Source organism: Microcaecilia unicolor, chromosome 11 (assembly GCF_901765095.1).
Source record: "Microcaecilia unicolor chromosome 11, aMicUni1.1, whole genome shotgun sequence".
NCBI lineage: Eukaryota > Metazoa > Chordata > Amphibia > Gymnophiona > Siphonopidae > Microcaecilia > Microcaecilia unicolor.
In genome coordinates this window covers 73,604,156-73,748,334 of record NC_044041.1, presented here as the reverse complement: position 1 = coordinate 73,748,334, position 144,179 = coordinate 73,604,156, and the positions used below count along the sequence as shown (strand labels likewise).

At 43.5% G+C, this 144,179-nt stretch overlaps 2 protein-coding genes across 2 annotated transcripts; both read right to left on the bottom strand.

Moving 5' to 3' along the window:
• Positions 1-4,575: 4,575 nt before the first annotated feature.
• OCEL1 (occludin/ELL domain containing 1) lies at positions 4,576-16,230 on the bottom strand. Its single transcript, XM_030219441.1, is given in 7 exon segments — positions 4,576-6,691; positions 9,470-9,520; positions 12,445-12,616; positions 13,520-13,716; positions 14,107-14,349; positions 14,351-15,671; positions 16,142-16,230. Coding segments are annotated over 6 exon segments (1,701 nt in total). The 5' UTR covers positions 15,269-15,671; positions 16,142-16,230; the 3' UTR covers positions 4,576-6,571.
• A 13,533-nt stretch (positions 16,231-29,763) lies between these two features.
• KCNN1 (potassium calcium-activated channel subfamily N member 1) lies at positions 29,764-137,093 on the bottom strand. The gene is made up of 10 exons (XM_030218710.1): positions 136,371-137,093; positions 100,489-100,935; positions 99,075-99,107; positions 89,551-89,646; positions 86,760-87,178; positions 43,680-43,821; positions 41,613-41,723; positions 41,035-41,162; positions 31,611-31,680; positions 29,764-30,065 (listed from the first exon to the last, which is right to left on the bottom strand). The coding sequence occupies exons 2-10, from the start codon at positions 100,852-100,854 to the stop codon at positions 29,772-29,774; spliced, it is 1,659 nt and encodes a 552-aa protein (XP_030074570.1). The 5' UTR covers positions 100,855-100,935; positions 136,371-137,093; the 3' UTR covers positions 29,764-29,771.
• Between the last annotated feature and the right edge of the window lie 7,086 nt (positions 137,094-144,179).

Here is a 144,179-nt window from a genome sequence, read left to right as displayed (position 1 = left end):
AGTACCCAATTATTGGCGCAAATTGGCTTGTTACTCAAATTGTGAGCACAAATTGGGTCCATGCCCAAATCTGCATGCGCAATTTTGAGCACCATATATAGAATCTGGAGGAAAATGTTCCTGTAATTCTTCTTGTCCTTGGAACAGTAGGCCTACAAAGTGATCTTCCCAAAATGTTCAGTCTAGGAATTGGTTTACTGTCCAGCATGAAGAGAAGAAGCTATCAGGAAGGGTCTGTAAACGTTGATTATTCAATTTAAAATAAAACAAGCGGAAGGGAAAGTCAGAAAAGAACTGTAATATAGATAGGAAAGAAAGAAAGTCGAGGGGGAGAGGGAAGCAAGGTAATAGAGATGAGGAAAGATGATACAGCAAAATCTCCAGAGAAAGATGATATTGACCTTCATCCCCCAGCATCAAGGTCCCGGGGTGGGGGGAGTATAGGAGCAAGTATTGTGAAATGTATACAGGTGATTCTGAATGGAGCCACATTTTGTAGAGACAAAGGCAGAGCAGCAGGTTAGCCTCACACTTTAAGAAGAAATGATAGAATTTAATAGTGCCTTCAGGTACATTTTCCAGGCCCTTGCATGCCATCTCTGAGCAGCAAAATATTTCTTAGTTGCCATGGGTGAAAAGAAACTAATGTACTGCACAACTGAGTCCTTACATCTTGTATGAGGGCTGATCCTGCCATTACGTAGACTAGCCATCCACCTGGAGCAGCAGAATTTGTTGGGGGTGGATGTAGTGTAAATTCAGGCCTGCTACCTCCTCCTGTACCGTCCCTCGAGCTTTAAAAAGAGTGAGCACTGCATGAGCAATGTAAGCACAGGTCTGCATTCAACTGCTGCCTTGTCCCATCCCCCTCTGAGATAGACTTCCAATCAGAGGGGGGGAGGACACAGCAGTGTTGCAGTACAAGCCTGTGCAGTGCAAATCTTAAGCTCAGGGCTAGCACAGGAGGAGATGGGGGAGGTGATGCTGGCTGTAGGGTGGGTCAGGGAAAAGGAGATGCTTGCCAACAGGAGGGGGGGGGAGGGGGGAGTTAGAGGGAAAAGAGAGATACTGGCAACCTGGGGGGGGGGGATAGAAAGGTTAGGGAGAGATGCTGGCCACAGGATGGAGGAGGTAGAGAACAGGAGATGCTGGCTACAGATGGGGAGAAGTAAAAAGGGAAAGGGAAGATGCTGGCCAAGGGGTGGGGGTAGTAAGAGGAGGGGGAGATGCTGAACCATGGGGGTGGGGTGGTAGAGCCTTGAGACTCTTGAGGACTCAGAGTTGCACAGTAGAGAATGACACGGGGACCCACAGTAACCATGAGGATGGGGACGGGGACAAAGCGGGGACAGATCCCATAGGGATGGGGGACGGGGACAAACTTTGTCCCCATGTCTTTTTCTAGTCCTTAGATCCAGTGATGCAAACACGTTATGTGGAAACCAGAACCTCTTCTTTAACTGTTGCAGTTACGCAACTATGGAGTGCTGTTAAGGGACACTTGCGGCTTTACAGCAATGTGATGAAATTTAAGAGACTGCTTAAAACACAGTTATTTGTGACTGCATTTTATTGAATTTCTTGAACATTATGCTTTTTGATATATTATGGATTGATATTATGATTTTTATAGACAATGTGTTTTTTTTGTATGTACGACATGATTATGTATATTTTTTTGTAAACCACTTAGGGCCTCTTTTACAAAGCCGCGCTGCTGATTCTTGGTGTGGAAAATGAGAGGAAGCCCATTCAGTTCCTAGGGGCTTCCTTTCATTTCCTGTGCAGGAATCGCTAGCACAGCTTTGTAAAAGAAGCCCTTAGTTATTAGGTGGGATATAAATTTTTTAAATAAAGAAAGAAATAATAAATAACTCAGAGAAGGTCCAGCAGGAAAAGGCAATCATGGTTCATGATTTTACTAACTTAAGATTTAAAGTGGAGAACTTGGAGAATGTCCAGAGAAAGAATACTCTAAGGTTTGAAGATTCCCTAAAATGCCAATCTGTGGATATTAAAACAAAAAGTGACCTGCTGAACAAAAAGGTATCAAAAAGGGGGGGGGGGGGGGGGGGGGGTTACAAATAACAAAGATAAAGGCTATAAAAGTTTGGAGGGTCAACTTTTATTTTTGAAAGTTTTGTGTACCGTAGGGTCAGTAGAATGGGACAATGCAATTTTTTCACATCTTTTGTTGATTTTCATATTCTACAGCCTAAAAACTTCAGGTACCTAAAGTGAGGTATGTGATTTCTGGGTTAATTACTTTTTTATTGATAAATGTTTCTCATTTTTTAAAGATGTAACTAGTCCATAACTGACTGTGGCATATCTATTCAAGGCGTGTGTGTTGCAGATTCACTTCCTGTCAGTCCCTCCTGCAGCATCTCTCCCTTCCCTTCTCAGCCCTGCAAAGCTGACACAATTCCCTCCCTTCCGCCTGCTCCCCCCCCCCACCCATGCCTTAAAATCACCTCTAGTCTTCACCTGGGCAGCACCAGCGGCAGTGCCACTCATAGGCTGTCTGTGGCCTGCACCGAGGCTTTCTCTATGAACTGTCCCTCCCCTTCTGATGCAACTTCCTGTTTTCTGAAGGATGGTTCAGAGAGAAAGCCCAGGTACAGGCCACAGGCAGTCTATGAGTACCGCTGCCCGGGCGAAGACTGGAGGTGATTTTAAGGTATGGGGTGGGGGGGGGATTGTGAGAGCTTTGCGGGGCCAGGAAGGGAAGAGAGAGATGCAAGAGGAGAGAGAAGGGAGGGAAATGCAGCATGAGACACACTCCCTGTTGAAAGTTCCTGGCTACGCCACTTATATCTGAGGCTGATATTTGGCAGGATTATGCAGTTGATATACCCCACTTTTGGTACCTTTTTGCTCAGTGGGTCATAAATATCTTTTTGAAGTTTAAAAATTCTCAATACTGCCTGCCATCCAGTGGGCAGGCAGTATTGGGAATTTTTGGGCTTACTATCTACTAGTGTTTCGAAAGAAACAAACTAAAGGTATGGATGGAAATGTTTCTTTAGACTCTCTGAATTCTTAGGATGTCCTTATTACATCTCAGTGTTGGGAAGTTTCTGTGGCACTATAATGTGGACTTCAGGGGCAATGGAATGCTGTTGTTTGTGGGGGCAAGCTCCACCCTTTACCCCACCATCTATTCCTCTATAAAACCGTCTGCTCCTTCATCTTCACATTTTCTTGATATGCCATTGCTTTCTGTAAATGTGTGGTGAAATATTTGGTGTTTAAATATGTATTTTATAAGTCACAACAGCAAACAACTTTTTTTTGGCTTGTAGTCAGCCCAGATTTCCTCCTTTTATCTACCTCTCCCCTACAGCAGTGGTTGCATACACTTTTTTGATATGGGGTTGAATGGTAGGCAAATTCACACTAAACTTGCTGTCAACATCATGAAACTTTTACCCATTCTAGAATTGACTCAGAACATAGAGTTAGGATGTTTCACCCTTAAGCTTGTCATTCAAAGCATATGTGTATTCAAATTCTGGTGTCACTTCAGTAACAGCAATACAAAATTATTCCACTGCCACATACTGTGAAGTAACAGAAAACTCTCCAATAATCTACTCAGAAACTATGTAGAAAACTGAAACTATGGACAGCAGACCTGCACCATTTCTAGTTGTGGCTGGTGGTGGCAGTTATCATTGGGGTAGTGGGGAATCAGAATTAGAGACCAGCTATGGCGATTTCATTTGCCTGACTCTCTGGATTTTAGGTCTCCTCAGCTTGCAGGCACAGATAGTTGTTAATGAAAGCACAAGATTGTTGTCTATGTCAAATTTTGGGTGACACACCAGTGTGTCCCAGTACACTGGTTGAGAACCACTGCACTACAGGCATCCTAAGGTGAGGTTTTGTCTGCTTTTAGGTATTTTTGGTGGAGTCTCTCCAGTCTATCTGTTTGAAAAGGTTCTTTGAATTTGTGTATTTGCATCTTTTAAATTTGAGGACTGAATGGCTTTGATTCCTTATTGTTATAATTTTGATTATATTTCCTTTTTCTTTGCTATATTCTGATCGATTGTGTATGTTGAATTATTTTTGGAAATACGAATAATAATAATACTAAAAACTTTTACTCTGCATGTTCCAAAGCTCAAGACTGCTTACAACCAACTTACATTCTGGGAGCAGTGCCTCTGCTTTTTGGTTGGTTCATTTTACCTGTGGACTAATATTCTTATAATTTTCTTTGTTTATAAAATCTTATAGACTGCAGTACGAACTCTACTTTGTTCTATGACATTCACAAGCTGTGCAAGAGAAAGTTACACAAATTACACAAACAAACCTTCAATAAAATTTAAAAAAATTAAACAGCAGCCCTCATTTCAACCCAGCCTGTCTCATGCAATTCTATTAAAATAGACTAGGGCTAAAACATGGCTAAATCTGTAGAACAAGCTCTATTGGCATTATTTTCACCTCAGCTCGTGATTATCATATGAATGATTTTTATATGGAATTCTCTTAAAGAGGTCAATCTGTAATAGTCATTCCAAAGGAGGACAGGACCGATATTTAAGGAAGTATTTTATTTTATTGCCAGTACAGAAAAAAAATGCAAACCCCCTCACCTAGCAGTTCCTTCAAAATCACACATTTTTAATCCAGAATTTTTTAGGTTGGTAACACAATTCCATTGGAGAACCCAAGGTCTCTGGCTGCCCACAGTCTGCATTAAACTCCTAGATTGTTGCACTGCACTGGAGAAGTGACTGTCCTGCATTACCAGTCACAGGGAGCCTGCAAGACCTTCTGACCCACTACAAATCTTAGATGTTTGCAGTGATCCAGCACATGAAATAAGGGAACACCTCTAGGGGTTTAGGGTTATCTGGTGGCTCCAAGTCATCAGGAACAGGTTGAGTCACTGCTGATTTCACTTTCACTGAATCATGGGAGATGGGGAGCAGGAAAAAGTAAAAGTAGGCCTGGCTGAAGCTGTTCTTTGAGCTAGGTAGTAACCGTATTAAAAAGCTTACTGGAAAGGAAAAACCTACGATTTTTTTTTCTAGAGTTAATCATTATGGGGCCCTTTTACTAAGCTGTGCTAAACGGTGACCTGCTCTATGACCAGGCGCATGGGTTTCCCTGCACGCTGAGGCCATTTTTAGCGTGGCCGTAAAATGGCCAATTTTTCATTTCCTCAGGTGCTAATGTTTTAAAAGGCTGCTCTTTTTACTACTACTCCAAATTATTATGTATCAGCCACCCACAATTTAGAGAGATAAAAGACTGGGAAGGCCACATTTTATGAGAAAAACAATTGTTTAATTTCTTACCAAGAGAAAGTTACAATTACAAATGCTAGTTTCTCATGTGGAGAGCAGGGGACACAAACATGTGGTCTGCCACTGCCTCTCCAACGTAATGCTCTGCTTCAATTGTTTATATACCTTTTGTGTTAGGCAAAGCTTCACATTACGCCAGCACTTATCTTCCTGAGAGAGAGATCATTCTGTTCTCTGCTCTCACCATCTATTTTCCCTTAAGTTACCTAAATCACATTGTTATGTCCATCCATAATTGCACCTTTCCCACACCAGCCAGCTTGCCTGTAAGGGTATCATAATAGATCATAAATTCCTGAGTTTATACAGGCTCATGCTCTTTAATAAATTACACGCTTCTCAATCTCTGATAGATTCCAGGGTTGCACTGGCTGGTCAGCCTCTGCCATTTTTGACCTGTGCTGGGGTGCTGACCTGTACTCATGATTCTACACTAATTTCCCAATTAGCGCATGCCTATTAGCACGGGAGCCCTTACCAACACCTGTTTAGTAGGCAGAAACGACTCACGCTAATTGGTTGGTGGCGGCAATGTAGTTGCGCTAACCAATTAGTGCTGGGCATGCCTACACTCAGCCCCCAAATTCATCTCCAGCTCTAAAAAATAAAAATTATTTTTAAGTGCATGGGAAACGTGCACAGATGCCAAAACTACTGTGGAATGTCGAAGCGCACCCCTCGGTAGTGCATTTTCCCACATGGTATGTGCACATTAGTGCTTATTGCCGCTTAGTAAAAGGACCCCTATATTTGGGGGTGAGAAAGAATTCTTTTCACTGTTGCAGAATTGGTTACAGCTGGCTTACAAATTAAAACAAACATGGTAAGCAATTACACAAAATACAAACAACAGATAGTTCTCAGAACATGAGGGGAGAAAGAATCCACTCATCTCTGGACAACACTTACTTAACCCTGCCCTACTATAAATCATTCCTGATGATCTATTCCTTAACATCTTATGAAAAAGGAAGACCGTAACATAGTCTGACTTCTTTTGACCTAGCCAGTGTGGATAGACAGTGCTTGTGAGGTGTTTCGTGCCCTGTTTGAAGATCTTTGGATAGCAGCATTGCTCACTTATTAATCAATGGCAGACTCTAGAAGAGAGGTGCAGATGGAGGGCTTATGTATATAAATTGTATGGCTAGGAAAGAAAAAACATCTCTCCCCCCTTCATCTGTACATTTGAATTCCTGGAAGGAGTGATCATGATGCTTGCAATATGTCTGAGGTTACAGGGATCAGAAGTACACGGAGCCCTCCTTGTTTGTCAAGTCATATTCCTGGATCTGTTTCTTGATGTGTGACAGCTTCTTCTTCAGATAGTCACAGCGATCCTGCTTCTCCAGGAAAGTGGCATCCTGCCAGAGTGTAGTGTGGATATATTACTTTCACAAATACACATATAGTATATTCAATGTATTGCTCTAAAGGAAACCCAACAAAGTAGAGGAGTGGTGGCAAAACCTGTGTTAGGCCAAACAGTGCAAGGTTCATGTTCTACTAACGGGCTCATTTTCAAAGCACTTAGCCTCCCAAAGTTCCATAGAAACCTATGGAACTTAGCCTCCCAAAGTGCTTTGAAAATATGCCTCTAAATGTCTTTCCTCGGTTAACGCCCACTTTGGACAACACAATTGTGTTAGCACATTTATTCAGGTCACTTCCCAAACATACTGAAGGATTATTGTTGGTAGTGGCAGCCATTTTGTACAAGGAGCTACAACAAGCAGGAGTGAGTGGGCATTGTTCCTGCCCTTTAGGACCCCAGGATGCTACACAGTACTCTCGGGGAGGCCCCACTCAGCCCTTATTGTCATTAGGGGTGGGAGGGAGGGGGCACCAGGAAAGCAGATTCCGCAACCCAGAAGTTAACTGGGCACTGACCAATATTTAGACTGGTGCCTAGTTAGCTTTGTGGCTAAAATTAGGACAGCCTATTTAATGTCCTAACTTTAGCCACTTACTTAACTAGGTAACGTTCTGAATATGGCCGCTAACTGGTTAAGTACTGGTTACTCCCAGGCTCCAGACAGTTCAGGGGCAGTCTGTCCAGTTAAGTGCTGCTCAATATCAACACTTAGGTGGGTCACAAATGATCCTGCCCGGTTACATCACTTTGAATATCAGGCAGTTTATTTTTTTTTAAATTTAGCTCACACCTTTTTCAGTAGCAGTTCGAGATGAGTTACATTCAGATACTCTATGTATTTCCCCATCTCTGGAGATCTTATAATCTAAATTTGTACCTGCCCAAAATCACGAGAAGGAGCAACAGAATTTGAACCAGGCTTCCCTGATCGTCAGTCCAGTGCTCTAACCACTGGACTACTCCTCCGTTATTAAAGCAGAATTGGGGAAATGTACTCCCTATCCCTGGGGATAAGCACCATGGATTCTGTCTACTTTTTCAGTTTCTGCCAAACATTTGTGGTTTGTATTAGCCACTGATAGAAACAGAATACTGAGCTTCATGGACCTTTGGTCTGACCCAGTATACAAGTTTTTATGCCTGGGTGTATGCTTTATACATGACAATACTTATGCCAAAGATGGTAAGGCTTGAAATGGCCTATTAATGGAAGAATTGGTAACTGTTGGGCGTGCTTGGGATAGATGTGGAGGGCAGTGGTAGGAATAGGGTAAGAGGTCAGATAGATGATATACGAGAAGGGGATTTGTGTTTGCATATGGGAGTTTATATGTGTATCATCCAGTGGCGTTCATTGGTCGGCTGTCACCTGGGGCGGATCGCCACTGCGCACCCCCCCCCCCCAAGGTGCAGCGTTGTCCGTCCATCCTTGGGGGCAGCACGACCCCCCCCCCCCGGGTGCATCGTCCCCCTCCCGGCGCATCACTCCAAGCCACCCTCCCGGGTGCATTCTTCTTACCTGCTGGGGTGCTGGGAGCAACCGCACAGCTGTCGGCTCTGCTGGTTCTCTGCTTCCTCTGCTGTTACTTCCTGTTCCTGCAGCGTGCACCCGGGGCGGACCGCCCCTACTGCCCGCCCTCGGTACACCACTGGTATTATCTCAAAGTGGATGAATCTCAACTGGATAGTTTGAATGGGCAATGTAGCCTTTAGCTTTTACGTTAATATGTTACTCTGTTTTCACATGTTAACCTCTAGTGAAGAAGGCACTCAGGAGAGGAGTGGCCTAGTGATTAGAGCCCCAGTCTTGACATCCAGAGGTGCCTGGTTCAATTCCCACTGCTGCTCCTTGTGAGCTTGGACAAGTTACTTAACCCTCCATTGCCTCAGGTACAAACTTTGATTATGAGTCTTCCAGGGACAGGGAAATACCCAGTGTACCTGAATGTAACTCACCTTGAGCTACTACTAAAAAAGGTGTTGAAAAAGGAGTGAGCAAAATCCAAATAAATAAATGAAGCATCACTGGGCTTAAATAAGCCATTATCATTGGCATTCCAAGCTGGCAGCATGGGTAATAAAATCAAAGGCAAACCTCAGATAATGGAATCTAACTTGGACTTATATCTGCAGCATTGTCTTGTTTACACACAGAGCCTGAAGGAAAGGTAGGTCTCCTTTAACACTACACATACACTGATCCTAGCCCGAGGAAAAGCAGTTCTGTTAAAAAAAAAAAAAGTCTCATACTGGCAAGTCTGTAATTACAGGGTAAAAACCTCAAGGACTTGAATGCTACCAGTTGCTTAACTTTTAATTGCAGCTTTTTATTTCAGGATGGTACTTTGCCAGTTTTAACACGTATGTAATTGACCTTTATTACAAATTGTAGTTTATCTGATGTTATGTTAATTCAGACCGGTGCCTGGTTAACTCGGCAGATAAAAGTTAGGACAGCTTTTTTGCTGTCCTAACTTTATCCACATACTTATCTGCTTAGCGGACTGAATATAGCAGAGAAGGAGGGAGCAACAGCAAGTGAGAAATGCTGCTCATCAACTTCTGCTTGTGGAAGAGAATCAGGAAGGGGGATGAAAAGTGAGGGAGCTTTAAAATGTATTTATATTACAGTGGGGGCCCAACAAGCTTCTTTGCCTACCGCCATCCAAAGGGTTAATCCTGCTCTGGAAAAATTACACATAGCTTGAGAACAGGCTTAATGATATAAGCAGCACATACCCCCCCCCCCCCCCCCAATCCTACTTACATTTTTCTTCTTGTCATAATCTTCAAGGACATTTGTGATTCTGCTGTGCTCCTGTAAGTTTGAAAGGCAGAGAGAACTATTAATGGGACTCACACACGGGCTGTGATTGGTTAGACTGAAGTGAAAGAACAGCCTAGTGCAGTGCTTTCAAACCCTTTCCTGAAGGCACACCCTGCCAGTTAGGTTTTCAGGATTACCACAATGAATAGGCAAGTGATAGATTTGCATACCAAGGATCTCCATCATATAGAAATGGATCTCATACATATTCATTGTGGTAGTTCTGAAAGACCAACAGGTTGCGTATCCCTCCAGGACAGGCCTAATGGTTAGAGCTGTGGGTTGCGACCCAAGGAAGCCAAGGTTCAAAAGCCACTGCTGCTTTACTCTGTTGGCTGGGGAATTAGCTTAAATAGTAGAGCACTCACTTAGCATACAAGAGGTAGTGGGACCAATGCCTGCATTCTCCAAACTTATTTTCACAGGAGACAGGTCTTTTTCAATTGAAAGGAAGCGCTAGAATTAAGAGGCATAGGATGAAGATGAAAGGAGATAGACTCAGGAATAATCCAAGGAAATATTTCTTTACAGAAAGGGTGGTGGATACATGGAATGGCCTCCTAGTGGAGGTGGTGAAGATAAGGACTGTATCTGGATTCAAGAAAGTATGGCACAAGCATAGACGATCTTTAAGGGAGAAGAAGGGATTGTTGAGCTTAGTACTTGGTATGGATGGTCAAACTGGACAGGTGGTATTGTCTTAATCTGCCACCATTTTGTTATGTTAAGAAGCAGCATAATGGCAACTTATCCTTAAAATCGAGCGTGGTACCGGAAGATTGGAGGGTGGCCAATGTAACGCCCATTTTTAAAAAAGGCTCCAGGGGAGATCCGGGAAATTATAGACCGGTGAGTCTGACGTGGGTGCCTGGGAAAATGGTAGAGGCTATTATTAAAAACAAAATTACAGAGCACATCCGAGGACATGGATTACTGAGACCAAGTCAGCATGGCTTTTGTGTGGGGAAATCTTGCCTGACCAATTTACTTCAATTCTTTGAAGGAGTGAACAAACATGTGGACAAAGGGGAGTCGGTTGATATTGTGTATCTGGATTTTCAAAAGGCGTTTGACAAGGTACCTCATGAAAGGCTACAGAGGAAATTGGAGGGTCATGGGATAGGAGGAAATGTCCTATTGTGGATTAAAAACTGGTTGAAGGATAGGAAACAGAGAGTGGGGTTAAATGGGCAGTATTCACAATGGAGAAGGGTAGTTAGTGGGGTTCCTCAGGGGTCCGTGCTAGGACCGCTGCTTTTTAATATATTTATAAATGATTTAGAGATGGGAGTAACTAGCGAGGTAATTAAATTTGCTGATGACACAAAGTTATTCAAAGTCGTTAAATCACGACAGGATTGTGAAAAATTACAAGAGGACCTTACGAGACTGGGAGACTGGGCGGCTAAATGGCAGATGATGTTTAATGTGAGCAAGTGCAAGGTGATGCATGTGGGAAAAAAGAACCCGAATTATAGCTACGTCATGCAAGGTTCCACGTTAGGAGTTACGGACCAAGAAAGGGATCTGGGTGTCGTCGTCGATAACACACTGAAACCTTCTGCTCAGTGTGCTGCTGCGGCTAAGAAAGCGAATAGAATGCTGGGTATTATTAGGAAAGGTATGGAAAACAGGTGTGAGGATGTTATAATGCCGTTGTATCGCTCCATGGTGCGACCGCACCTTGAGTATTGTGTTCAATTCTGGTCGCCGCATCTCAGGAAAGATATAGTAGAATTGGAAAAGGTGCAGCGAAGGGCGACTAAAATGATAGCGGGGATGGGACGACTTCCCTATGAAGAAAGACTAAGGAGGCTAGGGCTATACAGCTTGGAGAAGAGACGGCTGAGGGGAGACATGATAGAGGTATATAAAATAATGAGTGGAGTGGAACAGGTGGATGTGAAGCTTCTGTTCACGCTTTCCAAAAATACCAGGACTAGGGGGCATGCGATGAAACTACAGTGTAGTAAATTTAAAACAAATCGGAGAAAATTTTTCTTCACCCAACGTGTAATTAAACTCTGGAATTCGTTGCCGGAGAAAGTGGTGAAGGCGGTTAGCTTAGCAGAGTTTAAAAAGGGGTTGGACGGTTTCCTAAAGGACAAGTCCATAAACCGCTACTAAACGGACTTGGAAAAATCCAAAATTCCAGGAATAACATGTATAGAATGTTTGTACGTTTGGGAAGCTTGCCAGGTGCCCTTGGCCTGGATTGGCCGCTGTCGTGGACAGGATGCTGGGCTCGATGGACCCTTGGTCTTTTCCAGTATGGCATTACTTATGTACTTATGTACTTATGTAACTTCCACCAAACTGGGTCTGTCACCAATAAATCGCTGATTCTCAAAAAAAGTAAAAGTAAAGTATCCCTCTGTAGGCTGGTTCAATGGATTCTAAAATTGCAAAGGGCAAAAAGTAGAAACCCAGAAGTAGGCTACATTTATAAGGACATAAAAATTGCCATGCTGGGCCAGACCACAAGTCCATCAAGCCTAGTATCCTGTTTCCAACAGTGGTCATTCCAGGTCACCAGTATCCAGCAGGGTCCTAAAAAATAGATTCAATGCTACTTATCCCTAGCGATAAGCAATGGATTTCTTAAACCCACCTTATCCCCCCCCTCCCGTGTGCAATCCATGTTAGAAAATGCATGATAGCCTATTATTTTATATAAAGAGCAGGGCATTTTTGAGGGGGTACTTGGGGGTACTAAGAACCGCTAAAATTGACCCATGGTTGCAGGGGCCCTGGCTATTGTGGGGTGGGTCCCTCAGTGATCACCCCAACCCTGAAGGGTGGCCTGGCATTTGAGTACCGGCACCTTTTTTGCTAGAAAAAATGCACTGATAAAGAGAGCCATGCTATAAAACTACACAGGATCCTACTGGTTTGCCCATTGACTAAGTACTTACCCCCTTATTTTGTGTGTGACGTGGCAGCTTTCTCATCATGGCATCTAGTTCTTTAAACTTCTGCAGAGCGGTGAGGACTTCACTGTGCAGCTCTTTATATTCAGCATACTGATCATTAAACACAGCCGTATATTTTTCCCTCTCCTCCAAGCTGCAGATTCTGGGGTACTTCCTAATAGCAGGAAAAAACAAGATATGGAAGGCTGAAATCACAGTATGGACACGAACCTTGAAGAAGAAAAGGGAGGCTGAAAGAGTCACAGGAAAGTCAGAGAAATGTAATTGCCCAGAGATGAAGAAAGAAGCTGTGAGAGCCAGCAAAGAAGAGGAAAAGTTGTAAGAAGGAGGGGGAGGATGTGAGATCCTGAAGCTTGTGGTGGCATCTTATGTTGTCCCTCGGTCACTTCAGATTCCAAACAGGATGATTGAATTTTACCAGTCACAATCCAGACAGTGCATTTAGGGGCACTTTTACTAAGCCGTGTAAAGGCCTACATGCATATAATGCGTGCCATATAGGGCGTGCCAGTGGTAATTTTGAATTTGCCACACGCTGAATCCCGCGGTAGAAAATAATGTTGTATCTTCTACTGCGGGCCGCTTACCTAGCAGTAAACAGCAGTTTGCGTGTGCTGCATGCTTACCATGCAGGTAGCACTTGAGACCTTACTGCTAGGTCAACGGGTGGCAGTAAGATTTCAGGTCAAAAATGGACATGCACTGGTTTCAATTTTAGCGCACGTCCATTTTCTGGCCCCTTAAAAAAAAAGCCCTTTTTCCTAGATGCGGTAAAAAAAATGCCCAGCGTGCGCCCAAAGATGTGTTCGCACTACTACAGGTCACATTTTACTGTGGCTTAGTAAAAGGACCCCTTAGTCACCACCTGCCTGAGGCTTTATTTGCCATCTGGTTATTCATATTTGGCTTAGGCTTTTTCAGTAGTAGCTCAAGGTGAGCTATGTTCAGGTAAGGTAGGTATATCCGTGTCAAATAACAAGGCCTGTTGAATGTGTCTTCATGGTATAATTTATTCCATCACTAAAATGCAATATTAAGTATGGAAGTTTGAACTCACGGGATATAGTCTGGGATCATGTGTGGCTTTGGTGTGTGTCCTGTTGGGATTGATTGATTTAAGGCTCCTTGGTTATCACCCTCCTCTGCAAACTGGATATGTTTGCAGAACTTTCCTCTGGAGCTTCCTTCCAGCAGAACTTCATCCTGGAAGACTATTTTCTTGGGCTTGTCCTGCCGAAGATTCAAATTTTGCTGCTATACACAGGATAAAAGAAAAAAAACAATTGGCTTTGCTGCTGTCCAAGGGATCTCAATGACCAGGCATCTGCTAATGGCGTAGATTGTACATACAGTCTGGGACTCACAGTAAAGGAGAAGAAAAGCCAAACCTCAACTGCAATGCTTCATCTGCCAGTACCATAGTCAGATATTAGGGACATAAACAAGAGATATTGGTTAACAACACTGCTATATTATTGGCAAAGCATTAGCGCATGATTTGCAGAACATACCTGACACCTCTTATTCATTTCTCTCACACTTCCAAGCCCCAGAAGCAGCCCCCATTTCCAACATTGCATTAGTTTTTTTTTTTAATTTTGCAGGATCCCTAAACTTTGAGATATCCAAAGACATGAGACTCACCTGGACTTCAAATGCTTCTCTCTGTCTTCTGGATGTTTCATGCCTCCACATTCTTAAGCACACTAAGGAGCTGATCATGTACAACAGCATATTGATGAAAAGGAAGGCGATGGCTGCTATCTGACCACCTTCCACTCGGCAGAAGGCCACGATGAGTGGGTTAGTGGCAAAGATAGAGTAGCACAGTCCTCCTCGATTGACAGTGTTGACATAAGCTATGCCCGCTGCCATATATAGAAGGAAACATGGTGATATTGATGGCAAATTCTGTCACAGGCCACCAGTGGGAATCTAAGAGGATGGTTCTGTAGTACATTGTCAGCCCTAAGCCCAGTAGGATGATTGTGACCAGCCAAACTAGACTGGCCACCACCAGCACAAAGGGAGTCATTGGGCCATAGTAATTGTAGCCCACTCCCCCTCCAGGGAAACTGGTTTGTATCTGTGTGCCAAATAGGTTGTTCCATTGGTAGTCTTTCTGAATATAAGCACAAGCACAAGCGAAGAACATTCCTCCCAAAAGAAGCTGAACACCAGCCAAGATCCTAAGCAAACCAGGCCAAGATTTCATGTATGAATATTTCTGGCTGTACGCTTCCACTTTGTCTTTATAACTTATGGACATGTGGCTTTGGCTCTCTGGGGGATCATAAGGGTTCTTGGTCAAAGATTTCTCTGATTCTAAAGTGCTGGACTGTTCTTTAAGATCACTACTCATTGTGGTCTCCTCTTCTAAACCTGCCTTTCTGCAGTCCAAAACAGGACTTACTGGTGGTGAACATCTCACTTCAGGAACTTGTGACAAAAATTTCAATCTTTTTGAATCTTCTTTCCGTCTCTGGAAAAAGTTCTTCCAGGATCTGGGAATAAATCGTCTGACGGGCTTCAGGTTGATGAGGCCTGGGTTTTCTGAGTCCAGTTGTCCTTTGCCTCCAAATGCTGTAGCAAGCAAGGGAGGACCATCAGTCAAAGAGTCAAAATAGTCAAAAGAAGTACTTGGTTTATCTGGCATGCTAACCAAACCTTTACAAATCTGTGAAGACCACATTGATCTAGAGGAGTTGGAAGCACTGTCCAGGTCTTCCTTACCTAGCACTGGCCTCCTCTTCTTTTCCTTATCAGAAGAGGATTCAGACCACTTTGATGTCATTTCTGAAGCCATTGGGTATGGGCTATTGCAGTAGTTAATGCCTTATCAGTAAATCACACATTATCCTTAGTGCATGCTATCACATGGTTCTCTCAAGAGAATGGCACTAGGAGAAGGCAAACCTAGAGGACAGAGAAGTATGGAACTGACATTAATTGTTGTTTTCCTGTTCTTGCTTAGCCCATTTCTGGATGTCAAGGGTTAGGTGATCAAGGTTCTGCCATGGCACCTGCGACTTTTTCTTGGCAGGATATTGCAGAGGTTTATAACTGTCTGATCCTGCCTAACTTCCAAGATCTAACATATTCAGGTTCACGCAAGCCAATGTTGCTGGGACTGGTATTGATGGATCTGAAACCCTTTCCAGTCTTCTTCAGGAATCTATATACCAAGTTCTCACATGCTGCTTCCAATCCTAATGTTTAAACACAAAGCAAAGTATAAGTTTCAAGCTTCTACTAGCTTATACGGACCAGTCTAGGAACACAGTTCTAAAACCTCATGTAGATGTTCAGTTTACAGCAACATACAAGTTTTAAGGGATACGGGGATGTATTTCTATTTGCTGTAAGACTTTTGAAGTGGATCACGACTCACAATGATGTTTTGTTTTGTGCTTGATATTAAAAAGACTGCAGATTTTACATGGAAAAGACAGAGTCAGTCAGTGAAAAGATACAGTAATGCTATGATCTCCCTGCTGTCAGAAGAATATTTTTATAAAGGGAAATGCTTCAGTGATTTACTGAGATTGTATTAAGCTGACGGTCTTGCTTCCATTTTATACAGTACCACTGTGCATGGTTCCATCTCAGTCAGAAAGACTTCTGTTCCATGGAAGATTTTTGAAAAATGCCTTTCAATGACTTCAGAACCTGTTTTTACCTTTTCTTTTCCCTCCGCTGCTCCCAAGGGCTTCGGGTACTGCTCTCTTCTGTAGGTCCCTTCTTTTAGCCTCAAGTAGCTAGTTCTGGTAGGCTGTGCTGCCTGGCTCTGAGATATTATCTGCTTCTAATGTATAATATCAGTTTAAACATTAACTACCTTTTGTTAAGTGTAAGGCTGGCAGAGCTCACTGAGACCAGTTGTCAAATACATCTCAGTGGTGGGGGGAGGTGAGTTGTTCAAGGCACAGATACTGTCCTTCACGTCCATCTTTCTCCTGGTAAAGAGAGGGTTCAAATGTCTACTACTATTATCCAGCACTGAAATGCCTTCACCCAGTTGGATTGTAGGATTGGTGGGCACACCCTGACGGCCATTAGAGAATTTTTCTCTGTGGACACTTTCCACAATACAAGTAATTATTATGTAGACTAGAAATGTACAAACTTTTGTGGAGGATTTCTAATGAGAGAATGATTGTAACATTCAAAGCCAATTACCTCGGTAAAGAGTCATTTAGTAATTTACCAGAATAAATTAGTCTGTGTGAAAATTACTCTCCTCTCTCTGTCTTAAAGCGGCGAAGGGCAACAAAAATGATAAAGGGGATGGGATGACTTCCCTATGAGGAAAGGCTAAAGCGGCTAGGGCTCTTCAGCTTGGAGAAAAGACGGCCGAGGAGAGATATGATAAAGGTCTATAAAATAATGAATGGAGTGGAACGGGTAGACATGAATCACTTGTTTACTCTTTCCAAAAATACTAGGAAAAGTGGGACGCAATGAAGCTACAAAGTAGCAAATTTAAAACAAATCAGAGAAAATATTTATTCACTCATAACATAATTAAACTCTGGAATTCATTGCGAGAGAATGTGTTAAAAGCAGTTAGATTAGCAGGGTTTTAAAAAAGGGTTGGACACCTTCCTTAAAAAGTCTATAAGCTATTATTAAAATGGACTTGGGGAAATCCACTGCTTATTTCTAGGATAAGCAGCATAAAATGTATTGTACTATTCTGGGATCTTGCCAGGTACTTGTAACCTGGATTCGCCACTGTTAGAAACAGGATGCTAGGCTTGATGGACCTTTGGTCTGTCCCAGTATGACAACGCTTATGTTCTTATGAGTGGAAAAGAGACATTCCCAATGTTTTTAGATCTTTTTACCACATATGGTGGTATTGTGGGAACAGAACTCTGTATTCGACTTTACCCTTTAACTGGCAGGGACAATGTGCTTTAGTTCAGTTAGTAGTTCCCATCACTATAGCATCTCAACCTATCGATAAATCAGTCCCCTCCAGAAGAAAACGGGACATCCCTGGTTCCTTTGATGATAAAATTTACATTGACTCTATAGGTGTACCAAGGGGGGTACCAGATGAATTTAAGGCTTGTAATCAGATTGTTGCAGGTTTTGAATCTTCATTGTTTTGGTGGTCCACAATTAATAAGAATGTTGACTGCATTAATTATATTTATTATAACCAACAGCGCTTTATTAATTACTAGCCGTTGAGCCCGTAAAAACGGGCTGGTATTGGGGTTTTCCTTCCCCCTCCCCGCGAGTTCGCCACCTCTACCTTTCCCCCCCCCACCCCCTTCCTTCTCTGCCTGTGTCCCGCCCTCCTGTGACGTAACGTCAGTGAGGGCGGGACACAGGCAGGGAAGGAAGGCCAATGGCAGCTCAGCTGATGTGCTTGCTGTGTTCCGGCGAATGGATGTGTAAGTTTAGTAGCGGAGAGAGGGCCCGGGCCGGGTGGGGGGGGGGTAACGGTAGCGGCGACCTCGGGCGGGGGGGGGGGGGGGAGCGGTATCAACCTCGGTGGCGCAATTTCCCTCTCTGTCCTGCCCTCGTCATCACGTATTGACGCGGGGGCGGGACAGAGAGGGAAGTCTCTACTGCGCATTTGCGAGTGAGTCGGTCACTCGCCGTTTATATGTTTGATACTTGAGATGCAGTTAAAGGTATTGTCTCTCAATTGGATGTTGAGGGAGGTATGACTGTAATACGAAAGCGGCCAACAGGATCTGTGTTAGTGGCATCTATTCCTATACCAAAGGTGCGGTTCGTTGTCTTATACATTGAAGGTAATGAGCACAGGGTTACATTTCCCTATCTCACAGGTTATGGGGTTAAGTGATTGTCGAACAAGAGTAACATTTGTACTCGGGGGATTATTCCAAACAGTGTCATACTTAGGGTTGGGATAATCGGGTCCGAGGTACCACACTATATTTAACCATTCCGCACAGGGAGATCTATAAGTAGTCTTTTCAGGATAGATACATAGACCAAGGATGTGTTTAGGTCAGAGAGGTTAAGGCTTTGAGATGGATCCACTACATACAGAATGGTTCTTTCACATTTCAAATGTTACTAAGATTAGGAAACACTCCAATGAAACTTAAAGTAAAAATAAATGGATGAAAGTTTTTGTTTTTTCAGTTAACATGCAATTAAGTTATGGGATTTGTTGCCAGAAGATCTGGTTAAGGCTAGTGGTATAACAGGCTTAAAAATGGCTTGGGAAAGTTTCTGGATGACAAATCCATTAATTATTGTTAGCCAGATGGACTTGAGGCTAACTACCTCTTACTTCTCGGAAAGAGCAACACAAGTAATTTACTTAAAGAAAGTCAGCTGGGGATGGTGCAGGAACTTTGTTAAAAGTAAGTAGTGTTTTCTGTTTCTTGACTCCTAAAAACCTGAGGGAGAGGTACAAGGAGTCTCCCCCTCTCACCATGGGAAGCCTTGATTTGAATTTATGCTTCTGCAATGGGGCAAAACCAGGTTTAGAGTGACAGCCCTATCTTGGTCATTCATCTTAAAAGAAAAGGAAAGTGCCTTTCCTGCACTAGCCAGCAGAGGGCAGTCTTTCTCTGCCACTGTCTCTCCTGCCCAGCCAGAGACATAGAGCCAAGAAGGCCCAGAACTGCAGTTTTAAAATCTTTTGTACTCTTAAAAATAGGGCAGGCAAACAAGGCAATTTGTAAGAATGGCAGCTTCTGTGAGATGGCAAACAGCAGCTGCAATCAATGCAAAGCAACATATATTGAGAGACAACTTAAAGGACCATCAGAATGTTCTTTTACCTGTAGGGAGGATGAACACATTTCAAATAGTTCAGGCTAATTGGCACTTATGCCAGTTGACATAATTACATACGAATACACAAAACAAAATCAAAAATTAAAAAGTGTTAATGTTCCTCTATGCATTTTTACAGGATTATGCTGGGATGGGTGATGTTGGGGTAATCATTATTGCTGAGTTCTATCATGAAAATCTCAGTGGGAGCTTAGGGGGGCATGAAAGGTAATTGAGGGGTGGCCAGAGGTGGCAACTATGTCTATGGCCCAGGTCTTCACTCCCAGTCGTCAAAGGCTGCCAGTGGGCCAGTTTTACAGGATATTCCTAATGAATATGTATCCATCAAATATTAATATCCATCTCTTATGTGTATAACCAACATACTTTATTATAATAATCAAATATTAAAATTATATATGTCTGAGAACACCATTCATTCCCCTAATATTCACAATCATTTCACTACATGTGAATAATCAACTTCCAAATATTCTAATGCTTTATAAAAACTGGGGAAGATCTCCTTAAGATTATACTTGATATTGAGTCAAACTACTTATTAATGTCTGTTTTAAAAAAAACAGAGGCAGTTCTCAGTTTGCTTCACCATGGCCTCTTTATGTTAACTACAATATCAGATCCCAATTTATCTGATAGCTGTTTCCTTATAAGGATCATCAAACAACGGATATGTGAAATCAATTACGATTTGACTCCTCACTAGTACATCAAGCTTGCCACTCTAACCCAAAATGGAGCTGTGTGTCGCTGTGCAGTGTTGTCAGAGGTCAAGACTGAAATTAAAGCAGGAAACCATGTGCTAAAAGATATTAAGTAAACTATTTTCCTAAAATGTCACAATTTGAATAAATATCAAAGTTATCTTATAACAGCTCTTAAAACTATTATCAGTCGCATGTAGGCTGGAATCTCTCCAAGGCTGTAAAAATGTGCTGCTATTCTGGAGTCAACTAAACAAAGATGCCAAAGCATGCACATTTATTCCCCCACCCCCAAATATATATTTAATGATTGGTTGAGTGCCTCCACGCTCAAACAATACTCCAATTTATCTACCTCCTTATTTAATCCAAAGAGGATTACAGTTTCCACAGATATATATATATAAACCATTGTTCTTTACGCTCAAAGACAGCTGTTATATTGCCTTTGCGATCAATACAGTAATGTTTGCAAAGACAATATCAGAACTGTCTTGGAGCATAAAGAAAAATGGGGGTCTTTTACTATTGGCAGTAAGCCCAATGCAGGCTTTCCGCTCACTAAACCAGAAGTACCACCGGGCTACCACAGCAGCCTGGCGGTAGCTCCCACCCCCAGCATGTGCCCTTTCCGGTGCTACAAAATTTTTGCAGCACCGGTGTTTCTCCGAGGACAAGCAGGCTTCTATATTTTCATAAGTGGGTAACGCCGATCTGCGTCGCCCAGTCAGGCTTTTGCCATACTAAAAAAGAGAGCTTTGTGGAGCGTGAGCCGTGCGTCACCATGCATGCACAAGTGCCTTCCCGCCCATCGCGTGAACGCAGTCTCCTCAGTTCTATTTTTTTCATGTGAGAAGGTTGTTTTTTTGTACTCTCCTCACTCACCTGGTCTTTTGAGAGCAGTTAGTGCCTTTCAGTATATTTTTCTGCTTCTCTTGTGGTTCTTTTTCTTGGGCCTTTCAAACCCGTCCTTTATTTTTTCATTAGTTTTATTTTGCCAGATTTTACTTTTCTTTAATTTCCGTCATCTTCAGGTCATTTTTAGGCCCTGACTTCAGTTGGGTTTTTTCTCTTTCTTTTTCTCTGTGCCTTGCCCTTTTTCAGGTACCATCGCAAAGTTTTTCCATCCATGCCCACAATGCTGTACCCGGTGTAATCAGACTATCTCAGGAAAGGACACCCATTCTTGGTATCTGCAGTGTCTTGGGCCCAACCTTAGCCCTGAAGGTTCCCAGAGAGGCTCAATGAGAGAGGAGTTTTTTGAGCTGTCCGCTTCCCCGTCTGCATCGACGTCGGAGGCGTTGACATTGATGTTGAGCATCGCACTGGTATCGGGAGTGTTGGTAAGCATGGCTCCTTCCAGACAGTGAGGTGTAGAGTGGGACTCCACCTGTCTCAAGGCATCTTGCTGTGCGGACCCCTTGGGACTGTCCATCATTGGAACTGACCATGAAGTGACATTCACGTCATCCTCTCAGCACTGAGGAGCCTTGCTGACATGCTTCAGACCCTACTCCAAGGCGACATTGACGTCATCCTCGTCGGCAACAAGAAGTATCGTTGTTGGTCACCTTCAACATATGATGCCAGGAGCTCTGGGGCATTGAAGGATTCGTCACCCGAGAAGCGTCGGCGCCGGGTCTAAGCAGCTGAGATCCTGTTCCCACGTTGACCTCAGCAGTTCTGCAACCTGCGCCTCTACCAGCATCCCAGCTTTTCCCAGTGTTGGCCCTCAATGAGTGCATCTGGGCCTTGCTTCCAGAGCTGCTGGATGGCCTCATGCAGTGGTGTTTATTGGTACCACGGGTGCTTGCGCCTCCTATACCTCCCATTCCGGCCCCGCCTGGGCCCAAGCATGTGGTGCAGCATCTGACACCGGCGCTGCTTACGACCAAGGTATTGACTGCTATCCAAGCCTGTACCCTCTCTATGTCAGTGGAGTAAGCTACGTCGGTGTCGAGACAGGAGCTGACTTCTCGATGCCACTCTCCAGGGCACGGTTCCTCGGTATCAAGGCAGTTCAGTCTCGGCAATCCCTTTAGAGAGATGCTGTTCGACACCGAGGAGGCGCGCTCATGAGATTCAGAGAAGGATCCCAGATACTTCTCCTCAGATGAGTCTTCTGGGATCCTCTCTGATCCCTCCCCTCCACCTGAAAGGAGTGGTCTCCACCGGAGAGCTTTCATTTTCATCTTTTGTTTAGGAAATGGCTGCCATTCCATTTCCTTGGGCAGTGGAGGATGAGCCCAAGGCTGAGATGCTCCCCTCTCCACGAGGTACTCAAGGAAGTCCTTGTCAGGACTTGGAATCCCCTCTGTTGGCCCCTGTCATTCCCAAGAAGATAGACACCTAGTATCAGCTCCACAGTGAACCAGGGAGGTGGAGTCCGCTGTCAAAAGAGCGCTCCACAAAGCTCTCTTTTTCATTATGGCAACAGCTGGACTGGGAGACAAGGATAGGTGTCACCCACTTGTGATAATATGAAGCCTGCAGTTCTCAGAGGATACCTGCTACAAGTAAATATCTTCGCTTTACCCAGTGGTAATCAGGCACTGCCACGCCTCAATGGGTGGTGGTAAGTGGTTCCCCCCTAAAATGGCCACACGACAAGTGCTTCACTTGCCGCTTTTAAAATTAGCCTTTTACCCATTGCAGTAAAAGGAGGCCCGCATCAAAAACACACACTGACGTCAGCGCAGGCCCTCTTTTGCCACAGCTTAATAAAAGGATTCCAATGGTTTATATATATATGTGGTAAACTGTAATTCCCTTTGAATTACATAGTAACATAGTAGATGACGGCAGAAAAAGACCTGCATGGTCCATCCAGTCTGCCCATGACAAACTCATATGTGTATACCTTACCTTGAATTTGTACCTGTCCTTTTCAGGGCACAGACCCTATAAGTCTGCCCAGCAGTATTTCCCGCCTCCCAACCACCAGTCCCGCCTCCCATCACCGGCTCTGTTACAGACCGTATAAGTCTGCCCTCCCCTATCCTCGCCTCCCAACCACCACCCCCTCTTCCCCCCAACTGCTCCGCCACCCAATTTCAGCTAAGCTTCTGAGGATCCATTCCTTCTGCACAGGATTCCTCTATGCATATCCCACGCATGTTTGAACTCCGTTACCGTTTTCATCTCCACCACCTCCCGCGGGAGGGCATTCCAAGCGTCCACCACCCTCTCCGTAAAGAAATACTTCCTGACATCTTTCCTGAGTCTGCCCCCCTTCAATCTCATTTCATGTCCTCTCGTTCTACCGCCTTCCCATCTCCGGAAAAGATTCGTTTGCGGATTAATACCTTTCAATTGAATAAGGAGGTAGCCTGGAGTGTTGTTTGAGCATGGTGGCACTCAACCAATCATTAAATATATATTTTGGGGGGAGTACATGTGCCTGCTCTGGCATCTTTTTTCAGTGAAGTTCTTGGTTTGTGCCCTCTGCTGGCAAAAGGTAAGTTTTGGACAATACACTGACAAAAGTCTGGGTTTCCCAAATGTGTCCAATTGACTGTGCAGCCTGTCAGGGTCTCAGAATATTAACAATCTGGTCAATATTCAAAACGATTTAACTGGTCAGAAAAGGCCAATGACCGGTTAAATCGCTTTGTTCGGGCTATCTGCTAATTTTCAGCAGCACTTAACCAGTTATCACTGCTGAAAATTAACAGCGACTAAGTGAAAGCTGGTTATTTTGGGGGTGGACTCAGCACTTGGCTGGTTAAGTGCCGATATTCAGCACTTAAACGGCAAGGGTAATTGCATAAAACACAGCCCTATCTTTATGCAGCAACACATGGCCGGTTAAGTTCTAAATATTGACTTAACCAGCCGTGTGTTAGCAGGCACCGCATAAACCGGATATTCAATGCTGAAGTCCAGACATGGCCCAGCATTGAATATCTGGGAATAACGCCGGATGAATTATTACCCAAATGAATATGTATGGTATAGATCTGCATACATTGGAGACTCCTGAAAATCCATCCTGCTGGCTGGAGGGTCAGTAAGATGGATTTGTGAAGCAAGAAAGCTGGCAATGTGCTTTCGAGATGCTGATTCTGGCACTCCCTGCGTAGGTTCAGATTGCGCGTGAACTTGGCATGCACAGAAGAGACGGTGTCGGTGGCTGGAAAGCATTTCATTGACTTTCTTGCTGTTGGGGGAGCACAGGGGGCAGTCTGGCCAGTCGAATTATTTGGCTGACAGGCAATGGGCAACCCTACCAGCCATTCAACAGGTGCTGTAGGGGGCCCAGGACCCCAAGGTACCCCCATGGTTACACCACTGCTTCACAGGAACAAGTGCTAACCTGAAGAGAATTTTCCTGAGCACTGCACAGATATTTTAGGTTTTTTTTTTTCCAGAGCAAAGCCCAGAAGTTCCCTCCTGCTCCAGCTTAATTTCAACTGTCCCCAACTAAAATAAGAGCACCATGAGCTTTACTTGGCAACTTCCTGAGGGTCTTGTCCAGTTTTTACTCCCTCATTCTCCCCAATATAGTAGTTCCCTTGGGAGTCTAGTACATGGGCACCTTGAATCCCGCCCAGATATTTAAGTGTTGCATAATGACTAGGATCCCCCTTCAATCCAGCCAACCCAAAGAGAAGAAGCAAGGAGACAGGATTCATTTGCTATTTTGTCTTGTTCAAATGGACAACTGAGTTGAGATATTGCTTTAACTATCCTTGCTTCTAGCTTCCAATGATAGAAAAGCTGCTTTGAAATGAGTAAATAAAGGAAAATCAAAGATTAACAAAAGACCAGACAAGAAGATTCAGCTTCTCCTGCACCTTTATTATATTTATTGTTAGACCAGAGTAAATAAAAACAGAACTTAGGTTTTTTGGGGGTTTGTTTTATATTTTTAACTTATAATTTAGATATTACTAAGGAGAATACTTTCAGCTTTTAAGTGTTTCATTTGCATCTGCCAGTGCAGAGCTGTCCACCCTGCTTAGTTTCATAATGGGAACTCAATTCAATCCTGATTTTTTAAAGCTAAATTCCATCTCCATCCCATACAACTTTTGCTCTGGTCCCATTCGAACTATCACTGTGCTGATTCTGTTCTGGTCTTAGCTTCTAACCCTCAGTACCAGTGCACTTCATTGAGATGCCAAGGGCCAGAGTTTATGGGGTATAGATTAGGAGCAGGCAAATCAGGACTGCATTATAATTCTAGTTTGACCTGGAGCTGGACAGTTGAGCATCTAGTCAGATGTGAATTTTGGCTTAAGGAAAAAGAATAAAGTCTTTGGATTCTGTCATCAGAACCCAAATACTGGAGTGAAATCGAAGAGTGTGTGGGCTAAACTGGAGGCAGGGCAGTTCTGAGATACATGAATATGTCATCTTCAAACTCTAAATGAATCCCGAATTTCCTCCTTTGAGTGATTCGAGCTTTCAGAAAATGCTGGAAAATATTACTATTCAAATCCATTCATGAATTCTCACTAGAGGTTGTGCCTCAGGAGCAGGTGCTCATGAGTGGAAAAATCATCAAACATTCACCACACTCATGACCTGATAAAAGTTTGCATGTGAGCAAGTGGCCCTCATATTCTGCTCAATTCACTGCCAACGCCCCTTTGGCTACTCCTAAGCAAGATATGGAGAAGCTTCCACTTTTCGCTATATCCAACCCCTCCCCACAATTTCATAGGAAGAATGAATTGATTGTGATTTGTATCTTTTTACTATAAGAATCAAAGAAACAATGCCAACCTGTCACCGACTGAGGCAAAATGAAAACTAAAAATTTTTCAGTATGTTGTAACATGCAGGGAACTATGCCATTCTGCCAATCAACACATATCTGCCATTATTCTATTGGTTACATGGCAATGAGCACAAAAGAAGAAAAACAAACCTTCCACAGGCAAACGTCAGTAAATCAAAAATGGTTGGAAGGCACCAAGACAAGGAACCAGGATGGCCAAAAAGCTCAGTTTATTCAATAAATCCAAAAGCAGGTACAAAACATAGTCTTCCAAAGCGGCATACAAGAAACACTTCATGACAAGAAAAACGCTTGCAGGATGGCCAAAAGGCTCAGTAAACAGCGCAGAAAATTGTATAAAAGTCCTGCTGACTGCAATGTTCTGTATACTGAAGGACGCCGCCAGTTGTACGATACATTTTTTGCTTTACTACAGACTATAGAGAGGTAAATCTGTTGTTTATATTTTTGGCATACAGAACATTGTGGTCAGCAGGACTTTATGCAATTTTCTGTGCTATTTACAGGACCCGTGATGAAGGCATAACTTGCCGAAACACTGCAGTGTTGGGTTTCCTTGTTATTAAGCGCTTCTTGTATACCGCTATGGAAGATTGCATTCTGTACCTGTTTTGTGACTTTATGGATAAACTGAACCTTTTGGCCAACCTGCAAGTATTTTTCTTGTCATCAAGTGTTTCTTGAATACTGCTTTGGAAGACTGTGTTTTGTACCTGCTTTGGGATTTTATGACTACATTGAGCCTTTCAGCCATCCCAGTTCCTTGTCTTGGTGCCTTCCACCTGTTTTTGTTTTGGTGACATGCCAATGCCCTGCCCATTAATGCACAGTAGTATTACCCAGAATTACAAAGTGCAAAATGACCAAATGGCAGAGACATGGAAGGAGTTTATCCACCAAATCATCTCCAGCAGGGATACCTTGGCATCCTCAGAGGACATAGCTCCCATGTTCACCATGTTATCTGTGACTTTCCCCTGTATTCTTGTTCAAAGCAATTTGGGACTAGTAGTTCTGCCTCCTTAGTTACCGAAAAAGAGTTCTCTGAGCTTGGCTTTGTACTCCTGTTCATGTCACTGCAACACCACTAGATGGGGGTATAAGGATAGTTAACAGCTGTCTCTTTATAGCACGGTCACTGTCAGAGAGTCAACAACTTTCCAGTTCTTTAAGTAACCAGATAGCCTCATGTCACAGGAGATTAAACCAGTGCAGGTATTACACCATTGTATGTAAAGATGGCTTGTTGCTTTTCTTAGACACATCAAAACTACTTCTCTATGCATGATTGATAGGGACAATCCAAGAACTGGTGAATCCCATCTGTTTAGGTGTGTCTAGGAGTCATATTTTGAGAGGTGTTTTATGACTATTGGAATGGTGCTCTGGTGTTTTTAGAAATGGGGATGCAGTGGGTTGATGTCTCTTGTTGAGGTTATGTTATGTATGTGTTTGTAATTCTATTATATATATTTGTTTTATTTAACACTGATATCAGCATGGCTGGATGTGCAATTTGCAAATTAAATAAATAAAAAAAATAGATAATTGGCTTTGCATTTCATTATATCAATTCCGTGCACCATGCCTTTGCTGCTGTTTGGCCAGAGTCAGTCACCTGAACAAAAACGATGCACAGATGAGAAGTGCTGCCATCTACTGTGCCTCTGTCTGACCACCAGCTACAGAGCTCCAAATGCCAGCACTGATTTTTTTTGCCATAGCACCCTCTGGTGGTAGCTGTTCCCAGCTCCGAAGAGCCCTTAGCTCTGGATTCTAAATGCTGCCATTGACTTTCTCCTTCCACACCACCTTGTAGTGCTTGCTTCCCTGAGTCCTTCAGACACCTATGTCCAGCTGTTTTATGTTCTTGCTTTGCTAGCATAGCATCTCCATGCAACACTGCCTGGAGGAATGCAACTAAGGGGGTCACGTCACACTGGACTTGACCTGTTCATAAGGACTTTCTTGCAGCATTCCCAAATATCCAGAACCAGTCCTCTGCTTTTTACCTTGGAATTTTTATCCTTCTTCAACAATATCATCCCTATACAACCTTGCCTTGATATACTGTATCTCATGTCTTTGACATGAGCTCTGTAGACTATCGTGAGTTCCCTGTTCAGTGCTGTATGTCTACAAGTGCTAAAGAAGTGACAAGTAGTAGTAGTTGTTCCTGCAATCCAGTTGATAAGTTAGGCCCCTTGTAAGTGCCTATAATGCACATTCAGTCTTTGTGGGTGGCCTAAGACCTAGTTATGAAAGGGTCGTCTCCCTATTTCCACAGAGAACATAGGTTGCTATACATGTATATGCACTTCATGGTTACACAGCATATGTGGTTATGTAAGATGACAATAGACTTTTGCTACCAGTTTTTAGATGAATGAGCACATAAAAATTATAGGTCAAAAGTCATCAGCAACCAACCTGACCTGCCCCAGAAGCCTTTTCCTGATGAAATAACATTCAAGTTGTTGTTTTTGCCTGACAGATGGTGGTTCCCTTGATTCCTGTTAATGCTGCAGTTTCCTAGCTGCTCAATCTTGCTAATTTTTTTTTGCCTGTGGTATGGTGATGATTCAGGATCAAATTGCTAATGAATTCACAGGCTCACTCACATTCCCAGCTATACATTAGAAGCTAGTTTTCTAATTCCCATTCCCAATGCGTTCTGGAGCTTTATTCCCTGTTTCAACGCAATGAGCATGAGAGTTGGAAAGAACCAAAGTGGGTTAGTTTAATTCACATGTCTTCTGTATGCTTGTACCCATTCCCTCACTGCTAAACAGTTGTAAACATAGGTAGATGGTGGTAGAGAAGATATTTCTCTACCCAGTAGTTGTATGGGTTACAGTTCTAAGGTGTACAGTAGCAGGAAGGACTCAGAGAAGGCTGACCATAGAACTCCATGGACATTAAAACTCTTTATCTGATGCCATTATCACATTATGAAGCATTCTGGGATATGTAGTCCTCAGATTTCACCAACTTCATTGAGAATGAACATGCCCAAGTGCTCACTCAGTTAAGTGATAATTAAAGTGATCAAAAGAAACTGCAAACATATATAGTCTGGGAGAATGGGCGTGGGGAGAGGGGAGCAAAGATGTGTCCTGTCCTAAAGTGGAAACCCCTTGAGACTTAATGCAGCTGGAATGGAGATTTCAAACAGTGTAGTATCCTTTTGGCACCCGCAGTCAGAGTAAGGCCTCACCAAGCATGCAAGACACTTCACTTCTCCCTCTTACCATCCTTCCACCCTCGGCATCATACAGAAACCTCCAGATATCTTCATGAATGACCAAGAAAAGGTAGGGAGAGGGAAGCTGCACCTTTGGTTTTTGTATTAAGAGCAGTTTGCCCTCTTGATCTTCCTATGATCCCAAGGTGCCAGCATTTTAGAATGACTGAGGGTGCCAAATACAACACAGACTACCCCTTCCTGGACAGAGAACGAGCTAGCTCAATACTGAGGGTGCTCAGCACCCACTGGCACCCATGGAGCAGGCCCCTTTGCCATGACCTCATTGTTAAAGCCTCCCATGGCAAGTGATTACTCACCAAGGAGTGGCAGTGAACTTAGACAAGGAGAGAGTAGAAGTGGAAGATGAAGCAGAATGAAGAACATGATGGAACACTACCTAAGTCCCTACGGGTCGGGGGGGGGGGGGCATCATGGAGCCTCACCTTCTACACTTGGGGCAGCTGGCACCTTGAGGCATTTGACTTCTTGCAGAAGAAAAAGCCAAAGAACCATCGTCACCCCAAGTTCTGTGATTCATATGCCATCAGACATATTCCTAGGGGTCCCTCCACACTCCCAAAAGCATGGGAGTTGCCAAAGATTATGATAGTGGCAACTGCAGAGTACTAGACAAATATATATATGTATACATATATTAAGAAATATGGTTAAAAAAATATATATCTCTATAGTAACTTCACTCCAGCATCTCAAACCCCAACAATGGAACAATAATAGGGGCTTTATAGAAAAAAAGCATATTTTGTATCAGCCACACAATGGCTAACAGAACCCATTTGGGTTTAAATTCCCACCCAATTTATCCACTGTCGGAAGATGTGGGTGGGGTTGTGGAGGGTGACTTGCGTCTCCGCAGAGGTGGTGGTGTCCATGACTTTTCTGAGCCGCCCGTCATGAGGTGGGGCAGCTGTGCTTGCACCCTGGCCAGCTCCTGCTGCTGCTGCTGTAGAATTGTTTGAGTGATGAGCCCTGGCAGTGCCTGCAGGCTGATCCCCACTAAGTCGATCTTGGTCTCCAGTATAGCAAGGCGTTTTTCCAAGTCTTCATTCCTTTCCTGAAGCTCCGAAACCATGTCATACATCACATTCTGGGTCTGGAGAGAGACCAGAGTTTGGGGATGGGAGGATGGGAGAGTGGTAAGCAAAACAACTGGGGTCATTCGATAAACACAAACTGTCAGGATTTAATTTTAGTTAAAGGAGACCTGTCATTTCCGGAAGCTAGAACCAGAGTGTATTAGGGTTATAAATGAACTCATTTTCTAAGCCAGTAATTAGAAACAAACTGTATGGATTAAATAAATGAGAAGGAGGGACAGTGGAATAACGTTTTGGATAAAAAAAAAAACCCACACAAACCAATCTGTAGCCCCATCCCAAGCTCTCTAGTTACTGATGCTGTATTGGGCAACATATTGGTCTGGCCATGGCCCCGTGGCCCACCCAGTTCCACTGCCTATGCACTCACTCACCACTTGCCTAATTCAGGCAAATGTTCTACTTGGTCAATAGAACTCACTGGCAGACCAGACTCAAAAACCTTTATTATGTTTCACACAAGTGTATAATACAATCCCAAATAGCATATGAAACTCTGGAAAATTATCTTGGAGAAATCTTCAGATGTATTCCACGGCAGATTTCTCAGATTTTCAAAGTATTTTGAATAGACGATTGGTTTTGAATATTTACTTAGGGGACTTGGATTGCATTACACACTTGTGTGAAACATAATGGAAATTTATGATTGTGTAGTCTGGTCTGCCAGTGAGTCGTGTAGTCTGGGTACAGCAGGAACCTGGGGTGAGTGAGTGCTAAAGGAGTTTGCAAGATTTATTTAACCCATATAGTTTGTTCCTGATTACTGCTTTGCACTGAACGTTTTAGACAGTATTTTTTTGCCCTTTTTAAAGTTATCGTTAACACATTATCTGTAGAGATCTTTGATAGAATAAAACTGATTGTTTTTCCTTTGTTGTTAGATTCTCTGGCATCCATCACATATTCCTGTGTCTACTGTATTATTTACAACTAAGAACACCGTCTACATTATTTGCAACTATTTCTTAGTAGACACCTCAATGATATCTGATGACAGAATGCTCCAGAATCTTAGAACATGGACAGTAAAAATATCTCCCTTGGGGCAGTACGTGGGGGGCTTAGTTTTAAAATAAATTTATCTTTGGTCAGTTTGATTTCTGCCCTATGGCCAGTCATTAGTTCTGATTCTCTCTTCTCTTAAAAGGGTTGGATATTGGGACATAGTGACATAATAGATGATGGCAGAAAAAGACCTGCACGGTCCATCCAGTCTGCCCAACAAGATAACTCATATGTGCTAATTTTTGTGTATACCCTACTTTGATCTGTACCTGTGTTCTTCAGGGCACAGACCGCATAAGTCTGCCCAGCACTATCCCCGCCTCCCAACCACCAGCTCTGGCACAGACCGTATAAGTTTGCCCAACACTATCCCCGCCTCCCAACCACCAGCCCTGCCTCCCAACCACCGGCTCTGGCACAGACTGTATAAGTCTGCCCAGCACTATCCCCGCCTCCCAATCACCAGCCCCGACAAGGATTCTCCTACAAAGAATGTGGAGGAGCTCTAGATGGAATGAACATTGGCTGCTCACCTTTGCTAGATCCACCAGGGTGTTGGCTTGATCATTTAACTTTCGTTGTTCCATCTTCACACTACGCAGTCTGGGCAGGAGAAAGCACAGGAGAGTTTTGTTACAATTTTGGGAAGGGCTGGGGGGTGGGGGTGGGGGGAGAGAGCAGTTGGAGAGGCTATCTCCATACACAGGCAAACAAACTTCAGGAGTCGCTGTAAGAGCATGCAAGACATGCGCAGAAATATCAGAGCTCTGACAAGTCCAGGACTTCAGATTTCCAGGTAATGCAAGAAGGGAAATATGAAAAAGTGTGCTTTGCAGGTCCAGCACTGGGGAGAGCGTTAAGGGACTGAAACATAAGGGCTTAGGTCTAGATGTTCTCAGAGAATAGAGCTCCTGGTCATGAGGGGCACACTGAACCAGTTCTCTATTAGTTCTGTATGTTTTTTCAACATATAAAATATAAACATTTGGCAACTCTTTATTACAATAAGCTCTTCAAGCTTTAATACATAAGAATTGCCAAACAGGGTCAGACCAAAGGTCCATCTAGCCCAGTATTCTGCTTCTAACAGTGGCCAATCCAGATCACAAGTATCTAGCAGAATCCCAAACACAAACAGTAGCAAGATTCCATGCTACCGACCACAGGGATAAGCAGTGGCTTTCCCCAGGTCCGCCCCTTAACAGAGAAAAAGTTTTAAACTGTTTCAATGAGCTGAGAAAGGCCTTCCACAATAGTCACCCACTTTTCCCATCCCTTCAGGTTGGCCATCAACATGTCCATTTCCATCCAAATGCAGAACCTTTCTACACAGTCTATAAAGGTAGAGGAAACATTATTTTCTGTTCTGCTAACACCATGCGTCATCTGCACCTGACAAAATTTGTACAGGACATTGACTAAGAGTCCAGTGCACATCAAGAGGGAGGAACCATAAAATAAATTGCTAGATACAGCTTATGATAGGATTGTTCACGTGCTGAAGCTCCTCTCAAAAAAGGCCCCAATAACACAGTCCTGCTAGTTTTAATCTTCTTTCTCCGAGTAAGCAAGAGAAATCAGAGACAAGTTAGATATCAGAGCTACAACACCAGCAGATCGGGAAAAGCATTTATGTGGACAGCAGCTGGGCCAACCACATAACAGTTTTTGTTTTTACATTGCTAGTGGTTGTACAGATAAATGTGGCTGTCATCTTTGCAAAATGGCCAAATTTATTTCTTCTGAGAAAGGCACGTGGTTTAGGGCAGGATGAGGGCAGCAAAAATGTTACATGTTCAAAGATGAAGTTTAGCCTCTGGATGTATAACTTATATATCTCAGTGCTAGCAGGTAAATACTAGGCTTAATTTTAAATAGAAAACTGGTTGTTTTGAAGTTCTGAAGAATTTCCATGGGGTGCTTAAACATATATCTGTTAAATATGTAGAGTGTTTGTTTTTTTAACATATAGGGAGCCTGGATATTCAATGCCAGGCTGTTTCCAGTGACCAAAATTGAATATCCAGTTTAAATATAACCGACCAAGTTGATATTCAGTGCTGGCTGATTAAGTTTAAACCCACCAAATATAGGCCTGCTATTTTGGCAGCCCAATTTGGCCACCAAACTTAACCTGTGATATGCTGAATATTCGCAGATAGCTCGCTATATCGCACGATACAGTCGGTTATCTGCTAAGCTCTGACTGGGATTATTTAGCGGGACATAACCGGTTATCTCTCGTTGAATATTGGTGGATAAGTACATAAGTACATAAGTAGTGCCATACTGGGAAAGACCAAAGGTCCATCTAGCCCAGCATCCTGTCACCGACAGTGGCCAATCCAGGTCAAGGGCACCTGGCACGCTCCCCAAACGTAAAAACATTCCAGACAAGTTATACCTAAAAATGCGGAATTTGTCCAAGTCCATTTAATAGCGGTCTATGGACTTGTCCTTTAGGAATCTATCTAACCCCTTTTTAAACTCCGTCAAGCTAACCGCCCGTACCACGTTCTCCGGCAACGAATTCCAGAGTCTAATTACACGTTGGGTGAAGAAAAAGTTTCTCCGATTCGTTTTAAATTTACCACACTGTAGCTTCAACTCATGCCCTCTAGTCCTAGTATTTTTGGATAGCGTGAACAGTCGCTTCACATCCACCCGATCCATTCCACTCATTATTTTATACACTTCTATCATATCTCCCCTCAGCCGTCTCTTCTCCAAGCTGAAAAGCCCTAGCCTTCTCAGCCTCTCTTCGTAGGAAAGTCGTCCCATCCCCACTATCATTTTCGTCGCCCTTCGCTGTACCTTTTCCAATTCTACTATATCTTTTTTGAGATACGGAGACCTGTACTGAACACAATACACCAGGTGCGGTCGCACCATGGAGCGATACAACGGCATTATAACATCCGCACACCTGGACTCCATACCCTTCCTAATAACACCCAACATTCTATTCGCTTTCCTAGCCGCAGCAGCACACTGAGCAGAAGGTTTCAGCGTATCATCGACGACGACACCCAGATCCCTTTCTTGATCCGTAACTCCTAACGCGGAACCTTGCAAGACGTAGCTATAATTCGGGTTCCTCTTACCCACATGCATCACTTTGCACTTGTCAACATTGAACTTCATCTGCCACTTGCACGCCCATTCTCCCAGTCTCGCAAGGTCCTCCTGTAATCGTTCACATTCCTCCTGCGACTTGACGACCCTGAATAATTTTGTGTCATCGGCGAATTTAATTACCTCACTAGTTATTCCCATCTCTAGGTCATTTATAAATACATTAAAAAGCAACGGACCCAGCACAGACCCCTGCGGGACCCCACTAACTACCCTCCTCCACTGAGAATACTGGCCACGCAATCCTACTCTCTGCTTCCTATCTTTCAACCAGTTCTTAATCCATAATAATACCCTACCTCCGATTCCATGACTCTGCAATTTCTTCAGGAGTCTTTCGTGCGGCACTTTGTCAAACGCCTTCTGAAAATCCAGATATACAATATCAACCGGCTCCCCATTGTCCACATGTTTGCTTACCCCCTCAAAAAAATGCATTAGATTGGTGAGGCAAGACTTCCCTTCACTAAATCCGTGCTGACTTTGTCTCATCAGTCCATGTTTTGTATATGCTCTGCAATTTTATTCTTAATAATAGCCTCCACCATCTTGCCCGGCACCGACGTCAGACTCACCGGTCTATAATTTCCCGGATCTCCTCTGGAACCCTTCTTAAAAATCGGAGTAACATTGGCTACCCTCCAGTCTTCCGGTACTACACTCGATTTTAGGGACAGATTGCATATTTCTAACAGTAGCTCCGCAAGTTCATTTTTTAGTTCTATTAATACTCTGGGATGAATACCATCAGGTCCCGGTGATTTACTACTCTTCAGCTTGCTGAACTGACCCATTACATCCTCCAAGGTTACAGAGAATTTGTTTAGTTTCTCCGACTCCCCCGCTTCAAATATTCTTTCCGGCACCGGTGTCCCCCCCCAAATCCTCCGCGCTATTTAACCGGCCAGGAGCCATTCCTGGCCTGTTAAATAGCGCTAAATATTGGGTGGATAAACATCTGACAACTATCTACCTGAGAACAAAGGAGAGGCAGAAGATCTGTGATGCAAGCACAGCAGAACAAACAGCAGACCAACCATTGTAGAAGGTGAAAACAATAAATACTTTTGCCTGGCGTGGCCATGTTTCACCAAGAGGCTGCGTCAGAGGCAAACCTAGAGAGGGAAAATGAAAAAAAAGCATTCTTGCTGCAAGGCTAATTTATCCTGACTAGAGGGAAGCCTGCTTTATTCATTCTACCTCTCTAGTTTTGCCTCTGATGCAGCCTCTTGGCAAAACGTAGCCAAGTCAGGCGTATAAGTATTTATTTAGTTGAATTAAAGTCCTTGTTATCACTTTCTACACTTGTTGGTCTGCTGTTTGTTCTGCTGAACTATCTATCCACCTTCAAATCTGTTTAAAGTATCCCTTTCATCTGAAGTTAATCGGCATTTTAGTTGTCAGGTGAAAGGGGTAGACTTATTCTAAGGTATGGCCCATTACATTTAGGGGATTTCTAGTCTGGATTACACCTGGACAAATGCAAGATAGGAACACCCTGCCCCAGTGGCGTAGCAAGGGCGGGGTGCTGGGGGCAGTCCACCCAGGGTGCACACCGCTGGGGGGGAGGGTGTCGGCTCCGCTGGTTCCCTGCTCCCTCTGCCCCGAAACAGGTTACTTCCTGTTCCAGGGCAGAGGGAGAAGGGAACCAGCAGAACCGACACCCTCCCCCCCCAGCGGCATGCACACGGCAGGCACGAATGCACTGGGGGGGGGGGGTTGATGCGCCGAGGGGGGTGTCATGCTGCACCCGGGGGGGGGGGGTGCGCAGTGGCAAACCGCCCCGGGTGGCAGCCGCCCTCGCTACGCCACTGCCCTGCCCTGTATGACCTGGACCTGTCTAATAACCCATATTGTGAAGGGCCAAGGACAACTGAAAACAAGATCCTCTAAGAAATCCACGGACAGGTTCAGCATGTGGTATGCATGCTGCATGCAGGATTGATAAGCTCCCCACAATGAGAACACTGCTGCAGGATTAGTTCATGTTCCAGTGGGCCAATGCTCAAAACCTAACACTGGCGCTAGAGGAGATTAGCGCCAGACTAGAGCCAGTGTTAGTGAGCGCAGGATGCTCAGAGGGCACTAGCCCAGGAGACAATGTGCATGCCAAAGTTTAGCACAAATAGCATGCAAATGTGGTCAAACAGATATTAATGAGGTTATTTCCTATTCCTTCTAATGCTCAGAGAACAGAGCACAAAACAAAGCCGCCCTTACTGCTGAAAACCTAACGCCAGTTCAGAGCACAAGTTGGGGTGTTTGAAGAGAGGATTTCCCATGATTTTTTCATTAAAAGCTGCTAGTTTTATTTAATTTGAAAGCAGAGGAAGCCCGTGCAAGCCCCTAACTGGTGGTAGTGAGAGACGAATGTATGCAAGTCAGAGCAAACCCAAAAGTGAAAGCACACATTGACACATGTTTTCTGTATGGTAGCCGTGTTAGTCCACTTTTAAAACGTAATAAATAGAAATAAAACAAAACATTGAAAAGAAAATAAGATGATACTTTTTTTATTAGCTTTTGAAGATAATCTTTCGAAAGCTAATCAAAACATGTATTAAGTTAGTCCAGTAAAAAAAGTATCATCTTATTTTCTTTGTAGGTAAAAAAATAAATAAAATTGAAACGCTTATATTTAAAGGTGCAGAATTAATAGTGACCATGTGTGCTTTGCTTCCAGGTTTGTCTGGTGCATGCGTAACAAGAGCTGTGCTTGTCACAAAACTCGTGTGCATGCACCGGGCATGTTCCTCCCCCTTGCTTTCAGTCAAACAGCGTACATATCATACGGTTGAGGATTGGGGAGCTATTTTTTTGCACTGCTCCCGCAATATTGATCGGGTGCTGTTTCAGATAGCGCTGAGTTCTGAGCATCGGCCCACAGGTGAGTGAGAGGAAGGGGCAGTGCTTAGGGAGCGTGGCTCCGTGCCTTCAGCTAGGAGTCTGCAACCTTTCTCGCTTATTTCTCCCATATTCACTTAAAACTCAGTATCCTTTCCCATGGCATGCATAGACCCACAAATTCATGCCATGCAATGTTGAAAGGGGGCTGTTGCAAGGTAACTGGTCCCCTTATTTATTCTCATGCAGCCTGGAAGACTATGTTGCTGCACCCCTGTGAATGCTGTTTGCATTGCAGTGTGCAGTTGGGCAGACTCTTCTCAGGGCTGGCTGTGGTATGTAGTTATTTCTGGGTGAAAGGTATTGATAGAGAATCTCCTTCTCCTCTTGTTCTTCTTTTTCCGCAGCCCTTTAACATTGCCCAAATTCTCTCATTTTCAGCTAAGGAGGAATTTTTCTTCTTTTCTCTTTCAGAACAGCAGGAACACAGCAGTGTTTGCATACAACCTTCCTTACTACCCTGACTAAGGGGTCCTTTTATTAAGCCGTGGTAAAAAGTGGCTTGCGATAGTGGAGATGCGGGTTTTGGGCGCGCGCAGAAATATTTTTCAGCGCACGTACCAAAAATGCCTTTTTAAAATTTTTGCGAAAATGGACGTGCAGCAAAATCAAAATTGTCACGCGTCCATTTTGGGTGTCTGACCTTACCGCCAGCCATAGACCTAGCAGTAAGGAATCTGCGCGGTAAGGACCTATGCACATCAGATGCCACTTGGCGCGCATCCGCTATGCGCGTCTGAAAATAAAAAATATTTTCCAGACGTGCGTAGCGGCCATGCACCAAAAATTAAATTACCACAAAAGGCACTTGGTAGTCGGGCGGTAAGTTCATTTTGGTGCACGTTGGGCGCACGTAGAGCCTTTCGCGGCTAAGTTTGCACCGATGACTGGAATGGTGGTTCAACATGCTTTAAAAAGCCTCGTCTGTGGGGCGTTTTCAGTAGCCTCTAGAGATTGTGCCTTCTGCTCTTCAGAAGTCAGCTTAGACAATTCTGCAGCTCAGAAGGATGGTCATATCTCCCACTAACATCTGTGGTTCAGCCCCAGACATCATCAGAGTTATTGGTTTGTTTTTTTTTTTTTTTTTACACATTTCGTTTAATATGAGAGAATGAACTGAGCAGGATTAAAAGAGATTGAAGAAAATGCTGTTTCATCAGTGCTCCTTAACCACGGCTGTTCTCATTCTTACAGACCAGATTCCTCTTGCACTATTCTGCCATCTGTAAGCCTGTCTTTGGGCACAAAAATAGAACTACAAATCTCAGAATTCTCCGAGTTGCATTAAAAGAAAACAACAGTTCAATGTTCTCTATAACTCTTGGGTAATTAATGAAGCATTCCCCATGCAGTGGGATGCCAAATTAGTAAAGCAAGAATATGAGGTCTAGGATGTTACCACCCTAGGTAGGAGAAAGACTCCAATTCCCAGGATGCCGTGGAGCATCTTAATTTATAAAGCAGAGGGAATTGACAGTTATCTAGACTGAGCCCTTTGCTTTAAATCAGTGGTACCCAAACCTGGTCCTGGAGGCACCCCAAACAGTCATATTTTCAGGATATCTTCAATGAATATTTATGAGAGAGATTTGCATGCACTATCTCCACTGCATGCAAATCTCTCTCATGAATATTCATTGTGAATAGCCTGAAAACCTGACTGTCTGGGGTGCCTCCAAGATCAGGTTTGGGAACCACTGCCTTAGATTGCTGCAGGACATCGGTGTGCTTGCCTCAGCGATGTGCTGCTGGGAATATTGCACAGGAGCTGTATTTTCAATTTTGCAAAGGTTCAGAGCAGACATAGAGCAGAGGGTGGGGGTAGTTCCACAGTGGGTTGTATGTGAAAGCATGCACTCTGCGGTCAGGGGATAGTCGGCATTCACAGGACACATCAGGCTAACTTACTTCTGAGCTCTTGGGAGGGGAATGATTTGGTAAAACAGAGATAAAATACAACACACATTTTAATAGCACGACAGACACCAGGAAAGCATAAGCAACACTAGCTCTGCCACTTCGCACCTGTTCAACTGAATCAACTGATTCCATCCCCTCCCCGGGACTATCGTATCCCATGCAGTTCTACTTCTGCTTTTCTTAAGGAAATAAAAATCTGAATTATTTATTTATTTTTGTTACATTTGTACCCCACGCTTTCCCACTCATGGCAGGCTCAATGTGGCAGGCAATGGAGGGTTAAGTGACTTGCCCAGAGTCACAAGGAGCTGCCTGTGCAGGAATCGAACTCAGTTCCCCAGGATCAAAGTCCACCACCCTAACCACCCTAACCACTAGGCCACTCCTCCACAATTACAGATCCAGGACTGGATCAGCCTGTTCAGTTTATTGGGCTGAGGTGGCAACCCTAAGTGACAAATACCAGCTCCCTCCCATTCCAAGCAAAGACAGTACCATATACAATACAGTTTGAAAAGCAAAGGCGCACAGCTGTGACTTCACAGTTTCCATCATAGAGCTCCAACTATTTTGGCAGCTGCCTCTTCTTAATTAACCACGCCCTCTCTTTTTCTCTTTCTGTCTCTCTGTCCCACATTTACTCTCCCTGCCACTTGTTTTTTTTTTTTTCTCTTTCCTTCTTTCTCCTTCAGTTCAGCTCAGCCATCTGCTGGTTCCCTTGCATCTCTGGGGAGGGGGCTGCAAGTACAAAACCACCACCCTGGCATTGGCAACACTGACCAGGGAGATGTGAAAGGGAAATGGGACATATACCGCCTTTCTGAGGTTCTTGCAACTATATTCAAAGCGGTTTACATATATTCAGGTACTTATTTTTGTACCAGGGGCAATGGAGGGATAAGTGACTTGCCCAGAGTCACAAGGAGCTGCGGTGGGAATTGAACTCAGTTCCCCAAGATCAAAGTCCACTGCACTAACCACTAGGCTACTCCTCCACTAGCAACATTTCATGTAGAAGCCTGCCCTTGCAGATCAGCAACACGGCCGCACAGGCTTCTGTTTCTGTGAGTCTGACGTCCTGCACGTGCAGGACATCAGACTCGCAGAAACAGAAGTGGAGGAATGGCCTAGTGGTTAGGGTGGTGGACTTTGGTCCTGGGGAACTGAGGAACTGAGTTTGATTCCCACTGCAGGCACAGGCAGCTCCTTATGACTCTGGGCAAGTCACTTAACCCTCCATTGCCCCAGGTACAAATAAGTACCTGTATATAATATGTAAGCTGCATTGAGCCTGCCATGAGTGGGAAAGCACGGGGTACAAATGTAACAAAAAAAAAAAAATAGCAGCAACAGAATTTCAACAGTAGCAACATTCCATGTAGAATCTCAAATACAGAAAAGGAAATGAGACTTGATATACAGCCTTTCTGTGGTATTTTGCAACTACATTCAAAGCAGTTTACATATATTCAGGTACTTATTTTTGTACCAGGGACAATGGAGGGTTAAGTGACTTGCCCAGAGTCACAAGGAGCTGCAGTGGGAATCAAACTCAGTTCCCCAGGATCAAAGTCCACTGCACTAACCACTAGGCTACTCCTGACACAACAGTAGAGTGGCCATTCTTTTATGAGAGGGGGAGGATGAAGGAGAAAGAAAGGAACAAACAGTGAGAAAACAAAGGAAAACACTAGTTCTACAGGAACATATGAAAGCTTTTTTCTCTGCCTGCTTCTGCCTGGGACCTACCCAGTGTCTGAGAGGTATTTTACTGTTACTACAGAGAAGTAGTGAAAGGATGTGTAAGTGCACAAACACCCTGGCTGAAGCTTTAGGGGCCTGTGGCTACAGAAATATTGATTGTGGATAAAGTCTTCCACATGCGATATTCTAGAGGGATGGCTGCCACCACACATGCTGTGACTGCTCCTACATGTGTTGGTTTTACAGAGATGGAAACTGTGAGTCTCACACAACAGGCAGAGACCCAATACTTACTGATGGATGGCTTGTAAGAACTTGCGTTGGTGTTTGCGGACTCTGGCATGGTCGATTTTCTTCACCAGCTTGGTGTGTTTATAAATGAGCCATGTTTCCCTGAGTACATTGGCAGCAGCATTTTTTACCTGAAGAGACAAACCAAGGTGGAATCAAGCTGGGTTTGGAGAACTGACCACTGTCTAGTGACTTTTCAGCAGGATTCCACCACTATTGTGAATGCAGATCCAAAACTGCAGTCAAATCCAGCAAATATAAGGGACTGGTTAAGATGACACTAGTATTTCCATAGTTAATGATCTCATCAGCATGCTTAAATGGTAGAGATGAATGTACCTAGGCACTCAATAAAATGACTGGAATACTCCAAGATGTACTATTAGCTGGGAACAGGTCACATCAGTATGTACGGTTGTATCTGAGCCACTGTTCGGGGTTCACCCAGAGTAAAAGTGCCATCATGAGCAAGCCCGAACATAAAGGTGGATAGGATACCTGGCCTTGGTGCTCAAAATTAAATTTACATGGGTAGTTTTTGGTTCTGTATCAATCTTTGGCCTTTGTCTATATTTCCTTACCCGTTTGGTTAGTTGTGTATCCATCATGAAATTGTGCACATGTTTTTCAGCTTTGGTAAGTTCCAACTTCCTGGCAACGACAGCCACCACCAGGGCAGTGCAACCAGCACCCTGGAGTGAACACAAGTAGAGAAGAGGTAATGAGTTATCAACATCTTTTCCTACAGCTCAGTGCAGAGACTGTGCTAATATGAAGGCCTCAGACTTTAGAGCAGAGAGAGCCAGGGGAGTTCATCAGGAGGATAAAAGGCGCTGAACACAGGGATATGGGGGGAAAGAACTATATTTACTATACAGTGTTCTAGAAAGAACACTGTTAGCTAGAAAGAGTCTTTTCCAATATCTGAGCTAAATGACATTTATGTATTAATTATAAGAATCTTTGCCTACTGACTTTCCCAGTGCCCAGAAGCAGAAGACTCAACTAATGTTATCCTTTTGTGCATCAGTGTTCAGAGGGTATCTTCTGACTCCAAGACTCTTAGAAAGTAGCAACATGTGCCCCAATTTTGTTGAAAACAGAAGGATCTCAAGGTTCTACAGATGTCTCTTTATGTGGTCTCCCAAGAGGGTTGTCATCTTCCTTCTGCTTGCTTCAGTCATCTGTGGGCAAGTAAATTCTCCCTGACTTTTTGACATCATTGAGAGCGATGCTCACCATGGTGGAAATCTAGTGGTGTACCCTCAACCAGATGGTGATCTTGCATTTCCTCACCTAAGTGGCTGGATGACCACTGCAGCTATGGTCTGGAGGCTTGAAACTAAGAGTAGCTCTATTTTGCTAGAGAAATGTACAAATCCTCATTCAGGTCAGAATACTTTCGGAGACTCTGCAGTGGCTGTTAATTTGGGCCCCAAGGAGAGTTTTACTCTCCTGCTAAGATCTTTCATTCTCTTGTAGGCCTTTCATCTCAGTTTTATGACCATCCGGATTAAAGGGCCCTCTTACTAAGGGCATTAATCTTTAACACGTGCTTAGCATGTGAAAAACAGGCTACTGCAAAATGTATAAGTGTTTTGTGGTATTTTGCCTGTTACAGTGCATTAAGTGTGCATTAAGGGGTCCTTTTACTAATGTGGGCCTGCGCTGTTGTAGGCGCCTGCAAAAAAGGCGCTTTTTGGGCCAAAAATGGACGTGCAGCAAAATAGAAATTGGGGCACGTACATTTTGGGCCTGAGATCTTACCGCTACCCACTGACTTAGCAGTAAGGTCTCACGTGTTAACTGGGTGGTAATCATCAGCGCGCAGTTAGCACCATGCGGTAGAAAATAAAAAATATTTGCTGATGCGCGTATCGGATGCATGTAAAAAATGGAATTACTGCCCGGGGCACTTGGTAGCCAGGCGGTAGTTCCAAATTGATGTGTGTTGGACGCGCGTAGGTGCCTATGCGCCTTAGTAAAAGGGCCCCTGTTTTTAAAAATATATCTTTAGTGGGTCTTGTCATGGATAGAGATTGGGCATGGAAAGTGATAACCAGCTAGCATATTCGCTTTAGCATGTGCTAACTGGCTAACGTGTCTCCTAAATAGGAGGCAGTAAGGGCTTCCACATTCATTTTTTGCAAATCCCACAAGCTAATAGAAAAATTAGCATGGGGCCTGCAAAATAAAACAAATTAAAAAAGACCTAATACTGCCGCGTTGAATCTCGGCTTAGCATATGGGAAAGTCCCGCATTAAGATGCGCTAAGTCCAGATTCCAATACCCTTTAGTGAAAGGGCCCCTAAATTTGTAATTTGGATGTATTGGTTTATTGTGACCTTGTGCCCCTTTGGGGAATACGGAGGTCATGTAATCTCATTTCTCCTAAAGAATGTTGGAATATTCTTTGCTTATTTTGTTTTGGTCTATGTGTTTAATGTTACTTTGTGGACTTATGGTGAGGCTTCTTCATCATGAGGCCATATATAGTCCTTTGTTTTAATTATGTATAGATGGTCAATTGTATTATGTGACTTGAACAAAGGATTTCAAGTTAAATTAAGCTGAATTAAATTAATTGCTGCATATAGAAAATAGAGAATGAAAAAGGAATAAAAAACCCAAAACTTCTCAACCTTACCATAATTCCTGTCAGCAAGCAAACACCCTTTCCACAGTAGGTATGTGGTACCATGTCTCCATAGCCAATGGAGAGAAATGTGATTGAAATTAACCACATTGCCCCCAGAAAATTGCTGGTCACTTCCTGTTTGTCATGATACCTGCCAAAGGTCAAATAAAAATGGAAAAACATGGGTCAAAAATCTAATTCCACATATCATCACTTTACATGGCCTCTGGATGGTTTGATATCATCCATTTTCCTCTATTAGCTATTATCTCGCCTTTCCAATGAAATTTCCACCCTACACCAAGTACTGGCTTTATATGTGTCAGCTCTTGGATAGGATTCTCCCTTACCATGACCTCCAAAGCTGTTCAGCTGTCAGCAGCAATGGATAGATAAAGCTCCTTCACTCAGGAATAACTACCATTCTTCTGCAGTTGCCCCCTCTAGAACTGTTTCAATGTGGGATATCCCAGTTTCTACAAGTGTGTGGCTAGTGGCCCTGGATTACTCATCTAACCTAACTGCAAATCCTGAGGTCATTCCAGGGACTAGCACTTCCAAAGCAGAACCTCAAACTGTGCTGACTGGATACTGCTGTGACATCACTATTCCAGAAATCCTGCCTTCCAGTGGTGTTTTTTTTCTGGGATGATTAAGCTGGAGTCTGCATATGAAGTATCTGTTAGTACCTACACACACCCAGTTGTGCCACTCAGGACTTCCTTCTTCTTTTCTGTGCTGGCTCCACTCAAAATCTAATCCTCGTAGGGTCTAGTCTTACTTTGGAAATTTTACAGTAATTGGAATATTGAACTCAAAAGAGATTTTCTTTACTTCATGTAAAATAATTAACTAAGCATTGTATGTTCTTTCAGACAGAACCATGAAATGGGTCTAAATGTAACACCAAATCAAATTAATTCTAGTGCATTCAAGTGCTGGCACTATCTGACCTGGGAATGGCCCACATGAACTGTAATACCATGCAGCAAGACAACCAGCTGGTTGCTGGAATCACAATGCTTCCTTCCTATAAGGCTGAATATATTAGTTACATACCAAGAGGTAACCAGTGGACCTGGAAAGCCTACAACATTTCAAAATCTCCCCCTTATATTGCTCATAGTCCAGAAGACATACACCATCTTGTAGTTTTAGGCCCAGCCTTATAAGGCAGATGCATTGTATTCCTATAGAGTGAAGAAGGGTAGCAATCTGGTGGCTAAAACTCATACAATCCTTTGCAAAGTGCTAGGAAGAAGATGGGTAGGAGGAAGGCAGCATGTGTCCATCTTTATTTTTAAAAATAATCTCTTACAAATGATCTCAGGATTTCACTCAGTGACAGGAAGATTCCGGACTCCCAGCTATACTTAGGTCAAAGAGAGATGGAAATATTTCTTTAGTGGCATTCCCCTGTCTAGGCTTGGGTCCTTATTCTGCATACTTCCTGAACTGCATGAATGGTTGAATGTCTGGACATTTACATCCCATGGCATTTCTTGTTCTCTTGTGGTAAGAGGTATTTTTGGTTAGGATCAGTGGATGCTTGACCCTATCCTATGGAGAGTTTCACCTGTGCAAGACTCTTTTACACCTCTAAAAGTTCATAAAAGGCAGAGAGGCCTCTGTATTTAGTGGTCTCTGTGATGAGCTAGAAATAAAGTGAATCCTCTACAGAGTTCCTCCCATTATGCTCAATGACCATGTGGCCAAAAGCTGAGGCAGTCAGCCAGGGTGCTTCTGAGCCTCGCTATGCATCAAAATAGTGAGGGGAAAAAGCCCTCTCGAAAGTGTAGAGGATAAGTAATTATTTTGCAGAAAGTGTTATGTTCTATAAAACTCGAAGAAGTACATAATATTTTGCTTCTCGAAAGAAAAATAATGGGATCAATAGTCAAAGCAATTTAAAGAGGCAGGAGAAGCTCCTGCCTGCTTAAATTGTATTCAGTGGGCTCAGGCTGGTTGCTGATATTCAGTAGGTACTTAACTGAGCACTAACCTGCCGAATCCAGGGAGACAGGGAGGAGCTGGCAGTTATACTGGTAATATTCAGTATCAGTGGCCACATAGCTAAGCGGGTAGATAGGCAGTCTTAACTTTGCCCACTTGGATATGCAGGTGCTGGCACTGAATATTGGCCAGCATCTGCTGGCTCTCCTTCCTCCCTCCCTCCCTCTCCCGAACAGGAGTTGCCAATCTTCTGTACCTACCCCTCCAAACAGTGCCACCTCTCAGCCCCCCAACCCATAAGTAGCACCCCTTCCTGAAGCATCCCCACCCTGTAGGCCCCCTGTGCCTACTTTAACCTTCCCTGTGGGGTATTCGGAGCAGAAGCAGCTCCCACTCACTCACTCCCATGCCAGCTTTGCTTGCAGGAGCAACTGGGAATTGTTTATGCTCAAAGGAGTCCCTGGATCACCAGAGACGGTTAAGGTAGAACAGGGGGTCTACAGAGAGTGGGGGATGCTTCATGAGGGGCGCTATTTGATATTTGGGGGGGGGGCAAAGCAGAAGAAGGCTCTATTTGTGTGTGTGTGTGTGGTGTTCTGGGAAGAGGAGATGATGGGGGGGGGGGTTGAGGAATTTGTGGTGGTGGGTGGGGGAGGGAGGAATGGAGATATCCTTATGTGGGTCCCAGGTGATATTCAGCTGAAACCTGTATAAATGTTTTATGTGGGTCCTGGCTGAAAATTCATCCCTGGCCCGCATAAGTGCTGGTGGTCAACACATGTCCAGTGTTCAATGCCAGTACCTGGATATGGCCCATCATTACATATCTGGGTCTAATTTAGCCAGCTACGGTTAGCACTTTAAAAAAATGCTGACTGCTGCTGGCTCAATATTGACAGGAATATTATTAACCTTTAGATGAACTGGATACTAGCTTCCCAGAGCTGTTGTTAACATCCTTATCTGCTTTAAAAATAAACCCCAAGAAATAAAAAAGTGATCTTGAAAACAGACACCAACAATCATAGTTTTCTAGAGGAACAGTTAGATTATTGGCTCTGCATTCTCTAATCTCTGAAATGTGGCTGAACGCCAACTAATGAGAAAGACAGCCAAAGCAAGGCTTTAAGAGGGCATAAATGAATTCCTTTGAAGTGATACACCTCACCAGTACAGCCAGATATTTATATTAATAATTGCTTTATATTAATCTTTAAAACTGTTTTGTCTCCCTCTCTGGACAATTATCAGTTATTTTTATATATTTATTATGGGTGGGCAGCAATTAAAAATGTTAATCTAAATTAATCGTGGTATTAATCACATGATTAATCCACCACTGGGCTGGATGGCTTGGTACTGGTAAATTTCCACTGCGCAGACTGTATGGAAATTTTTTAAAAATCTGCTGAATATAATGAAAAATTGCATACACACACTTCCTTCACACAGCACATTGTTCCCCCTCACCCCATGTAGGTACGTACCTTTCTCCTCTCCTGCCGCATCCCTCTCTTGTACATACATCCAAGTGCCTCCCCTTCTGCTGCTAAATTTGTTACCCCTGATACACAGACACACATTTCTCTCTCCTGCTACTGACCGCCTCCCCCCCCCCCCCCCCAGCATACAAGTCTGGCATCTCTTCCCCCTCCCCCCGCATATGTCTTAACATTTATTTGGATTTTCATAGGGACTCCGGCAGCAATTCCCACATGTTATTTGCAACTGATGTCCATGCTTTCCCTCTGCTACATTATGCCATGGTGCAATAAGATAGGCAGGGAGGAGAAAGCAATGCTGGACAATGGAGGGGAGTAAAAAATTTTGGTCAGGATTAAAAAATTTAATCCTAGTTAAAATTTTAAAAAATTAATTGAATTAATAGTGCACTAAGGGGTCCTTTTACTAATGGATTTAGTGCATGTTAATGATTAGCATGCACTAAATGATAAGACACCCCATTATATTCCGATAGGCATTATATTCCTATAGGCATCTTATCATTTAGTGCACTTTATTAAAAGGACTCCTCATTGCCCACCTGTAATATTTATGTATTTCTCATATTTTTATGCTAGTTCTCTCCAAAGGCTACAAAGTGGTTTACAACAGTACAATAAATACATATACAATGTCATACAATATATCTAACAATATGGCATCTATAAAAAAACACATGGGTCAATATTCAAAAGGATTTAACAGGCAGAAGAGGCCCCTGCCTGGCTAAACACTAATGTGTGGGATAACTATCGGCACTAGCTGGCCATGTCACACCTGGGCAGAGGAGGGGAGGTCTGACAGCGGAGTCAGGGAGGAGCTGGAAGTTATGAGTGTGTTGGCAATTTTCACTGCTGTTGTCTGCATAGCTAAGTTACCAAATAGGACTGGACAAAAGGCTCTTAAGTGGTCACTTAGCTATGTGGATGCCAATACAGAATCTCGGTTGGCACCCACATAACTACTGGGTAGTGGTCTGTATCTCTCATTGTTCTCCCCTTTTGACCACCTCCCCAAAGAAGAGAAGACCACCAACAATATGACCTGTTCCATTTCCCTATCTCCACAACATGACCTGACCTCCCTCTAGGACCCGCCCCAACAAGAGAAATCCCTCAAAATGACCTGACCCCCTCCCAACCCTCTGAACAAGGGAAACCCCCCTCAACATGACTGAATCTCCATCCTGGACACCCTCAACAAGAGAAGCCTCCCAACCTGACCTGACCCCCCATCCTCCCCCAAGAGAAGCCCTGCTCCCACATCCCAGTAGCCCCCCCTCCCCCCATGGGACTACCTTGACATCCAGGGCAGTGTACTGGGAGTCTGAGCAGGAGCAAACCCCACTCGCTCCTGTCCATGCTGACTCTGGAAAGAAATGGAGACCATGACCGTTTGTGGTAGTCTCATGGTACTACTACTAGGGAGGGGGGGGGGGTCAACCTTCCTTATATGGAAGCACCATACCACCTAGCAGTAGTAGCAGTAGTACTGTACCACCAGAGTACTGCTAGAAGTCATAGTTGCCATTTTTCAGCCACAGCCACCAGGGGGAAGAATGAGTCAGGTTTGGTCCTGCCCTCCTCCAGGGATGTTAAGGAAGGGCTTGGAAGGGAGCCCTGCTGGGATATGAGAAGGGGGCTTCTCTAGGGGGGATCCAGGATGGAGGTCAAGCCATGTTGGGGGGTTCTCTTGTTTGGGGGAGTGTCTGGTAGGAGATTTGGGTCTTATTGGTGGTGTTTGGGAGGAGGATCAGAATCGGGAGGTGGGTGGAAGATCTGCATAGATGTTTTATGTGGGTACAGGTGAATATCGGCAGATCTGCATAAGTGTTTTATGTGGGTACCAAGTGAATATCGGCTAGGTTTTGCATAAAATCCAGCAGCCAGCACATTGCCTGGATAGCCCCAGATAATGCTGATGCCCAGAAAAAGATTGGCATTGAATATTTAGATAACAATCACAACCAATAGGGGATGAATAGTTGCAAATGGAGTACCCTCGATATCAACACATACAACTGTACTCCTAGTTCAATTTTGATGTAATTTTACATTTATTACATGTATTCCTTTCTCACATTTCAACCCTGATTAACTGAAACCCCGGCACTCAATCATACCATTCATTTTGCCGTTCAGTCATACACGTGTTTTAAATATAAACATAGCTTGTTGTCACAATAGCTATCTTTTTTCACTAATTGAAAATTCCACTAATTAAAAATGTCCAGTCTTTCATATAGTTCAGTAGAACAACTGTATACTTTCTTCGCTCCTAGTATCTTATTACTAGCTCTGGAGCGGCCTTCATTCAGACTTGACTAGAAAAGTCTTGTCTTATAAACAGTTCGTTTATTGATTAAACCCTCCGCTGGACTCAGAACGGCTCAGCGCAGCATGAAGAGAGGTACCGGTACAGCTCACAGGCCATCCGGCGTTAACAACATTCCTCTAACTCCTCGCTTGAGGAGTTAGAGGAATGTTGTTAACGCCGGATGTAAAAGCAGAACAGTTTATTAGGAAGACTTGACACAGTCATGTTTCAGCGATGACGCCTTCTTCAGGAGTCTATCAACTGCTACAAAACCATGATAATAAAACATAATACACATGATATTAAAAGCATATTAATATACATGTAATTTGAATGATGTGGAACTCAGCAGACAAACTAAAATCTCAAAGTTCATAAAGAAGTTGTACATAGATGGTGCTAATTTGGATGTTAAAAACCATGGGCCCAATATTCAGCATTATTTAACCAGCCAAGAATGGCTCTTGGCCGACTAAATGAGTGGAGTTGAAAGGGTAGATGTGAAGCGTCTGTTCACGCTTTCCAAAAATACCAGGACTAGGGGGCATGCGATGAAGCTACAATGGAGTAAATTTAAAACGAATCGGAGAAATTTTTCTTCACTCAACGTGTAATTAAACAACATGCAGCGACGTCAGACTCCGAAAGGAGCAGCTTTGAACAGCACGGACTCCAGAGGACGAAAAAGAACTTTAAAAGACCTCGGCTCGGCTGGAGGGGGTTGGGGTCCCCCGCCAGCAAAGGTAGGTGACGGTGGTGACAGCAGTAGCGGTGGCGGCGGACAGCGGGGGGGGGGCTATAATGTGCCCCCTCACTCTGGCCTTGGCCCCCCCCTACCGCCGCATTTCAGATACACCTCTGGTCTATGCAGTGTTTATGAAAATATTTGATTACGGAAAAAATTATAAATAGACCACAGTCAAAAAATCAGGGCTCTTACCTGAGGGGTGGTGGAGTCAGGTGTAATATATGCACACGTTAAATGGAGTGTTATCTGTGCACAAGTGCACTGCTCAAAGCACTGTTGAGAGGAGCCAACCATATAAAAAAACCCTCATCCACACTCTCATCACCTCTCGCACTAACTACTGCAACTTGCTTCTCTTAGGTCTTCCACTCAGCCATCTCTCTCCTCTTCAATCTGTTCAAAACTCTGCCGCACGACTAATATTTTGCCAAAGTCATTATGCCCATATCAGCCCTCTCCTGAAATCATTTCACTGGCTCCCTATCCGTTTCCGTATACAATTCAAGCTCCTCTTGTTGACCTATAAGTGCATTCACTCTGCAGCCCCTTACTACCTCTCCACCTTCATCTCTCCGTACACTCCTTCCCTAGAACTCCGTTCACTAGGCAAATCTCTCCTAATTGCACCCTTCTCCTCCATCTCTAACTCCAGACTCCGCTCCTTCTATCTCGCCGCACCTTATGCCTGGAATAGGTTTCCTGAGCAATTACGTCTAGCTCCATCCCTGGCTGCCTTCAAATCTGGGCTAAAGGCCTACCTGTTTGATGCTGCTTTCGACTCCTGATGACTTGTAACTTTTATCTTATCCTTAAGTGTTCTTCTGTCTGTCCTTCCCTTATCCTTTTTGGCCCTGTCTGTTTGTCCTGATTTAGATTGTAAGCTCTTTTGAGCAGGGACTGTCTTCTTCATGTTCAATTGTAAAATGCTGCGTACGACTGGTAGTGCTATAGAAGTGATTTATAGTAGTTATAGTAATATAAATAAATAAATATATAAGTAAATGAATGCATCTCTGCTAATGTATTAAAACACACATAAGTGGCTGGTCAAAATAAAATAGTTGGTAAATTGCGAAAACCGGTAGTGTAGATGTATTAGCCACTAACCGAGTGAAATAACCGAGTATACATTTAACCAGCAAAATAAATACGATAATAAAATGGCTACGAATGGCCGGGCGTGAGCTACGATCTAAAATTAAATAAAACTTATAAGTACTAAATAAAATTTAGGTATTGTGTTGCTGTTTGAATCACAAGTCAAGCAGTGTGTCCCTGCAGTACTCTCAAGAAGTAGAAACGTGGCGCTTGCTCTGATGGAGCTAAAGAGAAAAAATAGCGCCATTATGTGATTGACAGGAGCTGCCGAGATATTGTGGTCTCCAAACTTACTAAAAAGCATTAATGCAATGTGAAAGCACAGTGTCAACCAACTTAGATAATAGAAGTAAAAAATAAATTATAAACACGCCCCTGGGAGAATTCATATGAAAAACATATAAAAATCGAAACACGTCCCTATTTTGTATTTAGCCTGTGAAAGGCTCAAATACCTGGATGAGCAAGAAAATAAATGGCTATTAACTGTCAAAATTAAACAGTTAAAAAAGGTCTCAAAATAACTGGCTGTGTATAACTTGTGTTCAGGCATATATTAAAATGATAAAAACTGATGATTACAGAGATAATCATATATGCACTAATGAAGCACTTATAAGAAGACCCTGTAGTCTACATCCAAATTGAGACCATTTGGATGAACTGTATTCAGTTGATAAATGAGCCTTTGCTCCTTTCTCATTAAGGTAGTGTCTAGGTCTCCATCTCTCCATCTGGCCCTCATACAGACGTGTTTCAATTTTTATATATTTTTCATATTATTTCCCCCAGGGGCATTTTATAATTTATTTTTCACATCCATTAGCTAAGCTGGTTGACTGTGTTTTCACATTGCATTAATGCTTTTTTAAAAATTGTATTTATAATATAAAAAGCCAAATACAACTTAAAAATAAATAGCAGTAAAATTAAACATGCTGATTAACATCATTAGCTAGGCAATTCTAAGAAGGAAAATAAGCAAAACAATATGGTCCACAAACTAGGAAGGGGGACCAAGGAGAAACTTCCGTAAAAAGGCAAAAGAAACAAGCAAAGTAGCTCTTCTGGATATTTGTACTTCTGATGATTCTAATAGTTCAGATAAATTTAAATCCTTCCCATCACTTTTTAACACTGAATCTGTACATAGCAGATCATAAATCTTCTGAACAGGAGGGATATGAGCAGTGGGTAGCTTCAAAATCATTATCAAGAAATTTTTTAAGAGTTCTTGGGGTCCCAACAATCTAGAAACAGGGAAATCAAGAAATCTTAAATTTAAACTCTTATTTTGGTTCTCCAAGTTCTCAATCTATCTTAACAGGTTTTATCCCCAGCCTGTTGTGCCATCGAATTTTTAACTTCCAAGGAAGATTTCTCCAACTGCACCAGTGTCTCAGTGGCTTGCAGTTTAGTAGATGAAGTTAAAGAAACAGTCACAAAATGTACACATATCAAATAAAGGTGCTCCATAGCAGACCACAGCACCTCCATCATGACTGTTGCTGGTTACACCAGTGGCTTGAGTGGGATTTCCAAAGACTGTAGAGCTAGTTTCCTTGGCTCTCCTGTTGCTCCACTCCCTCTCCACCACAGACTACTAGCTCCAGTTCACTTTCCCGGCCTTGCCACACATTACTGACGCCGGTGCTAACTGCCAAAATTTCTGGGTCTAACTGAGGTGCCGGTCACAACACATTGGAAACACTCCCAGGACCCTCCAATGTGCGATCAGGAGACACCATCAGCGAACTTGGGCAGGGAGGGGAGGAAGGTCTTCCTGGGCTCAGTGAACCTTGTCATTCAAGCCGCGCCATTCCTGTAGCCCGGGAGCAGATACACCCAGACCTCCAGGGATGGTGAAAGATGTAATGACCATCTGACGAGGAAATGAGGTAACAGAAATGGCTGGAGGGAAAATTCTCTGCTTTCCTCTTCTCTTTGACATAGGAAACTTTAAGGTAGGATTAATAATCAACAAGAAAAAAGCCAAGGAAGCAGGAGCACTCAACTACACGTCCTGTTCAGCCACCATCTTGGTTCCCTTAATGCTTTTTAGTAAGTTGGGTGACCACAATATCTCGGCAGCTCCTGTCAATCACATAATGGCACTAAACTTTTCTGTTTAGCTCCATCAGAGCATGCTCCGCGTTTCTACTGCTTGAGAGTACCTCAGGGACACACTGCTTGACTTGTAACTCAGACAGCAACACACTACATAAGTTTTACTTAGTATTTATACGTTTTATTTCATTTTAGATCGCGGCTCATGCCCGGCCATACATAGCCATTTTATCATCTTATTTATTTTGCTGGTTAAGGGGTCTTTTTACTAAGTGCGCCAAAAAGTGGCCTGTGCTGGTGTAGACCAGTGGTATAGCCAGTATGGGCCCCTGTGGATTTGCCCCTGGACCCCCCTGCCGATGAACCTATTGACCCCCCTCCCGCCGCCAACCCGCCGTCGCCTACCTTTGCTGGCGAGGGACCCCAACCCCCGCCATATGAGCCGAGGTCCTCTTCTTCCCAATCCTGCGCGCCGGGTCCCCTGCCAGCAAAGATAGGCGACGGCGGGTTGGCAGCGGGAGGGGGGGTCAAGAGGGTCGTGGCAGGGGGGAGTCAAACTTTGGAGGTCAAAGTTGGTGGCGGGGGGGGTTCGCCAATGGCGGGGGGGGGTCAAAGTTGGCGGCGGGGGGGTCAGCAATGGCGTGGGGGGGGGGGTCGGCAGTGCCAGGGGGGCTAAAATGTGCCTCCCCACCTTGGGCTCTGGACCTCCCTCCACCGAAGTCTGGCTACGCCCCTGGTGTAGACGCATGTATTGGGCACGCACAGCTTCACTTTTCAGTGCACCTGCAAAAAAGACCTTTTTTCTTTTTGGCCGAAAATGGACGTGCGGCAAAATGAAAATTGGTGCGCGTCCATTATGGGCCTGAGACCTTACCACCACCTATTGACTTAGCGATAAGGTCTCATGCATTAACCAGTGGTAATCATCAGCACACGTACAATGCTGATTACCGCCCGATTAGTGCTACGCACCGGAAAATTTCCGGCAAGCCTACTGGATGCGCATACAAAATGAAATTACCACCTGGGCCACATGGTAGTTCCAAATTGGCACACATTGGGCGCACGTAGGTGTCTACGCGACTTAGTAAAAGGGCCCCTAAATGTATACTTGGTCATATCACATTAGTGGCTAATACATCTATACTACCGGTTTTCACAATTTACCAACTATTTTATTTTGACCAGCCACTGGCGTACCAAGGGGGGGGGGCGGTGGGGGTGGTCCGCCCCGGGTGCACGCCGCTGGGGGCGGGTGCCGCGCGCCTGTCAGCTCCGCTCGTTCTCTGCTCCCTCTGACCCGGAACAGGTTACTTCCTGTTCCGGGGCAGAGGGAGCAGGGAACGAGCGAAGCTGACAGGCGCACGGCACCCCCCCAGCAGGTAAAAATGCACCGGGGGGGGGGGGGGGGTCCTTTCGCCGGGGGTAGGGGGGTCGCGCTGCACCCGGGGGGGGGGTGCATCGGCGATCTGCCCCGGGTGACAGCCACCCTAGGAACGCCATTGTGACCAGCCACTTATATGTGTTTTAATACATCAGCAGAGATGCATTTATTTACTTATATATTTATTTATTTATATGGTTGGCGCCTCTCAACAGTGCTTTGAGCAATACACATTTGCACAGATAACACTCCATTTAATGTGTGCATATATTACACCTGACTCCACCACCCCTCAGATAAGAGCCCTGATTTTTTGACTGTGGTCTTTTTATCATTTTTTCTGTAATCAAATATTTTCATAAACACTGCATTGACTGACAGAATGCATTTATATAAGATATAACATTTATATGTTGCCTGCCTTTCCGCTACATCACTTGCTATTTTATTAAGCTGTTTTTAATTAGGTCTTTTCATTATGTTTTTATTATGTTAAGACACATGTTTTAAACATATGCCTTCTAATATTCTTCAGCCAGAGGCAGGCAGCGTGGTTAGCTGCCGCCGGTGGCACTGAGCTCAGATACTCAATGCCGGGCCGTTTCCGTTGACCGGCATTGAATATCCAGAGGGGTTTTTTTTTTGTCTGGCTCTAACTTAACCGGCTATGTGAAAATTCAGCACTGGCCATTTAAGTTAATAGCGGACAAAGATAGGACTGCTATTAGGCGGTCCAATTTGCCCAGTAAACTTAGCCGGACAGAGCGTGAATAGTCACGGATAGCTGGCTAAGTCGCACAACACAGCTAGTTATCAGCTAGCCACTAAGTGCTAATATTCAGCAGAGATAACCAGCTACCTCCCGCTGAATATTAGTGGTTAGCCAGCTAAGCGCTATTTAACTGGCCAGGAGCTGTTACTGGCCTGTTAAATAGCACTGAATATCGGGCTCATGGTTTTTAACTTCCAAATTAACACCATCTATGTACAACTTCTTTACGAGCATTGACTTGTGTTTTACAAGTCATTCAAATTACATGTATATTAATATGTTTTATTATCAAGGTTTTGTAGCGGTTGATAGACTCCTGATGCAGGCATCATCACCGAAACACGACCATGTCAAGTTTTCCTAATAAACTGTTCTGCCTTTACATATTGGATTCTTCGTCTTGATTGGACCTCACTTCTTCTTCTCTTTATTTTCACCTATGAGCTTTCATTGCTCCTTTGCTTCTCTGGCCAGCTTTAGACTCCATGACACAGAATTTTGGAAGAGGTTGCTATTACTGTGGTGACCTGACTAGGAGCAGTGTGTGTCCTGAGAGGAGAGCTATTAAAATAGGGGATGTAATTCCTATTTATTTGTGAATACAGATTGTTGGTGCCAGATCTCACTTCTGACTCTTACTGAGTTGGAAGCAGAAGGAGAAAGAAGGAACTAGCTGGCCAAAAAGAAATGTAAACCATAGTAACTTAGCTGCAAGCTTGCAGTTGTTAGAAGATCAGTTTGAGTCAGTAAAGGGCAATAATTAAAACTGGGAGCCTTGTCGCAAGTCTCTGGGAAGAAGCAGACTTTCCCTTTGAAGATTTATTAATGGCTAAGAATCTTCAGAGATTTGCATTCTGCTTTTTCTGCAGATTTTATTTTTTTACTCTTACAAATAGTGTGCATAGTAAAGTCTCTGGAAGCTTTTAATTCTACATTGTGGAGCTGTGGCTTTGGCCTGAAGTTTTGTTTTGTGCATCTGGCAGACCACCAGCATCAGGTGACACCTGAAGACCTATCACTGAGCTATCAATGATAGATCACCTCCAATGCACGACTGTACAGCAAAAATGAAATGGAATTAGGAAATAAAGAAGAAATGTGCTAAAGAAGGGAGAAAGAGCTCAACTTAATTATTGTGCAACCAGCCAACAGCTTGCATGCAACTCTGTGCTCTCCCTCCCGCCTGCCAAAAAAAAAGGAAAAAGGATGGTTATCAGATAAATGATCCAGGCTCCGATTCAAGCACCCTGAGACTCAAAATTTAGGACTGCTGCGTAGCTGATGGACTGCTTACCCCACCCCTCACACCAGGTGACTAGACACTGATCTTCCAAATTACAATGGTCACAGTGGATGGAGGAGGCTTGGAATGAATGGGAAAAAGGGAAACTTGGCAGTTTGGGGCTGGAACTCAAGAGAACCCCTCTTCTCCTTTCTGTTCTACTCATATCTCTAGATCTGAAGGATAGATTTTATGCAATTTAACGATTACTGCCATCAAACACTCAGAGCAATATAGTGCCATAGAGGGGTCAATATTCAAAGTAATTTAAGCAGGCAGGAGAGGCTCAAGCCCACTTAAGTTACACTCGGTGGGCTGGCCACTTAACTGGGTGGTGCTTCTGAATATTGTTCTAATTACATTTTTTGTAGAAACGAGAAACAAAAAGAAAAAGAAGCGGTAACGCGCAGACTCCTGGGCCGAAAAGTAACACAGCAAAAAAAAAAACGTGTCACCTCAGACGCGGAGAAAAGATAACTGAGGTCCTTACTCACCTGACGGGCGGGAAGCCCCGTGGCCTAGTCAGACAGTACCGCGTTTGGAACTATGTGGAGCAGTTCTGGCAGTAAAAATAGATGAACTGATTGTAAGCGAGATGGACACCTGCTTAATTAAGTTCTATACAGACAGCAGGGTTGTGCTAAGCTACATATACAACCAGAGTAGAAGATTCTATGTATATGTCAGTAATCGAGTAGAACGCATCCGAAAAAAAAAAAAACGTGTCACCTCAGACACGGAGAAAAGATAACTGAGGTCCTTACTCATCCAACGGGCGGGAAGCCCCGTGGCCTAGTCAGACAGTACTGCGCTTGGAACTATGTGGAGCAGTTCTGGCAGTAGAAATAGATGAACTGATTGTAAGCGAGATGGACACCTGCTTAGACTCAGTCAGGTGGAGTTGGGGAGGAGCCGGGAAGTGTGCAGGTACTGTTAATATTCAATGCTGATACCTGCATAGCTAAGTGACAAGTTAGGATCACATAAAACACTGTCCTATCTTTGGTTACTTAGCTATATGGAAATCAGCACTGAATATTGGATGGCGCCCACTCAACTTCTAAGCAGTGGCCTGATAGATATTGTGGTGATCCCTCTTTTCCCTCTTCCCCAAACATGAGTTGTCCCCCTCCTGAACTCCCTATCTGATCAAGTGCTCACTCCAAGATTCCCCCTTCCCAATCAAGGGCTCCCTCCTAGCCCCCCTCCCTGATCAACCATGCACTACTGACCCCCTTCCTTAAGCAAATGCTCATTTACAGACCTCCCTTATCAAGTGCTCCCTCCTGAGGCCATCCACCTGTCTATAAGCCCTCTGGGCCTATCTTAGGCTTCCTGGTGGTCCAGTGGGGCAGAGTGATGCTCATTTGCTCCTGCCTATAGTGGCTCCAGGTTAAAAATGCTGCCACTACCAAAAGTACTACGGGATGTGGGGTTCAGGAATGAGTGCTTGATCAAAGAGGGGGGTAGACCTTTCAGATACACTTCCTCGGGTCCCGGCTGAATATCGGCTGGGATCATCTGCATATAACAGCTTAGTAAAAGGACCCCTAGATTACAAACTCTTCAGGGACAAGGAACTACCTAGTGTACTTGTATGTAATTCACCTTGAGATACTACTGAAGAAGATGTGAGGTAAATGTAAATAAACAAACAAAACAAATAAACTCGAATAGTGATCTAAATTCGAATACGAATCATCCTATTGAAATAAGCGCTTGATCTCTGATTTCACATTGTTTCTTTTATTATTTGTTACGTCAAAGCTCAATGCCCATTAGTCATATTCGGTATTCGTATTTGGCCGAATAATATTTTTCATTATTCGTATTCGGACGAATAGTAAAATATGCTATTTGGTACAGCTCTAATTATCACACAAACGTCCTAGACAAATGCAGGTTAATGTACGTGTTGATGGTTCTTTGAGATTGTGTTGCTGCCAAGACCTATTGTTTTGCTTTCACTGCACCTGCTCTTTGCTGCCCCCACGAAGGTGCTATCCTAGGAGACCAACTAATTTTACCTAATGGTTGGGCCAGTCCTGACTCCAGCCTCACAAAAGGCCCCCTTGGTGAAGTTCGACTTCAATTTTATTTGATATACTGCCTATATCACAAAATTCTAAGTGGTTTATACCAATCAATAATAAGTGAGGGGGAATAAACATATACTCCCCAATATTCAGCTGGTGGTGGTCAGCGTGTTTTTAAATGCTGATCATTGCCGGCTAAATCATCCCCTGATTGATATTCAATCCAGGCACAGGCACTGAATATTTGGAGATAATTTGGGGTGAACAGGCTGCCAGAGCTTAAGCAGGCCTGGGACCCATATTCAAAGAAAAGGATTTCTCCCTTCCTGTGGCCTACCTGGCCTCTCTGGTGGTCCAGCAGGGTGCTAGGGACAGAAGCAACCCCCCCCCTTGCTCCTGCTTCTAGTAGCAGCTTCTTCAAAATGGCTGCTGTGACCTCTCACAGCAGCCTTGTGGTACTGCAAGTACTGTGAGAGGTAGCGACAACCATTTTGAAGAAGCTGCCACAAGGAGCAGAAGTGAGGGGGTTTGCTCCTGTCCCAATGCGTCGCTGGACCACCAGGGAGGTCAGGTAGGCCTTAGGGGAGGGGGGGTTTCTATCCTGACTGGGGGGGGGGGGATGCTGCCCAGGGGACTGTTGCAGGGGGGCCACCTGGAGTGGCTGTTGAGCTGTCCTAAATTCACCCACTTAACTTATGTGGGCCTTGGCTGAATATTGCCAGTGCCCGCAGAAGCCTGTGTTCCTCCCCAGCACCACCCCCTGGCCAGCCCCTGATCAGCCACTTTTTTGGGGCCAGTCAGAGGCAATATTCAATGGCAACGCCTGGTTTAGTGCCACTGAATATTGGTGGGTGGTTGGCAACAGGCAATTTAAGTAGGCAAGAAAGGCTCCTGCCTAACCCGTAGTACACAGAAGGTATGACACAACATTATATAAGAGGGGAGAAAGGAAAAGGTAAGGATACAGTATTTTACAGAGGAAAGTGTAAGAAAGGGAAATCACAAAAGGAAGGTAACAAGTCAGTTATAAGTTATTCAAATATGGAATCTGCCAAGTATGATAGGAAAAGAGGAGGGACTAAGGAATCATTTGTTGAATGCATTCGAGAAGGATGCAGAGAAATAATAAGCCTTAGGCATTGATTTAAATTTCTTAATTGACTATTCTAATCTGAGGTAGAGGAGAAAGGCTATTCCACAGGGTTGGAGCAGGAAAACTAAAACAATGGTATCCAGGTGGACCTGAGAGAAGAAGGGTATAGCCAACAGGTGTTGTTCTGAGGACTGAAGTGTCCTTTGAGGAGTATAGGATATCGGAAGGCTAGCTAAGAATTAAGGGAGACCTGAAGATTGAATCTGATGGCTTAGCACCAGAACCTTGTAGGACAGGGGTAGGCAACCTCAGTCCTTGAGGACCACAACCCTGTCAGGTTTTCAGGATTTCCCCAATGAATATGCATGAGATCTACTTGCATACAATAGAGGCAGTGCATGCAAATAGATCTCATGCACATTTATTGGGGTAATCCTTGAAACCTGACTTGGTTGCAGCCCTGGAGGACTGAGGTTGTCCACTCCCGTTGTAGGGGATTCTATAAGCTACAGGAAGCCAATGTTCAGTTAGAAAGAGAGGGATGATATGGTCAAATTTCCTCTGACCAAACATTAAGTTAATGGCAGTGCTTTTTGCAATCTATGTAGTTGGTTATTGGGGAGTCCTAGAAGGAAGGAATTGCAATGATCTAATTTGGAGATGACTAGGGCTAGAAGTAGGATACAGAAGATTGAAGCATAGAGTGTATTGATCGAATCTGCCTAATAGTGAAAAAACAGGATGAGATGACATGTGAAATATGAATGCAGCTCTTTATCCAGAGTAAGCCCCAAAATTTTAATGGAGTTTTGAATGGAAGAGGAACTCCTTTAATAGTGAGCCCAGGTAATGTGAGGCAAGATGCTCAGCATGAAAATTAGGTGTAGCCAGACCTCGCGGTGGGAGGGGGCCAGAGCCCAAGGTGGGGGGGGGCACATTTTGGTCTGCTGGCCCACCGCCACCCCCCCCCCCGTCACCCTGCTGCCTCGCTGACCTGTCGCTCCCCACTCACTGCCACAGCAAATACCTTGGCTGGCGGGGGTCCCCAACCCCCACCAGCTGAAGCCTTGTCCAGCGCTAGTCTCCAGCACCGCTGCATTGCCTGCCCTGCTCTCTCTTCCCCTCATATCCTGCACGCTCCTTGTAGTGAAATTGATGACAGCAGATAAAGACCTGCATGGTCCATCCAATTTGCCCAACAAGAAACTCATAGTATATGGTATGATGTGATGTAACATATGCATACTTGACCTTGAACTGCCCTTGCCATTTTCAGGGGACAGTCTGCCTTGCAATGGTCTTAATCCCCAACTCCTGGAGTTGCCATTGAAGCCCACTCCAGCCCATCCAGATCTGTCTAGTCATAATCAGGACACAGACCATAGAAGTCTGACTGGTATTGGCCTTATTTCCCAGCTACTGGAGTTTTTATCTAGGCATCACTAAGTTTGTTCTGATTTCATTCTCTTTCCATATAGGAATCCTGTAGGCACATTTGGGCAGTGGCGTACCAAGGGGGGGGGGGGGCGGTCCGCCCCGGGTGCACGCTGCTGGGGGGTGCCGCGCGCCTGTCGGCTCTTCATTTTCATGCTCCCTTTGCCCCGGAACAGGTTACTTCCTGTTCCGGGGCAGAGGGAGCATGAAAACGAAGAGCCGGCAGGCGTGCAGCATCCCCTCAGCGGCGTGCACCCAGGGGGGGGTTCTTTCGCTGGGGGGGGCGTCGCGCTGTTCTGGGGGGGGGGCACTGCACCCAGGGGGCGGGGCGCATCGGCGATCCGCCCCGGGTGTCAGCCCCCCTAGGAACGCCACTGCATTTGGGTCAGGAAGCTTCCACTGGCATACAGTTTTTTGATATGGGATTGAATGGTAGGCAGATTCATACTAAACTTACAGTCAACTATGAAATATTTAGGACTTTTTTTTTGTTCAGCTGTGAATTTTAGTGTTCAGTACGTCACAACAGAAGAAAAGTTGAGAATCACTGGGCTATTGGAAACTCTGCAACAAATGAATGCAGAGGCCAAATAAATACTGCAGTGCTTCATTTTGTTATCCTGTTGTGATGCAGAGAAAAATTTCTCTTTTCCCTGTACTTTTCTGTGATGTTCACATAGTTTTATTTTTAAATATAAAATTACTGAAGTAACTGGCAAAGGGGTGGTGCCAACATTTACACAGGACCAGCATTTGGGGAGGGGGGGGGGGGGAGACAGGGCCCCACAGCTCCAGGGGGCCCTGCAGTTCAGGCATCTCTTCCTCTCCCCACCACAGTCCATCTCCTCCTCCCTTCCCCGCACCTTCCCGATCTTCTTTAAAATTTATTTCCCTTCTCAGAGGGGCCCTAGTGCAGTATCCATCCTCACAAGCTGCCCCGAAGCTTTCCCTCTCTGCCCTGATCCAGCCCCTCTGACTCAATTTCCTATTTCCACCTGGACAGATTGTGGCAGAGAGGGAAAGCTTTGGGGCAGTTGGAGGCAGCTTGTGAAGATGGCTGCTGCACCGGGGCACCTCTGAGATGGCAAATAACATTTGTAAAGAAGACCACAAGGTGAGGGGAAAGGATGGAGATGGACCATGATAGGGAGAAGGGTAACAGATGTCCGGGCCGCAGGTGGGGAGATCGGGGATCAGGGGCCCCCTCATTAATTTATACTCTGGGTCCCACCATGTCTAAAACCGGCCCTGCACTTACAAAAAAAATGTCTTCCTGCAATAGTCATCCTATGATAATACTGGTTAAAAATAAGACATTTTTAAACAAATGTATAGTGCAGCATATGAAGGTGTTCTGTAAGGGGATACAACTGCGTTCCTGATTGCAACATTATGAAGCACCATAAGTAATTGTATTAGTCTCTTGTCAGAGCTGGACAGCAGGGAGTAGCAACACCGGCTGCAGAGAGCTCTATAAAGGCTTCCCTTCCAGCCCTGCAGTTCAAAAACTAGTGTAACTGAATGTAACTCATCTTGAACTGCTACTGAAAAGGTGTGAAGCTAATACTGCATAATATAAAGGGGTCCTAGATAGGAAAAGCACATAGACACACATGTCACACCAGTTTTATATGCTACACCATAATCTTATAAAGGATATGTGTCAGATCATCAGGTAATGCTGGCTTTCCCTTCAAGCACAGCCTAAATCAGGGGCGTAGCCAGACCTCGGCGGGTCCAGAGCCCGAGGTGGGGGCACATTTTGGCCCGCCTCCGCCCCTCCCCCACCACTTTTGACCCCCCCTCCTCCGACCGCCGACACAGCCGCCGACCCTCCCCCCATTGTCGCTGCCACCAGGTACCTTTGCTGGCGGGGGTCCCCAATCCCCGCCAGCCGAAGTCTTCTTCAGCACCAGTCTCCGGCTTGTTCACTGATCTGTTTCTGTGAGTCCTGACTCCTGACGTCCTGCATACACGTCATGCAAGTTACGGGGACCCCCACCAGCAAAGGTACCTGGCGGCGGGGGGGGGGGGGGGAGGGTCGGCAGCAGCAGGAGGGGGGTCGAAAGTGGCAGGGGATGGTCGGTGGTGGGGGGGTCGAAAGTAGAGGGGGCCAGGGCTAAATCTGTGGGGACCCATGCCCCCGTGGCCCCACTTAGCTACGCCCCTGAGCCTAATTACCTTCTGATAATCCAATACATATCCTTATAAGAAAGATTTTGGTGTACAGTAGTCATAGATTTTTTCACTTTCAAAGGATGATATTGGTCCCACATTTTGTTTTCAGTTTTATAAAGCAAGCATCTGCACCTTTGTGGCTTTACAAACTGCCTCCCTGAAGCTGCCACTTAAAGTTACACCTCCTTCAAGGTAAGAGTAATGTTGTGTGTGTATGTGCCAGTAGAAATCAGTACATAAGCGTGTATTTTATAATATAAACCCACAGGTGGTGATCCTGACCCTGGTCCACCCATTCTCCTTTTTTGAGAACACCTACGCATATAGAATATGGGAAAGCCGCACCTAATTTAGGCGTAAAATAAATAAGTAAAAGTTGAACTAAAAATGATGGAAATAAACTGCTAGAGTGGCTATTCTGAAACTATTTGTGAGCTATACTATTTAAAATTGCCAAAATTCTGTTTAATTTCATTTTCTGTGTATATTTCCCATGCTCTTGCGGGCTACATACAATTAAAAGGCAGGCCGCATTCAGGTTGCAGGTTGCTCATGCCTGCTCTATACTATACATTTATTCTATCCTCTTCCACAATAAGATTTTTCTGTGTCTATCTGAGAAAGTTTTGAATTCTATCAGTTTTATCATCCCCACTGCTTCCCTCAGAAAAGCATTCCAAGCATCTTCCACCTTCTCCATGAAAAAGCATTTTCTAGTGATAGCTGTCAGTTTCGCTCCTTGGAGCTTCACTTCATGTCCTTCAGTTCTATAGTCTTTCCATTTTTGGAAAAGATTTGTTTGTTCATTTATATCTTTCAGGTATTTAATTATCTGTATCATATCTCCCCTACCCTCCTCTTTTTCTGGGTATACATAATTCAAATCTTCAGGTCTTCTCATATGTCTTCTGCCGGAGATATCATATCATTTTGGTTCCTTTACTCTGAACCACTTTGAGTCTTTTAAAGTTTTTGACAAGAAACGGCCTCCAAAACTGAAAACAGCTTTTCCCGACTCCATGCTGACCTCATTGTTTCTATTCATGCTTACATTTGGTTATTTTAATAATGTTATGCTGGTAAGATGTACACTGCCTTGGATGAATCTCTTCATAAAGGTGGTTAATAAATCCCAATAACTAGCTTCCTAAATAAATAAATATGAATAAGTTATGTTGGTAATGTCCATCCTGCTGCCTATGGCTTCCCTTCACCCTGGAAACACAAAAAGAAGATATTCCCCTAGTGCAAAGAAATACAGTAACCAAAAGAAATAGAGGAGGTCCAATCCAGTCCCAACACAAGGGTCAACAAAAGAGTCCTTTATTTGACACAACTTAAAGGATGACTCGATGCAGATCTATGTATCGGCACTAAAGCGCCTGCCTCAGAAGTCAACAATTATCAGCATTTATCATAGATACTGCAATAGTCACGTAAATATGTTGAAGTGACGCTATGAACATCTGCTTAAGGACCGCGAAGAAACAGCATGGCTTGCGAAAGCAAAAATTGCTTCACCCCATCCATTGCCAATAAACAGAAGTCATTAGATATCCTCTACCGATAAAGCTTAAATACTTTCCTCCTGTGACCATTCTAGATGGAAGGCCTTTTGAAAATAAGTGTTAAATTTGTCCTGAACTTTGTGTAGAAGACTCTGGGACTGATGTTAAGGCTGCAGGAGGCAGCCTGGCTGTGACCGGATATTCAATATTGGGCCATTTCCAGTGACTGGCATTGAATATCTGGTTTATTTTTGGCCAGTTCAAACTTAACTGGCCAAGCCAATATTCAGCACAGGCCAGTTAAGCTTATAGCAGCCAAAGATAGGGCCTGTTATTTTGGTAGCCTGATTTGGCTGCCAAACGTAGCCTGCAATGCACTGAATATTTGGGATACCCAGTTATATCGCACGATATAACCGATTAGCTGCTAACCCCTGGATTCTTTATAGTGCGCCTAGAGATCGTCGGTGCTGATTCTATAACAATGAGCATAACTTAACAAGTTAATGAAAGCTGATAACAGACCTTAACAAGCAATAATGAGCACTAATTAGCACTGATTAGAATTTAGGCGCACAAGTCGCTAAGCATATTCTATAACAATGTGTGCCGAACTTCTAACGCGCACAGGCAAAAAAGGGGCATGATTATGGGCGTTTAATGGGTGCTCTGAAATTTAGACGCCTAGTTATAGAATATGGTCCAGTGCATCTAAATCTACACATTGGACGTGCATAGACATAGGCGCTGAAATATCAACTAAGTGTATTCTATAATCGGTGCTTAAATCTAGCCACTGATTATAGAATATGCTTAATCGGGACTGATTTCAGTGCCGATTTTTTAGGCGCCATATTTAGAATCTCCTCCTAAGCGCTGATGAGGCATATTCAGCGGTTAATAACTGGCTATCTCTCACTCAATATTCGCAGATAACCGATTAAGTACTATTTAACTGGCCAGAAGCTGTTCCTGGCTGGTTAAATAGCGCTGAATATCAAGGGGTCTGTTCTTAAGTCAGGAGGAAGACTGTTAAACCCAACTATGATAAATGCTTTATTTATTTTATTTATTTAATACATTTGTAGCCCACGTTTTCCCACACAGGGCAGGTTCAATGCGGCTTACAAAGTAAATATAATTACAAAGTCGTGTAAGGAGAATATTACTAACTGTAGTAAACATAGCTATAAAAAGGCCTTAAGAATAAGTGAGATGAACATGGAAAGGTGCAAAAAGATAGAATAAGCAAAAGGAATGGGAGGGATGTGGTGTAGGGAAGGTGGTGAAGAAAAGACTAGGGGATAAGCATGAAGGAGAATTGGGAGACAAGGACAAGATATAGTGATCATCAGAACAGGAGTCATATGGGTGGGTTAATAAGGTTAATTCGGGACGTTAGGGTAAGCTTGCTTGAAGAGATGGGTTTTCAACATTTTTCTAAAGGATAGATAGTTGTTTATTGTTCGGATGGATCTTGGAAGAGCGTTCCAAAGCTGGCTGCCTAAGAAGGAGAAGCTGGATGCATAGGAGGTTTTATATTTAATTCCTTTGCAGCTGGGAAGGTGCAAATTGAGGTAAGTACGTGAGGATGGTGATCTGTTTCTAATTGGGAGGTCAATCAGGTTATTCATGTAACTAGGGGATACTCCATATCTTTCACCATATCTTCCATTAACAAATTCCACAGCCAGACTGTGTATTAATCTTATACAGCTTTATCTGAAGTCAAGCCTAGGGCTTCTATACAATTACATGACTATATATGCACATAAATCCCCAAATTCTGTATCGGCTGCCCAAAGTCTGACGCGCAATTATGGGTGCAGATTGCAGATCCATGCCTTAAGTAATTGGCTAATTTGGTGATAATCAATAATTGGCTTTAATAAGTGCTAACTGACACCATTACTGGTTACACATGGATCTGTGATAGCCTGCGTGCCCAATTCATCTCACATGCAACTCCAAAGGGGGCGTGGCCGGGTCAAGGGTATTCTCAGGATTAAAGTGCATAGAATACTTCCATTTCTGTGCCCATAGCAGTTAGGCACACGTTTGTGAAAATTCATTCATTTAAATATTTATATATCACTTAGACCTAAACAGTTTGCAGTTTCATTTTACAGGTACTAGGTCTGTCCTTAGAGGGCTCACAATCTACTACTGTTGTACCTGGGGCAACGGAGGGTTAAGTGACTTGCCCAGGGTCACAAGTAGCTGCAGAGGGAACTGAACCTGTTTCCCCAGGATCTCAACCCTTTGCCGACCATCAGGCAGCAGTGGGAATTGAACCCAGTTCTCCAGATCTGCTACCTGCTACACTAGCCATTAGGTCACTCCTCCACTCCGTGACTTAAGCTAGCATTTTATGAAGACACTTTTGTATGGAGCTGCCTTTACAAAAGTTGCACTTAGCACGTATCATTTCAGCAACTATATTTGGGTGCCATTTACAGAATTTAGCCCAAAGTGCCCACATGGAAAGCGGGCATCTACTTTTACATGATCTACGCTTAGGTAGTTCCCTGGGTATAGTTTGGATGGCATGAAAACAGGGTTATGATGGACGCCTTAATTTTACAAAACACGTGGGTCCATGCACAGAATACACGCACAAATTTCGACAGTTTTAGTAGCCAGGATAAATGTGCGCATCGGCATTTGTGCATTATTGGGGCTGGATCTAAGAACCTATTTATATAGGCAACTAGGGAGCTTACATAAAATAAGCTTAGAATAGGTGCCTTTTCAGGCTTTGCAGATAGATTTCTGTTAGGAAATCAAGCTCCACGTGAAAAAATAACTTCTGCAATTTGTTTTAACTATGCTAACCTATTAGATCCATGGAGCGTTTCCTCATGTTGTACTATCTGAAAGTCCACTGAGTCAATGACCGTCACTTGATTAACTTGAAGTACAGCCTTTCATTAACAAAATAATGAAGTGCTTGAAGGATAAAACAACAAATGAGAGGTGGTTAGGTCAGTCACAAGGACTCAGAGCTACAGAATTGAAGGTTAAACTACGTTGAATATCAACCCCAAAGTTAATTGACCGATTGATTGAGATGATCAGACACTTAAGAGTTGTCAAGAAGTACTGAACAAAGGTCTGGTTTTCTAACATATCATTTTGATAAGCCTCTAAGGAGCCATCTAGTGGTCTGCAATAAGAAGGAGAATAAAGGACAATGTGTTAGTTATTTACATATGCAAATAGCTACTTACTCATATAAATGACCTCTTCTACAATACTGATTAACAGAAATGTATGCATTATGATTTGATGGCATGTACTTTGCTGATGGGTGTGCACATAGGTGAAGTTTGGGTGAGCTTTTGAATCAGAGGGGCACTTTTTACCTTGCAGACTGCCCAAATTCCCACAGCTGGAACAACGTGCTGCATTTCTTATATTGAGTCACTAGGCGCCTTTGACACTTGAGCATTGATTTCATCAATGCAAAGGTAATCTTCAGATTCCTGATGCAAACCATTTGGCCAAAACACGGCCCATGTCAAGTCAATTGAAGATTTTGAATAAAGGACATTTGTGCACCTTTGATGCATTGTTTCAATTTTGGTTGCATCCACTGTTTCTTTTTCTTGAAATTTGGGGGGAGCACGGGTGCAACATACAGGTATGCACCTAAATTATAGAATACTATGATTTATGCATGTTCTTGCACACAACTAGGCCTGAATATTTATACCAGTTATAGGACTGGTGTAAGTGCTCACACCTTACATTTAAATGCACTTTCAGATACTTAGACCTCTATAAAGAAAAGTAGATGTCTACTTTATACAGTGGGCATGAAATAAATGACTTTAGCAGGTCCCTGTTACTGAATTATCCTCCATAAGCCAAAACACCATTTGATCATCTATCAACCTCTCCTGCCCCACTTTCCTTTTCAAACTATTACTGGGATGCTTTTTATGATTCACTCATATTTTCTGGTATATTGACATTTCTTGGTTCATTCTATTCTGACCTGAGGAAGGGGTGCTAGCCCCCAAAAGCTAGTGAAGAAATGTATTAAGTTAGTCCAATGAAAATATATTGTTTTTTTTAATATTTGTTTTGCTTTGTTTTTATATTAAATGTTAAATGATGCTGGTACCTCCATCCCTCAGGCTGCCAGAAGGGCAAAAATTGAATTAAATATGAAGAAATATCTTGAACAAGGAAAACTGAGATGGTATCAGATCTCTGCATGGCAGTGGCACTGTGCAAGTACTTTCATTAGCTCCCACAGGGGAAGAATCCTCTTCCTTCTCTTCCCCTAGGCTGCTGGTTGCTTGGCAGTTTCCTGCTGGGTCTGGCATCCTGATTCCAATAAGGCTGACATAATGCACAGAGAATCAGGTACAGGACTGTCTGCATGCTACATACATCTTGTACAGTGAAATGAGGCCAGGATGCTCCTTCCTTAGCTTCTGTCATCAGACAGTGTAGGAAAATCCAGACCACCACTGCATGGGGTTTGCTAACTTTCTCATAACACCAGCTGGTAAAGAAAAACACCCCAGGCTTGGTATTCTGTTGAAACTGCATAGGTAATTTCTACAAGAAATAAATTATAACCAGCACATTCTTTAGCAGGACCTTGAAGTTATCAGGTACACGTAAGCAGTGGGAAGATTATATGTGTATAATCTGTGGGAGCTGATGGAAGCACCTGCACAGTGCCACTGCCATGCAGAGACCTGATACCATCTTACTTTTCCTTGTTCAAGATATTTCTTCATATTTAATTCAATTTTTGCCCTTCTGGAAGCCTGAGGGATGGAGATACCAACATCATTTAACATTTAATATGAAAACAAAACAAATATATAAAACAATATATTTTCATCAGACTACCTTAATGCATTTCTTCAGTAGCTTTTGGGAGCTAAGACTGGAAGGAGAGAGATTTTGCCTTACTTATCAGATGTTAGTTCTAATTGATGACTGTCACTGGGTCTACATTCCACATAAGAAGCAACAGCTGCAGGGAGACAGTCAAAGGACTGAGGAGGAAAGAAGGCCATGAGGAAACCATCAGGAGGCAAGGAAGACAGACGGGACCCAGTAAGGGAAGACAGGGGCAGTAGGGAATGAAGATAGCTAAGATACTAGGAGGAGAAAGAAGCCAACCAACCAACCAGAAGACTAAGGGGAAAAGAGGTAGTGAGGGCACCATCAGGGGGCAAGGGAGACAGACGGGACCCAGGAAGGGAAGAGGGAGGCAGTAGGAAAGAGAGATAGCCAGGAGACTAGGAAGAGAAGGGAACCAACCAAAACACTAAGGAAAAAAGAGGTTGTGAGGACATCATCAGGGAGCAATAGAGACAGGCAGGACCCAGGAAGAGAAGACAGAGGCAGTGGCAGGGGCGTAGCCAGACCTTGGTGGGAGGGAGGTCCAGAGCCCAAGGTAGGGGGGCACATTTTAGCCCGCCGACCCCCCTGCCACTTTTGACCCCCCCCCCCGTCACTGCCACCACCCCTCCCCTGCCACTTTCGACCCCCCCTCCCATCGCTGCCACCGCCACCAACAACCCCAACCTTTCCCTGTCATCGCCGCCGCCGCCAGGTACCTTTCTGGCGGGGGTCCTCAACCCCCACCAGCTGAAGTCTTCTTCAGCATCAGTCTCAGGTGCGTTTGCTGATCTGTTTCTGTGAGTCCTGAATCCTGACGTCCTGCATGCATGTCCTGCATATTACGTGCACGCAGGATGTCAGGACTCACAGAAACAGATCAGCGAACATGTTGGAGACCAGCGCTGAAGAAAACTTCAGCTGGCGGGAGTTGGGGACCCCCGCCAGCAAAGGTACCTGGCGGCGGCGGAAAGGGTCAGCGGTGGCGGGAGTCGAAAATGGCAGGGGAGGGTCGGTGGCGGGGGGGGGGGGTCGAAAGTAGAGGGGGCCAGGGCTAAATCTGTGGGGGCCGATGCCCCCGTGGCCTCACCTAGCTATGCCCCTGGGCAGTAGAGAAGAGAGATATCCAGGATCTAGGAGGAGAAAGAAACTAGGGGAAAAGGTAGTAAGGACACCATCAGAGGGCAAGAGAGACACTCAGGACATATGAAGGGGGAGGGAGGGGAAGGGAAGGAGCCAGAAGACTAAGAAAACAGAAAAATGGGCTGGGGGGGGGGGCTTTAAAGAGTTCTGGGAGTTGGAGTTCCAAAGAAAGGCTGGAACAACACTAAGATTGGCAACTGGTTTCATATTTGCCCATCAAGTTTGGTCCAGTCCCATGCTGGTCTAGGTTTACTCAGGGCCAGCTTAACCATTAGGCAAACTAGGCAGATGTCTAGGGCAGCAGATTTTTGGAGTGGCACAAAGCAGCTGTCATCAAAGAATAGATCTTAACAGCCACACAAGCTCAAAGAACCATCAGCCCATAGCTGCATGCACAGGAAAGATTTTTTACTTTTACCGAAGTAATAATTTCACCAATTTTTACTACGTTTACTCAGTTACATCTAATGCTTGTAGTTAAAACTAAAAAGTAAAAGTGGACAAGACATAAATGATGATTGCTTGGTAAACTAAATGAAACAGCAAAACCTGGAACAGAATTTTGCCATGCAAATAGTGGATCATCTCATCTTAAATTTTGCTGTTCAGTAAATTTAGCCTATGAGAACAGTGGAGTTGCCTTTGTTTGTTGAATTGGTTATTGGTCTCCAGCCAAACTGATGAGTTGGGTCACTTTGAAACAAAGATGAAGCTAAAGCTGGTTGTAAATCTTGGTGAACAGATATATGTCTCTACCACAACAGACTGCTGGTCATCCCATGGGAAATTTTACATTGGGATGTCCACTGTACTGATAGAGTCTTTAGAGAAGAAGTCTGCTTATCTTGCTTTAAGACTGGAAGGTTCCTACACATTTAATGTTCTTCCATCAGTTCTTGTACCTGATGGAGGAAAGCAAGACCCACACTCAAAGCAACCTTGAAAGTAGGAAGTCAGGGTATGATAACAGAATGTCTAAAGGGAAACATACGGGCTGACACAAGAATGTGGGGAGCAAGACAGTTGAACAATGGGCACAGACTGCCAGAAATTCAGCGCTATTTAACCAGCCAGAATGGCTGCTGACCAGTTAAATAGTGCTTAACCGGCTATCTGCCAATATTCAGCAGGGGATAACTGGTTATTCCTCGCTAAATATCCCCGGTTAGCAGCTAGCAGCTAGCTGGATATATAGCATGATATAACCGGTTATCTGCTGATTTTTAAACTGGGTTTAGCGGTCACATTTGGCCGCGTCAAACTGGAATATCTATGGCCGGTTTGAAGATAACCAGCTAAGTCTGATTATCGACTTAGCTAGTTATCTTCAAACCGGTCAAAAGTAAATCAGATATTCAATGCTGGTCACTGGAAATGGCCTGGTATTGAATTTCTGGGCTGAGCACCAACCGCTGGAGTTAACCAGTCTAACTCCCGTGGTCTGAATTTCAGCCCCAGAAAGCTTTTCCCTGAAGGAGTTTAGGCAGTAATCTGAACAAAGCCAGATTTAAACCCAGCAAAGGCCAGGAGGAAAACTTTTCTATTATAGTTTTACTCTGTAAATAAGCCCAGATTTCATTAGCCTATGTGCTTGCTGGGCTGTATTCTATCAAAAGGGTGCTTATTTAAGTTCAAGGTGAGAACAAGCTTAAGTCAAGTTGCAGCCCTAAGCAAAAATCAACAGCCCTTTGGCAGAGGAATGCCACACATTAAAAAGGGTAGAAGGAAGGTCAAAGGACTGCTGGCACGATTAAATGGAGAGGTGAAGGAGGCCATTATAGTTAAAATGATACCAAGCAATACCACTGAGTACACAAACATCCTTGAATGCTTAGACCCGAAACCTGGGGAATATCCAGCCGATTGATCATGGACCAACTTTGACTTGATTTCAGTAGACGAACTCACACACTGGCTCGGAAAATACGCCAAATCCCAATGCAAACTTGACATCTGCCCTACTAGCCTATTAAAAGCCGCCCCCAAACAATTCAAAAATGACCTCACGAACCAAATAAATTACAGACTCCTAAATGGTCTCTTCCCTACGGACAAAGGAAATATCCTTCTCACTCCTCTGCCAAAAGATGCCAAGAAAAGCACAATGGACCTACCAAACTACCGACCAGTTGCTTCCATCCCGCTCATAACAAAACTGATGGAGGGCATAGTGACGAAACAACTCACGGAATACCTAACCAAACACTCAATTCTACATGAGTCTCAATCAGGATTTAGATCAAATCATTGTACTGAAACTGTACTTGTGTCTGCAATGAATTCATTCAAAAAAAACAATTGCAACCGGTAAGAACATACTCGTACTACAATTTGACATGTCTAGTGCTTTTGACATGGTAGACCATGGAATATTACTACACCTGTTAGAATACTTTGGAATCGGAGGCCCAGTTCTCAAATGGTTCAAAGGATTCCTCACCACCAGATCCTACCAAGTAACAATGAACAATGACAGATCACCACCCTGGACACCGGAATGTGGAGTTCCTCAGGGATCCCCCCTTTCGCCAACTGTTTTCAACCTGATGATGATACCACTAGCCAAACTACTAGCCAATCAGAACCTTAACCCCTACATATATGCGGACGATGTCACGATCTACATCCCGTTCAAAAGTAACCTAAACGAAATAACCAACGAGATCAATCAGAGCCTCCAAATCATGCACTCTTGGGCGGACTCATTCCAGTTAAAACTGAATGCAGAAAAAACTCAATGTCTAGTTCTCACTTCCCAATACAACACAATCAACTACCCTACCATAACCACACCTTACTGCACACTCCCTATCTCAGAAAATCTGAAAATTCTTGGAGTCACTATTGATCGAAACCTCACACTTGATACCCATGTGAAGAACACAACGAAAAAAATGTTCTACTCAATGTGGAAACTCAAAAGAATAAAACCTTCTTTCCCAAGAAATATCTTCCGCACCCTAGTACAGTCACTATTGATAAGTCACCTGGACTACTGCAACGCCCTGTACGCAGGTTGTAAAGAAAATACCATCAAAAAACTCCAAACAGCCCAGAATACCGCAGCCCGACTCATCTTTGGAAAAACCAAATACGAAAGTGCGAAGCCCCTAAGAGAAAAACTACACTGGCTCCCGCTCAAGGAACGAATTGAGTTCAAGATCTGCACGACCGTACACAAAATCATTCACGCAGAGGCCCCACTCTACATGCTAAACTTAGTGGACTCACTGCCCAGAAACGCCAGAAGATCAGCCCGCAAATTCCTCCATTTGAACTTCCCCAGCTGTAAAGGAATTAAATACAAACAGGCATTCACTACTACCTTTGCGTACAAAAGCACACAGATATGGAACACACTCCCCATGGCCCTGAAAACCATGGACAACTTAACTAGTTTTCGCAAATCTTTGAAGACACATCTCTTCAACAAGGCCTACAAAAGACATCCTTAATGAATCAAATCACTCCTTAAATCACCCCAGTGCTTTAAAACACCTCTCACACGACCTTACCTAACACCTTTCCATCTAGATCCTCATTTACCCTCAACTTATTACCGACTGTATCTAAGACTATGTAATGACTATATCATATTAACACCCTGTAAGCCACATTGAGCCTGCAAAAAGGTGGGATAATGTGGGGTACAAATGCAATAAATAAATAAATAAATAAAAAGAACATCCTTCAGAAAATGGATCCAAATGAAGATTGTAGTACACAGTATAAAGAACAGCAAGTTAGATGCAAAACACACAGAATAAAAACTTTTAAAAGTACATTAGAAGCAAGAAGCTGGTAGGAGAATATGTTGGGCCATTAGATCATTGAGGAGTAAAAGGGGCACTCAGGGAGGACAAAGCCATAGCAGAAAGACAAAATGAATTCTTTGCTTTGGTCTTCACAGAAGAAGTTGTGGCAGAGATACCCACGCCAGAAATAGGTGATGAGTGTAAGGAATAGAAACAAATCTCTATTAACCTGGAAGATGCAATAGGGCACACTGACAAACTAAAGAATAGAAAATCACCTGGACCGGATAATAATTGCAGATCTATTATTACCAAGTTATAACCTACCTTTAAAACCAAGTGTGGTACCTGCAGTTTGGAGAGTGGCCAACATAACACCAGTTTTTAAAATGGGTTCCAGAGGTGATCTGGGTAACTATATAGACTGCCAAAACTGACACTGGTATCAGGCAAAAAGGTAGAGACTATTATAAAGAACAAAATTACTGAACATATACATAGGCAGGCTTAATGAGTCAAAGTCAACATAGATTTAGCCAAGGGAAATCTTGCCTCACCAATCTGCTACATTTTTTGAAGGTATGAATAAACGTGTGGATTAAGGTGAGCTGGTTGATATTGTGTATCTTGATTTTCAGAAAACTTTTGATGAATTACCTCATGAGAGATTCCTGAGGAAATTAAGAAGTCATGGGATAGAATACAATATTCTATTTTGGATTGTGAACTGCTTAAAAGATATAAAACACAGAATAGGCTTAAAAGTTCAATATTCTCAATGGAGAAGGGTGAACAGTGGGGTTCCCCAAGGATCTGTGCTAGGACTGCTGCTTTTAAACATATTTATACATAACCAAAAAACAGGAATAATAAGTGAGGTCATCAAATTTGTTGATGACACAAAATGATACAAACGTTTTAAATCTCAAGAGAATTTTGAGAAATTGCAAGAAGTCCTTACAAGACTGGTAGACTGGGCAACCAAATAGCAGATTAAATTTAATGTGTACAACTGCAAAGTAAGGTACACAGGGTAAAGGATTTAGGTATCATTGTTGATGATACATTGAAATTTCTGCTTGGTGTGCACCTCAGATATTGTGTACAGTTCCAGTCACCACATCTCAAAAAAGATATTAGGGAATTAGAAAGATACAGAAAAGGCTGACCAAAATGATAAAGGAGATGAAGTGATTCCCATATGATGAAAGGCTAAAGAGGTTAGGGCTCTTCAGCCTGGAGAAGAGATAGCTAAGGGGAGATACGATAGAGGTCTATAAAATCCTAAGTGGAGTGGAATGAGTAGATGTGAATCACTTGTCTACTTTTCCCAAAAGTACAAGGACTAGGGGGCATGCAAGAAAGTTACATAGAGGCTCATTTTCAAAAGAGAAAAATGTCCAAAAAGTGACATAAGTCTGCATTTGGACGTTTATCTCACAAAGACGTCCAAATCAGTATTTTCGAAACCTATTTTTAGATGTCTTTCTCTGAAGTCCATCAGAAAAATGTCTAAATCTCAAGGGGGCATGCCAGGGGCATGTTCAAGGCGGGACTTGGGCGTTCCTAAGACTTAGACGTCTTTCAGTCATAATGGAACAAAATAAAAATGTCCAAGACTAAAACTTAGATGTTTTGAGCTAGACCTGTTTTTATAAACAAATAGCTGCTGTGGGAATTGAACCCACTTCCCCAGGATCAAATTCTGCTGCACTAACCACTAGGCTACTCTTCTACTCCACACAAGAGGTGCCCCAAGTGACCAGATGACCACTGGAGGGAATCGGAGATTACCTCCCCTTACTCCCCCAAATCACAAAACATTTTTCCAAACGGCATTTTCAAAAGGAAAAAATAGCCTTTTTTTTTTTGTAGAAAATGACTTTCCTGTTCTGATTTTGGACGTTTTACAAAAACACATCCAAATTCAGACTTAGATGTCATATGCAAAAATGTCCCTTGTGCATTTGACTTGCCCAAAGTCACAAGGACCAACAGTGGGACTTGAGCCAGTGTTGCCAGGATGAAAGCCTGCTGCACTAGCCATTAACCACTGGCTTTGTTTTGGATGTCTTGCATTTGGGTGTCTTTTGTTTGAAAATGGACCAAAAAAAAGGACATTCAAATCACCCATAGCATTTTCAAACACAAAAGGTAGACGTCTATCTTTTTCGAAAATGACCTTTCCTGTTCAGAATTTGGACATTTTTGTAAAATGTCCAAATTCTGATTAGACGTTCTATCGAAAATGCCCCTCTATGTGGTACATTTAGAGAGGCATTTCAGAAAGGACATTCAAATTGAAATTAGACATTCAGGTGTGTATCAGCCTTATTTTCGAAAGTGATGGGCGCCCAGATTTTGACCCAAATCGGGAGATAGGTGCCCATCTTGCAAATGCGCCCAAATCAGTATAACCGAAAGTCGATTTTGGGTGTCTTCAACTGCACTCCATCGCGGGAACGAACAAAGTTGATGGGGGCATGTCAGAGGCGTGGTGAAGGTGGGACTGGGACGTGTTTATCGGCCGAGGAGAGATGGGCGCCTTTGGCCGATAATTGAAAAAAAGGCGTTTTTAGCGTGAATTTAGGTCACTTTTTTGGACCCTTTTTTTTTCATGAACAAGTTCCAAAAAAGTGCCCTAAATGACTAGATGACCACAGGAGGGAGTCGGGGATGACCACCCCTGACTCCCCCAGTGGTCACTAACCCCCTCCCACCAAACCCCCCCCAACTTTAACAACTTTGTTTTCCAGCCTGTATGCCAGCCTCAAATACCATACCCAGCTCCATTACAGCAGTATGCAGGCCCCTGGAGCAGTTGTTAGTGGGTGCAGTGGACTTCAGGCAGGTGGACCCAGGCCCACCCCCCCTACCTATTACACTTGTGGTGATAAATGGGAGCCCTCCCAACCGCCCCCAAAACCCACTGTACCCACATATAGATGCCCTCCTTCAGCCATAAGGGCTATGGTAATGGTGTAGAGTTGTGGGTAGTGGGTTTTGGGGGGGGGGATTTGAGGGGCTCAGCACCCAAAGGAAGGGAGCTATGGACTTCAGAGGTAGTTAACTTTTTTTAAAAATTGTTACAAGTGCCCCCTAGGGTGCCCGGTTGGTGTCCTGGCATGTGAGGGGGACCAGTGCACTACGAATCCTGGCCCCTCCCACAACCAAATGCCTTGGATTTGTTCGTTTTTGAGCTGGGCACCTTCGGTTTCCATTATCGCTGAAAAACGAAACCGCCCAGCTCAAATCCGCACAACTCCGATGCATTTGCCGGGCACAAACCGTATTATCGAAAAAAAAAGATGGGCGGCCATTTTTTTTCCAAAATACGGTCTGTCCCGCCCCTTCATGTACCCGTTCTCGGACATAGATGCCCATGGAGATGAGCGTTCGCGTTCGATTATGCCCCTCCACGTTTCCAGTTCTGCTACAATTTTAGAACAGGATTGACTGATGGAGAACTTCTTCTAAAATGCAGGGAGAAATGGACATTTATGCACTTGTTACATGCAGCATAAACATTCATTTTAGAAAAAAGAAATGTCTAAAATACCAATGGGTGAAAATGGGCACATAAACATTTATGTTCAGGCACGTAAAGGTTTATAACTTGGAACAGCAACATAAATGTTTATGTGCCTGAATATAAACCGTTTTCTTAGGCATTTTAGAATCATAAACATTTATGTTTTCTGAAGCTTTCATAAAGCCAGCATCCCCTGGTAGTTGGATTTCATGGAGTGTGGGGGGGAATCTCTCCTATTTCCTACAGTGGAGCTGCTTGATAGAAGCACTCTTCTAGGTACCCTACATTGATCTGTTAGGATGTAGATGTTCATTTCCATTCCAAAATGAGAAATACATTTTCATTTTTTTAGGCCTGTTCTATTCCTTGACATGATACAAAAACAGAAGAAACAAAGGGTATAGAAGGTAGAACAAACAGTGAAGAGGACTGAAAATAAAAGACGCTCCAGGTAAAAATTAAAAATTGAAAATTTATTGATTGATGAACACGACTCGACACAGCTGTGTTTCGGCCCAAAGGGCCTGCATCAGGAGTCTTGTGTGTCCTAGAATTCACTCGTTGTCTTCGTTGTTCGGTAGATGGTGTGGAAATGGAGCTGTTGCGTCTTTATGCCTCAATATGGAGTAATGCTCTCTGGAGTTTTTCAAATCTCGAGAATAAACCCGGAATACTCTGCATTGAGGCATAAAAACGCAACAGCTTCATCTCCACACCATCTACCGAACAACGAAGGCAGCGAGTGAATTCTAGGACACACAAGCCTCTATTCCTTGCCATAACATACCCAGACCACTCCTCCTTTCTATTTGCATATTCCTCAGTTTTAGATGTGTATAGCTCGGCTTTGTAAAATTGGAAATGTAGATGTTTTTGTAAGATAAACTTTTAAGTGCTGGTTTATGCACATCTAAAATGTGAAAGGTGCCTCTAAAATAAGCACCTGAAAGCAAATCAGAGAAAATAATTATTCACTCGACATATAATTAAGCTCAGAAATTTGTTGTCAAACAATGTGGTAAAAGCCGTAAGCATAGCAGGGTTTTAGAAAGCTTTGGACAAGTTTCTGGAAGAAAAGTCAATGAACTATTATTAAAATGGACTGGGGGAAAATCCACTGCTTATTCCTGAGATAAGCAGCAAGAAATCTATATACTCTTTTGGGATCCTGTGAGGTACTTGTGTGGCCTGAATTGACCATTGCTGGATACTGGGCTTGACTGACCTTTGCTCTATCCCAGTACAGCAATTCTTATGTACTTAAAAATGTCTGCCCAATTCTGTCATAGAGCCCAGTTGCTCTGGAGGAGTAGCCTAGTGGTTAGTACAGTGGGCTTTGATCCTGGAGAACTGAGTTTAATTCCCACTGCAGCTCCTTGTGATTCTGGGCAAGTCACTTAACCCTCCATTGCCCCTGGTACAAAATAAGGACCTGAATATATGTAAACCGCTTTGAATGTAGTTGCAAAAACCTCAGAAAGGTGATATATCAAGTTCCCTTTCCTTGATCCCTAGTTGTGGGGAAGTCAGAGACCAGTAAACATTGTCCTATTTGATCCTTAGTTCAGGGCAATGGGAATTCATGAGAATTAAATCATAAACAGCAGTTTGGTTTGGCATAGCACTTCAGAAGCTTATGTACAGCCACCTCCAAGGTGGGTGTCCCCCACAACTGATCCATGTGCAGACATTTTTCAGCAGCTCTTAGAGTGAACAGTTGGAGCAGATTGCAGAAATAAAGATCCTGAGCAATGAAGTGACCAGTGCAAGAGCCGTGACTGAAACCTAAGTGTTGTTCTGCTTTCTAGACTGAGTTGCGCCCTGGGGGAATTGCTATTGTGAGGATGGCTGGCTTTCTGCTGTCACATGATGGAAAACTACATTCTACCACTCTGGGCAATAATAACAGCCTTGTGTGCACCTGTTTCCTCTTCTACCAGTACCGGGGTCTGTTCCAGTGCTTTAGTCTGCCATTGTTTTTATTGTATTACTGAAAGGCTGACTCATCCCAGAGACACATTTGCAGCCCAGAGTATGAAAAGTGGAGCAAATACAGTCATGGCTATTACAACCAGGACTGCTGGCTCAAACTACTTCAGGACAGAAGAGGAAAACCAGGCTTCTCAGTGTGCTGATAAAGATTTTCGAAGTTTATACAGCAACAAGAACACCTCGGTATCTCAGTCCCACTGACTAGGCTAACCTCAACCAGTATATATGTTACACTATACTGAAGCAGGAAGTTTTGAAACTCCCCCACAGTGTGCTTTTTGCTTTGTATGACTTGAGCACAAATGGTTTTTTTTGGGGGGGGGGGGGGGGGGGGGGGGGTTAACTCCTGCGCTGTGGAACGGCCTATTGCAGGAACTAAAGATTGCACCTAATTATGTACACTTTCAACACCTGATAAAAAATACGGAGCCCAATACTCAGAAAATGCTGAGCTCCTAAATTTATGCTGCTAAGTTTGGGGCCTTTTTACTAAAGAACTACCGCCAGCCCAACGCAGCCTCCAGTGATAGTTCTGCCTCGAGCTTGCGCTATTTCCGGCACAACGAAAAATAGTTTCAGAATTTTTACCACGGTGCTAACCCAGCAGTAGTCAGGCAGCGCCAACGGGTGGCGGTAAGTGCTCCCAACTGTATGGCCATGTGGTAAGAGTAATCTTACTGCATGGGCATTTTTTTTTTTGGGGGGGGGGGGGGGTATTTTTACCCGCTGTGGGAAAAAGGGTCCGTGCACATGGGAAAAACGGCCCCCGCTGCTACTGCAGGGCCCTTTTTACTACAGCTTGATAAAAGGACCCCATAACCTCCTAAATCTCTGTCCTATTTTCAGCCACACTTAGGAGAATAACTTTTCAGTTGAAATTCATCTTAATTTAGGAGTTTAAAGGTTATGCTCATAAACTTAGGCCTGCCATTAGTTTGCCTACATTTATGAGCTTAATTTATGAGGCTTATACTTAAAATCAGTGCCAAGTTTCTAACTTCTTTTCCCTGTCCTAAATCTGCCCCTGTTAGCACCCAGTTTTTATGCTGCTACATTTAAGAGATTAGTGAAATTTTGGGCCTAGTATTCAGCTGGGGGCAATCAGTATTTTGCTGACCGCCACCAGCATTATCCCCAGAAATTCAATATCGGGCTATGTCCAGGCTCCAGCACTAAATTTCCGGTGAAAACATACTCAGTTAAGTGCGATATTCAACACTTAACTGGTTATGGCAAAATGCATAAAGATAGGACTGACTTTTATGTGGTCCTATTTATGCAGTTACCTTGGCTGGTTAAGTGCTGTCTATTGGCACTTAACTGGCCAAGTACTGACTCCACTCCCGGAACACCCCCAAAATATCCGTTTCTGCATTGGGAACTAACTGGCCATTTTCACTGGTATTATCAGGTTAAGTGCCAGGAGCCTCTAATGGCTGTTTAAATTGTTTTAAAGATTGGGCCCTTTGAGCTGAGTTGGTGCGACCTAGACAAACTGAGGGTTAGCTGGGCCCTGACTGGCGGCAGGCAAGTCACCCGGACTAGGCACAGGCCAGACAGAACTAGGCAGTAGGCTCAGCTGGAGCTGGAGACAAGGCTTGGCTGGAGCTGGAGACAAGGCTTGGTTGGAACTGAAGGCTTGGATGGAGCTGGAGGCTTGGCTGAAACTGGAGACAAAGTTGAGCTGGAACTGAAGTCTTAGCTGGAACTGGAGACATGACTAGAACAGAGGACAAGGCTGGAGCTGAAGACTCGGCAGGAACCGAAGACAAAGCTGGAACTGGAAACACAGCTGGAACTAAGAACAAAGCTGGAGCTGAAGACATGGCAGGAACTGAAGACAAGAGTCAAGGCAGGAGTCAGGACAAGAGTCAGGGCTTGAACCAGGCAGGAAACAGCACAAGTTGCAACACACACTAGGAACTACTAGGTGACGTGTTGCAAAAGCACTGGTAGGATGGCAGGAATTTCCTTTTATATACCCCCCTCCCCCCGAACATGAAATGATGCCTTCTGCAGATATTCGGTCTCTCCGCTGCTGGCCCTTTAAAGCTGGCCCCGATGTGCTCATGCGACCTGGAGGATGGGGTTAGAAGGAAGCGCCTTCCAGAGCTGGTGGGAGTGCTCTGGCATGCTGGGGGCCACGGTACAGGCGACCCAACGGAGAGCTGGCCAGAGATCCCAAAGAGTCCCGTGGAGGCCAGCTCCAATGCCTCTCATCGGTGATAAGGTAAGCCGGGATATGGCGGGAGTGGGCAAAGCTGCAGTCATGATAATACCTCCCTTCCAAGGGCCCTTGGAAGTACAGGTTTAGGCTGAGGGGAAAACATATGATGGAATCGTCTGAAGATCAGGGGAGCATGGACATGAATTGCTAGCTCACAAGAGTTCCCATCAGTACCATAGTCCTTCCTCACAACAAGGTGCTGGGGTCTGCCATGCACCTTCCTGGACTCAGGGATGTCCTGGACTGTGTATATAAGATCTGGGTCAATGGACATGGTACAAGGAGTAGAAAACTGAGGCAGACATCTAGGTAGATCTTTTGCCATGTTGTTGGCCACAGTCTGGATCTTTAATACAGAGAGCAGGTGGTCATTCTCCGAGGAGGCATCCAACCTGGTAGGAGGTCCATGGGACAGTCATAGTCCTGATGAGGAAGATGTACCTCAACTTGCTTTTGGGGGATTACATTGGCATAGGCAGCACAGGTCCAAGGCAGAGCAGCAGAGCTACCCAAATCAACAGTAGCTAGTGTAACAGCAGGCAACACGGAATCCAAACAACATTGGTGGTAGGTGGTCCCCCAGGTGGCAATTTTGCGTCTTTCCCAGTCTATAGTCAGGCTGTGTTTCTGTAGCCATGGTAAACCCAAGACAATGGGCTTCATGGATGTCTTGAGAACATAAAGAGCGAGGGCCTCCCTGTGGTCACCTATGCATAGGTGTAGGGGAACCGTCTGGGTTTTAAGATGTCTTCGAATATTTCCATATACTGAGGAGATTGTAATGGTCTTAGGTAAATCCTGGGTGGGAATTTTAAATTCCTGAATCAAAGCTTCATCTATGAAATTCCCACTGGCTCCAGAATCTAAGAAAACCATGATGCTTTTTTCCCCTTGATCTAAATCCAGCACTGCCAGAACTAGGAATTGACAAAGCTGGAACTGGAGACATGGCTGGAACTGAGGACAATGCTGGAGCTGAAGACATGACAGGAACTAAAGACAAAGTTGGGACTGGAGACATGGCTGGAACTGAGGACAAGGCTGGAGGTGAAGACACGGCAGGAACCAAAGACAAAGCTGGAACAGAGGACAAAGCTGGAGCTGAAGACATGGCAGGAATTGCAGACAAGAGTCAAGGCAGGAGTCGGGACAAGAGTCAGGGCTGAGTTGGGACAAGAGTCAGGACAAAGGAACTCGTAGGGAGGCAGGATCTTCCTTATATACAGCGCCCCCCCCCCCCCCCACTGAACAGGAAATTATGCTTTCTGCAGACATCCCGGTCTCCCCACTGCTGGTCCTTTAAAGCTGGCCCCGACCCGTGCACACGCACCTATGCGCACCCAGAACAGGGGGTCAGGAGGAAGCGGCCTGCTGAGCTGGCAGAAGCGCTCTGGCATGCTGGAAGCCGCAGCACGGGTGGCTCACCATCTTAGGGCCAGAGACCACAAAGAGACCCGTGGAGGCCAGCTCCAATGCCTCTCATCAGTGATAAGGTAAGCCGGTGTATGGAGGGAGCAGGCACGGCCGCGACAGCATCAAGTGAAGTTATTAGCAGCTTTGTGATTCTTTTATCTCTTGTTTTGTGATTCTAATTTTGTTCTGTACTCTATCAGTGTTATTTTTATTTATGCCACCTGTTAATTTAACTGTACTCCACTTTGTACACTCTGGAGAGTGAAAACACTGACCAGTTATAATTTTGACCCATTGCATGCATGGGAATGTAGTCCGATTTTTCAGAGGAAAAGCATGACTACATGAATAAAATAGGGCAAAATCAGAACTGGATCAGCCTGTTTAGCTTGCCTCATGTGAAGGTTAAACCCTTGCTACAAGCTACCAAATACCAATATAAACAGGACTCATATGCAACTCTCTTTCAAATATTACAGGTTTCGGGAAAGCCAGAGATTAATCTTATGTACAAACATAGGGGTCTTTTTACTAAGATCTGCTAACAGATTTAGCACACGGTAAATAATAAGATGCCCATAGGCATATAATGGGCTTCTTATCATTTAGCGCACGCTAAATCTATTAGCAGACCTTAATAAAAGGACCCCATAGTGAACAAGCAGTAAAAGAGTATATACATGGAGATATCAGCTGTCTCTAGGCCAGTGTTTCTTAACCCAGTCCTTGGGACACACCTAGCCAGTTTGATTTTCAGGATATCCACAAAGAACATGCGTGAGATAAATTTGCATGTACTACCTCCATTCTATGCAAATCTATCTCATGCATATTCATTCTGGATATCCTGAAAACACTGACTGGCTATTAAGTGTGTCCCAAGGAATGGAGAACCTCTGCTCCAGACCCTAATGAACAAGTGAACCAGCCTTCTTAACATGAGAAAATAGTAAAAACTGTAAGTTGAAAACACAAGTCCTAACCATTGTGTCTCTAATGACATGGAGCCAGGTCGACAGAAATCTCTTTCAAGTCTTGGCTCTGAATGATGCCCCTCACGCCAGCACTAAAGCTAGGAATAAGGAAGAAAGCATGGCCCAGCATTTCTCTGCCTGCCTGGAGCACCTCCATGGAAGTGGCCTCTCTCCATGCCCAAAGGTGTTAAATCCTCCCTAAACACCTGGCCTACGTATCCCTTCCACACCCACCCAGGGTTACCACCTCACTCATGTCAACCTGAAGACTCAGCTTTGCTCTACTGAGTTCCCTAAGAAAAGTATGACTAAATCCATTTTCAAGGGGAAGGGGGTGGGGTGGGGGGACAGCACTGAATTATCCTCTTTGGGTTGATCTTTCTGAAATGGCAACCCTACACCTTTCCATGACAGCAGCCGCAGCTAGTCCTAAATTCTGGCTTGGGATATGCAGCTTGGTGCAGACTCAAATCACTTCTGTGGATAAACAGGACTCACATTTTGTCCCTAGGAGCAGCACAGCACAGAGGAAGGAGAGGGGGAAACAGCAGATTAATGAATAAAACCAGCTTTGAGAGGAGAGTGATGTATACACCAGACAGTTATTTGCAACTTTGACACAAAACTCTCAAAGGCTTGTCACACATAGGCAAGTTAGTCCAATAAAAAGGTTTATCACCTACATCAGGTTTGTTGACCCTTTCCACTTTCACCCAGTACAATGTGACACCATCTCATACTGCCTTTGGCACAAGGTAGAAAGCTTTACAGAGAGGGATGATGGATGAGGAGGAGGGGAAGAGAAACTGAAGTACAACTTAAGGAGGAAACAAAGATAAGGAAAGAAAGCATGAGACATCAGATGTGTGCAGAATGTGGGATCACCTCCTAAGTAATGAGGCATGTTCATGACTCTGGGAGAGATCTGGAGAATGTGGGACGACCTGACAAATATGGGACACATCCATGCCTCTCAGAGAGACGTATACAGAATGTGAGGTCACCTCTCCAAAATAGGACACATTCATAATTTTGAAAGAGACATGTATAGAATGTGGGGACACCACCCAAAAATAGGACAAGTTCATAATTTTGGAGGAGATGTGTGCAGAATGTTGGAACACCTTCCAAAAATAAGATACATTCATAACTCGAGGGGGGGGGGGGATGTGTGCAGAAAGTGAGGCCACCTCCCAACAACAGGACATGTTCATAGCTCTGGAGGAGATGTGTGCAGAATGTCAAACACGAGTGAAGTTCATGATCTTGGGGGATATATGTGTGAAATGTGAGGCCACTGCCCAAATGCAGGACACATTTGTGACCCTAAAGGAGATGTTTGCAGAATGTGGGGCCATTTCCCAAAAATACAACACATTCAGAAATCTGGGGGAGACGTGTGCAGAATGTGGAGTGACCTTCCAATGGGACAAGTTCATAACTCTGGGGGAGATGTATGCAAAATGTTGGAACATCTCCCAAAAATAGATACATTCATAACTCTGGGGGAGACATGTGCAGGATGTGGGGCCACCTCCCAGGTATGAGACATAGCCATGACTCTGTGGGAAACTTGTGCAGAATGTGGGGTCATTCTGTACAAATGTGACACAGATCAATTGAACCTTTGAAAGATAGTCATACTTATATATTATATTTATTAGTGGATTTATTTCTTTCCAGTCTAAATTTGGTGATCTTTGAGACTTAACAATGACAAGCTGCCAGCCCTCACTCACTTGAGGTCCATTTTAATCAAAAGTTAAAACTCTGCACACTGAGTTCTGAAAAGGATGGCCAGCTGGTGCTTACCTCTCGCAGACCCGTACAGTCCAGGCTGCAATGATCCATGAGGAAATGCTGAAGACCAGCAGTACAGTGCCAGGACAGATGGTCATCAGAGTTTTCATGACAAAGCGCGTGTTAAAGTTAATCTTGTTCAGCGCCCCAATGCTGCGTGAAGAGGCATCGGTGAACAGCTTGCTGTGTAATAGCATGACTCGGCCTATCAGGTAGAGTCTCAAGAACATGGGGATGGAGAGGATAATGTCCACATCTGCATCCGCTACAGATGTGGTGTAAATGAAGGCCAGGCGGGCTGTCCATGTGAACAGGTAGTGCCCAGGAATTGGGTGAATGGCGCACACTATCAACTCCAAAGTGATGAAAAATATCCGTTGGTACGTCATGGCTATCCTCCAATCGTCCGCCCCATTGTCCACCATAAAGAGCTGAGGGTGGAGATAAAAGGTGACTAGCAAATCTTTTTGTTTTTTCTTTCCCAGCATGCACCACTTTTTTCCTCACACCTTCCCATACAGTAACATCTCTCATCCCTTTTCATAATGCACAGCTTCTTTCTTCACACTTTCCCATCATGTACCCCTTTAGTGGCACTCCTTTGCAGGGCTTAATTGGTAGACAAAAAGGAAATGGAACTGTAAAACCAGGTGAGTAAGGGTGAGCAAGCAGACTAAAAGCAGGGGCAAAAGAAGAGGGGCTGGATTAGGGAGCAGAGTGATTGTTCTCTGCTTTGCTTTGGGCTCATCCCCTCCGTTCCTCTTCCATGCAGGCTACCTGAAAGGGAGGGACCAGAACAGATCACTTCTACTACTCTGGAGTCTGAAAAGGTGGTGGAAGTGCATTCCACGCTGTTCCCCCCAGAAATTAAAGCCTGCTCTGTTGTATGCTAACATCTCATGTGCTGCCAGTGAGGGTGCCATGCAGCCTAGCCGGGAGGGGAAGACATCTTGACTGTAAGTGGAATACTGTTAGAAATACTTAGGGATGATATCTGGTTATAACCAGGATTGCATCATGTTTGACTGCATATATGATTGGCATGTTGGAGACTTGACAAACCATCATGGGTGACTGGGGCCCGCACAGAGTGACTGGCTCGGCTCTGATCGCTTTGTTGGGCAGACTGGATGGGCCATGTGGGTCTTTATCTGCCGTCATTTACTGTGTTACTGTAAATGCTGTTGAAAGTAGAGCTATGGCCACACTGAGACATGCTCTTTCTTTTTTCGTCAAGCATTTAATATATCTGAGGAAGGAGATGGAAGGATTTATTAAAGTTGCTGCAATTTGAGAAATACAAACTTTTATTTGGTGAGGGAATGCTCTTGAGTATGGGTTAGGTCTTTTCTGTTGTTCTATGTCGTTCTACTTCTTTTTACATTTTTAATTGTATTTTATATTGTTAACCGCCTGGATCTAGTAAAGCATGGCAGTATATAAAGATTCTTTTAATAAACATATCCCCCCCTGTTTACTAAAGCTTAGCTCAAGTTATCTGCAGCAGGGCCCATTTTATTCCTATGGGTCCTGCTGCAGATAACTCGAGTTAAGCTTTAGTAAACAACCCCATAATAATATATTAAATTAAGCTCAAACTGGTGAACGGGGAAGAGGCAGAAGGGAAAGAGTCTGCTATATTCCACACAAGTTTGAATCTCCAAGAGCAGGAACATTAGAAGATATTTCTACACCAAACAAAGGGTGGTGGATGCAGATGTTTATTGTCTTCCATCATAGTCTACATAGAGGGCCACAATAGGGAAAATACAAACACTGGGCAAGGAGTAGGGGTTCAACTTCCAATATGGCTAGGACAACTAACATGTAGCCGCCCCAATTACAACTGTCATATGAGATCCACAGCCACATTAGTCTTGCAAGGAGAACAGGGTAACCAGCATGAAGTGGCCATGACTAAACATTAAGAATGAGACTGGTTTTGTGATGGGAGTAGGGTGAAGGACATGTTTGGGGGGAGGGGGTGCTGGAGTTGGATTGACTGTTGGAAATCTGTCCAGAGTGGTAGATCATAAGTGAGGATGAGAACTGGGCAGTTGGGATGGGTTTCCCCATCATATGCTAGGAGACTTGGACTACTGGAACTCAGTGAAAACCATACTAGAAACATCAGCAGAATCCATTCAAATAGCATCCATCTGAAGTCCCAGATCTCTCAGTCCACCAAACCTGGCATTGAGAGAAAGTCATTTTAGCATGGCTGTGTGAAAGAGGGGCCTGGGATAGGGAGGTCAAGCCCAGCAGCTTGACATGGGAGTATGCTATTTCTATGTTACCCAATGGTGGTTAGTTCTCAGCTCCCCAGATTCACAGTTATTTTGTGTGGCAATGAAAAAATCTACTGAAGCAGTTACTGAGAAACACCAGCCATGGAACATATCAGCACTGATTCATGCATTAGGATTACTATTACCACTAGCTTAGTTTCCCGTGTGGCACTCATTGTCCCCATAATAATCAAATACCCCTTGTCACATCTATGGTCTTTGGCCATATGGTGCTATTGCTTTGGGTGAAGGTTCAGTAGTCAATGTGAAATAAGTTGATAGTTTTGGTTTAGCTTCTAAAACGCATTACAGTAAGGTACAAAGTACAGAAGTGCCTATGGATGGTCTTTATTCCCTGCATCATGTGATAGAGTGTAATGGAACATATAGAAGCACCTGGGGATGGTCTTTATTCCTTGTAGAAGGGACAGAAATGCTACAAGTTATCTTTTTCTATTGCTGTGCGCTATACATGAATTTAACATCTATTCAGTCACATGCTAACCCCTTCTCACCTGGATCTCTCTGGCATGGTACATAATGAGGAGGCCAAGCAGTATTACCGTTGAAAGGCTGATAAGGCATTTCAGTGCAAATGAATATGATGACTCCTGAGAAGGAGAAAGAAAGAGAGGCATGTGTGAGTTCATTTCTGTACAGTATCTGGAAATGTTATGTAATATACAGTATCTACGTGCCTAAGCGCTTGACAAGCATCCATTTCTGAAGCTGCAGTGCTTGCTGAACTTGATTCATTTTCATTCGATTGTGCCTCTAAAATGTAGGATATCCACAGCTCAGACAAGATCCCCCCCCCCCCCCCTTTCACTAGTGATCCAGGCCTAGAAATGGGATGTATAGGTAGAGAGAGAGACTGATGCTTCATCTCAGCATGAGTCTTCTGTAGCATGCAGTGTCCAGCCCATCAGAGAATTTGTGCTTGCCATATGGCTCTCTCTCTCTCTCCCACTCTCTCTCTCTCTCTCTGAGTGGAGCTCTCAATCAGTCTCTCATTCATTAACTCCCTCATCCTTTGTTCATCCCATACACAAATTATCTTAATGTTAACACTCAGAGATTCACTTGCTCACCTCCTCCACATATGAGCATCTGAACATATGAGATGAAAGACCTGCCAAGGTCAGCATGCCATTAGAAAGTTTACAGACAAGGCTGGCCCAACCGTTAGGCAAGAGTAGGTAGTTGCCTAGGGCAGCAGCTTCAGTGGGTTGCGAAGAGCAGTTGCAGTCATAGCAAAGCAATAGTCCTGACAGCCAGACAAACTCAAAAGAGCCAGCAGCCAGTACTTTCAAACACAGGGAGGGTGGGGATTTCCAAACAGTCCATTTACCCAGGTAAATGGCTTTTGGAAATTGCCCTCAATAGGTACAGACTAAATAAGATCTAATATTTACATGTATGATGGCATTCAGGTGATCATGACTGTTGAGTTCATCAAAATCTCAAGGGGTTGCCTTGGGGCACTGAAGTTAATTGAAGGGAGAGCAAGGTTAAAGATTTACGAAGGTCAATAATAACCCTTCAGTGGCCCTGTTTATGAATAACAAATGGGACTGGTTGAGGTAAACGGTAATAGATTGTTGTACTTATTGGCAACAGACTTTGTGCAAAAAAAATCCTACATGTTTCAATAAAATACTGACCAAGGGCCAAAGAGGTATCCAAGCAATACACTTTCTTAGCTTGACCCTGAATACCACAAGGTAAAAAGGGCCGAGACCAGACAGTGTTAGCTGTTGTATTATTTCATGACTGCTGAACTGGGACAACAGCTTCCTAAGCAGAACTAAACGGGGTTCCTGGTGCTTTCGTTTGCTACTTGATTCCCACCCCTCATTCCTTTGCTTGTCACTGGAGTCATTTTTCTATTTCTTCTAGAATCAGTGTCTGGTGCTGCCCCTGTTTTCCCTGGTCAATAACTCTTCCTAAAGAAGTTAGATGACAGTGCATTCATGTGACTCCCAAGCAATCATCAGAAGTAGCACTGAGCATCCACCAAGCCTATCTGTCTTTATCTCCAACAGAGACTCAGCAGCCCATAGTGCTTCGTACAGTATTAGGGGACAGTCTTTCCTGTGAACAGGACCCAGTACTGACTTACTATCTTGGCAGGGGGCCCCAGGACCAACACATGAAGGAAGTATGGGAGGCTGTTTGTACTGTTACAGAGTTAAACCTGCAGTTATTTTGAACAGTCTGCTAAATTTGTCTGTTTGTTGTGGTTTGTTAATTTATTCTAAGATTTTTATTGTGTTGTCATTTTAGATTTGTCTTTTATTATTATTTATTTTTAAGTTTGTATGTGATTTTATATTTTAAATTTAAATTGCCTAGAGCTAATGGAATGTTAGTTGACAAATAAGTGAAATAAATAAGTCTGGGGAAATTTTTCTGGGCGGTTCACTCATTGGTGATATCATGCTTATGTTGGAGCAGCGGATGCGGCCTCCTCAGCCTGGCTTCCCTGCTGATATGGATTCCTTCCTGGGCGAAGCCCCACCCAAGCTGGCTGCTGGCAAATCTTGGGCAGGGGTTGAAGTCACAAACCTGGAGACACCAGAAAAACTGTGGCAACAGCCTCTTTCTGTTACTGGGAAGGCTGAGATGCGAAAGAAGGACAAGAGAGCAGCAGATGATTCCCAGCAAACACAGTTGCCTTCTGAAGTTCTTTGTTTACGTGACTCATTTAAAACCTATGCTGAAGCCAAAAATTATAACGTTAGAAACGAAGGACTAAATTCTCTAAATGACCCCGAAAGATCGGCTCCGATAAAAATACCGCGTAGTGCTATTCTATAAATGGCGCTCAAAGTTAGATGCCATTTATAGAATGGTGCTTTTAGTGTCGGGCTCTGCTTTTATACCAGTTGAATCATGGTGTAAATCCTTGCGCCTAAATTAGGCACAGATCTCCCTTATTCTATAACAAGACACATAAATTGCGAGAACGCCCCTGATCCGCCCATGACCCTCCCATGGCCACACCCCCTTTTTGACTCACGCAGAGAACCCAGTGCCTCATTTTGCATGCATAAATCCAAATTAATTCCAATTAGCACTGATAACTGATTGTTAGGGCCCAATATTGGCGTTAATTGGCTCATTATTCAATTGAATTGCATGCGCAAATTGGGTGCATGCCCCAATTTACGCATGCAATTCTTAGTGCTATATATAGAATTCAGGGATGTATGGGATGCACTTTTTAATATGGAGAAGTCTCTATCTGAAAAGAATGCATTGCTATACCAACAATTTACATCTAGAGCTGGTAAAACTGAACATCTAAAAAAAGAGCTGGGTCTTTTAGGATAAGAGAGTTCAGCAGGTGGAGAAAAACTATCATACTGTGTTGGAGAAATAAGAAACATGTATACAGGACTCTCTAAATCTCTGAAGAAAGTTTGAGGACTTAGGGCTCCTTTTACTAAAACTTAGCACATGCTAACAGAATTAGCATGCATTAAGTGCTAAAAAGCCCAATTTATACTGATGGGCTTCGTAGCATTTAGTGCACACTAAGCTTTAGTAAAAGGGTCCTTTAGAAAATAAACAAAGAAAACGCACATTGAGCTTTATAAATTTTCCTAAAACCTAAATATTTGTCTGAGGGTACTGAAAGTTCCTGAAACAGTGTGTCCACCTATGACATAGGTCTACTATTTGCCACCTTTAAAAAGGTTCCAGAGGCTGGTGAAGCTGCTACAAATGTTTCCCTAGACTCTTCGAATCCATTAGATGTTTTGGAAACTTCTGGTGATCCTAAATGGCAGACTGGGAGTCTGATAGGGAGTGGATTTTGAAACTCTTCTTTAGAAGGAGGAATGATACATTTATGGATAGGGCTATTAATGTCTTCCTGTCAGGGACGCCGAGAGGGGGGACAAGAGTCCCTGGGCTGAGCCTCCAAGGGGGGCCCAGTGCCGGCAAGGCTTCTGGAGACAGGCAGAAGGTTCTGCTCCCTCAGTTTGTCTCTCTACTGCTGTCGGGACCCGGATGACTGAGTTAACACGATAAGCCAGCTCCCGGCACACAGGAGCAGGAGGGTGACAGACCAAGGGAGGAGCAGTGCAGGAAGGTAAGGGGGTGAGTAGCAGCGGCAGCCCAAGTTGGGGGGGGGGGCAGTGGCCTAAGTGGAGGGGGTGGTAGCGGCGGCTGCGGCAGCCCTGACCTGGGCCCGGCTCTGTCTCTCGGCACCCCTGCTTCCTGGATGTCACCAAAATTACACAAAAAAGAAGGAAACAATTTTTACAGTTGGGATCTGGTGTTCTTCAACTGGGAGCTCAATTTTGCTTAAACTACCCATGTAAATGTGTTATTAGATGGCAAGGCTCTAAATTTATCTTTTTATGAGCCACAACAGTTAACAGTTTTCTGACTGGAAATCAGGCAGTTCTTCACTCCTTGCAGCGTCCACTCCTTAGAAGTGTATGCAAGCTCCGCATAGTAAATAGATGTCTGGGATTTTTGTCTTAAAATTTCCTTTGACGATTTTTTCCCTGGAATTATGTAATGGCTATGCCCCATGTTTTTGAGACCTGAATATATATCAGGAATTATTATTCTTTGTTAATGAATCATTCCTTTATTACTTTCCTGTATCTATTTTTCATGCTAGTTTAATGTACTTGTTTTGTTTCTGATATTAATTTTAAAAACTAAAATAAATAAATAAATAAATAAATAAAATAAGCATGTTTTTACAGCCTGTTATGCTCTTCCTTCCTATGGTGGAAGATGTACTGTTTTTTTTATTCATGGTGGAAGTAGAAAGACTGGCAGGGTTTCTCAGGCCCTACCAGGGAAACAGGAGCCGGACAGACCCGTGTATTCATGAAAGCCATTGATGCAGAGGCCAGATCCGGCCAGCAGGAAATCAAGAACAGGCAGCAGGTTCAGAAAAAGAGGAAGGCAGGCAGCAGAGGCCTCAGGGATGTGGCTGGTTGCCAATGTCCAAGAAATCTAGAAATATTATTACAGACAATATGTTCAACACCCCTGGGAACCCTTCTCCCACCTCCCCATTTCTCAGTATCTCAAATTATCAAAAGGGCCAGAAGCTCCCTGGTTACAAACTCCCAGGGCCCCTGCTTCCAACTCAACAAACCTAGCCCAACTGTCTTGCTGATTTAAAGTGTGATGGGTGGTCCTACTATGTAAAAGGTTTGGGGACCCCTGTTTTAGGAAGAGCTTTCTTCTTCAACTCGGTACTGACCCAGTGCACTGGAAACTCTGAACTCTGAGCAGAAATTACCAAGTGCTTTAATGGCAAATGAAAACAGCAGAACCTAAAGACTGAGGGGCCCTTAACAAAGCCGTGAGAGGGCTGAAGTGCGGGGAGTGCACATCAAATTGGCATTACTACCTGGGTAGCGTGTGTTCCTGGTGGTAATTCCAAGTTTGGAGCATGCCGAATCCCACAGTAGAAAATATTTTCTTATTTTCTACCACAGAGGTGTCCCCGGTGGTAACTGGCAGCGTGGCCACATTGACACGTGCTGCATGGTTACCGCACGGATAGCGCTTGAGCCCTTACCACTAAGTCAATGGCTGGTGGTAAGAATCAGGCCGTAAGTACGTGACTGCTAGTTTTAAATTTTGCTCATGCCCATTTCCCAGCCCATTAAAACATGGCCTTTTTCCCAGCCACGGTAAAAAGTGGCCCAGCGCATGTCCAAAAGACACACCCACACTACTGCAGGCCACTTTTTACCGTGGCTTTGTAAAAGGACCCCTGAATGTTATAAACTGTTTTGCTGCAATTATATGAAGGGTGCATATCAAATATTAATAAACTAAACTAATTAGTAAATGAACTTATTCATTGGTAGTCACTTTTGTGACATGGGTTAGTGTTAAGAGGTTTTAAAGTGATCATTTCTCTGTATGTGGAGGCAGAAACTCACTTTCTGGTGTTATCAGTGCAGTATGCATGGCTTCATAACAATCCATTGACGTCTACCTCCTAGTATCATCCATTATCCTTTCCTTTAATGTTTTTGGTCTCATGCATTACACCAATGGTCTTTAATTGTTCTCATACCTCACACTAACATCATCGGCTTTTGTCTCAGCTAGAACGTAAACCACACTGAACCCTAGAAAGGGGATATTAGTGGTATACAAGAATTGATTTGATTTGATTCAAGTGCAGTTTGCCCTCTTTTGGTAAATCAGCCCCTTTGTAAAGTTATCGTTGCAGTGTGCTTTTCGCTTGATAAATCTGCATGTTTTTCATAGTTAGTGTTGCAGAATCTGCCCTTTCAGTTAATCTGTGCTTCTTCCACACCATCTTGCAGCATTTGTTCCAGAATATCTACGCGGGTTGCATGTCACTGGTGCAGAAGACGACACAACCACAGCCAGTACATCTGCCAGGCAGCCTCAGGAAGCCAGCAGAATCCATTTAATGTTGCAAGTGATGTGGTAGCTCAGTTGCTGCATTTCTCGCCTTCTTTCATGATACCTCTATTAAACAGCAGACGTAGGGGAAACACAGTCCCCCCTCTGTGAGGCAACATACATATATCATAGCGATGTCTGTCAGAACAGGAATGGATCGGTGCAAACAACTAGGAAGCGCCCCAATAATCAGGATGCCCACTGGCATTCACGATATCTTCATAATTATCAAACAGCATCAATCTTTAGTCTAAAGGTTGGGTGATTATTTAATAGTGCAATGGCTTTTCGGGGTAATTCTAGATAGTGCACCAAAAGTATGATGCCTAAACAGAAGTTAACGATAATTAAACAGAAACACAGGGTGAAATGGCACTTAGGTGCTATTCTATAACTGGGCATCTAAGTGTTTTAGCGCATATCTGCAAAGGGTCAGTCAGATGGGAGGGGCATGGGCGGGGCATAGACATTCCGACTATTTAAGCACATGCTTTATTGAATACTGTCAGTTAGGCGCCTAAGTTTTGGAACTTAAACAGAAGTTAATGGTAATTAAACACCATCACAGGATGAAACGGTTCTCTGAGCATCGGGGGGGTGGGGGAGGGAGAGGAAATGACCTTATTTCCATCCTTTTGACTGCATTAACATGCTATTTGCGCTGAACATGGGCGATCTCGTTTCTTGTGGGAAGGACCTCTGAGCATTGTGTGCTGGTACATGCGGGCTGTAGTCTGGTGCTAATCGCCTCTAGCACTTGCGTTTACTTCTGAGCATCGACCCACAAGCTTTACCAGAGATTAGCTAACCTTGTGGGAACAACTGTTCCACCGTGTGCCTATGTGCAAAGTCTGCAGCTGTTTTGTATCTACAATTCTAGTGCCTGATTTTCACAAGCACCTGCGGACTTTTGTTTCTACTGTTTGAGGGACTCAACTTTCTATGGAAAATAAGGTGTGCACTTTAGACTAGATTTACAGAAGTGTGCTGCCCTGTTACTGTGCGTTAATATCGTTAATGTGTGTTATTAGTAAATAAAATAATGTGTGTTTATTGCATGGGTGGTGGTAAGGTCTCAGGCCAAAAATGGATGCCTGCTGGTTTTTATTTTGCCGCACATCTATTTTCCGGCCCCTTAAAAAAGGATATTTTTCCAGGACGCGGGAAAAACTGGCTCAGTGTGTGCCCAAAACATCCACTCACACTTCCGCAGGCTACTTTTTGCCACGGCTTAGTAAAAGGGTCCTTGAGTGATTACCATTTTCAGAGAGTGAATAAACCAGGGAAATGGCTTTCAGACTTGCTCCCTTCCTGACCTTCTGGAGGGGTTAATGAGAAAGGTATTTCTGTGTGCAAAACTGTACTTTACACACAGAAATGGCTTGCCAAAATACTACCCTCCTGATATGTGGGTAAGCTTTGGTGTATGCAGCCTGTCTGCACATAGATTTGCCCACTGCTGGAAGCAGCGTTTCTGTAGGCAGGGTTTGCAGTTATCCGCATACTCTTGAAAATGTGAGCATCTACAAGCAAATTAACGCAGAAAATTTGTGCACAATGAGGAGCAGGTGCTTCATGTATTTCTGCTTTTGTTTGGTGTAGTTTTTTATTTTAATCGTTAATCGTGTTGAGCATTAAGGAGACACAATTTATAAATCTAACAAAATATATAAGAATAAAGAAGGGTAAGAAAGAAGTTTTCCAGGGTAATTGAATACTTTCACTTGAAATTCTGGGGAAGTCCTATAATATGGGGATTCTTTCACATATACCAGCATTTCCCAAACTGTGCGCCGCGGTGAACTCACAGAGATGCCACAGGGCAGATGGGAGTTCACACGCCAAGCACCGGAACAACGATTGGTGCGGTATCATTCACCTTCCTCTCTCCACCGCCAGCCTGCCTGCTGTAGGCTGCTGGCAGCAATGTAAGCACTGCCTTTGGCCTGCCCCCAAAGCCTTCTTTGTACAGCATCCCACCTACATGAGAACAGGAAGTGGCTGTACAAGAAAGGCTTCCAGGGCAGGCTGAAGGCAGCACTTTCACATTGCTGCTGATGCCGGTGGCCTGGAAGTTTGAAGGCCTGCTCCCACCCCAGGACCCTGGCTGCTCACTACTCAGCTGACAGGGAAGGAGGCCGGGGCTGCGGGACATTATGTTGCTCCCTCCTGAGCTCAGCTCTGGGCGCTTCTTCATCCTTTCCCCAGGTACAAGGTAAAAAAAATGGGTTATAATGGATTACAAGGGGGCATGGGCTGGAGGGGGGAGATGGTGTATGGGAGAGAGAGAGGGAGAAATATTGGACATGATGTGTGGAGGGGCGGGGGGGTGGAGACCTGAGTGGCCATGGGGCGGGGTGGAAACCTGTGTGGCCGGGGCGGGGTGGACACCTGTGTGGCCGGAGAGGTGGAGACCTGTGTGGCCGGAGGGGGGGGGGGGGGGGGGAGGTGCCGCAAAAAATTGCTCAGACACTAAGGGTGCCATGAACCAAAAATGTTTGGGAACCACAGACATATACCCAGCCTGTACTGCCTGATCTTGGAGGTCATTTTAGAAGGCTTTTGCCACATTTGCATGTGTAGATAATGATTTTAGTAAAGCCACTACTCTTTTTAAAAATACTTTCTCAATATAGACTCAAGTACTTAAACTGAATCAAAAACTAAAGAACTCAAGAGAGGCGAACACTACGCTAGAAGGTATGAGAAAGACTGACATGCCGACACGTCTTAAACAGCACCTCGTGAAACTCTGGCCGCAGTCGGCAGAGGTGGCAGCTGCGTATTTCTGAAAAACACACTTTGGATTGAAGCTAAATTTTTTTTGTTCCTATATGTCACATGTTTTTGTATCCACACACTACAGAGTTTTCTTCACAGACTGTATAAAAGAGGTTTTTTTTATGCCAATGACATGAACTGCACCCCAGAAAGCCACACCACTTTCTAAAACGATAAGTGACTGCTCAGCTTAAGTGTATGGGAGGGGTTCTGAGGGAATTTCATATCCAGCAGTTTGCTGCACTTCCTGATCTTGTGAGGAGAAGGGTTCCCTCAGATTTCTCTCTCCCTGGATTAAATAACTAGTTTATGGACATCCTTCTAGGCAAGCTGGATGAGCTAGGGGCTGGTTGCTGCCTCATCAGAACTGGCTTTGTGACAATCCCAATTCTGGACTATGTCTTTGCTAAATAACCATTAGGAAGCTGAGCATATGTGGTGATGGAACCCCTGAAATACACCAGTAAAAATTCTATCTGATAATAGCCCCTTGTCTCTTATCATTCAGTAGCAGTTCTGGCTTATGAAAAAAATGTCATCTTTTGCAAATAGATAATACATAAAAGAGCATCATCAGTTCCCGAATTCTTTAGGATGGGAAATGAAGGACTGTCGTTATCAGAATGCATTGTAATGAGAGTTAAAAATAAAAAAAAACAGTGCCAACTCCCTTGAACCATAAGGGCAGGAGTTGGTTGGCAACCCCTGGCAAAGGCCTGGTAGGAGATGCAGGACCACAGTAACCAAAAGCTTTGGGATTGGAATAAAAGAGATGCAGAACTACAAATACCAGAATGTATTGTGATGGGAGTTTAGAAAAACAGGACTGGCTCACCTGTCCCTTGTGACTCGGAGCCACATGGCAGCCCTATAAGACAAGGAGGGGGACATTTTCAGAATGGAGGTTTAGGAATGCAGAAGATACTGTCAGCATGAATGGAAGTGCCCTCCCCCAAACCCACTCCCCCACACTTGGCACCCCGCAAGTGTTAGAAGAAAGAGACCCTCATTTTGGAGAACACAAGTTATCATTTTTTCTCCTCTTGCCCTCCCAAAAGATTCTCTGGTCTAAGGCTTTTGAACAGGTATCTTTCGCTGTCCCTTAAAACAGGACTTCCTAAACTTGCCCTGGTGACTCCACAGTCAGTTCATTTTCCAGGTAAGCACAATGAATATGTCTCAAATATGTTTGCATACTTTGGAGTTTGTGTATTTGCAATTTATCTTATGCATGTTCATTGTGGTTATTCTGAAACCCCACCTGGGGACAATGCCTCCAAATGGATTAATTTTGCACATACAGTACCATGACGGTAATGAACCTCACTCCTAAGCCAGGGTTTGAAGAGTACGATCTCAGTCTCTGAAATTTACTGCTAATGCTTGCTTTGGTAGTTGCATCGTGCCAAAGACAGCTTCTCTCTCCAGTTCATAAGATTTAATGTTTATAGGCAATCTATCCAGGTATGCTTGAAAATTCCTTTTAAACAAGCCCATGACACCCAAAACAATGGGCATTAGTTCTGTATCTTTCTGTCACATTTTCTTGGTCAATGACTGCATATCTTGATATATGAGGATCTTCTCTCTCTTCACACTGGCTGTGGGGTCACCAGAACATGTTTGGCAAGCCCTGTTCAATAATGTCTCCCTTTCAAACTTTCCAAACTCAGCAGCTATGGCTATGCCAAAGCTCAATCTGCAGCAATAATAAGAAGGATGAAGACTGGAGCTTCCAAATTGCAATACAAGTTGACCATTTGATCAAGACACCCTTCCCACCATCTCCCATCTAAATTGACTTTTCCCATAGAGTTCCTTAAAGAATTATGTGAAAAAGTACCAGTGTCTTAGCGACTAGATTAAAGATATAGATAACCAGGGTATCATGGATTTAAATTATGATAGAGCTCTGTGGATATTGCATGTCATATGACTTCCTGTGTCATATGAGATACCATAGGCCAAGCTATGAAACTGGTTATCAAACAGAGGACCTGGTTAGAAGAGCAAGCTGGGCAGCTAACCAGAGATTGAAAATAGCTTACAAAGCAACTCTCCCTTCCTCTCTTGTACCATCATAACAACAACAACAACAACAACAAAAATCCCACAATGTATAAATTCCATGAGATATTCATTAACCAAATTAATCCATTTTACCACATTAAAACCTACAGTGTGATTTCAGGTTTCATATACATGAATCATTTCTTGGCCCTCTGATTTACAAGAAGACTTATCCGTACCTTTGTATAGACTCCCCAAGACAGTTCGGTCTCAGTCACCATGACAACAATGCCAAACATCCCAAAGATCAAGGCGTAGTCACTCAGTCGTTTCCGCTTCTCAAAAAGTGCCCGGCGATGGCCCAACCTGTAGCCAATGTTCTGATTCTTCTTTGGGCCTCGACTGCGGCCTTCCTCCACTTCCTCCTCTAGATTCGTGCTAGATGCTTTAATCTGGTCAGTTTTGGAAACCACCACCTCCAGTCCAGAAGGGTTAAATGTCTGCAAAGGCTGAATTTCAGAGTCCAATTCATGTAGGTTCCTGTGGGAAGCACTCAGATTATTGAGAGGTCTCACCACACCTCCGTTATGCTTGTAGCTATTCATGGCTATCTCAGCAAAGGGGTTGGGCTCACTGAATGTGCTTTTGGATGCACCATGGCTCAAATTCTGGAGGTCGGTATCCACCTAGGAAGAAAAAACAGAACGTGACAGAATCAGTGGGCATGTAAAGATCCACATTCCTAAATTTAGGGACTTAAGTTAGGTACCTATTCTCAGCTGAACTTAGAATCCTGAGTGTTCAGCTGAAAATGCATCTTTATCTAGTATCCTAAATTTAGACCTGTGGTTCATTTGCCTACAGTTAGGATCCTAAGATAGACGCCTAGTTATGAAAATCAGTGCTAAGCATCCAAACTTTTCTTCCCACTGTAACTTTGCCCTCATTAAATCCAAAATTTGAGAGCCTAGTGAAACTAGGTGCCTAACTTTAAGAGCTCAGGCCTAGTGAATTTCCATAGAAAATAAGAACCTAAATTCTTATGGGGTCCTTTTATTAAGCTGTGTTAGATACTACTGCACGCCTAACATAATTAAATGAAGTACCGCGGAACATGCTCAGACATTCTGCGTAACTCCTAAATATGCATCATCTGGTCATTTTGTACCTTATTCATTCTGAAAACAGGCCTAGACCAAAATGTTGAAGTTTTCGCCCTAGACATTTTCGTTTTGTTCCATTATGGCTATAAAATGTCCAAGTGTTAGGCACGCCCTAAGCCTGATGTAATCCCGTCTTCAAAACGCCCCCAACACGACTCCTTGTGATTTGGATGCACTGCAGACAAAATGCATAGATAAATATCTGCAAAACAGGTTTCAAAAATACTGATTTGGACGTTTGGAGAAGAAATCCATCTAAATGGTGCTTTATGGCACTTTTTGGACATTTTTCTTTGTCGAAAATGAGCCCCATAGTACACATTAAAACAATGCAGTAAAACATTCATATAACAGTACACATTAAAACATAGGAAATCTTTGTAGAATAGAGGTATGATACTTAACTCACTTATCTGAAAACGTCTTAATAGACAGCGTTGCATTTTTCCTTAAAAAGGTCTATGTGCTTAAAATTACCTTTGAGCAGTTAAATGTACCCTTGAGTCACCTGAAGTTAATCATCAGTGTAGCAAGATAATAAGAACCAAAGTATACTGGGCTGAACCTTACAAATAAGAAGCAGAAAAGTGAATTCACACAGCCTGGAATGTGTTGAGATGGGAAAGATCAGGACAGAAATATGATAATACTCGAGGTAAGTAGGAACACCTGCTTCTTGCCACATCCCTCCCCATATCAAGTTTTCATGCCTGTAGTCAATATGTCATGTGCCTTCCTTCATTACTTCTTCACTTTCAGTCAGAATGCCACCAACATAGTTTCACCCAGAGCTAAAGGAACCTGTGTTCTGAGTCCTATGCATGTCCGTGGCTACAGTCAAGGACCATGAGTCCTCATTTGCACACTACCATGTCCTGAATCTCTACTGTGAAGAGGAAACCAAATAGGAAAAGAGTAAAACACACATTGGTCTTTCCCTTTGGGACATAGACTAATAAAAACTCCTCAACCCCAACACTTTTCCATGGGGGATTAAGAGGTCAGGGCATCTCTCTTTCCTTAAATGCTGCAGCCCTGCCTAAAATAGTTAACTTAGGGCGTGGCTGTTCTCCCTTTCCTCACAGTACACAACATCACTATTCTAGCAGTGTGTCATAAACCAATGCATCTCAGCCCTCTTCTGAAGGTACACCTAGGTGACCTAGCTAGTTGGGTTTTTGGGATTTCCATAATGAATATACATGAGATAGATTTGCAAACAGTGGGTTTCCAATGTAAGAACATAAGAATAGCTGTACTGGGAAAGACCAATGGTCCATCTAGCCCAATATCCTGTTTCCAACAGTGGCCAATTCAGGTCACAAGTACTTGGCAGAAACCCAAATAGTAGCAAACTTTCATGCTACAGATCCCAGGGCAAGTAGTGGCTTTCCCATGTCTATTTAAATAGCAGACTATGTGGACTTTTCTTCCAGGAACTTGTACAAACCCTTTTTAAACCCAGATATGCTAACCGCTGTTACCAAATCCTCTGGCATTGAGTTCCAGAGCTTAACTATTATTTGAGTGAAAAAATATTTCCTTCTATTTGTTTTTAAAGTATTTTCATGTAATTTCATTGAGTGTCCCCTAGTCTTTGTACTTTTTGAAAGAGTAAAAAATCGATTCACTTTTAATCTTTCTACACCACTCAGGATTTTAGACCTCAATCATATCTCCCCTCAGCTGTCTCTTTTCCAAGCTGAAGAGTCCTAACCTCTTTAGCCTTTCCCCATATGGGAGGAGTTCTGAGTTCCATCCCCTTTATCATTTTGGTCGCTCTTCCCTGAACCTTTTCTAATTCCACTATAACTTTTTTGGCACTGTACAGAGAGAGCTAAGGTGTACTTTGCAAACTAATCTGTGCTAAGGGGAGATTATTTGGACTTGTGAAGGAATCTACTCATGCTTCATTTTTTAAAATATGTTGATCAGATAAAGAGAAAACTTTCTAGTTTTAAAAAGGGTTTCAACCTCCCCTCCCAGTCTGCTGTATTTTTGGAGGTCTGTCCTTCCTGCTGAGGTTACAAGCCTCCAGGCAGCAGGATGACTTAAAGTGGAAGTATTTCTGCTGCCTTGAACTAACCCCTAGTGCACAATAATACAGACAAACAAAATACGGTACAGAAAATGAAATATATGGAGGCAGGTAAATGTGAAGAAACAGTGTTTTAAACCTGTAAAACTGCCTTTATTAAATCTTGAAGTGCATTTCTCTAGTGTGGCCAGCAGGTGGTGCATGTTTTATGTTAAAGATGTTATAGAAAAGTGCATGCCCTCTTTTAGTTTCACTTAGTGGAGAAATTAATCTACAGTACTGTGAGCAGTATACTTTTAAAACTTGTTGCTGGGCTCTGATTAGCCTGGAGTTTGAAATTACCCAGTAACACTGGCTATTAATTCAGTTTTAGCCTGGGAGAAGAGAGAGAGAGAAAGCTCTTTGCTGAAGCCCTGTAAAAAAAAACCCCACCAGTTATATTTGATAACTGGTGAACATAGGGTTACCATATGGCTCCAGAAAAAGGAGGACACATTGATCTAGTCTGGGATTTATTTCCATTGACAATGGAAGCAAAACTCAGACTGGATCAATGTGTCCTCCTTTTTCTGGAGCCATATGGTAACCCTAAGTGAACATTATGTCCTGATCTCCCCAGGTACTTTCTAGGAAGTATGCAAATGTTTAGTTAGTGTTATAATTGATCCATATTTCAGTTACCTGTTATTGTTTGCAAATTGCACTATTTTGTTCCACTGTTCGGTTTTTAAAAGCCAATAAACAATATTTAGTTTATTGCCTCTCTGGACTGATAAAAAATTCTAGTGGTTTGTGTGTTGGGTCTGTGAGTGCTTTCTAGGAACGGAGGGACTACTGGTAGTGTGGCTCCAGTAACCTAGAAATCACTGGGGATGACTAGAGAGTGGGAGACTCACCCAGAGGCGGTTGTGACCCAAAGGGTGCTAGTGTAGCGCACAAGCGGCAGGTGCAGGCAGACCTGAGCTGTGCTGGTGTTAGATCCTCTAAATGGCTGCGGGGTAACCACAGGCAGGTGGCTAGGTGATTTGTGACAATAATTAAAAGAGTGAAACCCAATTCTGCATAGGGTGTCTAGATCAGAAAAAGGACATCCAAGTGAGGGTGTTCAACATTTGCTATGTAGTTTATAAAAGGCTTGAAGAACATGGGACATTTCTAAAATTTGTAAGAGGTCACAGAAACAAAAATATGTGCAGTGATCAGCATAGACAGTGGAAAAAAAACATTTTGCAAAAAAACACGCTAAAAAGAAGCTCTAAGTTTCACCAATTCAAGGTGGTGTTCAATGCCAGTGAGGTCAGCTGGTGTAAATGCTAACAGGTAGGTATTCCATTCTAAAATACAGAGTAGAAAATGACACAGGGACAAAGTTTGTCCCCGTCCCCACCCTGTCCCTGTGGGTTCTGTCTCCATCCCCACAGGTTCTGTCCCATCCCCGCCCCATTCCTACACCATCCCCATGGGCTGTCCTCATCTGTAGAAGCCTCAAACAAGTATGATTTTATATTTAAATCTTTTTATTAAAGTATAAAAAGGAACAATATGCTGTGCAACTGTTGTGTATAAATTTACAAATTGAAAACAATAATAACAGCGAGCAGCTATAATAATCCTCCTCACCACCACCCTCCACCATTTCCAACCCCAGTAATAGCTGATTTAAACTACCCAAAGGAATCCTAATCCACCCTGTTAAAATGTCCAGGGGTACAAAGTACAACCTGTTCTGTATACCCTAGCAGGGGAGAAATATGCCTTATGAAGCACTGTTATGATTTTTTAATCTGTGGATGAATAAGAAGTCATCAACAGTCTCAGGATTCAGTCTAGCTCTCCTGTCTTCCTCAGTCCTTCCTGCAATAGAAGATGTCTTCTTAGAAGATGTGCTGGTAGCAGGATGTACAGGATCCCCCATGCAAATTTTGCTAGTTGTGGCCAGCATATTTGCTTGTTTTTCCAAAAAAAATCAAAATATCGTTGTCTGCATCACTCAAACATAAATAACAGTCCAGTTCATTAACAGTCTTCAAAGTAGAAAATCACACAGGGACAAAATTTGCCCCTGTCCCCGTGGGCTCTGTCCCCAGCCTCACCCCGTCCACATGGGATCTGTCCCTACCCCAACCTCGCAGGCTCTGTCCCCGTCCCCATCTCTGTGGTTACTGCGGGTCCCCGTCCCCGTGTCATTCTCTAACACAGAGTGCACATATATTTTAAACGCTTATCCTAATAAACTCCAAATCTATGCAGATGTAGAAGTAGTGGCTTTTCTAAAATCACTATCAACACAGTTTTTTACACATGCAAATCATGCATAACTCTTCTAAAAGTGACTCTATAAGAAGGGGGAACATGGCCATATGTGTATATTTAAGAGAGAAACTTGACACACCCTGCATGAGCAATCACAGCCTAGGAACCTCCTGCCTGACCACATGGAGCTGCAAACATACTGGAAGAATTTCAGAAGCAACAACCGAAAAGTGAAATGATCAGTATTCAGTAAAGGCAGGCATGTTTAGTCTACGTGCCATATAAAAGGAGAAACCACTGCAGAATACATGAGAGAATTAGAATCTTTCCTGGAACAAAAAACCTTGTATAGAAAGGCAATGCAATGGTCTATGAAAACACTACAATATCTTAGCAGGATGAATACATAAGCACATAAGTATTACCATACTGGGACAGACCGAAGGTCCATCAAGCCCAGCACCCTGTTTCCAACAGTGGCCAATCCAGGTCACAAGTACCTGGCAAGATCCCAAAACAGTACAATACATTTTATGTTGCTTATTCTAGAAAGAAGTAGTGGATTTTCCCCAAGTCAATTTTAATAATGGTCTATGGACTTTTCCTTTAGTAAGCCAGCCAAAACCCCACTAAGCTAACTGCTTTTACTATATTCTCTGTCAATGAATTCCAGAGTTTAATTACACATTGAGTAAAGAAATATTTTCTCTGATTCGTTTGAAATGTACTACTTTGTAGCTTCATTGCATGCCTCCTAGTCCTTGTATTTTTGGAAAGAATAAACAAGCAATTCACGTCTACCTGTTCCACTCCACTCATTATTTTATAGACCTCTATCATATCTCCCCTTAGCTGTCTTTTCTCCGAGCCGAAGAGCCCTAGCTGTTTTAGTCTTTCCTCAAAGGGAAGTTGTCCCATACCCTTTATCATTTTCATTGCCCTTCTATGTACCTTTTCTAATTCCACTGTATCTTTTTTAAGATGCTGTGCTCACTTGCCAGAGAGTCCCATGTGCAGCACTGTGCACTGCAGCCAGGAGGTTACTGCTGCCTGCCGCGGAGTGCTTGCAGCTTGCTGGATTTTAATTCTGTGAATACTGTTACCTTTTTTTTTTTAGTTCAAATATTTTATTCAATTTTTCAAAACAATATCAACAAAAATTTTAAGTAAAGGGACAATGAGGTATACAACCAAAAAAGAAACTTAAACTATAACAAACGAAAATGACATAAATGACAAAATATACATAAACATAGGTAAAAGAAGAAGGATGCTTACTGAAACAATATTAATATCCCATAGATGTTGTAAGCAAGGATAAAAGCTGGGTTTATGCAAGGTCTAGCAAAGTGGTAGAATCAGATCTGCAGAACGGAATGTTTTTAATGATCATGAGTGACAGGCTTAGAGAGCTAAGATGCTCTTGAAATGTAAATGCTCACTTAAACTAATAGAAAAATGGTCATCCTAGATTTGGTTTTCAGAAGAGGAGACGTTTTCTTAGTTTTCCCTCAGCATTTTACTATGAGTTTGGGGGTAGGGGCCTTGTCCACAAAATAGTTTTAACATAGGCTCACAAATAAATTTAACAAGCTTGATAAAAAGATAGTAATTTAAAGGGTATGTTTACTAAGGTGCGTTAGCTTTTTTAACGCGCCTGTACATTTAAGGCACATTAAACGCTACGTGCCTATACATTTCTATGGGTGCATTAGCGTTTAACACGCATAAACCACTTATGTGCATTAAAAATGCTAACGCACTCATAGAGCCATTTAGTAAACATAGGCGTAAATTTGAAATTATATTTATTCTGTTCCATTGTACCCTCAGAGATCTAGACAGATTGCAAGTTCATATGTATCCTTGCAAATTCTTCAATTATTGTCTCTCCTCTGCATCAGGAATCCATAAACTCTAAAATTAAAAGACAAAAGATTTACAAACGTAAAACTAATCTACTTTTAAAAATAGTATGCATATAGCTACTAAAAATGTTGTAGTAATAGGAATCATTTGACAATGTAAAACACACACCCCTTCTCTCCTCTACCCTCTCACAAATAAATTTAACAAGCTTGTTAAAAAGGTATTAAATTTGTAATTTCATTTCTTAAGTTTCAGTTCCAATGTACTGTCAGAGATCTAGATAGATTATAAGTTGGTGTGTATATATTTACAATACAGTACTGCTTGTAAACATGCTAGCTTCTGTGGTCGAACTTGTTAAGAATACTTTTTACTTTGCAATAAAAAAGTAGTTTAAGAGGCTGTAATTTATTACTTTTACTAGAGTATTTTTATTTTTGGATAAGACTTTCCAGTTTTACTTTACTACTGTTGGAGCCAGTACTTTTACTCTTTACTTAAGTACTTTAAAAAAGTAACGACCCCATCTCTGCTTATATGCATTTACATGTTTTGCATCTCATTACTAAGTAATCTGTGGTGACTGAAATTTCACTGCATTATGGCACTGCAACTTGAATTAGAGCCCTTTAACATACGTAAAGAGGCAAATAACACTGGTTATTGCATAACACAGCCTGATAGCTATCTACCTCCCTTAAGTGGATAACTTTTTTTGCCATCCCTGAAATGTCTTCTAACCAGGCCCCTTTTTTAAATTGATAATTTTGGCTGTTTAGTGATTTAAATGGACAAAGTTATCTGTAGGCTTGGATTCTTTTTTTCAAAAGTACTCAATGCGGTTGGCATCACAGCTAGCCACACATATGTTTTTAAATATTAGCCTCAGGTAGGGGGAGATCACGTGATGTGCTGAGGTGAGCAGACGTGGAACGCTTACCTCTTAGGCCCCGACCCTCTCCTGGGCGCCCAATTTTGACGGATTGAAATAAAAGCAAGATCATCATCCTCATCGGAAGCGAGAACGGGTGTATGGATCATTTTGACACCCGACTAGAACCCGTCATGCCTGCAAAAGGAGTTAAAAAAGAAACGGAAAAGCCTCGCGCGCTTGAGAGCAAGATGGCGACGAGTCCCATTCCCGCCATTACAGCACAACCCTTAATATTCTCTGACTCGCAATTACAACAACAGAGGTGGTGCGAACAGCGCTGGAACCACAACTGAAACAACTTTCCCAGCAGATAGCCGCGGTAGAATCGCGGTTGGCGGACATGACACGAAGAACCGGCGAACTGGAACAGCGAGTGTCCGACTTGGAAGACAGGGGAGCCGGAACCGTGGGGCAACTCCAAGAACTGGTAAAACTTACTCGCAAACAGGCAATACAACTAGATGAACTTGAAAATCATTCGCGCAGAGGGAACTTGCGTATTCTAGGCATACCAGAGACAGTACCAGATCGTCAGTTATCTAATATGCTAGAAAAATGGCTGACGGACCAATTCGCCCTCTCAGACAGCGTAGAGCCTTTATGCCTGGAACGCGTGCATCGCGTAGGCCGCAAAGCGAACAATGCACAAGGCTCCAGAGTGCTAATGCTTAAGATCCACAATTTCATCCACAAAGTGGAAATTTTGCGAGGTGCCCGAGCAAAGAGAGACAATCTAATATTTGAAGGCTCCCCTGTGAAAATATTTCAAGATTTTTCGCCAGCTCTGCAAGAGCGAAGGAGGACTTTTGGGCCTGTGTGCAAAACGCTAGCAGAGTCGAAACAAAGATTCATGCTGATATATCCGGCCACATTGAAAATTCATCACCAGGAGAAATGGCACTCCTTTCAGTCATCTCAGGAGGCGAAAAAGTGGATAGATGACACATTACAACGATGAGGGTGCAACAAACGTCACTAAACACAAAATTCAAATAGCTGCCACTTGCAAGGAAAGCTCAGACAGACAAATGGAAAATGCGCAGACCTGGACAACATCACTGAGATAAGTGGGGTGCCTGGGGGAGGGGGGGCCTACCATCATTGATCTCCCGCTATTTTTCCCACAATTAGGCAGGGAAGTAGTAGGATAGGGGGGGAGAGGAGGGAAGGGGTGGGGGGCAGGGTTGGGGTATAGGGGTAGGGAGAGTAAGGCATAGCACGGAATTCGACTGGAAGTGGAGCCTCTTACCAATATCAAAAATTCAAGTAGTCTTAAGTCTGCCAAGAATGATGAAGAGTGAGAGAATAGCCAAACTTTTTCAACCTGTTGTCCTGGGTGTGGCTGGGCACTCGGGGCACCCCATAGACAAGTAGCCTAGCCTATATCATGGACTGACTCTTAACATATTCCACTAGATTTGCCACCTGGAATGTAGGCAGCATTGCTACTCCAATCAAGAGAGCTAAAATCTTAGCGGCCTTAAAGAGACATAAAATAGACATAGGCTGCTTACAGGAGACTAGGCTCACTATAGAAGAACATCTAAAGCTAAAAAGACAATGGGTGGGAGAAGTGCATGCAGCCTCATCAGGAGATCGTAAAAGTGGGGTGGCTTTACTGATTCGAAAAGGACTGACAACCAAGACAGAACTGGTGCAGGCTGACCCCCAGGGACGATATGTTTTGGTACGCTTGTGGCTGCAGCATAGAGAGTTCCTGGTGCTGGGGCTTTATGGACCAAACTCATATGATAAAAAATTTTTCGAGCATGTACTACAACTCTGTCTACCTTACCACAACTCGCATTTGTTAGTCTTGGGAGATTTCAACATAGTGTTGGATCCCCTAAGGGACTGCTCAGAGCCCCAAGTTGCTCACAGGGGTGGGCCCAAATCACATGCTCTGGCATCCTTCCAACGCTCATTAAACCTAGTAGACGTGTGGCGTTGCCTTCACCCGGACGAACAAGATTATACCCATCGATCCCGAGCCCATGGAACTCTTTCTCGACTGGATTATATATTGATATCACAGCCAGTATTTCCATGGGTGATCTCCTCGACAATAGGACCGGAGGTGGTGTCCGATCACTCAATCATATGGATGGACATAGAAGCTCCCTCTTTTTACCAGCAGGCAAGGGGGTGGAGATTTCCAACATACTTGGCAACCAATAAGGAGTTTCAGGCACATATAAAGCAAAAATGGGAAGAATATGCTCTACATAATGAACAACATAAGGACCAATCGAAACTCTTTTGGAGTGCCGCTAAGGCAGTTTTGCGAGGAGAGGTCATAGCCTTCGTCCACGCCAGAAACAAAAAACACACTACAGCAATAGTTCATCTAGAACGTAAACTGCAGAGGGCCAAAAATAGACATATTGCACACCCGACAGCGGCAACCCAGGAACAAGTAAAGGCAATTCAGGTCACCTTAAACACTTTATTACATGAACGAGCATGCAGAGCCCTGGCTTATCAGAAATACAGACTCCACCGATTTGGCAATAAGCCTGGCACGATGATGTCGAGATTAATCAAAGCTTGGAGTCCGCGGAAACCAATAGTGACACTGCAAGATGAGTCAGGGCAACTACTAAACCAAAGTGAAAGAATAGCGGAGACACTCACTAAATTCTTTTCCAAACTATATGAATCCAGATCGGATCCAGAGGCTGCTGACATCCAATGATTTTTAGACCAGGCGGGTGTTCCAAGGCTCACGACACAAGAGCAAACAGAGCTAGAAAAACCTATCGCACTAAAAGAAATAACATTTGCTGCGGTTCCTTTGGAAAGGGCGTATACCACTGGCAGCTTTACAGATATCCCGAGAATTCGGAGGACTGGGTTTGTTGAGCGTTCGACTGCTAACGGTGTCCAGTGGAATGACACACATCTCAGATTGGTATAGAACCACATTGGATTTTACAGCAACGCAAATGGAGATGGACCTGATGCAAGAGACTCACTTCAGTTGTCTGCTACACAAGGGAGGTGGGAAAATGCCCACGGTGATGCAGAGATCGCAAATTCTACCGACGGCAAGAGCGGTGTCGCAGTGGCTTTGTCGCCACCATCACTTCTCAGGGAAGTATACCCCCTTCTTAGCAATATGTGACAATCCCAAGTTTCCACCGGGTACAATATATTCGGCTTTCCACAGATGGCGGCGGGGTGGCCTCGTGTACATTCTTCAAGCAGTAACGGAAGAGGGCCGAGTTAAATCATTTGCAGAATTAAAAACTAATTTCGCCCTGAGATCGACAGATTATATGTATTACCTACAACTGCAACACTACATTTGCAGTCTACCTTGGGTTTGCCTGACAGAAGATGTACAGGAAGAGCTCTCCTCAGCTTACTCTTTGCAAGCACAACATAAAGTCTCATTAACTATGCATCATAGACATTTGAGAGACACTAGCGAAGACCCTGACTTCCAAGATTTGGCGAATAAATGGAGCAAGAAATTAGGGGTACAGGTGACTCCTCATGTCCTAAGGGAATACATGATTTCGATTTACAAATCGTCTAAAATGTCCACCTACAACGAAATGGAGTACAAATTTGCAATGAGAGCCTTTATTCCCCCACGTAGAGCATTTCATATGGGAGTATCATCAGACGGCGCTTGTCCCAAATGTAAAGCAGAGGGAGCGCAGCTCGGTCACATGTTTTGGGGGTGCCCAGCTATCCAGAAATTTTGGAAGGACCTGATACATAGCACTTCAACTATGTGGGGGGCGACCTGGAAGGGGGGACCACTCCTGTTATTTGGCCAATTCATTTTGGTGAGGCCTTTGCCGCCTGGATTCACCGGATTTATTAGAAGAACCATAATGGTTGCAAAGAAACTCATTCTTTCCAAATGGATTACAAATGAAGTGCTAACTACACAGCACTGGCGAAACGCTATGATTGAATACATGAGGTTTGAAAAAAGAATGGCAGACAACAAACAAGACTCGAAATTTCAAGAAAAAGACTTTTTTCGTATATGGACACCATTTTGGCAGACGATACCAACAGGGGGAAGAGCATGTCTCCTCAATTTATGAGTGTCAAAAAGACAGACTAGACTACTCATTCATGGTTAATAGACCACTTCCAAGGACACAAATAAGGGAAGGGGGGGACGAGATATAGATAGACTAGGTTTAGAGAGGGCAGGAAGGAGGGATACGGAGATTTGTCGTTTTTTGACAATCACATTCAACAAAGTTATCAGTTGACATAGAGTTAAATTTTGATTTGTATTAGAGAGCAGCAATTTGTTTAGCAAGAATATTTAGATTTAATAGAGAGGATTGACATGTTTAAATAGCAAGCTATGTTTAAATTCTAACAACAACACTATGTGAAATTCCTTAAATGTTCAATTATGTACATATTACGTAAAAGTTGAATAAACAGATTTCAAAATAAATATTAGCCTCAGGTAGTTAAGGGGGAAATTTCCAAACTGTCTGCATTGGGGTAAAGTCTGGATCAACATTTTACCAGTGTATTTTACACCAGTTTTCAAAGTGAAAGAACATATTTTTGTTCACTTTGAAATGTGGTTCGTGTAAAGAGTGTGAAAGATCTCTTAAACCTGCTTCCTCTGTGAGTAGATTTTTTGTGGAAAAATGTGGTGAAAACTATGTGTATTGTGGAACTATTCACATACCTTTAGGCACTGGGAGAACAGGAAAGGAGAAACAGAGGTGACATGATACAGACCTTCAAATATTTGAAAGGTATTAATCCGCAAACGAACCTTTTCCAGAGATGGAAAGGTGGTAGCACTAGAGGACATGTATTGAGGTTGAAGGGGGCAGACTCAGGAGTAATGTCAGGAAGCATTTTTTCAGGGAAAGGATGGTAGATACATGGAATGCCCTCCTGCGGGAGGTGGTGGAGATGAAAACAGTAATGGAATTCAAACATGAATGGGATAAACACAAAGGAATCCTGTTTAGAAGGAATGAATCTACGGAATCTTAGTAGAGATTGGGTGGCAACGCTGGTAATTAGGAAGCAAAACCGGTGCTGGGCAGACTTCTATGGTCTACGCCCTGATCGTAACTGAATAGATATGGAAAGTTCAAGAACAGTGCTGGGCAGACTTTTACGGTCTGTGCCCTGAGAAGGCAAGGACAAATCAAACGCGGGTATACATATAAAGTACCACATACCATGTAAAATGAATTTATTATGTTGGGCAGACTGGATGGACCGTACAGGTCTTTATCTACCATCATTTACTCTGTTACTATTATTTGAAACAGAAGCGAGGGAGTGACCAGAGGAAACAAGAAACTCACTAGGAGATAACATCAAATAATTTTTCATGGAAATCTAATGTTCACAGACCCAACATGGCTGTGTTTTGGCAACCTGCCTGCATCAGGGGTCGAAATATCCAAAGAGTTCCAAAGTAGAACAATTATAGGAGCTACACAACAATGCAATCAGTTTCCTCAACCTGTAGGAACTATGGTTTCAGTATTGTTGTGCAGCTCCTATGATTGTTCTACTTTAGAAATCTTTGGATATTTAGACCCCCGATGTAGGCAGGTTGCCAAAACACAGCCATGTTGGGTCTGTGAACATTAGATTTCCATGAAAAATTATTTGAAGGCATCTCCTAGTGAGTTTCTTGTCTCTTTCGGCCACTTCACTTTTCTGTTTTAGATTTCCTTTTGCAGAAGTTTTTTTTTTCTTTCTTTCTTTTTAACTTGCTATTTGGCTTTGAAAATTGCCCTCCATCCCCACATAAGTTATGATCATTGAATTACTCCCAGGCTTTTTCACACACATCTCTCTATATAGAACGCACCTCCAACATTCTAATGAAGCCAGAAGCTGTAGTTGTGTAGATCGCTGTTTGCCCATGAGTGTCTGCCCCGCCCTAGCATCACAATGTGATGACTTCGAGGGCGGAGCACTGACACTCACCGAATCGCATCGCTCACCTGTTGCTAAGCCACGAAACGTTACGTCAGACGCATCATGGACCTATGAGAATGACCGGCATGAAAAAAATAAGGAGTATCATCAACTGTCAATGAAGAATCGCCGAACCGTTGCCAGGCAACGGAAGGAGACGTCAGACGCATGACGGACCAATCATGAGCAACTGCATGGGAACAAGGGAAGAGAATGAGCAGCAGAACCGCTCACTTTCTCTGCAGCACAGAGACGAGGAACATCGCTGGAAGGAGAATACTATTTGGATGCCCATGCTCCTGCTCTCGGTATGTGACGGCGCAAACAGACAACCAGAAACACAGTTGCAGCCTCCTTAACAAACGCCCTCTGAGACAAAACTACTCACTGTCCCAACGTCCCCGGCACCTCAACCAACCTCTCTCCAAGTTACACACACCCACAAAAGTACTGGATCATAATGGCACTGCAAACACACACCCAGAAATCAACTTGCAGCCTCCCTAACAAACGTCCTCCAACACACAACTAGGGAGGGAGGGAGGGCCCTGGAACTCAGAGGGAGGGGGGCAGGAACCTGGAACTCGGGAGGGGGGAGGACCCTGGAACTCGGAGGGAGGCGGGGAGGACCCTGGAACTTGGAGGGAGGGAGGGGGACCCTGGAACTTGGAGGGAGGGAGGGGGGACCCTGGAACTGGGAGGGAGGGGATGACCCTGGAACTCGGAGGGAGGGGGGAGACGGCCCGGCAACTCGGAGGGACGGAGGGAGGGAACTGCCCTGCAACTCGGAGGGAGGGAGGGTGAGAACACATTTAGCCTAACAATCCCTTTCAAAACATTAATTGCAGAAAGGCAATACCTTGCTAGCGCCCGTTTCATTGGTTTCAGAAACGAGCCTTTTATCCTAGTGTACATAATATTATGCAGACTAATTATCCATATGCAGCTCAGATCTACTTGGAATACAGCAGAAAAGAAAAAGGAAAGTGGATATTAAAAAGATGGACAGGTGTTCCAAGTTTTACGCTGGCATCTAAATCTGTGGTTAATGAGATGGGAGGGATCCTAGAGCTCCATGGTAGCTACTCTGCCCAGCTCCTAGTCTCCTGCTCCCTGGAGGACACTTCCTCTTGTTTCTCCTGGCATGTAGCTCATCACACAGAAGCCAGAATTAAAAGCTATGCTTGGTATAATTGTAGAGCATTGCCCTCCATAGGGTGACAGACATTGCCCCCTTGCAGTGTCTTATAACCAGCCCAGTGCCTTTTCATGCTGCAGAGCTCCACTGCATGTAGTTTCAAAACATGTCAAATTGTCGCTGTAATTACACAGACAGGTGGCAGATCACCATCCAGACTGAGAGCAATCCCCTCCTCCCCCCTTCTCTCCTTCTCTCTCTCTCTCCTCTGTGGTATCTCTGTTCCAGTTATCTACTCCATATAATTCAAATGTTTCTTGGACACCTTGAATTATATGGGTAGATAACTGGAATAGAGATACGGAGCTGCATTGACTAGTTTAAAGGTTAGACTATATCTTGGGATGGAGGGGGACAGGGCAAAGAAATTAAAGGTTAGAACAAGAGCATTAACAGACATTTGGCTGGGCTATTCCTTCTCCATTCAGAGGCAAATGATGGGATTTAAATCTACAGGGCTCATCTCTTTCTTACAAGGCACCTCTGAGTCACATAGCACTGCCGGACCTGTAACATTAGCAAACTATGAAATAGTAATGAAATCATACATTTTAACATCTTGAAGATAGCCTGACCCACTACCATGCAGAGCACAAAAGCCCTGGCTAGAATCCTGAAGCTCATTGACATGGAGAGGCAGAAACCACTTTGGTATATAAGCACCAAGGAAGCCGCCATATTTTGAATCACTTTGTTGGATGAAGATCAACACTTAGGCCATAGTCCAAATAAATCAGAACCAAAGTGTAAATCACAGAACAAAACCAATTAAAGTCTAAAAGAGGGTATGATGTTCCCTTACCATATGTAATTTGATGTGAGCAAGTGCAAAGTGATGCATCTGGGAAAGAGGAACCCAAACTATAGCTACATGACGCAAGGTTTCACATTAGGAATCACCGCCCAGGAAAAGGATCTGAGTTCACAAGATTTTTATTTGTGTATATATATAACCATGGTCTGTCAACAGAACAGAAACACAAATACAAAAGTATTGCTCATGGATGCCCTTGCTATAGGCCTCTGTGTAGCCATGATCGCTTTTGTCCATTTGCCAAGCTTGAACGTTTCCTGCTTATTACTCTCTGGGCTGCTAATTTATGATGTCTTTTGAGTAAGTTACTTTTTAATTTTTTTTTTCATTTGCTTTTAATTATTTACAAACATTTTGCCAACTCATCTGGGAGTTGTAGTTTTGTGTCTCTAGCTGGGAGCTGTCATTGTAATGGCTGGACTAAAGTAGGAAGGATATAAATAAAGGAACGGTTCTGATTGAATGGAGGAGTAGCCTAATGGTTAGTGCAGTGGGCTTTGATCCTGGCAACCTGGGTTTGATTCCCACTGCAGCTCCTTGTGAGCTTCGGTGAGTCATTTAACCCTCCATTGCCCTAGGTACAAATCTTAGATTGTGAGCCCACTAGGGACAGAGAAAGTACCTGCATATAATGTGAACAGCACTGTGTATGCCTAGTAGAACTATAGAAATGATTAGTAGTAGTAGTATTCCAAAAGATTTTATACAGTTAAAGTCTAGGGAGTTGCATTAACGTAAGTACATAAGTAATGCCATACTGGGAAAAGACCAAAGGTCCATCGAGCCCAGCATCCTGTCCCCAACAGCAACCAATCCAGGTCAAGGGCACCTGGCAAACTACCCAAACATACAAACACTTTATACAAGTTATTCCCAAAATTGTGGATTGTTCCCAAGTCCATTTAGTAGCGTTCTATGGACTTGTCCTTTAGGAAACCGTCCAACAATCAATGATACTATGCTTAGATGACTAACATAATATGTGCAGATACAGTGCCAAAGTAAAACAGTAAAAAATGGATTAATATCAGTGTAGCACCATAAGAAGAAATCATTATAATGTCGTTAGTAATTAAGAGAAACATATGCCTCAATTGGTGACCATATTCTCTCAGTAGCCTTTTGTCTATTGGAAAATTCAGAAGCCTTACATTCAAATTTATGAATCTGGAGAACAGTTGACCACCAGAAGGTAGTACTACTACTACTACTTAACATTTCTAGAGCGCTACTAGGGTTACGCAGCGCTGTACAAATTAACAAGGAAGGACGGTCCCTGCTCAAAGGAGCTTACAATCTAAAGGACGAAATGTCAAGTTGAGGCAGTCTAGATTTCCTGAGTAGAGGTATAGTGGTTAGGTGCCGAAGGCGACATTGAAGACGTGGGTTTTGAGCAATGATTTCAAGATGGGCAGGGAGGGGGCCTGGTGTATGGGCTCAGGGAGTTTGTTCCATGCATGGGGTGAGGCAAGGCCGAAAGGGTGGAGCCTGGAGTTGGCGGTGGTGGAGAAGGGTACTGAAAGGAGGGATTTGTCTTGAGAGCGGAGGTTATGGGTAGGAAAGTAAGGGGAGATGAGGGTTGAGAGGTAAGGAGGGGTGCAGATCGAGTGCATTTGTAGGTTAGTAGCAGAAGCTTGAACTGTATGCGGTACCTGATTGGAAGCCAGTGAAGTGACTTGAGGAGAGGGGTGATATATCGGTCCAAGCGGAAGATAAGACGTGCAGCAGAGTTCTGAACGGACTGAAGGGGGGATAGATGGCTAAGTGGGAGACCAGTGAGGAGTAGGTTGCAGTAGTCAAGGCGAGAGGTAATGAGAGAGTGGATGAGAGTTCGGGTAGTGTGCTCAGACAGGAAAGGGCGAATTTTGCTAATGTTATAGAAGAAGAAGCGACAGGTCTTGGCTATCTGTTGGATATGCGCAGAGAAGGAGAGGGAGGAGTCGAAGATGACACCGAGGTTGTGGGCAGATGAGACGGGGACGATGAGGGTGTTATCAACTGAGATAGAGAGTGGAGGGAGTATTTAAGAGCAAGCAAGATTTCCAATTATGTAGGATCATTTGTATAGTAACTGTCAATAGGATATCCAGTAGTCTGGATTGCCATTTGTTCAATACATCAGAAAAGAGCAACGAATGATATGGAAAAGGATCTAGGTGTCATCGTTGATGATGTGTTGAAACCCTCTGCTCAGTGTGCAGCGGCGGCTAAGAAAGCAAATAGAATGTTAGGAATTATTAAGAAAAGAATGGAAAACAAATATAAGAATATTATAATGCCTTTGTATACTGTGTGCAATTCTGTCACTGCATCTCAAAAAACATATAGCGGAATTAGGAAAGGTACAGAGAAGGGCGACAAAAACTATAAAGGGGATGGGATGACTGCCCTATGAGGGAAGTCTAGAGGCTAGGGCTCTTCGGCTAGGAGAAGAGACGACTGAGGGGAGATATGATAGAGGTATATAAAATATTGGGTGGACTGGAACGGGTAGATATGAATCACTTGTTTACTCTTTTCAAAAATACTTGAACTAGGGGGCATGTAATTAAACTCTGGAATTCGTTGCCAGAAAATGTGGCAAAAGCAGTTAGCTTAGCAGGGTTTTAAAAAAGTTTGGCTAACTTCCTAAAAGAAATGTCTAAAAACCATTATTAAAATGGACTTTGGAAAATCCACTACTTATTTCTTGATGGACTTTCAGTATGTCCCAAGATGGCAACCATTATGTTCTTAAAGAAAGAAGTATGAACACCCTGAGAAATACGTTTTTCCAAACTAAGGAGCCCTTTTACTAAAGTTTAGCATGCGCTAATGGAATTTGCATGCACTAAATGCTAAAAAAGCCCGTTTTATACATTTGGGCTTCTTAGCATTTGGTGCACACTAATTCCATTAGCGCGTGCTACGTTTTAGTAAAAGGACCCCTAAGCGATTCATCATAACTGCTATATTTCTTTTAAGTTAGTCATTGTAACAGTACCATAATCAACCACAAAAAGTATTGGCCAGGGCACTTTACTATCACCAAGATTTTTTTTATCTCAGTTTTATGAGAATTTCAAAATAATTCCCTATGTAATTACTAGTTGACAGCAGTGTAAAAGCTTGGATTAAGAAGCAACATGGTCACTGGCCTCTCAGAACCCACTGCAGAATTATCATCATTGCCATTTATTCATTTATAACCAGGGCTTTATTTGAAGGAGTACTTGAGGGTACTGAGTACAGGCACCTTTTATTTGTTTATTTATTTATTTATTCATGACATTTATACCCCACATTAGCCCGAAATGGACTCAAGTTCAATGTGACTTACAAACGAACAGTAAAGTGAATAAAACATAATAATGTACAGAATATAACACAAATTACAATAAGTTCAAGAAGAAATTAATACATGTGCAGTAAGTAACCAGAGATTTAGACTATCTCAAGGACAAACAAAGGATGGATAGGTGAGAGCATAATTAGGCAGGACTAGATGGGAAACGAGATTAAGAAAAGGGTGTGGGTAAAATTCAAATAGAGTTCTTTGTATTCAGAATAGCCAGACTGAAGAAATGTGTTTTTACAAGTCTTCTGAAAGTTAGGTAATCATCTGTAAACTTGACTGATTTAGGAAGAGAATTCCAAATTTTGATGCCTTGATAGGAGAAATTAGCAAATTGTTTTATATATCAAATTCTTATAGATAGGGAAATGTAAGACAAGATATTCTCTAGTTGATGAAACAGCATTACGAGTGGGTAATTCAATAAGATTATTCATATATGATGGGGCTTGACCAAACAGGATTTGGTGAATGAAAACACATAATTTGAAAGATATCTCATCTTATTGGTAACCAATGTGGCTCATATAAAAGCAAGGCGATCCACATATAAGATGAGCAGCAGTATTTTGAGCAGTTTGTAATTTTTTTCAGAAGACCACCATTAAGTCCAGCCTAGATGGAATTGCAATAGTCGAATTTGGTGAGGACAAGGGATTGAACCAAAGTACGAAAGACAGATTTAGAGAAAAATGGCCTCAATCTCTTTAGCTTCCAAAGTGAGTGAAAGACACTCGAGGTCAACTTAGAGACTTGGTTTTCAAGGGTGAGTCTACTAAAATTGACCCATGGTCCCCAAGTTTTAATGAAAGTGCTCAGGCTCTACACACCAATTCTGCCTTGTCATAGATTCTGTGACTGGTTGCAGGGGGCCTGGCTATTGTAGGGTGGGTCCCTCAGTGATCACCCCACCCCGAAGGCTGGCCTGGCATTTGAGTACTGACACCTACCCTATATATGGTGTCTTGAGTTGCACATGGAAATCTGGGCATATTCTGATTTGTACATTTATTTATTTAGATTTTGCTCACACCTTTTTCAGTAGTAGCTCAAGATGAGTTACATTAGGTACGATGGATATTTCTCTGTCCCAGGAGGGCTCACAATCTAAGTTTGTACCTGAGGAAATGGAAGGTTAAGTGACATGCCCAAGATCACAAGGAACAGCAGTGGGATTTGAATCGGCCACCTCTGGATTGCAAGACCAGTGCTCTAACCACTAGGCCACTCCTCCACTCAAGCCAATCAGCACCGATAATTAGATGCTAACATGCAAAAATGATCAGCTGTAATGGGCAATGAGTAGAATTTACACGCACAACTCGCAAGGTGTATTCTATAATGTAGTCTGCGTAAATTCTACCATCAGATCCCAAAGGGGGCATGGTTATGGGAGGAGCATAGGTGGGCCATGGGCGTTCCAAAAATTTATGCGAAGCGTTATAGAATAACCCGTTCAAGTTAGGCGTGGGTATTTACACCAAGTTTTCATTGGCGTAAATAGTTGTGCCTAAATTCTAGTCGCGTGGATGGATTTAGGTGTATTCTGTAAACTGTACCTAACTGTAGGTGCAGTTTACAGAATATGCTTAAGTGCATTTTCCTTCGGTGTCAGTTTTTTAGGCAACATATATAGAATCTGGCCCATAATCCTTCACAAACATTAAAACAAAGGCATATTTAAAAGCGAGCAGCCAGTTTCCTACCCTTCCATCATTAAACCCTTCTCCCATACACCTGCCAGCCACTTACTCAACCACCTATAAGAATAAATATAACACTGTAGAGCCAGTGATCATAATATTGTTGGAAAGTATGGGAAGCATGAAACAATTCTTGAGGGACACCACAAACTAACTGGAAAGTGTGCAGGCTAAAACACAGAAAGCCATTTAGGCAGTGCCGTAGCGAGGGCTAATGGCACCCGGGGCGGGTCGCCGCTGCGCACCCACCCCCCGGGTGCAGCACGGTGCGACCCCCCCCCCCCCCCCCCCCCGGAGTGCAACCTCCCCCGGGCCGCATTCTTACCTGCAGGAGGGCCGATCCGCCCCGAGTGCACGTCACTCAGAGCTGCGTCGGCCCCGCTGGTTCACTGCTCTCTCTGCCCCGGAACAGGAAGTAACCTGTTCTGGGGCAGAGAGAGCAGGGAACCAGCGAGGCCGGCACCCCCCGAGCGCGTGCACCCAGGGCGGATCGCCCCTCCCGCCCCCCCCTCCTACGCCACTGCATTTAGGTGCTCTGCTGAATATTTTCCCATTTATATAGGGACAAAAATGTTGCTCATGCATCTTAAGCACAGAGGATTCCTTCTGTCAAGAAGTGAAAGGAGAGAGATCAGCTGGAGTCTGTGGTACTGCACCAGGAGAGAGGGCGTCTATCTGAAATCATATTCTGTGACAGTGCAAGGAATAGGTTGGGAACAGGAGAGGAAAATATTTAGAAAACTTGGGTACCAGCCAATAGTTGTAGGAACTAGGGGGAAATTATTTTTCTGCGTTACTTGTTATGTTGTCTATTTTTTTGGACTTTCTTATGATCTTATGTTCCTTTTCTGGTTTTGTAGGTATTTATGGATTTCGTTTTTTCATGTTTGCTTGTTTTGTTTACTCCATTTTATTTTTCATTTTAAAAAAAAATTTCAAGGTTGTACTTCCATCTTCGGCCTCTGTCTCATCCCCCAGTCTTTCTTCGGTGGGACAAGGAAACAGCCCTAAGTCATTGCAGTCACCCCTGAGGAGAGATCTCAAAAATAGTCCTAGGATATATCCCTGCAGTGTGGGTGGGAACAGCTGGGTAGGAAATAAAGAGCACAGGTATCAGCTGTTCAGTCCTTCTGTATGTGCTAGTGAAAGAGACGCCACATAAGAATGTAGAGGATCCTGTTTGCTGGCAGCAGAAGGGCCACCATGGACTAAGTGATCTCCAAGTAGCAGCATTAGCCATCTTTTGACTGGAAGATCTGGAGGTGACATTCTAGGTATTTCAAAAAAACAAAAAAACCTATGAAGTACCAGAGATGGAAAATGAACTGTGACTTTCAGGGGTAGGAGGGTCCGTGAAATGATGAACTAAAGGCAAAACAGGACACATGTGCATAGACCCTTCAGCTGAAGGAAATGAAAAACGCAGGTAAGACTGGAATATATTAACAATGACAAGTATGAGAAGAGGCCAAATTTTAAACTGACATTCTAGTAAGAGAAGAGTTTCTTTCCTTAATCATGAAAATGAGAGTGGGTGCCCAGAGCCTTCTGGTGGATTCAGCATCATCCTTTACAGTCAAGAAGAGATTCTCAGAAGCACTTGACATCTGTAATGTGTGTGTACTGTAACTTGTAGGCTTCTGTGAGTCTGAAGTTCTGCATCTGTGTGCACAAGTAAAACTGGAAAAATGCTGGATCCAGCACTGGAACCAGACTGATTTTTAAAATGGCATAGGAAAGCATACTGCCTGATAACATTACAAAAGGATTGATTAACCAAAGGAGCACACACAGTGTAGCGGTAACAGTTAACACAACACACTTACCAAATGAGGGTTCACTGCACTGATAACATTGTCACTGACTTACCAAATGAGTGCACACAGCACTGATAACACCTTAAAAGAACTGACTTACCAAAGGAGCACTCACACACTGTACTGATACCAGTTAACACACACACTGACTTACAAATGAGGGTACACTGCACTGATAATATTAACTGATACTGACTTACCAAATGACTGCACAGAGCACTGATAATACCACAAAAGGACTGACTAACCAAAAGAGCACACACTCACCGTACCGATAACATTTAACACAACTTTGACTTACCAAATGAGGGTGCACTGCACTGATAACGTTAACTGACATTGACTTACCAAATGAGTGCACACAGCACTGATAACACCGCAAAAGAGCTGAGTTACCAAAGGAGAATGCACACTGCACCAATAACATTTAACACAACACACCGACTTACAAAATGAGTGCACACATCACTGATAACAGCACAAAAGGACTGACTTACCAAAGGAGAATGCACAATGCACCAATAACATTAAAGGCTCTGACTTACCAAAGGAGCACACACACTGCACTAATGACATTAAGAAGACATTGACTTACCAAATGAGGGCACACTGCACCGCTAACATTAACAGACATTGCTGTACCAAATGAATGCACACTGCATCATCTCTTCTCCTTCCCAGTACCTTGGATCCTTGAGCTCCTCCTGTGTCTTCTCTTCTTGCAAAGGCTAAATCCTTTCCTGCTGGCTGGATAATGGAAGGCATGTATTGCTGTTCATTCTTTTCCTCAACCAATGCAAGATAGGATCTCTCATGTCATAAGAGATACTGAGAATCATTCAAAAAGAATATTTCCCCTTTCTATGCCTACAGAAATAATAATAAAAAAAATCTTTCTTTGCAATCTCTAGTTTATAGAAAGGGTGACCTGGGCTCCAGCAATAAAGGGAATCCAGTGACGCCAGCACACCATACAATGGCAAATTTCATAGCCTGTTGATCATATACCAGAACTGCACTAAATATTTACATTAATGAAAAGACGACTGAGGGGAGATATGATAGAGGTCTGTAAAATAATGAGTGGAGTGGAATAGGTAGACATGAATTGTTTGTTTACTCTTTCCAAAATAATAGGACTAGGGGGCATGCGATGAAGCTACAAAGTAGTAAATTCAAAATGAATCTGAGAAACTTTTTCTTCACTCAATGCATAATTAAACTCTGGAATTTGTTGCCAGAGAATGTGGTAAAGGCGGTTAGCTTAGCGGGGTTTAAAAAATGGTTTGGCCTGCTGCCTAAAGGAAAAGTCCATAGACCATTATTAAAATGACTTGGGGAAAGTTCAATACATTTTATGCTGGAATCTTGCCAGGTATTTGTGACCTGGATTGGTCACTGTTGGAAACAGGACGCTGGGCTTGATGGACCTTTGGTCTGTCCCAGTATGGCAATACTTATGTACTTATGTAATCCCACAAGGAAATGCCATATCGCCCAGTGGAGAAAGCCAGTTTGGAGCTGTACATGTTGTTCGGAAGTAGTGCCATTTCTGCTTGCAGAGGTTTAGGTTGTAAATTCCCTAATGTGGCTGTGCCACATGAACTTTATCTAACCACAATATCACTTTGTATTTGTTTACACCGGAGCCTACAAATAGGTGGGAAAATGTGGGATACAAATGTAACAAATAAACAAACAAATAAATTGTAGCAGCCTGTGCTCTATCATTTCTGCTTGTTTTTGGCTTTCTTACTCACTGACGTTTACAAAACAGTGTGGTTCTTGGGGTTGGTCCTTATTCAGAGCCAGAAAACTTTATTGATCTGATGATTTATATGTGTGTTGTCAAAGTAATGGATAAAAAGGGTGGGGAATTTTCAAAGAACAGGTGATCTGCTAGATATTTGAATATTTTAGGCTGTCAGTCATAAAGAAGCTGAAAGCTATCCTAAAATTTGTTGACTGGCTAGCAAATGAGTGATTCTCTTCCTTCAGGATCCTTGTTAGGATCTCCTCCCTCCTAGCCAGTGTCCTCTCGATCCCTCGTGATCAACACTGCAACAAATCACCAAATTGCCTCCCCTCTCAGCCATTGAAAGATGAAGGGCACTGGAACACTTTTTTGGTTGAGAGGACCAATTTAACCTTCACTGCTGCCACCAAGTTTGCTAATTGATGTCATGTAGGACAAAATTTAGGTTGGGCAAAGGCCCCAACAGTCCCTTGCCCTTGACCTGAATGGGTCAACCCCAGACCTCCCTCATCCCTCTGTAATCTTTTCTCATGATATTAGAGGGTCTCTTTACTGGAAGACAGTCTAGGCCATTCCAATAAAGGAAAGAAGATTTGATAAAAGATTTCTTGGAGAAGAACCATCCTTCATTCTTCTCTTGTGATTATAAGGGAAAGGATAAAGGGGACTTGCTTCAGTGGTAATGGGGCAGGAGGGAGGGGCATCAGGATGCTTGAGAAAGGACATGCATAGATTTCCTTTACCTCGAATTATGGTTTTAAATCTGTGTGTGTAAACTTTGAAAATCAAATGTATGTATATACTTCTTTCTCCTAACCTAACCCCACCTCCCTGAATGCCCATTTTTGCTGTGGCTGAATCTAGCCGCTTAGTGAAACCAGATACCTCAATTTAGGAAATAACCCTCAGACAATTTTCAAAGGGGCTAATGAAGTCAGGTAACTATTGGATATCTAGCTAAAGTCACAATCCTACCGTATTCACTGCAGTTTTCCTAACATTTTTTGTTTTGAAGATTTAGGAGTACAGTTCTCTTGTTAAAATTGTAGTAGTAATGGTTGACAGTTCCCTCTGATCTGGCTTTTTCTTGGAACATTCTCAATCACTAGATCCAAGGAAATATTTTTATTTAACATATGATTTCTTATATGATCATAATCATGGGTGTTCAAAAATGCTCCTCTTGTCCTCAGGTTGCAAACCTCTTAGTTATCCAAGAAAAATATCTAATAATTAACTCAAGGCAAATCTGACCTTATCCTACCACAGACAAACATATCACAGGAGGAAGTCCTGAGGAGGCAGCCCAGTAGCTTTGTGGCAGTACTGTGAGCTGCCACATTGCAGATCAGGCTTTGATTTCTGCTCAATAGGTCACCACCAGGAAAGAGTCTCAACCATCACACAAGAGTGACACCAAAGAGCCAGACTCAGGGTCTATAAATACTGAGTACCGAAGAGAGGCCTAGTCTGTGGCCCCTGCTGAACACTGCCATCACACAAAAGTGACACAATGAAACCAGGCTCAGGGTCTATATATACTGAGTACCGAAGAGAGGCCTAGTTTCTGGCCCCTGTGCCCTTGTTGAAAACTGCCATCACACAAAAGTGACACAATGAAGCCAGACTCAGGGTCTATATATACTGAGTACCGAAGAGAGGCCTAGTCTGTGGCCCCTGCTGAACACTGCCATCACACAAAAGTGACACAATGAAGTCAGGCTCAGGGTCTATATATACTGAGTACCGAAGAGAGGCCTAGTCTGTGGCCCCTGTGCCCCTGTTGAAAACTGCCATCACACAAAAGTGACACAATAAAGCCAGACTCAGGGTCTATATATACTGAGTACCGAAGAGAGGCCTAGTCTGTGGCCCCTGCTGAACACTGCCATCACACAAAAGTGACACAATGAAGTCAGGCTCAGGGTCTATATATACTGAGTACCGAAGAGAGGCCTAGTCTGTGGCCCCTGTGCCCCTGTTGAAAACTGCCATCACACAAAAGTGACACAATGAAGTCAGGCTCAGGGTCTACATATACTGAGTACCAGAGAGAGGCCCAGTCTGTGGCTCCTGGCTGAGGATTGGTGAGTTGGTGATGGCTGGCTCCTTCAGGAGGGGAGTTAGAAATGAAGAAAATACAGCCTTGGCTGAATGAAGACCTTCATTTGTTGGCTTTTCAACCTCATGGCTGACTTTTAGGCTCCCCACAATGTCTGAAATTTTGGAAGCTTTTGAGCATAGGTGCTTAACCTATAGTCAGTTGGACAGGTTTTCTGTGGCTGGCATGAAATCTAAAAAAAAATGTAATAATTGATTTTTTATTTGATTTGGTTGCTCTCTTCTGGTATACATCCAGTGCCTTTAAAGAGAACAATGGTGCAGCCAATTTTCAGAGACTTCCCTGGCTCTGTGACAGATTAGGTATATTATCATCTTATTTCTTCCTTTCTATTTTCAGGGAAATTGGTCAGACAAATAGTTTGGTCCCGGTGAAAAGATTCTGTCAATACTAATCAGCTGTTAGATGACTGGCTATATGGTTTTCGGCTGGGCCATGGTGCGGAGCGATTGTTTCTTTGTTGAATATCCAGTACCATGACTTGGATGCTTGAGATACAGCTTTCTTGCTAGTACATAGAGATATTTCTGCTGCCTTCAATACAGTGAACTATCAAAGTTTTGCTTGCTTTGTTGAAGCAGATTAGGACTGGAGGCACTGTTTTGAGCTGGTTTCAATCATTTTTGGAAGGGTGTACGTACTTCTGCAGGTGTATCCTTGTGGCATTCTCTAGGGAGAGGTGTGCCACAGAGATCTGCATTTTCATCAACGTTGTTCAGTCTTAATCTGGTTCCATGATGTCATTTATCACAACAGTTGGATGTCAAATTTCGAATGTATGTGGATAACATTCTATTATTGTCATAACTGTGAAGGGCCCACAAAATGTAGACTTAGTTCAACTGCTTTCAGCGACTGAAGTTTTGGTTGTATCTGTTAATTTTTAATACTCACCACCAAATATGATTTTCATTACTGATAAATCGAAGCAAATTATGACTTGGGATAATCTTTGATTCTCATTTGACGTTTGTTACTTTCATTAATAAGATCTTGCTGTGTCTTTTTAAAGTTGTACTTGTATCCATTCTGGACCAAATTCAGTAAATGGCGCTGAAAAAATATAGCATTAAGCTATTATAGGATAGTGCTTAACTATCTGCAACGAACGTTAGCCATCAGGATTTCAACCAACTGAACCCTGGTGTAAACCTTGTGCCTAAATTTGTCATGGATCCCCTTATTCTAAAACAACGTGTGTAAATTGCAGGAATGCCCCTTATCTGCCCATGACCCTCCTGTGGCCGCACTCCCTTTTTGGAGCCGTGTGTCAAATTTACATGCGGATCCCGGTACATAAATATGTTCACGTAAATTTAAATTAATCCCAATTGATTATTAGGGTCCAATTATCGGTGCTAATTGGCTCATTATTCAATTAAATTGTGTACGCAAATTGGGCATGCGCTCAAATTTGCACACGCATTTCTGAGTGCCATATACAGAATTCAGGGGTTTGCATGCAAATTATAGTATATCATTGTTTGAACTACTGTAATAAGTATCTATTACAACTTGCTCAAAACTCTACTGTTTGTGTGGGTGGAGGCCTTCAATGTTTTGATCATGTTACACCTGTGCTAATGGCTCTTCACTGGTTGACTGTTACATTGAGTTTAAGATTATCTACTAGGTGTCCAGTTCTGAACTTAACAGCGGACATCAACCAGTGCATTCTTAGTGGTTCTCTCAGCAGGATCTTTTTAGGGTTCCATCTGTCACACACATAGGAGCCAGAGAGAGAGAGTCCAAGGAGTAGGATGGATAGGGTCTTCCAGAAAACCAAGAGAGACGTCATCAGACGTTTTTGCATGCTTTACAACTCTGGATCTACTGTGTTGATCTAAAGTTGCATATTGCTTTGGAAACATTGCCTACCTTTGTACAACGAACAATGCAAGACTCCTGATGCAGGCATTTTGACGCCGAAACACAGCAGCTGTGTGGAGTATTTTAAGTTGTTTCAATAAAGATCACCTTGTTGAACCTGTGTCTCCCTTGGTTTTCTGGAAGAGCCTATCCACCCTACTTCTCGGACTCTCTCTTGCTGGTGTAAGTGGGGACTGTGTGTTCCTCCACTTTGTGTGGTTTACACACATAGGAGCCATTTCAAAATGAGCGGGGGTGTCAAACACAATACAAATCACCTCTTCCTGAACACAATGCAGGAGTTTGTTCAACATTGGGGTGTGCTCAGCACCCACTACACCCAGATAGCTGGCTCCTATATGATCATTTCAGTTCAGGGGCCATGATTTATTTTTTCATTTTGTAAATCAGTCAAATCCTACTTGCTTTAATAATGTGAATTAAGTTTTATTTATGTAATGGTCAGTTGAATTTTACACCTGAGAAATTGTAAACTGCTCAGAAGTGTAACAATGCGCAGGTTTAAATTTGATAATTTTATTTATTTATTTTAGCGCATTTCTATCCCACATTTTCCCACAAGTATAGGCACAATGTGGCGTACAGTAGCTCAAGAAAAAATTACAATAAAAGAAGGTACAAACATAGGATGACAGAGTGAGGAGGAATTCACAGAAAAGACATGGGAAGGAAAAACTGTCCAACAAGAGCAAGTGGGTAAGAGTCCCACTTCAAACCACAACGGGAGAGTCAAATGGTGGAATTCGTTAAGGAATAGGCTTTCATGAATAGGAATGTCTTTAAGAACTTCTTAAATAATTGATGGTCTAATATCCCTTTTAATTGCTTTGGCAGTTCATTCCAAGACTTAGCACTGGTATATGGGAAAGACGAAGCAAACATAAATAAATAAATAATCACAAAGACTCCATTGAGGGATTCATTTCCAATGAACTAGGAGCCAAAGGAGGAGGAAACTGTAAATACATAACGAGAAAGAAAGGCATCTCAGTCAGAAGCTAAAAGCTTTATGCCATACATTCTATATAATGCTGGAATCATTCAGATTTACAGCATCTGAATGCACTTTATAAATTAACACTTCCTTGTCATCTCTGGGAAGGAAAGTTGTACACCCTGCCTTGCATTCATCCAGTCCAGCTTCAAAGTGAGTGGGAAGGGGTGAATAGTGGTATTAAGATCAGTCATTTACCACTGGTTTAGAGGTTCTGAACTTCAGTCTTTGAGGGTCATGAAAAAGCAGTTTCCCACTGAACATTCTCTGAATGCGTGGTGCACCCGTGCATCAAAAGCAGGGCAATGTTGCATAGCTTAGAGGCATGAAATGGAGAACCTCTGGAGTGAAATGGCTTGCCCAGGGCCTCTCATGGGAGGTAACAATGACAGGACTATTTCAGAAAGACTTATCACTATGAACATGCTTGGCTTTTCCCACACCTTAAGCACCATCTATAGATAGATAGATAGATAGATAGATAGATAGATAGATAGATAGATAGAACCATCTGTCTTTATATATACAGATTACTTTGAAACAAAATTCAGACTTTTTGTTGGTGTACAACAAACTGAAAAAAACAAAACCACACACAATGAAATCTGCTGCTGTATGAGCAGAATATTTCCTGGGCTCACTGCTCCTGATAGTGGTCTGCTGTAGCTTCATTATTGCAGAGCTGGATCCAGTATATAAGCCACCATTTTAAATAGACTAAATGATGTGAATCCAAACCTCTGGGGAGAAAGTATTAAATATGTGATGAGCCTCCCCCATCCCTGGAAGAGCCTTTACAGTTTTATAACCCACTCCTTAAAGCTTACACGGAGTCCACAGTCCTCGGAGTTAAGTGACTAGAGAGATCTGGGAATTGTTCCTGGAGGGTTTGGGCTCTGAGATAAGTTCCCTAAACCTAACATAAACATTATTTCACTCCCCCAGCCACGCAGCAAACAGGGGCATCTGGAACTAAGAGCCAAGAGCCCGGCTTTTAGAGGCCTCCAAAACATAGTTTAGGTTTCCAATTTGATAAATGTAATGGGGTCGATATTCAGCCGGTGGCAGTGAGTAGTTTTTTTAGCCGCCTCCGGTGTTATTCCCGTATATTCAATGCCAGGCCGTATCCAGGCACCAGCACTGAGTACCGGGTTTATGTGGCCGGCTCTCTCTTATGTGGTTATGTGTGATATTCAGCACTTAACTGCATAAGTGACACCGCATAAAGATAGGACTGACTTTTATGCGGTCTGATTTAACCACTCAGCTTATCCAGTGAAGTGCTGAATGCCATTTAACCATATAAGTGCAAACTTCACCCCCGAATTGTCTACAAAATTGACAGTTTTGTGTCTAGCGGTCTGTGGTAATATTTAGCGGGCTCTAAATATCAGTGGATAGCTCTGAACAAGTGATTTAACCAGCCAGAAGCTATTTCTGGCTGGTTAAATCACTTGAAATATCAACCCCACTATTTTTGTCTTTTCTGGCTTGAAGATGAGAAAAGGGTTCAAGTTTCTACTAAGCCTAATCTGGGACCGCAGGCGTGTGTATGATTTAGAACTATTTATACTTTCATAGCCACATAAATTGACTTTCCAGAGCCATATGAAAATGTGATTATGGAAGGCAAAGTAACCTCTAGCTGCTCAGAGTCCTGCCTTTAAACATGGTCCTCTGAAGGCTGCAGGTCCAAGAAACCCAGGATAGCATCCACGGTGAAAGAATATAGGGACTGAAAGTACACTTGCTCTCTGTTCTGCTTCAAGTTGGCATTATGCAACAGTCACCAAAAGGTCAGAAGGGAAAACATGTCTTTTTGCAGATAACATAAAGATCTGCAACAAGTGGACAGTCCAGAGGGATTAGGTAAAATGAGACGTGATCTACACAAAATAGAAGACTAGTTAAATGTGTAGCACTTAACCTTTAATAAAAAGAAATGCTGAGTGATGTATTTGGGGTGTAGAAATCCAAGGGAGTTACATGTGATAGGAGGGGAACAGGCTGATCAGCATGGACAAGGAGAGAGTCCTTGGGGTGAAACAATGTGACAAGGCAGTGGCCAACACCAGAAGGATGCTAGGCTGCATTGAGAGAGACGTAGGTTGGTATTTCATAAAGGATGTTCAAATCAGAATTTAGACGTCCAAGTTGGGACATCTAAAGTTCTGCTAATATCTTAGAGTAGGACACAGCTGGTGTTAGACATTCAGGGGCCCCAGGGTAGAAACCGGGTAGGGGGGCCCAAAAGCTGGCCTTCAGCCTATGGTATGGGGGACCAGGGCAATTGCCCTGTTTGCCATCCCCTGCCAGTCCTGGAGTAGGATCCACCATGCAGAGTCTGTTTTAAAACACATGGTGAAGTAGACATTCAGGTACATGTGATGTGCATAATGAACACACATTTTAGGAAAATAGATGTCTAATATATCAACAGGGCAACACAGGAACATAAACATCTCTGTGGCAGCATATGAACATCTATCTTATGAAACGGTGACACAGATGTTTATGTGCTGGAACATAAATAGTATATGTCAGCCATTTTAGATACATAGGGATTCTACTCTTTTAAATTGCACTCAACTGGTCATCCACTGATATTTAGCAGGACTTAACCGGGCAGTGTAGCTGAATGTTGGCACTAACCATTCAACCTGAGACTGGGCAGACCTTGTGATCCTATCCAAACCCTTCCAACATGCTCAACCCCCCCCCCCCCTTTACCTGACCTGATCACTTCCCACCTCTCCTCAACATGACATGACCCCCATCCTGCCCCCAAGGTCCCAGCCTCTCCTAAACCCCAACATGCCTGAACCCCCCTCAATATATCTCAATCCCCCTCTGTCGCCTCAACATGATACAAACCTCCTCCCATCCCCTCAAGAGGACCCCTTCCTGGAAAAGGCCTCCTCTGTGCCCACCCCACGAGTAGCCCTCTCCCACATCTAAGTAGGCCTCCCAAGGCTAGTGGATCTTTAGTGCAGTACTGAACCCCACTTGCCCTGCCCCTAATGGCTGTGCATGTAAAATGGCTACCATGACTTCTAGCAGTAGTCTCACAGTGTTACTGCTAGGGAGGTCAGCCTCTTTTGCACTTCTAAAAAACCATACTCAAAGTAATCTGCACTGTGTGACAGTTACAACCCCAAAATGAAAGACATGAGGAAAGCAGGGTGCACTGTGTGACAGCTATAATCCCAAAATTAAAGGCATGGGGAAAGAGCAAAAGCAGCTCCTTTATGCTATGTTGGCTCTAGCCTGCAAAGCTATCTTGATGAATTGGCGACAGTTGGAGTCACCTAATTTGACTCAGTGGCGCAACCTGTTATATAAAGTGGGAGACAGCCACTCAAACGTGGAGGAGCACTCAATCCCTACAAGCATCAACAAGAAAGAAGTCCAAAGTGTAAGGTAGACTGGCTCTTTTAAAGTGGGACATGATCAACCTGCAAGATGGAATCAATATCAGGCAATATTTATTTATTTATTAGGATTTATTTACCACCTCTTTGAAAGAATTCACCCAAGGCGATGCACAGCAAGAATAAATCTAAGATAAGCAATAGACAACTACAGCAGGAAAAATATTCAAGCAACAATATAAAGTATGGCATAGTCCACTACTTACAATGTCAACACAATACGTAATAGAACATTTTAATAGGCATCGTAGGGTATAAGCAAAGAAAGAGCATATAGATAGGTAAGAAAGTAAGAGGAGTTAGAAAATGAGGTGACTAATTTAAAGAAAGATGTGCATGAGATCAGAGAGATGATAAAATATTATCTCAGCTAGGGTAGAAGTGGATAAACATGTCCTGCTGCAGTATGTGCATTTTGGATAGCCATGCCACACAAGGGTCATAGCTGGATATGTAACAAGCAGCCATGATATAACCATATCACCTGGCAGGAACTAGAACTTTTTCTGCCGTCATTTACTATGTTACTATGTTACTGAAGCATTTTATTTATCCTGGTTCTGATGTAAGGAATTCCACTGGACCTGGATGTCACAGGCATATGATTTCGTTTCAGTTGTAAGTACAACATTGCTGTGGGATTACTGGGGAGGATTTGGGGAGGAACTGGGGATGGGGAGGATTTATATACCTATAAAAGCAAAAATTGAAGAAGCATCTAACTTCGTATTATCTGACTGTATACATTGTTTGTAGAACAGTTCAGTTTTATTGCTAATCTACTTTCAATTAAAATAATTTGCAAAACAAACAAAAACACAACAACACAACAGGCATAGGGAGCACATTCTGCACTGCATGGCAGCTACTACCCCAAAAACAAAAGCCTGGAAAAACCAGCCCACACTGCATGGCAGCTACAACCCCCAAAACAAAAGCATGGGGAAAGCAGCCCGTACTAGATGGCAACTACAACCCCAAAACTGAAAGCATGGGAAAAGCAGCCTGCACTGCATGGCAGCTACAACCCCAAGCATGGAGAAACAGCCTGCACTGCCTAGCACTTACAACCTCAAAAAAGAAACCAGCCCCCACTGCATGGCAGCTACAACCCCCAAAATGAAAGCAAGGGGAAAGCAGCCTGTGCTGTGTGGCAGCTACAACCCCAAAATCAAAAGCATGGGGGAAGCAGGCTGCATTGCGTGGCAGATTCAACCTGAACAATTTTGCCGGGCAGACTGGCTAGGCCATTTTTTTTTCTGCTGTCACTGCTGCTATGCGACTATGCTTTGAATAATATTGTATTTATTTACATCACATGTCTTTGCTTCTTCAACACATCTTCTATTAAAGGTGAAGATGGAAAGGCCAGGGATGCCCCTTACAGCTTCACATTTATCTCCTTTAGAAATTAAAAAAAACAAAACAGAGAATTAATAGCATGGTCTCCTATTAATTGGACGTTATTGTTTGGTTAAAAAACAACCACAACAATAACAAAGCAATACCTTCTACAAGCAGCACTACAAAAAACCCATCATCCCATCTAGGGATAGACGTGCTAAGCAGAAAGCCTACCGGAACAGGGCTGCTACAAAAAGCAGTTTTCATGGAAAAAGAACCGAAGAAATGAAACAAGATCAGGGACTGTCCCGAGGCACACTAGCACATGCTCCCATTCCAATCGGAAACTAACTTCAGCAGGGACCACCCTGCATACCCAGGGGCGGGGGGTTCCCTCTGCTGCAGGGCGAGTTTAAACAGAAATACGAATGAAAGTTGCAAAGCAGACAATTCAGCTATCCTTCAGGACGCGCCTTGGACATTAAAGGATCCACCAAGGTGGTTTGCTCTGCCCCATTAGCTAACTGGTCCCAGTGAGATCGTCCTCCTGCCGGGACAGATCACCTTTAATCTGATGGGCGCCAGTATAGAGGAGCTGAACCTTTAACATTTAGCATCTCTTGTTTTCCACTCTTTCAGGAAAAGAAGAACCCCCCCCCCCCCCAGGAGTTTCAATAATATCTGGAAACAAGAGCACAGGCTCCACAATTTTGTTCTAAGCCTACAAAGCCAACAACGTAAGCTGTGACACAAAGAGAAAATAAGAAAATAAACTTTTATTAACATGTGACTAAGTAGGTACCTACTCTCCTCCTACAGTACGACCAGGGCCCAGAAATAGGTGTAGTTAGCCTGATTTTTTTTGGGCGGGGTGGGGGTGGGTAAAGAAGTCATATTGGCAGTGGGGGGATGGGAACTAATGCAGCATTAGTATCCGCAACACCTCATGCTGACCCCAAGCTACCCAGATCTTTTCTTTATGACACAGATCATCCACGCTATGAGCATCTGAGGCATGGGCGAAGTAAAACTCCAAAGGCTATTGCAATGAAGGCAACTCAGATAATGCAGAATAAAGATCTAGGGCATTTAGGAAAGAGCAGGAGGCTTTGAAAGGCGACCAGAAAACTAGACGTTTATGAAAATCCAGAAAACTAGACGTTTAAAATTGCAATTAGCTGCACTTTTACCTGTAAAGGCGGTCTCTTGTTTCACCATTTGTCCATCTCCAAGATCTGTTATCCTGCTTCAGATGGGCTTCTCCAAGTTGGGTCACAGTACTCTAGTACCCGAACGTTTTCTAAATACTGCATTACAGTCTCCAAGGGTTAATAATCAAAACATACCTAGCTGCTGCTCCCTGGGGAAAGAAATATACAACTCTGGCTCTCTCTCTTTCTTTCTGTATCTATCTATCTCTCCCCCTCTTCACTAATACAATTGAAAAGGGTCTACAATTACAAGAAACGCATTCTGCTAGAGAGACACACTCCTATCCGATGAGCTATTGAAATATAAATGTACCTGCTGGTCCCCGGTCTGGATCTGGTTTCTTCTCTGCTGCACCTGCCACGGGCAGTGAGATGGGTAGAGTGCACTGCTGCTAGATAAGTTTCCTTGCGGCTTGCCTTCTTGGTTTTGTTGCTGAGGTTGCTGGCATTGATTTTTCTCTTCAGGTTCGCAGTTGCAAGGCTGCGGATGCTGGAAGGGTTGCAAATGCTGCACTTGGGGTTTCTCCCCGGCTTTGTCCTGGCAGAGAAGAGGATGCGGACTTTGCTGCGGCTGTTGCAAAGCTGGTAAGTGAAATTCTTCCAACAGCTCCACTTCCTCGCAATTGATATGCTGCTGCTGCTGCTGCTGTAGGTTTGCTGCCCTGTGCTGCAATCGAGTCTGCTCAACCCTCTTGCAGTCCTGTTGCTGGTCTTGTTCACCCTGGAGGAGGCTCAGCCTGTTCTGATTCTGCTTGCAGTGCTTGAGTTCTGCTTTATAATCACAGGGCTGTCGGAAGCGGTGAAGCTGGTTTAGACTCTCTTGCTTCTGACATTGCTTGGTGTGCAGAGGTTCTGTAGCCAGGTTTTCTACAGCCAATGACTGTTGGCAGTTGTGGTTCTGAAGGGTAACTGCCGGGCTTGGATACTGGCAGTGGTTCTGAAGGACAGCTCCTTGGTTCAGCTGCTGCTGATCGTGCAACTGCAGTCGCCTGTTGTGGTGGAGGGCGGCAGTCTCCAATCTTCGGCTGTGATTTTGGTGAGGATGTTGGATGTCAGAAGATGATCCCAAGTCCTTGTGCTGGAAGTGCTGAACTGCTGCTCTACTGTGTTCCGGGAGCTGGTGGTGCTGAAGAACAGCTCCCGGCTGCTGCTGCTGCATCCCCTCTGCGACTCCCTCCTGGTGCCCTGTGAGATTTTGTTGCTTCAGCTGGCTGTGGTCCTGTTGGGTTCTGGTAGAGTCCAAGTGGCCTGTCTGATTGGTGGGATTTACCAGAACTGCCCTCATGACATCTTCTTTCGGCTACAAACCACACCTACATTTAAAGATGAAATGTTTCATTACCACCTGAAAGGTTTCAGTTGGTCTTATATGACTTTTTCGTCCTGTCATTGCAACAGCAAGATAGCATTACAGTCTATTACCTATCCTTAGTAGTAAATGAATACTAGGTTCAGCATTAATGTTTACTTTTCATCAAATTACATTTCAAATAAAAAGAAAAGAAACTGTCCCTCTGTTGTATCATACTACAAAGATGACCAACTGAAACTGCTTAGGATAAATGCAACACTATTACAAGCGGAACCTTTTTAATAGAACTCAGGTAGAGGTTCCTCTTTTGAAGACCTGCTTAAGTGTGTTATATCTCTTACAATTTTAGTATATAACTTACAGTTACCACAAGTCAATATGGGCAGGTTATTCTTTGGATGACAATGTGAAGAGTGGAGAAGTGGCCTAGTGGCTAGAGCAGCAGTCGTGCAATCCAGAGGGCCAGTTCAAATCCCACTGCTGCTCCTTGTGATCTTGGGCAAGTCACTTAACCCTCCATTGTCTCAGGTACAAACTTAGATTGTAAGCCCTCCTGGGACAGAGAAATATCCAGTGTACTTGAACGTCACTCACCTTGAGCTACTACTGAAAAAGGTGTGAGCAAAATGGAAATAAATAAAACGTGTCAACATGTATGTCCTTAAAACCCTATCCAAATAGTTTAATATAAATGTATGGAAAGTTTTAACACTAGTTTATGTATTGCTGACTACTGGTTTGGGTCAAGAGAAAATCTTCACTCTTGTTGTACCTGTAGTAAATTCATTTTATTTGTTAATTATTTTAAAACATACATGAAAAAGTCATAAAATAATCTGAAGAAAAACTATATTTAATGGTCAGTCTTTCTGTTCATATGCAAGCATATTTGCAACTTTAAATAACTAAACAATTCACCAATACTAAGATACAGACAGCAATCCAGCAGCTAGACAGGAGCTATCCAAACTTTTGCACTGAGAGCCCCATGTACAATTCAGTGGCGTACCAAGGGGGGGTGGTGGGGGCGGTCCGCCCCGGGTACACGCCGCTGGGGGGGTGCCGCGCGCCTGTCGGCTCTTCATTTTCATGCTCCCTTTGCCCCAGAACAGATTACTTCCTGTTCTGGGGCAGAGGGAGCATGAAAACGAAGAGCCGGCAGGCGCGCGGCACCCCCCCCCAGCGGCATGCACCCGGGGGGGTTCTTTCACCGCGGGGAGGCGTCGCGCTGTTCGGGGGGGGCGCAGCTCCCGGGGGGCGGGGTGCATGGGCGATCCGCCCCGGGTGTCAGCCCCCCTAGGAACACCATTGGTACAATTATCTCCTAGTTAGTGAGAAGTCATTTGTGTGGACTTGGTGAAAAGAAATCCTGGGTCTCAGAGACCAAGTTCAATCTCTGGGGGTTAGCGTAGCAAAATTGGAGAAGCTGAGCCAGACAATAAGGTATTTAAGGAAGACCAACAGGATTCAGAAGAAAAATCCTACATGTGGCAGCCTTTATGCCAATTTGGAGGAGCAAGGCCACCAGGCGGGAGAGCAACAGTGGTATGGCAAGAGCCAAGGGCAGGCTTAAAAGACAGGTAGAGCTCCAGAGTCTCCAAACATGGTTGAGATGATGGTGAAAAGAGGAAGGATTTAGATTTGTTAGGAGCAGGGCAAAATTCTAGGGAAGGGGGAGCCTATTCCGAAAAAGGTGGGCTTCACTTTGACTGGAGTGGAACCAGGCTGCTAGCATTAAAGTTTAAAAAGTAAATAGAGCAACTTTTAAACTAGAACCTGTGGGAAAGCCAAGAGTTGCATTGAAGTAAGGTATCTTTGAAGGATGCTAGCCAAATAGAGTAGCCTAATAGAGAGATTGCAATAAAGGCAAAAATACCATTGTGTCTTTAATGGAAGCGATGAAAGATTTCAAATTATCACTATCGTTGAGAAGTTTGTAGATGCAAACAAAAAAAACCATTCTTTGAAATATCTGTATACAAATACTAGAAGCCTAAAAAATAAGATAGGAGAGTTAAAGTATATAGCACTGAATAAATAGGTAGATATAATTGGAATCTCAGAGGGTCTTTTACGAAGCGATGGTAAGCCCAACGTGGGCTTACCGCTCGCTAATCCAGAACTACTGCCGGACTACTGCAGCAGCCCAGCGGCAGTTCCCACTCCCAGTGCATGCCACTTCCGGTGGTAATTGGGCAGTGCCACTGGGTTAGTGCAGGAGCCCTTACCGCCACCTCAGTGGGTGGAAATAAGTGCTCCCCCATGAAATGGCCTTGCAGCAAGTGGTTCACTTGCTGCATGGCCATTTCTTTTTTAAAAAAAGACAGCTTTTTACCTGCTGCGGGAAAAGGGGGCCTCAGCGATTGTCAAAAACAGCCCCCTTTTACCACAGCTTGGTAAAAGGACCCCTCAGAGACCTAGTGGAAGGGGGCTAATCAATGGGTCACTGTGAGATAAGAGTACCAATTATATCAAAAGGATAGGGTGAATGAAATTGGTGGAGGGGTGACGCTATATGTTATAGAAGGCATTGCGTCAAACAGAATAAAGTTCTTCAGGAAACAGATTGCAATGTGGCATCTTTATGAATAGAAGAAAAATAGAATAGTCATGGGGGTATACTACCTTCTGTCTAGCTAGAATAAATTAGGGAAGCTAGGAAATTTGGCAACAGAGTAATAATGAGTGATTTCAATTATCCAAATATTGACATGATAAATGTCTCATATATCAGGAAATGCTAAAGAAGTAAATTTCTAGATTAAACAAATGACTGTTTCATGGAGCAGCTGTTCCAAGGAGAAATATTTTAGATCTAGTCCTTAGTGGAATGCATGATTTGATGCATGAGGTAACAGTGTTAGGGCTATTTGGGAATACTGATCATAACATGCTAAAATTTGGGTTAATAACTGGAATAAACACGCTAAAGAAATCTACTGCATTAGCATTTAATTTTCAAAAAGGTCAACTGTGATAAAATGAAGAAATTTGTTTAAAAAAAGGTTAAAAGAAGCAGCTGCAAAGGTTAAACTTTACATCAGTCATGGATATTTTTTTTTAAATATCATTTTGGAAGCCTAGGCCAGATGTATCCCACACTTTGCCAGTTTCAAGGTGGAAGGAAGACCACAGCCTCCATGGTTAAAAGATGAGGTGAAAGAGGCTGTTATACATAGAGGGGCATAATGGAACAGAAACGCCTATCTCCATGGGCGTTAATCTCCGAGAACGGGTCCGTGAAGGGGCGGACCAAACTGTATTTACGAAAAAAATAGACGCCCATGTTTTATTCGCCAATGTGTGAGCTGGGCGTTTTTGCTTTTCAGCGATAACGGAGAATGAAAGCTCCCAGCTCAAAAACGAATAACTCCAAGGCATTTGTTCGTGGGAGGGGCCAGGATTCGTAGTGCACTGGTCCCCCTCACATGCCAGGACACCAACCGGGCACCCTAGGGGGCACTTTTACAAAAACAAAAAAACAGGTAAAAGAGCTCCCAGGTGCATAGCACCCTTCCATTGTGTGTTGAGCCCCCCCAAATCCCCCTCAAAACCCACTGCCCACAAGTCTACACCATTACTATAGCCCTAAGGGGTGAAGGGGGGCACCTACATGTGGGTACAGTGGGTTTGGGGGGGTTGGACGACTAATAAGCATTAAGCAGCACAATTGTAACAGGTAGGGGGGATGGGCCTGGGTCCACCTGCCTGACGTCCACTGCACCCCCTAACAACTGCTCCAGGGACCTGCATACTGCTGCCTGGGAGGAGGGTATGACATTTGAGGGTGAAAATAAAAAGTTGTGAAACATCATTTTTTTGTGGTGGGAGGGGGTTAGTGACCACTGGGGGAGTCAGGGGAGGTCATCCCCAATTCCCTCTGGGGGTAATCTGGTCATTTAGGGCACTTTTTGGGGCCTTATTCGTGAAAAAAACAGGGTCCAGGAAAAGTGCCCTAAATTCTAGCTACAAACGCATCCATTATCGGCGAAGGGCGCCCATCTCTGTTCGGGTGATAACCACGCCCCAGTTCCGCCTTCGACACGCCTTCGACACGCCCCCGTCCACTTTGTCCGCATCCGCGACGGAGTGCAGTTGAAAGCGACCCAAATTCGGCTTTTGATTATACCGCGTTATTCGTTTTTGTGAGATAAACGCCCATCTCCCGATTTAGGTCGGAACTTGGGCGTTTTTCTCGTTCGATTATAAGCTGGATAGTAACATAGTAAATGACGGCAGAAAAAGACCTGCATGGTCCATCCAGTCTGCCCAACAAGATAAACTCATATGTGCTACTTTTTGTGTATACCCTACTTTGATTTGTACCTGTCCTCTTCAGGGCACAGACCGTATAAGTCTGCCCAGCACTATCCCTGCCTCCCGCCACCGGCTCTGCCACCCAATCTCGGCTAAGCTCCTTAGGATCCATTCCTTCTGAACAGGATTCCTTTATGTTTATCCCACGCGTGTTTGAATGGACACGTGCCGATTTTTATTTTGCCACACGTCCCATTTTCAGCAAAAATTTTAAAAAGGCCTTGTTGAAAGGCGCGCTAAGAAAAATGGATCTGTGCACGCCCAAAACACGCGCCTCTACTAGCGCAGCCCATTTTTCAGCCACCAACAAAACAGAACAAAACCCAAGCAGACACTGTAAAGTCCAAATGGATTTTTTTTTTCTAGATGAGTTTTGGACTTTTTTTTCCAGTTCATTTCAGAAACTGTGAGTAAAAATCAGCCTAATTCGCGTAAAAATATTTCAACATACTTTACGCACATTAATTCAGAGGTTTTGTGTACATAAAACTGATAAAGGGGGGACGTTATCAACAGGGGCTACCATTAAGCCATGCTAGTTTACCAAAAAGTCCCATTTTACGCAAAGAGACCCTGTGCTACAATAGCACGGCTTGTAGTAAAGTAACCCAGGTTGATAACTTCCCCCTTTAAATAAGCATTAAAGCACATACCGTGTTTCCCCGAAAATAGGACATCCTCCGAAAGTAAGACCTAGTAGAGGTCTTGCTGCAATTTGAAAATATAAGGCCTCCCCCGAAAATAAGACCTAGCAGGGGAGGCCTTATTTTTCGGGGAAACATCGGGGTCACCCCCCCACCCGAGACCGCCGTTATTAAAAAATGGAAAAAGGATCTGAATGAAAAAATAGAAAAAGATCATAAGCACTGGCAAGTTAGATGCAAAGCATTGATAAAAAAAAAGCAAAAAGAGAACTTGAAAAGAAGATTTCCATGGATGCAAAAGCTCATATTAAAAGCTTTGTCGGCTACATTCAAAGCAAAAAGCATTTGCGGGATCATTTGGACTTTTAGATGATCATGGGATAAAAGGGGCACTCGAAGGATAGACAAAACCATAGCAGAGAAACTATGGGGCTGTTTTCCTAAGCCATGCTAAAAAGTGGCCTGCGCTATGACTAACATTTGGGTTTCCCTCACACTGAGGCCAATTTTAGTGTGGCTGCATTTTCCATTTCCTCAATTAATGGCCATGCGCTAATTTCCCAATTTTCTAGGTGGTAAGGGCTCCCGCGCTAACCACATATCTATCAGCATGCAGTGATGTAGCTGCGCTAACTCAGCTTTGTTCTGTTTGGCTGGAGACCAGTAACCAGTGCCAAAACTTGTATTTAAGGACAGTAACTAATTACATTTGTTTAGTTACTATACAACACTGACTGAAACTGCTGCTTTTTAAGGGGCCCTTTTACCAAGCTACGTAAGCATCTACGCGCGCCCAACGCACACCAAAATAGAGTTACCGCCCAGCTACCATGTGGCTCTTGCGGTAATTTCATTTTTGGCACGTCTCTGATACACGCATCTCAAAAATTAGTTTTGGACATGCGTATTGGGCATGCACCAAGTGGTATTTGACGCATGTAGATCATTACTGCCTGGTTACTGTGTGAGACTTTATGCTAGGTCAATGGCTGGCGGTAAGGTCTCAGGCCCAAAATGGATGTGCGGCAATTTTCATTTTGCTGCATGTTCATTTTTGGCAAAAATTTTAAAAAGGCATTTTTTACAGGTGAGCTGAAAAATTATTCTGCATGCGCCCAAACCACACGTCTACAATACCGCAGGCCATATTTCAGCACGCCTTTGTAAAAGGGCCCCTAACATATTTATAAATGATCTGGAAACGGAAACAATGTGAAGTGATCAAATTTGCAAATGACACAAAAATTATTCAGAATTATTAAATCACAAGCAGATTGTGAGAAATTGCTGGAGGACCTTGCAAGACTGAAAACCAGGCATCCAAATGACAAATGAAATTTGATATGGACAAGTGCAAAGTGATACACATAGGGAAGAATAACCCAAATTACAGTGATGCAATGCTAGGTTCCACAATTGAAGTCACTCCCCAGGAAAAGGATCTAGGCATCATCACAGACAATACACTGAAATCTTCTGCTCAGTTTGTGGTTGCAGCATCTCAAATAATACATAGAGGGGCATATTCAAAAGGGGCGCCCAAGTTTTCCTGAGGACGTCCTTGCAGGATGTCCCAGCGAAGGGACAGGGAAACCCGTATTATTGAAACAAGATGGGCGTCCATCTTTCATTTTGATAAGACAGTCGGGGACTCCCAAATCGCGAAATTTAGGTCAACCTTAGAGATGGTCATCCCTGATTTTCGGCAATAATGAAAACCCAGGACGCCCATCTCAGAAACGACCAAATCCAAGCCATTTGGTCGTTGGAGAAGCCAGCATTCGTAGTGCACTGGTCCCCCTCACATGCCAGGACACCAACCGGGCACCCTAGGGGGCACTGCAGTGGA

Coding starts and splice junctions, on each gene's coding strand:
- KCNN1 (XM_030218710.1), bottom strand. CDS start 100,854: ATGAATAGCTACAAGCATAACGGAGGTGTGGTGAGACCTCTCAATAAT. Junction 89,647..99,074: donor CTCCGAGTCACAAGGGACAG/GTGAGCCAGTCC, acceptor TCTCCTTCTCAG/GAGTCATCATATTCATTTGC. Junction 41,724..43,679: donor GCTTGCTGACAGGAATTATG/GTAAGGTTGAGA, acceptor TGTTCACTCCAG/GGTGCTGGTTGCACTGCCCT.